The sequence below is a fragment of the Lotus japonicus genome, chromosome 5 (assembly GCF_012489685.1).
Source record: "Lotus japonicus ecotype B-129 chromosome 5, LjGifu_v1.2".
NCBI classification, from domain to species: Eukaryota; Viridiplantae; Streptophyta; class Magnoliopsida; order Fabales; family Fabaceae; genus Lotus; species Lotus japonicus.
In genome coordinates this window covers 30,911,899-31,014,262 of record NC_080045.1, presented here as the reverse complement: position 1 = coordinate 31,014,262, position 102,364 = coordinate 30,911,899, and the positions used below count along the sequence as shown (strand labels likewise).

Sequence of the window (102,364 nt, the reverse complement as noted above, 5' to 3'; positions counted from 1 at the left end):
GGCTCCTCTCTACCAGTACTCAGCGTCACCCAACAGCAGAAAGGTTTCCATTCCCACCTTGGCTCCCTCAGCAGTCTGTAACACACCAAAGATCTTCTCTATTTCCTCAATCCAGAGATCCGCTTTGTCCGGGTCAGTACCTCCCGAAAACTTAGGTGGATCCTGTCTCCTCAAATCATTCAACCCTTTGTTCTGATCCAGAGTCGCCTCCCTCTGACGCTGGTGTTGATCACGCGCTTCCTCCGCAGCACGCCTCAAAGCATTGTCATTCGCTTGGTTAGTCATCGCCTGAGCCATAGTGGCCATCATCTCCGCTAGTTGATTCGTGTTCACCATCGTCTGTTACCCCCAAGAAAACTGTTAGTCCTAATCGTATGATAGCACCAAACTACTCCATATGATTAAGTAACAATGCAATCAATTAGAACGAAAAATCGTTCTGCAGACAATCAATTTTCACTCTTTGCAGAGTCACACAACCTATCACAAAAGACCTATTCCCCAAAGACTCCCAAAAGACTCGACTAAGCTCTGATACCACAATGTAACACCCCGATTTTCAGGTGTCACTTTAGTAACTAAAAATAAACTTTACGCGGAAAACAGGTAATTTTTTTTCGTTTGATTCCTTTTAATTAAAGCGATAGAAAATAAAGACATAACCCCATAACTAAACTAACCGATATACAAATATATACACATGTACAGCCTCAGCTGCACTCCCACGTCACGCGCACTCGCAGTGACTCCAAAGTAGTGTGCCCGTAGGCAAATATATACAGATCCAGAAGTGTAAGTGAGAAAATTATAAGTACAATCCACTAGGAGAAAGTCGGCCTCAAAATGGCCTAAGCAAAGACCCCTATGGTCCGACTGACTCACTGTGATTCCTCGGTAAGAGAACCACACAAAAAGTCATGCGTCGGGAACCTACCCTGTCCCAAAAGCAAAACGAATCAGAGCTCTACACAAAATATGACGCCTGCCTAAACCTACCCTCCCAGTACCGAGTCCACAGCGAACTGAAGTTGGCAAGTTGAAGCTCAGCTCCATGCGTCGTAGAACTCCTTTCGTCAGACGTCCACGCTCGTCAGTTCGGTCCTCCATGACCCTTCCCCGGTACGTCGCCCGATGACCCACAAGATAGATCACCCAAGCGGTGGGGGCATGTCGATCAACCAGCTCAAACCTGATCCCCCCGAGGGAGAGACCGTCGAAACCCAATCCACCGTCGACATCTGGCAGCAGGCCGACCGCCCAAACACAAACATGAAACCAAAGCCAAGGCGCTAGGGTCAACTCACGGAAATATGTAATTATACACTCAACATGTGATAGGGGTATAGATATATATGTTGATATATATATATATATATATATATATATATATATAAATAATCCTAGCATGTTATTGGCTCTAACAATGCTTCAATAAATCAAATAGCACACAATTCCAGTCAGAATGAATGTATGCGTGAAATGCAATCAATATGATCCGGATAATTGTGACGCATTCCCGTTCGCCACTAGTGAAGCATTCCCGTTCTTCACTATGGATGAAGCATTCCCGTTCTTCATCCTTGACGAAGCATTCCCGTTCTTCGTCAAATGATGCATTGGTGAAGCATTCCCGTTCCTCACCATCGATGAAACATTCCCGTTCCTCATCGAATAATGCATCGGTGAAGCATTCCCGTTCTTCACCAAATGATGCATGATGCAATATGGTTAGCCAAACATCGAATCGTCCTCACATCACAAGTGTTTAGCTTAAAACCCAAACCCAAAACCCAAGAGTTAGTGTCGGTCAATACAATACAACTCTAACAACCAAAACCTAGAGTTAGTGTCGGTCAATACAACACAACTCCGACAAACAAAACCTAAGAGTTAATGTCGGTCAATACAACACAACTCCAACAACAAAACCTAGAGTTAGTGTCGGTCAATACAACACAACTCCCACAACAAGAGTACTAAAGTACTCGGTGACTTTCAATCATCACCGTAGCTCACCTCAGTGGCTTTCCCCAATTCCCAGTAACTTCAAGACTTGACGACTTTTCCCCGTCTTTCGCAATCATTTTCCCCTTTAGGTTCCCTATGGTTCATTCAATAATGAAAACGTTTTAAATTGAATTAGTCAGGTTATGAGTTTAATACTTTGAAAACTAAGTTCTCTAAGGTCTTTAGTTTTCGAAATTCTAATCATTCTAAGTTTTCCAAAAACCCACCAAAAGAAATTTCCCGGGGAAAGTCTAAGAATACGAACAAATGGCTAAGTCTCAAACCCCAAGTTTGAACTTGCCTAGGGTTGTTCATCCAACCCGAAATATCAAAGATCACCAGATCAATGATTCCCCACTCCGAAGTCGCGTCAAAACGCACAATTCAATAACATCTCAACATCAACAGTTATGGACAATATCATAACATTAATTCATCCTCACAATCAATATCAAAACAAAGCATAAGTCGAATTTATCGACGCCTATCATGCAGTCATAGCTAATAGTAAGTTGCCCTAACCTCGAGCTGCTCCAGTCTCGTGGTTAAGATATCCTTCACACGATTGCTCTGAAATATCCAAAGTTCCCTCAACTGAACCTCGGAGAAAACAAAGCAGAAATCCAAACAAAATCGATTAGATCGATCACAATTCAGCCAATTAACGATAGACAAAGCATCAAAGCTTCAGAATACAACAATCGGATACGAAAAGACAAGTTTTCGAAAACGAAAAACTCCCCCCCCCCTGAAATAGCTCTCGGCCAAAAGGAGAAAAGAGCTCCGGCTCTTTTTCTTCGATATAATCAGTTTACAAGGTAGTTTTAGGGTAAAACTAAGGTAAAGAAACTGTCGGAAAAATTTTCGGACAATCGGATCGAAATACGGCTGTTCAGGGGCGTTTTGGTCCAAAATAAAAGCTCAAAACCTCAAAGTTATCACTTCGGAAAACAAATTTGACAGCAATGATCCTAACGACATCCGTAGCAACTAATCCTAAAGGCACGAAGTCAGATTACGACTTTTCGACAGTAAAGTTTCGAAATGTGTGCCAAAAAGGGTTTTGAAACAGTTTTTCAGATCCTTGACAACTCGATCCAAATCGGCGAATACCGATGAAGGTTTTAGGCTCTTGGGCACGTAGAGAACATACCCCAACAGAGAAATCAGGAAAAACGAACAGTTTTACAAAAAGCTCGAAACTTTGAGCACAGAAACAACTAAAGAAACGCAGTAGAAACGATGATCAGAGGTAAGAATCAAGCTAGTTACCTCGATACCTTGAAGTAGGAACGAACTGCGCGAAGATCGGTCGAGTTTCGGCGAAAAATTCTTCTCCCTCTTCTCCCCTAAACTCGCGGCCCCCTTTGGAAAGAAAATGAAGATATTTTGATTTTTCAACTATTTATAGGCAGGCGAAATCGCGGGAAAATGAAAATTTTGAGATTCCGATTTTTGCAGCACATTCACCGATGAATTCTAATAGAGATTCTGGCGACAGAATTCCAGAACTCAAAACAAATCTCTGACATTTGGGAAAAACGATATCTAAAATCCCAAAAGCGGTGTAAGTTAATCTGTCCCGAAAAACTACTTTTTGCTGTGAATGTCGGTCGACAAAACTTTGTTCTGGAGAAAGATTGGAAACGTCGAAACAAATCTGGCAACGCGGACGGAAACTTCGTTAGAAGTCCCGAATAGAAAAAGTCTTCATCTAGTGATTGAATTTAGGGTTTCGAAGCAAAGAAATTAGCGTCGTCGGACTTCCGAAAAGTGAATACTATCGTGCGTACAGTCCAGGGTTCCGAAATGAAACACTGGTCGAAGGAAAAATAAAGAGAACCTTTTATTTTTCCAAGGATTTGAAATCTCACTTAATACGTTGCTCTAAAAGCGAAATTAGCCTATTCTGGACACGCTCGCCATAAGGCAGGTGTGCAGATGACTCGCACTAACTCCTAAACAACTACGCAGCATTCCTCAAGCAATTCCTGAACTTTCCTCTTCATTAATCTTTCTCAAACATCAACTCCTGTCACGCTTACACTGATTCTACGCGTGAGTCGGAAATTAACTTGCTCTGTAAATCCAGGTCTTACAGATCCATATTGGTAGAAGCATATAGTCGCATTATAGAACACTAACATTTAATTATGTTTATATCTGCTCTAATTATAGGCTTAAATATGTTGGAAGTCCCTCTAAAATAGGGGTGCTTTGGTTAAGGCCCCTACAAATTTTTTTGGGTGGAATAAGCCCCTAATGTGAAAATAATATATGGTGATAAGCCCCTACCGTGAGGTTCCGTTTAATTTATGATGATTCTGTAAACGGCGTTGGCGTGTATTATATTTTGTGAAAATTATTCAATTAAAGAGGGTGCCACGTAAGTAAATGAGGGATCAAAAAATAAAAATAAAATGAAAATCCAAAGTAAAAAACACAAGTACGTTTGGGGATTTTACTTGAGTTTTTTACTTGGGTTTTTATTTTTTCAACCCTAATTTACTTACGTGGCACCCTCTTTAATTGAATAATTTTCACAAAATATAATTTACGTCAGCGTCGTTTGCAGAATCATGAGAAATTAAACGGAACCTCACGGCAGGGGTTTATCACTATATATTATTTTCACATTAGGGGCTTATTCCACCCAAAAAAAATTGTAGGGGCCTTAACCAAAAGATCCCTATTTTAGAGGGACCTCCAACATATTTAAGCCCTAATTATATGTCGTTGATTCTATGATATCTGCTTTAATTCTATGTCGTTGATTCTATGATATCTGCTTTAATTCTATGTTGTTGATTATGTCATTATCTGACTCAATTATATGTTGCTGATTTTATTGATATCTGTCTTGAAATATATTGTTAACTTATTTATCGGAATTTTTTGGAGCTCTGGAAGTGGCGATGTGGTGGATATTGTCCCACGTGATTGTCTCGTCTTGCGAGACGTTATTTGGTCGATTGATTTTGGTGTTTTCGTGGATAACTAATTTTAAGTTCGTATTGTTGATTTCATGTTGTTGGATATATGTTGACATCCATCTTGAATTAAGTTGCTAGTTTATGTGCCATGATATGCACTTAAATTTGAATAGCGTGTTTTTCTCTTTTTACGTGGTAGTTGTATGGAGTTAACCCTTTCTATTTGCTATTTGTTGTTTGAGCGTTTAACGCTATTAGGCGATGAAGAGCCTTCAGGCGATGCTTAGCCATGCTGAGATGGAGGAGGTATAGTAACCGGCGGAGCAAGGATGGAAGAAGCTGTATAGTTTCCTCTTAGTAGTTTATGCTTTGAGTCTTCTTCGTTATCTGAAAACTCTACTACTAAATCCCTGTTTTCGCCACTGTTTAAGTGTGCGTACTTATTTTGGAAACTTGCTTATGATATTGTAAGACACTATTATTATATGTCGGGAACGAGTTGTTTAATTAAGACTATGTTATGTATTCAACTATGTTTAGTAGTTTTGAAAAGAAAAGAAAAATATATCGTGTTTTCTTAGGATTACGAAATAGTCCTTAGACTTTGTTAGGTTACTAATGTGACTCCTCAGTTAAGAAATTGGGGAGTTACACGAATCAAGACCTGGAAGCTAACTAAAGTTATTTGAAGGATCCATTGCAAATTCCGAGTGGACCAAATACAAGAGCAAAGGGCTAAAAGGATTAAACGGGCTCGTCCAAGACACTTGGCCTAAAAAAATTCTCTCCAATCCGAATCTAAGCCCAATCACGTCCTTAAAATCTTTTGGACCAAAGATAGAGCTGTTGGGCCAAAACCATTTAAATTAAGGAGTTTGGGCCATAGACCATCATACATTGAGCTGAAAACATGTTCTAGAATTAGCTATTGTATTTGGATGAAATTGAGTTATTGAGGTTTAGTGGTTGAGGTAGTGATTTTTTATCTAAGATTTACCGTTAGTGGTTGCTAGTGGGGCAAATAATGACTAGTGGAGTCATTTAGTTATTAGTGGAAATAATGACTAGTGGAGTCATTTAGTTATTAGTGGAAATAATTGTTGGGGGAATATGGAGAAGTCTCTACTAGAGACTATAAATGGAAATGGTTGGAAATCAGATTTTTGGAGTAATAAAAATAGAATTTTCTAGGATTTAGAAATTTGAGAGAGTCTTCACTTTCGTTCTTCATTGAACTTTTTTTGACTTGATCATCCTTGTGGGATGTGGCGTCCTCAACACTTATGGCCCTTATTTCTTGTACTCAAGAATTCAAGTGGATCACCAAACTTGATTCTTAGCTTTCTTGGGGTGTGTATAATTGAATTGATTGTGGGTTCAAGGGTTCTTCACTCTATTGGGTTCATATCATTTGGTATCAAAGCTTCGGGTCCTAAAATCATGTTATATTGGAAGACACTTCATTTTAAATATTTAATTACTATTTATTAATATTATTATTTGGGTTTATAACTAAAATCACTTCCTTCTTTAAGTTATTCTATTATTATGAACCTATTTTAAACAGAATCACAACATCAATAATACAACAACATCAAAATAACAGAATTAGAGGTTCAATTCAAGATTACCATCTTCTCTTTAAAGATGGTGAGGTCGAGAAGAGGAAAAGTTGAGTCTTTCCTTGTTCCAAGCTATCGTGATCCATGGAAGCTTACTGTTATTGGAAGAAGTTCTAGAAGTCAGAGATAGAATTATAATCGATGGAAGAGCCTAAGAATGCATGAAAGGTGACACACATCTTCATCAAAAGATTAAGGCACGAGTTCTGGATAGAAAAAGTGATGGCGTTCATCATTAAATGAAGGATCATAGGTTAGAAACAAGTTTAGATGGTCGAGAACTTACGATGATTTTAGAAATTTTATGGGTTGCTTATGAGTTATCCTTACGAGGGTCTCGCCGGAGAAGATGACTGGAAATGGTGGAGGTGTGGCAGCGACGACGAAGAGTCACTTGTCCTTGTTCCTCTCATCATGAAAACTACATAAATACTAGTTTTGGACTTAGCTACAGGACAAAATAGGGAAAAAGATAGGAGAATTTCCCCTTTAAGTGAGACATAAGAATTAATCAACCCTTGTTGAGGGGAGATTAAATCTTTTAGCTATGTATTAAGAGAGTGTTAGTTTAAGCTAAGCGTGTCTTCTTTCTTAAGTAAAGTGGTCAAAGGTCTCCTAAGGAGACCAAACTACCTTGCATCTTTTACCCATGGTAAATGAGTTTAACCTCACCCACTCTCTCTCGCACACCATGCGCACAACACACACTATTACTAGAGGTTTGCTTCATTTCTTCTCATTTACACATCTTTGAACCTTTCAAAAAACACATCTTTGAAGAGAGAGCAAGAGAGAGAAATATAGAGAGGTTGAGAGCTAGAAAGAAAACACTTCTCTTCTTCCTTTTCCTTGCTCAAAACCGCCACCTTAAACCCTCCCTATCATCATCAAGACTCAAGGTTTTCCTCTTGAGTGCTTCAACAAAGATGTAGCTTTCATTTTCCCCTATCTAGTGATGTGCATACTTGAACAAAAAAATGTTTTCTTGGTGTTTTGTGGTTCAAAGACAAGTTATTCATTTCTTTCTTCTTAAATGTTGTAGAGCATACCATGAGATTTGTGTTGATGTAAAAAGAACTTGAAAGATTGAGTTTTTCATGTTAGTGTTTTCTTGAGTGGAGCTTTTGGATTAAACCCTTTTGATCCATGAATCATTAAATTAATGAAAGTATTCATCAGCTACAGCTTAATTTCTATAAACTAATCAGCCAATAATAGATGAACTCAAACACCAAGAATCTTTGTGATATATTTCACCCCAAACTTGGTTGGAAAATTGTGTGGTACTATTTCCATGCAAGTAAGAAAATTTGCAACTTCTGCAAATATTTTGGTAATGCAATTTGCCAGAAGTTTATTTTACACTTTCACAGATTCAAATTCTAAAATTCCAACTTTCTGAAGTGTAAATGTTTTGCTTCCAAAAGTGAAATTGACAAGAAATTCGCTATTCTGAAAGTTTCAGTTTTGAAATCTTTGTTTTTTTTTTTACTTTTAAAGTGTAATTGTTTTTTCTTCCGGAAGTTCAAATTTCAGAAGCACTTTTTTACTTTCAGAATTTCAACAACAGAAATCAAAAATAATTTCAATCCCAAAATTAGAAATCTCAAAAGTGTAAATGTAAAGGTGTGAATATTATAAAATATGCAACCAGTATTTTCAATTTACGAGTATTTTAGAAATTCAAAAAATTATTGGATGTGTAAAAAGTAATACTTGTGCCAAGAGCAATATACTCTTTTGTATATATAATATATAGTGGAGCGGAAATATACACACCAGCAATATAAGAGTTCATTAAATACCCTTGTTAAAAAATGGTGAGCAGTAGAACTTCATAGAATAAACAAGAGCATAGAATTCAAAAATGCTGAAAAGTGCAGAATTTCCTTTGCTTTCCCAATCTTGAGGTCCAGTAGAACTTTCCATTAGTGAATAAATCAAATGGTTCTCCCGGCGGACTCGTGAGAAATCCCATGCTGAGTGCTTCAAATTTGTCAATAACAGTTACATAGCCTCTGTCCAGTCTGTTTGGTTATAGCATTGAGGTGATGTCATTTACATGGTCCTAGTCCGCATCACCAAGCCCATCACTCCCATCACCCCTCTTGGATATGGCAGTAAAATGTGAATTTGGTTTCTTTTTCTGAGAAGCAATTTCGGCGTTCTTTCGTAAAACAGCACCAGGTGATGGATATGGCCGTTGTTGAAACAGGGGACCCTGAAATACCAAGCACCAATATGAAAAGCAAGTGAGAAGATAATAAGAATACAATAATTTCTGAATAGAAGATAAGTATGCACATACTGTTGCAGTTGTGTCAGCTGCTCTAGGCTGCACACCTTTCAGACCCACAACCCTGAAATTAATAAGAAATTCATATTTACTAATCTGGTTTTCCTATCAATGTACCAAGTTTATCGCATACAAAGATTTTGAATGGAATCAGCTACATAAAGGATGAAATATATATGGCATACCAGCCACCACGAGGAGCATCTGAATAGGAACTGGGATCCATAGGGTCCAACTCATCATCCTCTGCATGAGCACGCTTCTTGCCCAATTTTTTACTTCCCTTATCAGATGGAGGTTTCCAACTCGACCTGGAGAGACAAATTGGGATCAGTACTTACTTTATGGCTATGGTAAAGAACAAATAACTTATTTCAAGGGATAATCCCTGACGTAACTCGAAATGAAGTTTCTCAAATAAACCATTCATGAAAGCCAAAGCTAACATGGACAAGATCTTAATTTTCAATCGTTTCTAGCATGCTAGTGTTTTATAGGAAATGTAATGTAATTGCAGTTCAATTTTGATGCCATAGATATATTTTGATGAAATTAGAGGGCTTTCGTATAAAAAGTATAGAAAGTAAAAAAAAAATAAAAAATATAGAGAATAAAATTGTATTTATAGATTATTATAATATACTAGGTTTTATCTTATAAAAGACTCATCACTCACTCTTCTAAATTTATAATAACGGTAAATTTCGAATTGAGTCAAATACGTAAAACTTAGTAAGACTCTTAATCTTAACTAAATAATAAAACAAATCAACATAAATAAGAAAATAAAGAAATCAATCCTTAAGAATAATTGAGAAGTCTCATATTGACTGGAGATATCGCCAAATAAGTCCTTATATAGGGTAGAGTAATCCTCACCCCTAAGCAAGCTTTTCGGGTAGAGTTAAGCCTAACCCAGATTCTAAGATAGGCCTAACCCTCACCCCAAGCTTGAGAGACGAATATTGACGTACGCGGGTATATACCTAGTTGTACCTGATCTTTTGTGTTAGTTATGGTTTGGTTAGTATAGTTGGCAAGAAAGTTACAGTTAGTTACTAGCTGATTGTATACATACTCTGTTATGTAATTAATCAGAATAACCAATGATACATTCTCTCTCTCTCTCTCTCTCTCTGTGTATATATATATATATATATATATATCGATTTCTATTACTTGAATACTCATGGCTTCCATTTGATAACTGGAAATGTCATTGCTATAGAGGTCATGCCCCAAGGATGGCAACAATAAAAGTAGTTAGAAAACAATCTACTAAACAACAACAATAGTTTCTTGGTAACAATTTAAGAGCACTGCAAATCTTTATACAAAATTATACCTCTGTTTGGTAGCCATTTTATCAGAGCTTTCAAAGGGATGTGCAGGACTTCTTTGCTGATTATTTGAATCCGAATTTGAGGATAAATACTTAGACTCTGGAAGATTTAAAAGTCTGCATATGTTCATTTTTGGATAAAATAAAAAAAACAGGAATATTAGAGATAAACATCTGCAGCTAACTTAGAAGAACACTGAATCCAGAATGAAGTATCCCAACAACTAAATAAATCAATACAATCATTGATTCCACAATATATTCTCAAGACATTCAAACAAGAATGCTGAACCCAAACTGAAGAGAGGATATTTGCTAAGCATTGTAGAAAATGTAAGTATAAGAAGAGGGAAAAGAGAGAGAGAATTTTACTGAATGATTTTCTCAGTTGTTATAGAAGAGAGTTAGACCAACTAAACAGCTGTTCCTAACAGAACTGAACAGCTGGCATAACAAATCTAACATCCTACTATATAAGGTTGAACTAATTCTATCTTCCTGCATTTAATTAAAAGTTCAGAGTTTGTGAACCCAATGAAAAACGTGCACCCCATATCATTAAAAGTGCGAGGAATTGATGCTGGGGCTGTGTAACCTGATTACAAGAAATGAACAGAGTATCTAAAGCATGACACACTTTGAATCTGGTTAACTAGATTTGGTTTTCATGATAATTTACTATTTGCTACTAATAATGTATATAAACTTGACATTTTTTCTATTCTGTACAAACCAGAGATTGATGTTGCAATTAACAACACATAGGTATATATAATCATCAAGCAAGCTTCCCCCATCATTTTCTATTGCTAACTATGTACAATACCATGGTTAAATTCTTGTTTAGGATACAACGACCAGGTGACATCAGTACAAACATTCAGCTAAAACAAAGTATGCATATAACAGGAAAAAACACTTTAAGAAGAATGCTCCAAAAATAAAGAGTCACGACTCTCTACCTTGTGCAGTGATTACAGTAACCCCATGCTTGGACAAGTCCTACACCCCAACCACCACAGCCCATACACTTCTGTAAAGTAGATAACTGGTCATTCCGACTGCCAACGGACAAGTCTGAGTGATCTGACACAACTTTCTGAGATGAACTAGGATGCTCCCATTGTGATACATGAGTTTTTGTATTGTAGTAATACTTATGACCTTAAACATAAACAAAGAGTAAAAAAGATAACATAAAAAAGTTATAAATGAAGGCAAAACAAGACGAGAATTCGACTTTGTATTGATAAAATTCAGAATGTGAGAGAAACTGATAGACGGAGAAAATGATATTCGTGTTCTTAATGCAATCAATGGCAGTATGTTAGAGAAACATATATATGTATAGAATTATGCCTTGCATATAATTCATTATATTGCAATGTTAGTACTGCTGTTATCCTGTTAGTCAGTTGTAAAGTTAGTTATGTTAGCTAGGATTCTATTAGAGTTTGTTAGAAGACTGTTAGCTTCTGTTAGAAGCCTGCGCATCCTACAAATACAGAATGTTGTATTCATTATTGATTAACCGATTTAGAATTTCTTTTTGTTGAGAGACCAAGCCAGTTGAAATGAAAGATAACAAATTGTAGTAGCTAGGAATAGTGAAGAAGCTGAATTCAGAGCTATGGTATAAGGTATTTGTGAAGGAATTTGGCTCAAACAAATGTTGAAAGAGATCAGAATTCCTACCAAATACACCATGTGCACAAGGCTTCTATAAGCATTGTGAAGATTCCAGGTCACCATGATAGGACAAAGCACGTGGAGATTGATAGTCATTTCATCAAGGAGAAAATTGATCACGAGATTATACGTGTTGATCACAATCCATCATGCAAGCAAACAGCAGACATTCCGACAAAAGCTCTACCAAGGAAAATATATGAAAATATAAGATCCAATCTAGGCATGATAGATATCAGGGTTGTTAATGGCGGATAGCGTAGTGTAGCGGCAAGCCCAAAAAACGCTATTTCGAGCGCTATTGCGGCGCTATAGCGGAAAATAGCGCAAATAGCGGTGAATAGTGGAGTAGCGGTGAACCCCCAGGCCGCTACGCTATAGGCTATTGCGCCGCTATAGCGCGCTATTAACAAGCCTGATAGATATCTACCACCCAGATTGAGGGGGGTGTTGAAGATCAGTGCAACTAATTAGCACATTAATTAGAATCATCAGATTCTTATTTGTACAGCTAATTAATTAGCATATTAATTAGAATCACCAGATTCTGATTCTGATTTGTACAGCTAATTAGGACTTTATGTTAATATTATGTTCTTACTATATTTAGAATTAGCATTTATAGAGAGAACAATTTCCTTGATTTTCATGTTAGAATAGTGCTCAGGTCTTGGTCATTTGTATTCTATAAATTCCCCTTCATTATTTACCAATTCAATAAAATATCATATACTTTTCCGCAAATGTGTACCCCAAAGAGTTTCCTAATGGGTTACCTCCTATAAGAGGCATTGAACATCAAATAGATTTTATGCCAAGTGGCTCTTTATCAAAGAGGCCCACTTGTAGAGCTAACCCTCAAGAAACCCAAGGATATTATAAGTTTTAACTTAATGTTGAGTTTGCACATAGTTGTAAATTCAACTACTAAACATTCCCTTATTTGAAATTGTTTATGGCTTTAATGAAAAGTCCTTCATAGACCAAAAAGCAACCAAAAGCAAAAGAAACTTATTGTGATATTAGAAATTAGAAATAGTTAAAAAATGAAACTCATAGAAAGACAAGCAATCACATGATATTTATATGTGCTGAACCTGTTGTTTCATCCAATGCCTCCACCCAATTCTCTGAAAGATGTAAAGGTGATGGTGATTGCTCAATTGATGATGCTTCATGAGGTTTTTCCCACTGACTCTTCCCAGTGCTTTCGTTATAATAATAACATGCACAACTTCCCGGATCTTTTGCTTCAACCTGCACACAAAATTAGTGACCAAGATAAGCTAGTAAATAGCAACTAGTTAGGTAAGAATGGGAGAGAACAATAACTATTGTAAGAAAAGTAATTATTATTAGTTAGGACTCAAAGTCACATGTTCAAACAGTAACTAGTATGTTAAGAATGGGAGAAAGCAATAACGATGGTTATAGATATGTGACCCTCTCACTATTCTCTATTGTTCACATTTGTTAGTTTAAGACTGTGGGAGCTTGTTAGGTAGTTTAGTTAGCAAGCTGTTTCCGGACTTTTCTTTTGGGAGGAAATGAAGAGAACCATCCAGAATTATGTGATGCAGTGTTATGTGCTAAGGGTCTATGAGGTAAGAAGGAATATATTGATAAACCCTAGCAGAGCACAAACAAGGAAATATGATGTATGAAAAGTACTAATTCATTAAATGAGTAAAAAGATCCCTAGTACAATGGAGGACCCCCTTTTATAAAAGAATACGCTAGGCCCTAATCCAGCTACTGAGACAGCTCATCCGGCACTTGACTTACTCGCCTAATCATGTGTGGCGGGTCCTAGGGCTTGTGAAGGACCCGCCCAGCCCACAAGCCCACAAGACATTGTGCTCGAGTGTTGAGAGCTTCAATGTGGAAAAAGATTTTGCTTGCAATCCTTAGGCGCTCGCCCAGCCCACAAGCCCATAAGACATGGTGCTCGAGTGTTGAGAGCTTCAATGTGGAAAAAGACTTCGCTTACGATCCATAGGCGCTCGCCCAGCCCACAGAGTGAGGTTTGTGAAGAGAATAATTTTCAGACTTTGAACCCCGCTGGGTTACTGTAACCATTGCCCATTCCAACCCACATTTGGACAGATATTCCAATGAACCATAATAGTGGCATACCCAAGGCTCATGGGGTGGACAATATTTGGTGGTAGCAGGTAGACTCACGAAATATGCCCATTTTATAGCTGAATATTATAGTATAATATGTATTATGTAGTCAGATATAGTTACTGTTATGGAGTTAGTTACTCTAGTAATTAGCTTAGCTGTTAAGTTAGTTATCGTTGAATATCTATTAAGATTTAGTTTATTATTAGTCTTATCTCATAGAGATATAGTTAAGATTTGTTTATGTATTTTAGATTAGTATCTATTTAAATAGAGATGATATCTATTTAAATAGAGATAGGATTAGATAGATTTAGTTTCTCTTTATCTCTTTGTTAGTCTATATATATTGTAGTCAAGTCAAGTATTATCAATGAAATACAATAATTATTTATCAAATTCAAGTTGGTATCAGAGCGCAAGTTTCGATCCTACCGCTGTGAGGGGGCTCCTCCCCCGTGAGCCCCCTCATGGTGACTTTCCAAATCTTTCTGGATTTATTTTTCGTACTTTGCTTCCGCTTGTTAGTTCTAGCCGTTTTCTTACGGCCTCGTTTCTTTCTGATTATGGTCCCCTTTGTCTTGGAACCCTAGTAATGTTCAGCCACTATCAATGTCCTTCCACGCGCCGTCTTCTTCTCAGCGAGTGAGTTACACTCGCGCCACCCTCCAAGCATCCTTTCGCCGTCGCAATTGCACAGACAAGGTCGTCTACCCCTCCTGGTGCTGTTTCAGGGGTCCTTTTGCCCAGATCCAGAGTATTGTTTGTTGTTCTTGGATGCCTACTTCAGATTTTTCTATTTATGTGCATGTGTGAACTTACTTTATCGTTATGTGGTGGTAAAGCTTCAGAAGAGGTTTTTGTTGGAGCTTTCCTTTCTATTTCATCAACAGCAGTGGTATTGAAGTTTTGATGGAAAAGAACACTACTAATGCCCTTCATCTTGTGATTCTCCTATGATTTCTTCGTCAATTTCCTTCTTTGCCAATTCATATACTGAATTTTCAGTATAGAAATCACAAAAAGATCATTACATTTGTGGCGATCAAAATCAGTTTTTCATAAATTAATGTGTTCACAGTGATGAAGTGTTCGACCAACATCATTACAATTCTGGTTCATGACAAGGTTGAGATTTCCTTGATGCAACAGTTTGAGCAATTTCAGATTTCGCAGATTCACTCTCTTTTTTCTGCTGTGTGAAAGGGCAAAGTCTTTACCTACTTGTTGGGAGTAAGCAGTGAAGGGCAATTTCAAGTCTCTACAATTTCTGATTACCGCATTGACATTGTGTTTGGCAGCAGTAGCTTTTCTCCGCAAGTTAATTATATTTGTTGCAAGCTATGCATATGACATATATGCTCTAGCTTGAGGGGAAGATCTGGAAATATCTTAATTATATTTGTTACAAGCTATGCATATGACATATATGCTCTAGCTTGAGGGGAAGTGTTGGATATTGCTAAATATCCTAATAAAGACCACAATCAACACCTTCGACAATCGTTACCCTTTGTTGCTGGTTTGGTGGAGGTTGTATTGAAGAAGTGTTTGGTTGGATCTAATTGTATTGCGCTGCTACACTATTGATAGTCTTTGAATGTTGCATGTGATTGCAAGAATTGAAATTCTTCTCCTTGGCAATTGGCAATGGTAATTCGTTTGTTTGGTGAAGGGTTGCATTGTTTAGATCTCCAGTGTAAAGGATTTTATTGTTTGGCTCTGTTTTGAGGTGTTGTGCCGCCACCGTGGTGATCGTCCGGTCCAACTCTTCTAGTTTGGTTCGTGAGTCTGCTGTGTTTACTCATCTGCGATGTTTCTCGCTGTTTGAGATCTTAGTTTGCGTCTCATGGTTCGAGATGCTCTTATTACAATGATCTTGGCTGACTTTATGCAATTTGGTTTGGTTTGGTTTTGGAGGTGACAGTGTCACCTTCGTTTGTTTTGTCTCGATTGTTTGGTTTTCTGGTTTTAGGGCTTCAGCTGCAGGTTGCGCTGACCCTGTTTGGTTTTCTGGTTTTAGGGCTTCAGCTGCGAGTTGCGTTGGCCCACTCTCTAATGTTTGAGAGTTGTCTGTGTCAAAGTTGACACCATTGTTTGTCTTATAAGCCATCAATCGATTGACTTCAAGTATGTTTTATTTCTGTTTGGTTGTTGTTGGTGAGTTGTTGCTTCAGCTTTGTTTTGTTTTCGGGCGTATTGTTGCTGGTTTTTCGCCCTTGTTTGCTGGCTCAGCTACCCTACGACACTCCAGAAGAATTGGTTTTTGTCTTGCATCAATTTCAGCCATATCAAGTATGAGAAGTTGTCTTTATCGTGCCCATGGATTTAGCAGAAGTTCGAAAGATTATTCAATTTCAAGTATGAGAAGTTGTCTCTTGCCGCCATGGATTTACTAAAAGTTTGAAAGGTTATTCAATTCAGAGATTTGCCAAGCCCGTCATTAATAAGGGATATCTATTAAGATAATTTTCTTCTTGGGTTCGATTTGTTACAAGCTTAAAGCTAAGTAAGCTTTAGCTTGAGAGGGAGTGTTGAATATCTATTAAGATTTAGTTTATTATTAGTCTTATCTCATAGAGATATAGTTAAGATTTGTTTATGTATTTTAGATTAGTATCTATTTAAATAGAGATGATATCTATTTAAATAGAGATAGGATTAGATAGATAGATTTAGTTTCTCTTTATCTCTTTGTTAGTCTATATATATTGTAGTCAAGTCAAGTATTATCAATGAAATACAATAATTATTTATCAAATTCAAGTGTTATCTTAGCTGGCAGCTAAGATAAGATAACTAACTTGACAGCTAAGCTAATTACTAGAGTAACTAACTCCATAACAGTAACTATATCTGACTACATATTATACTCTAATACCGAAGCTCTTCCCTGTATGGCCAAGGATACAGCAGAAATTGCTTACACAGTTTTCCTTCATCCATTGTCTCAGATCAGGACAGAGTATTTCTTAGCTCTTTTGGACAGAACTTTTAAATTTGGTTGGGATATGGTTCAGATCCGCCTATCATCCAAAATGTTGGCGGTAGTCAATCGTTGCTTGGAAACATACCTAAGGTGCTTGACAGTAACAAAACCAAAATGTTGGCCTAAATGGCTAAGTTGGGCAGAATTTTTGTACAACACTAACTATTGCTCATAACCCAATGTTGCATTCCAGGACAGAACACATGGAACTCGACATATTCTTCATCAAGGAAAAGGTTTTTCCCAAGTCACTCAGCATCTCACACATTCCAACACATGAACAAGCTGCAGACATCCTTACAAAAGCTTTATCGAAGCAAAGGATCTAAACTCAGGGTGTTGTTCTGCCCTTCATCTCCAACCTCAGTATACATGGGGAATGATAGAGATATGTGCCTCTCTGTTAGGGCCCAGAAAAATGGAAGAAATAGACTGGAATAAACTGGTATTATTTACTGAGATTCTGGTGAAATCACCAAGAATCAGTGTAGCAGTTACAGATAGAAGAATAAATGAAAAGATAGCAGAGGCAAATTAGAGAGTGCCTCTATTCTCTCCCAAGTCCCAAGCCTAAACCCAATTCAAGCCTACCCTCTCTCTCACACAATACATGCTTATATAATCCCCAATCTCTCTCTCTCTCTCTACCTGCACAGCTCATGCCACCTCAGCAGGCGGTTACTCCTCTCAAGGGAAAAGATTTGGTGCATTGCACCTCTTCCTCTTACTTTCATGGACTCTTAGTAGTATTGGGCCTATTCCTAATAATTGGGTTCCTATCACTCTCTCTCTCTCTCTCTCTCTCTCTCTCTCTCTCTCTCTCTCTCTCTCTCTCTCTCTCTCATCTATTGCTTATGCTTACATGTGTTTAGTTAAGTGCAATTCTGTTAAGCAAGCTGATAAGCTTCTCTTAGAAGCTACTGGTAGTTTTGTAACTATAAATAGATTGATTCACTCTGTACCACTCAGATTTACAATAATACACTTTAATCAGTTTTAGAACTCTCTCTCTTAAATGCACTTCTAACAATTATGTACCTTTAAACATAGGCATGAACTTCCTATCATTATCAGAGTGCAAACCAACATCTGACTTGTCCTCTTTCAAATCTAAGATAGTCTATATTCTTTCATAATCGATATAAACACTAAATTTTAACAGTCCATAATCTACACAGGATTGCAGTGATTACTGATTACTAAACAAGCAGCAGCTATGATACCCTAGTCTTAATTCTAATTTCTTTTGTTGTCAAACCGAGAATATCATTTACGGAAGTCCCCAAATGATAAGGTGATTTAGAATAGCTGCTTACAGGTATATGTGGAGAAATTTTACATCTAAAGGTAAACATTTATTATAACGGATACAAACCCATCCAGGAGGCAACTTTTCATTTTCCATAAGTTCAGCTGAAGTACCTTTCTGAAATTCAGAAACACGTAATATGTGAGGTAAATAAAAATATTGAAAATAATATACAGCAAAATATCTAAGAAATTAGAAGTGAAAATCAAATCCAAAATAAAAAATGCAGCCTAAAAGTTTTAAATCTTGAATGTCACTCTGAGTCCAAACCCAAATGAAACTTCCAACACTATATTTTGGGATGAAGCCTCAGCAAAAAAATTATTGTCTTAGCCTCAAGAATAAGAAATAAATCAACCCACAAACTGGTGGAGACGAAGAGAGGAAAAAGAATCATGGTAACAAAGATAAACTATCAATACTCATACAAGATCTTTAGAACGTGTATCATCTTTAAGAATACCCCTAGCTCTCAGTTTCTGCTTGAGGTACTCCGGCAATTCTTTAGCCCCGGGTTCCTGCTCTGAACTTCTATCAAGTTTAGGTTCAGGCTGACTGAATGTATGGCTACCTGCTCCACAGTTCCCGAAGCAACAAAGTTAAGGCATATTGCCATGTTAAAGGGGGGGAAGCAGCATGACTAAAATAATTTGGGAATATTACCTGTAGTGGCATTAAGCTTGGGAGCATCATAATAGGCACCTCCACCAGGTACACCATATCCATTACCTATTTCTATGTTACCTGATATAGAAATAAAGGCATATACATCATTTGGATTCATAATAAGTATAATACAATACAATTACAGAAGAAATTAACCTATTGTAGTGAACTAGTAATGATTAAGATAAAAAAATAAAAACAGAGTCCTTTGGGAGAAAAACATAACCAAAACTTCTTTTTATAAATCATATGGAAGATTTTTTCTTTTATTCCTCTCTTCACTGCAGTCAAAAGACCTAGCTACTGTGGACCATATGTTCCCATCTTCCTTGGTGGATCTAAGATTAGGAATGTTGTACACAAAGTGTGATATGTATAACATCCATAGGATAATATCTATGGCAATAGCACTCAAGACATTGGATGAGGAAATAATGCAAGATATGTATAACAGCCATTTCCTTTGTTAAGCTGATATTCCATTACAACTGTAGATCTTCTCGACGGTATTCCCTTTGTAAGCCTGATTAAAAACAGCTCGCATCTTTGGCTGTTCATGTTATCCACTGCTGCAACCTTATAACCAACATAAATTGTAATTTTGTTCTAAGACGTGTCTTTTGGGGTATTCCCCTAGAGAGAGGGATAAAGGGATACGAAAACAATCCTAATGAATTCCAAAGAAGGAGAACCTTCTTTACAAGGGTGAAACCCTTCCAACAGAAAATCCTTTTACAAACTCAATTACTCAATTCTACTCTAACCTAAGGAGAGTACTTCTATTTATTGTAACTAACCCTACTAAAGAAATAAAGATAGACTTAACCACTAAGAAATAAAGATAAAGATAAACTAATAACTAACGGATAAAAATATACTAAAACAAACAAACTAGACCACTAACATCTTCTCTTTTACCTTCTACTTTAAGTCAATATCCTTTACCTCCTTCTCTTCAATGTTTTGTCCCCTCTCCTTCTACCTTATCAGATTCACCATTTTGTCCTCCACCGCCGGTAAATCATCACCTGACTATGGGCTGCTGTTCTGTTTTGTCCAGGAGAACTGGTGGTCAATGTTGGTCACTTTAAGGCGCAGGATTAGAACCAGAAAAAATGTGAAAGCAGCATCTTTTAAGATGTTCACTATTCAATACCACTTGGGTTGGGTGGCAAGCAGGTAGTCAATAACGCACTGTAGCAAGCCTCAAGTTGCTAAACTAAAACCCTTTCATAGCATCACATTTCCGAATAGCACAAGTTGCAGCTGTGATCAAAAAGCTATCTCACTCTTTAAATTGTAAGTTCCAAGATTTCCCCCCATCATCGTTTCTTTTATTTTACTTTATCCCTATGTTCTCATCATTAATAATCCCTTAGATCGGTTAGCCCATCCCTCCATACGCTAGCTAGAGGGGGTAGAATACTAGAATGTTAGGGCTGTTTGTCTAATGTTTGTCGGTTTCAATTTTGAAAATTAAAGCATAGTAAACTTTAAATGGCAAGTGTTTGAATACTAGCGTTTCTTATTTCTAATGAGCTTCGAACTAGTATTTCTCCTAGTATAAAAGGTAGCCATTTTCTTGTATTTCCTTCTTCCATACTTAAACCGCTATTCGATGTTCCGACATTCAAAAAAATCTAAGCATATAATAGCTTTATAACACAGGGACCATGCCATGAAACAATACAAAACCAAATCACTGTGAGTCTCCAAGCTCAACCAAAAGCAGAGAAATATAGGATCAAATGAGCTGGAGAGAAAGAAAAAAAAATGGTACAGAACTAAAAATACTTGGTTAAACTACTTAAACTACAGACCTTCTTCTGGACGTGGAGCTTTCCCACGCTTAACAGCCATTTCAGCCCTATGCTCTGAAGCCATTTTCATCAGATGTTCCTGTTTTCCAAAAACAACAGATTAAAAGAATAGCAATATGGGATTGCCACTGTCTTAACTCTCGTATTCATAGAAATATAACTAAATCCAATCATATGTTTATCACGCACCTTCAAAGCATTGGGGTCACGACGTTCCGAAAAAATGTCTGAATTCTCCTCCGTAGGTGATGCCACCGCTCTTACCTCTCTAGAATGGCACAACACAAAACATAAAACTTGGTAAGTCCTAATTTCTCAAATCAGCAACACGTAACAAGTATTTCAAAATCAGTACAGTATTCTGCAGAAGGGAGGAAAAATCAAAAATCAAATCCATACCTTTGACTCCTTATGATATTTTGGGTAGCGATTTCCTATCAGTGGAGATAAATCCAAAATAATCAGAAGAATTAAATGAAAAACAACAAAATGAAAATGTAAGACACAAGAGATACGGACTTGTTCGCGCAAGACAGCATCCTGAGCAGCAACGTCAATGTCATTGTTTGTAGACATAATTTCATGAGGCTGCTGGATCAATCTCACAGTGGGAGAGGCCTCTGAGGTTATGGCTTGACCAGGAACAAAACCAGAGTGAGAGAGGGTTCCTTGTTGACCAGGTGTATGAGGAAAAGCAGTGGGAGAAAACTGGTATTGAGTATAGACATTCGGCGGAAACTGATAGCATCCAGAATAGTTTGACTCGGGTGTTTGACCTGATTTTGACAAATTGTTAGGCCAAGAATGAACGCCTGGAGGGAGTGGCTGATCTTGGGAATTCTCCATATCTTGTGAATTTAATCTGTTAAGACATCAAAACCTTTACTTTCTGGCTAAACCAACAATCATGATAATCTTAACTTATTATATCACATTTTATAATTTAAAAAAATAAAAATCACTTCAATACTATTTAAAAAAGTTCAAACAATAAAGAAACAGAAAACATTAATAAGTGTGAGAAAGTGAATGCATAATAAAGAACAGTGCAGGTTTCAGACGCAGGGAATATATGCAACAATTAACCAATCGAATAATATCAATGTTTATAGAAGAAGAAGAAGAAGAAGAAGAAGAAGAAGAAGAAGAAGAATCAAATGAATTTTGTTGCAACAGCGGCAAACAGAGGGAATTAGAAATCTGAAGTTTTCGAAAGATACAAGGCACAACCATGCGTTGAATGAAAGCGTAACTGTAAGTATGAGAGAGGGAGAGAGAGGAGCTTACTGTGTTTGAATCGTGGATATGGAATACCACCGCGTCTACGCCCTGTCTAGGCTAATCACAGTTCTGAGTATACTTGTTAATTTTTAGAGTACTTGTTGAGAAGGGATATAACTTAATCGCATTTTTAGTCCCCACTTAATACAAAAGTGCAAAGAAGGTCCCTGACTTTTAAAAATCTCAGTTTTGGTTACACACGTAACACGTTATGAGAATGCGCAGATTTTATTTTCCATTCAGATTTCATCTAAAAACTGACGGTTTAAACTTCAAAAATTAATTAAAAAAAAAACTATTTCTTCTTCAGTTCTTCCTTATTCCCTCCTTTTCCCTCTCTACCTCCTTTCTCCTTCGCCCAAAAATTGAAGAACTAAATCCACACAACTCATTCATCTCTCTTTAAAAATCTAGAAACCATGTTTCTCAATAGCCAAAATTACCGTTTTAACCTCCAACCCCACAACATTCAATACCCAAGGATATGGGTCTCCTTGACGTGAGTCACCGTTGGACCCTACTAGGATGGAATGCGTGCAACTAGAACTTGACCTCCTGCTACGAAATTCTTATATCTCGAGCAACAAACCTTCGAATTGGGCGATAGTAAAACGAGGTGACAAATGACTTCTTAACATGCGGGTATAAACATCTCAATCAGTGAGAAATGCCTCATATTTATGTTAAGTTCAAATGTCATCATCGTCTATTTTGTTTTCAATGATAACAATTTTCAATAGTCTTCCAAGAATCTGTTAATGATATCTAAAAAACCCTTGTTTACTTTTCAGGAGCTACTTAAATGTGACTTACTTGTTACGTCTTGGAACTTCATATGAATTGAACTTCAGGACAAACAATCATAGTCAAAGAACTAAGAACTTATGATCTACTTGTTTCATATGGGATTACATATGCATTGGAATTCGAGACAAACAAGGATAGTCAAAGTAATTAGTCATCCGCTCTAATCAGACGGTCCAATTGCAAAGAGGAAAAATTATATCTGCAAAGACTGTTTACACAAGGAAAAGACGAAACTCAACAAAGCACATTTTATCGTCTGACTCAATGATGACAAGGAAGATCAAGAAGAAAGTTGAAGATCATCTCAACAGAAGAAACTGCTAAAACAAAGAGATATGATTCTTCAACGGGAAGATTCTGAGTAAAGCAGAAAAGAAGACAAGACAACAGACATCAGAAACTTGATTAAAAGAAGCATTGTCAGCAGAAGATCATAAGACCTTCTAGCATAAGAGCATGATTGTCTTATGGAGAAAGAACGATCGTCTACAGAAGAAAGAAACGACAACTTGCAAAGGAAAATCTTTCGTCTAGCTCAAGTTGGCCAACCAGAAGAAGTTGTGTTCAGAGAAAGCAAACATCATGTCAATATGGAAAAGATCTCTAACAACATAGAAGAGAGAGAGGTCAAAGTGCAAAGCTTCAACAACCATCAAATATGCACAATGATCGAGGGAAACCATCATAACCTTCAGACCTGAAGTTTTCCCTTATCTCTTTCTAGGAACGGGATGAAGTTCATCGTTAATGTCAACTGTACCTCGGCCATACATCATCAGTCCATCTGTCTCCTAAGGAAGAATCTCCAAGTCATTGTTCCTACATCCATCGTCTACATCGAAAAGGCAAAAACGGAGAGAGAAAGACATTCGTTGAAAGGTGAAGAGACGTAACTCACTGGAAACAAACTACCTCATCAGTGGAATATACATCATTATATGAATGAAGTCCACAAGGAAGGGTATCAAAGAAGTCTCGACATCTGCAGCATCACATTGTAAGACCCTGAAATATATAACTAGGTTATTTATTCAATTTCGTCATATTAATTAATGAGTGTTTATATTCTATTATTTTTTTATGTTATTTTCCCGACCCGAATTTTATTGCGCATCATGGAAATTATTTAACTGATAATTAATTTCAAAATGTTTTATTTCCTAGTGCTTCTTTGAAAATAGAAATAATATTATAATCTTCTTATTCTTAATAAGTCATAGAACTCTTTGTTTTATTGGATAAGCTTCATCCAACGCTCTGTGAGCTATCTGCCGCTTATCTCTTTCCCTTCAATGATAATAAATCATCAATATCTTTTTCCCTATAATTTATTCTAGTTTAGATGCATAATATGACAATGTCATATTTACTCTAACTATCTCAAATCATCCGTTGACATAATTCTTACTCTTTTTCTCTGTCCTTGGATCATTTTAACTTGCTCAAACTGATATTAAATTATATCAGAGTCCCTCATAAATTTTTGGATGATGATTCATCTTCCTAATATTTTTCCCTTAACTCTATGAGTTAAATCCTACACTACCTAAATTAATCTAAACTTTATACACTACTAGAAAAACTAGTTTTCACATCAGGTATTTTTGAGTTTTAACATCGGTTTTTATACGATGTAAACAATGTTGATGTGGTATCTCCTAACCTTTTCACATCGGTTACGTCAGCCAACCGATGTGAAAGGTATACATTTCACATCGGTTCAGTCAGCCAACCGATGTGAAATGTATACTTTTCACATCGGTTAGACAAAAAATCGATGTGAAATGTATACTTTTCACATCGGTTAGACTAAAAACCGATGTAAATGCTCAACCATTTTTTTTCTTTTTTTTTTTTACACGAATTTGACCTGAATATACATATTTTTTTAATGAAAATTTATTAAAATAAAAAGATATCTTGAGAACACACTCTCTCAAGTGAGTTAAACATCCAAGGTCCCAGCAAAAAAAAAAACATAATAGCCTAAAAGAACTAGAACAATTCAGCAATTCTAGTTCTTTAAATGTAGTTAGAGCTAGAGCTGAACCACTTGAAGAACCTCCAGGAATGCAAGACGACAACAGAGGATTGGTTGGTATCCCATAATGCTTGTTCTCACCAGAAATCCTGTCATGCCACCCACAATAAGTGAAATTAAATCACTCCTGAATCAGAAATCTAATTGATTCTTATGTAGAAAGCATCATAATCACTTCTAAGAATCACTTTAAGAAAATGCTTGAATGAAGAGGCAAGGTTCATGCAAATGAGAAGAAAAGGTTAGCACAAGAGCCAACTAATATCTGGAAAACTAACACAGTGACACAATAACCCAACAAAGAAACAAAGATAGAACCTAGCAATTACACAACACACTCTAATTGCATAATCTATTGCCCACCGCTATCAGATAAGAAAATGACCCAACACTAGTCAGCAAGGCTTAAACAAACCTGTGTCATGTTTGTGGCAAAAACCATAGCAACATTGTGTGCTTTACATGTTATATAAAATAGCAAGTACCAATCAGTTTCTTGTACAGGGGCACAAGTACCAATCAGTTTCTTTTGTCAATTATCACTATCACATAAATATCATCTTATGCAGTTATGGCTTATCACTAACATCACTTCGCAGATGGATAGCAAAAGTTGGAACTACTTGGATTTAATGTAAATAAGATCGCCAGATTAAATAGCAGCTACCATTAGACATTTGCTTCCAACGATGCAACATAGCTACAGGGGTACCCTCACCATGGGATATATGGGCTATACAACTTACATCTTAATTGAGATTGTCATATCAGGAATGTTACAGGCTAAGACAATCTAGAGACACGCAACATCCACATCAAAACAATACATATTAGCACATACTAAATTAAAGAATTGTGATAAGCTAGATCCAAACTTATCATCATTGACCCTAGAACCAAACTCATCAACATATTCAAATGATAAGCTAAAGACAACCTAAAATAGTTTTAAAGTGAATATTAGATAGGTAAGCTTCTGCAAAGTACCTTTCAACTCAGCTGCTACTGTTTTTTCAACTCAAGCTAAGTACCTTTCCACAACAGGTGCCAAGCTTCTGCAAAGTATCAAAAGAAAGGTAAGATAAAAACAAAAGCAAAGGGAGTCACTATAAGAAGGCATCACAAAGCCAAAAGAAAAAGACTATCTAAACTAGAAAACAAATGACACAACACTGCCAGCAAAAGAAAAGTAAGATAAAAACAAAAGCAAAGAAACAAGACTATCAATACTATGATGGCTTTAACTTATTCTCAATTTAAAGCCAAAAGAAAAAGACTATCAATACTCTTGAGCTCTCACAAACAGCAACAATAATTGGAGACAACAGAATTTTCAGCAGAAAAAGACTATCAATACCCTTTGTTCTTTATGTTCCTTTAGTCTTTATAATGAGAGACTATCAACATGTTCACTGGCGGATTTACCTTGAGGCCTCGACCTCATGATCATAATGAGAGATATGGACATTCATTCTGCAAATTATGCCAAACAGGATGTCAAAAAAGCTAGAAGACTAGCTTTTCCTGTGTTTATTTATCCCCATTTAGCATCAAATGCACAAATGAAACAATACTAGCAGCAAGCACAACTATTATAGTTGATCAGCATGAAAACAAATTGCTACAAAAAAAGGAACCAACCTCAAGAACTTGGCGCCACTCTTTCCCCGATAACTGCAATTTCCATAAACAAAATGCACTAATAAGTCAAAGTTGAACAGAACCAATCAATCATTTAAACATGAGACATTAAACTTCAAATGTTAAGCACAAGACATTGAACTATTTTCAGTGTGAACAAGAAGCTATAGACTAATGTTTATACTAGAAGAAAAATGAAAAAAATTCAGGGCAGGTAAAACTATAACCTTATTACCTTATTCAACACTATATCAAAAAGACCTTGGTATGAAAGAGGCCTATTATGGTCAATAGCTACAAACAGTATCCCCTTGTTCCTGCAGCAAAATTTGTAGCAACCATTATCAGTAACCAAGTCAGACCAGTATCAGTGAAATCATCAATTTCATGGCTAACCCAGTTGCTTGAAATTTTTCCTTTTCAGCTAGAACAGTTATTTTTCTAGATTCCTAATAAAAACAAGAAAAATTGGCAAAAATATCTTGTAATTATTAACTTTCCTCATGTGCATAATTGAATTGGGTACAAGTAACCAAGGAAGTTTCTTAGTTATTCCAAGGTGCAATATAGAATTTAGACAACAAAAGTTTACTGCGCATGAGAATATACAGACTAAATTCTCACATATTTCTGTCTTTGTCGATTCATCTAGGAGCTTGACTTGTGTGTTATCAAAATCTAAAGCATTTGATAGAAACCAATGCTTTTGATTGATTCTCAAATCCATACTTTCTCTCTTAAAGTACACCACGCACCAAGATGAAATGAATGGTTTATTTGGCAATCATTAATGGTGAAAACAATTGCTAAGCTAGTTGCACAACCAAAGTGCTCCCAAACACAATCCATGAAGCAAACTTAAGTAGCAGATTTGTTATTCCATTATGTCATGAAGCAAGTTTAAAAGTTTCACCAATGATATCACATCTACTTGGGCTAAAAAGCAGGATGAATATGGATACAATACAATGAACCAGAACCATGTCCACTACACATTACACAGCCTTTCACATACTGAGAAAAACAGAAAGATGTATCTGGAAAACAGAGCAGTAACTAAAATTCATGAATTGAATGTATCTACAAAAGAAAGAAAGAAAGAATTCAAACAAACTTGTGCTTTATTTCAACTTCACACCAGTAGTAGCACACTTCTACAAATTACAATTTTAGGGTCAATGAAACATGGAAGGAGAAAAATGGACTCAATTTAGACCAAAACAACCAAAGTGCCAATCATCATGATGTGAAACGAAACGAAAACGATGGATGCCGGAAGAAAATACCAACCAAACATTGTTATTATTGTTCTTTTGCCCAATTTCGTAACGAAGCTACCTTTTCAAACGAGAAAATAACCGATTCCTAAACCCTAAAAAAGAAGCTCAATGCAAAAACACCATTGTACCTGAGGAGGGCGTAGAGGGTAACTGAGGTGACGTGAGGGAAGGCGCGACGGAGTCAGAGGGCGAGGCGGTGGGGCTGGGAGTCGGAGGAGTCGGTGGAGAAGAGCGTGTAGCTCCACAGGGAGAAGAATGAGAGATCGAGGTGAGTGACGTGGTGGAAGGAGGTCGGGAGACGGTGGAGGGCACCTGCGTTGCTGCGGTTCTGCCGAGGAATGAGAGGTCGGGAGACGGTGGAAGGAGGTCGGGAGACGGTGGGGGAAGCTCCGGCACACAAAAGAGAGGTGATGGTACAGTGCGTTGTGAGCGAGTTCTCGAAGAAAAGAGGGACTTAGGTTTTTTCAAGTATTTTTCACATCGGTGTGAAAACTAAAGAAAGAGAGACCTTTCCCAACGGTTATTTTATAACTGATATGAAAACTAAAGAAAAGAGAGACTTTTCCCAACGGTTATATTATAACCGATGTGAAAAGTACTTCATTAAAATTTCAAAAATGCCACCGCATATAGTTTTCACATCGCTTATTGTATCAACCGTTGTAAAAAATGTTTACTAATTACTTTTCACATCAGACAAATTCTCGACTGATGTGAAAACTCTCATAAAAGTTTACTATAATTTCAATATTGCCACCGCGTTACCTTTCACATCAGGTATTTCATCCACCGATGTGAAAACCCTGATGTGAAAAATATTTCTAGTAGTGATATTTCCTATTTCAATAAATATATATATATATATATATATATATATATATATATATATATCTCAAATCATCAGATATAGTGGTAGTTTAATAGAATTGAAAAAAAATAAACAAACGAAAACACACACTCACGCACACAGCCATGGAGAAAAGAAGGATATAAATGAAATTAAACAATTAGAGAAGATAAGAAGTGGCAGAGAAAATAATTATTTAGCTAGTCTCTGTCATCATTTCCATGACTAAGCTGTTTTTGTAAGTTGCAATCTCTCCACCTCCTCTTGTTGCATGATTCATCATCAAGTTAATAACCATGACAATGCAATTTTCTCTTCCTGCATTTGACACGTCCAAATTTTACTTGCCACCACCAGCTAGCTTTATGACTAAGGATAGTAAGAAGTATCTAAGCATGGCACCTCATGCTTAATTTCTTGCATGATTCATTCATATTCTTCCAACTCATGCTTTTTGCAAGTTGGACGTGGCACTCTTTGGCTCTTTTCCTTCACACTTAAGTTTTGATGGAAGCCTATATATATATCAACCTGAATTGCTTTGAAAAAGATGGACAGAAACATTTGAAAATACACACGAGAGGATACAAACACACACTTGTTTTGTGTGATTTATGTTTTGGTGAAATTTTTTAAGTGTTTACGTTGAGTGTGAGAAGATTCTTGAGTTTTGGGGCGGAAGCTAGGATCTGAAAGCTTAGCATTTTCTGAAGCGATTAATTTTCTAAAGATATAAACTGCGATAATGTGTTCTTGTCGGAGCTAAAGAATGGAAGGAAAGCTAGCCGGTACGAGGAGCGATGACGTGATTGAATCGAAGTCGCAACTTAGGAAAGAAAGTGGCTAAGGTAAGGGTAACTCAGTTTTAGAGCGTCATTTGAGTCTTGCATGATTTATTCGCACTGCATGCGCTTGAGATGAAGATGTTTAATTTGATTGGCGTTGATTGAAATATTGTATGCTTGCTTATGTTGAATGTTTTCTGAAACTTGTGCCAAATGTTTTCTGAGGCTAAGGCCATTGTTAAACAATAGAGACACGCGTCTCCGTTTTCTGGGGCTTCGGCCATTGATTATTGAAATTATGAATAATATGTGGTTATTCTAAGTTGATTATTGGTTTGGAAATTGTCGTTGACTGACTTGGCATATAGGGAAAGTGGCAATGAGGTGGGTGTGGTCCCACGTGATTGTCCCGTCTTTCGAGGCGTTATAAAGTGGCAATGAGGTGGGTGTGGTCCCGCGGGATTGTCTCATCTTTCGAGATGTTCTAAAGTGGCGATGAGGTGGGTGTGGTCCCACGCGATTGTCCCGTCCGTAGTGGCGCTAAGTGGCGAAGAGGTGGGTGTGGTCCCGCGTGATTGTCCCGTCTTGTGAGACGTTATTGATCGATCCATTTTGGTAGCAGCATATAGTTGCATTATAGAGAACTAACACCTGACCTCATGTTGTTGGATTTTAGTTATTGGTTTATTGATATCTGATTTGATGTTATATTGTTGAGGTTATTATTATCTGAGCTAATCTATGTTAAGTTGTTGATATATGAGTTTAATTATATTGCTGGTTTTGTTGATATCTGGATTAACTTAAGTTGCTAGTTTATTTACCATGCTAGGTAATTAAATTTGAATAGCATGATTTTCTCCTTTATATGTGGTAGTTGCATGGAGTTAACCCTTTCTATTTGCTACTTGTTATTTGGGCGCTTAACGCTATTAGGCGATGAAGAGCCTTCTGGCGATGCTTAGCCATGCTGAGATGGAGGAGAGATAGTAACCGGCGGAGCAAGGATGGAAGAAGCTGTATAGTTTTCCTCTTAGTAGTTTATGCTTTAGTCTTCTTTGTTATCTGAAAACTCTGTTACTAAAACCCTGTTTTCGCCACTGTTTAAGTGTGCGTACTTATTTTGGAAACTTGCTTATTCTATTGTAAGACACTATTATTATATGTCGGGAACGAGTTGTTTAATTAAGACTATGTTATGTATTAAACTGTGTTTAGTTGTTTTGAAAAGAAAAAAATTATCGTGTTTTCTTAGGATTACGAAACAGTCCTTAGACTTTGTTAGGTTACTAATGTGACTCCTCACTTGAGAAATTGGGGCGTTACACACATGATATGACACAGTGCAATAACCAAGGCTGAAGGCACAACGCTCCATCTATGAAAGAGTTGTTTGGTCATTTCAATGGATAGTAACTCCGACCTATGCTAAACAAATTGCATCTTCCAAAGAAATAGGTATGCATCAAGTTGTACCAATTCATCATGTTTTACTAACTTCAGCACAGTTCGATGCAACGATCATAATTTATGTGAAGACCATCCAACGGGTGAATTTCTACTCACAGAAGATCAGGAGCTATAAATACGAAGACTTGAAGATTTCACAAGTTGGCTTTTGCAAGTCCAAACACCAGACTTTTAGGAATCTGAATTGGGATTCAATCAGAATATCCTAACCCAGTTCAATATTTCCAGACGTGCTCTCAAGAACATATTCATATCGTCTGAAGAAATGTCGAGGCCTGAGCCTAGAAGAAGACATCATTATTAGCCTCAGCAACAAGGAGAATCACACTTAAGAGATTTATCTTTTTATTTCATCCTTGTTGTAAAAGAACATAAAGTAATTCTATAATACTTTATAGTTCTTAGTGCTTCATTTTACTGTTATCTCTCTTATTCAGAAAAAATCATTTAGGAGAAGTCCTTTATACTTGTAAGAAGGAGTCCTAATAATACTCGTAAGGAGGAGTCCTGATAATACTTGTTAGGAGAGTCTTTAGAATACTTATGTCTGGAGAGGCAGGGGCAAAATAATACTCAATACCTGAAGAGGCAATGGCAAAAGAATACTTTGCCCGGAGAGGCGTTAAAAATACTCAATGTGTGGAGAGGCAGGGACAAAGAGCACTCAATGCCTAGAGAGGCAGTTCGGAAACAATACTTAGCTTGTAGAGGCTTTAAGAGTACTCAATGCCTTGAGAGGCAGTTCTAAAATAATACTCGGCCTGGAGAGGCGATAATACTCAATGCCGGGAGAGGCAGTTGCTAAAGAATACTCTTGCCTGAGGAGGCAAATTGAAGAATACCTGTAAGGACTAAGGAGGAGTCCTTGGAAATCGCTCTTAGTGAAATAACGGCTTACACCGGGAATTGGATGTAACCTTATTGTTCTGAGGGTGAACCAGGATAAAAGCTTGTGTGTCGTCTCTTTCATTTACTCTTGCTTATCCGCTGCGCCAACATCTTTGATAAAATATTATTAAAAATAATCTTTTTGATAAAATTCCTTATAATCTGTTTTTCTTATTTTTTATTTTAATTTTTGGCTTAATTGCACTTTTGGTCCCTAAACTTAAAAAATAACATTTGGAGTCCCCCACTTATTGAAACGTCACTGATGTTGGTCCCTCCTCTCTATTCTGTAAAAAAACTAACGTTTTCCGTCAAAAATTAACATTTTTTTGCCTATGTGGCATTTTTTCATAAAAAAAATTAAAATATAAAAAGAAATTCAAATTAATTACATCTTCATCTTCCTCATCCATCTTCTTCATCATCTTCATCACCACCTTACTGTAAAAAAAAATCACCATTTTCATCATCTTCATCATACCCTAACCCTAACACCAGCCCCCACCTCAGACCCAACCCAGCAGCCACCTAAGCCCACTCCAAACCCCATCCAGCCACCACCCCAACCAGAAGAAAATACCCAAAGAGAATGGGGTTTGATCGTCCACCACTCCACTGTGGTTGACGCGGGCAGCGAGCTTGTCCCGGATGCGCTTCCAGGCGGTGAGGTAGGCGGTCTCCTCGTTTGGGATCCTTCCAGACATTGCGCCACGACTTGAGAACGGTGCGCAGGGTGGCGTACGGATCTCGACAGCGGATCATTAGGGCGTGGGAATCGGGGTAGATGAAGAGGGGTTTTGCGATGGAGGGCGGTGGTGACTCGGCAGAGGAGTGGCTCGGAGGAGGGGTTTCTTTGTTTTGATTCTCCAATCTGAACCAAAGTCTGCATCTTTTCCTAACCTTCTTCCTCTTCTGTTAGATCGGGTTTTCACTGTGCCTTTCAAACATGCTCAAAGGTTTGAAGGCACTGATGCTTTTGCTAAAAAGCTATAATTTTTGTAATTACATGTGAAAAGGGCAAAAACCCATTTGATTTCTGATTGTTCTGCATTCTTTTCTTGGGGTTGTAGGTTCTGGTTTGCTCAAATTGGCTTGGGAGTGGTAATTCAATGTATGCATGGAAGCAAGAGAATGTATCAATTCTGAGGTTACAGTAATAGGGGAAGATTGTGTTTTCTAGAATTAAAATGAAGAAGATAAAATTTCATAAATTCTAAATTTCTTTATTTTTTTAATTAATATTGTGAATAAAAATATTTAAAAATACCACGTAGGCTACTACCGTTCAATATTTGACAGAATGAAGATGAGGGATCACTTTCACTGTCGTTTTGAAATGTGGGGGACTCTAAATGCTATTTTTTTAGTTTAGGGACGTATTCCGCACAAAAGTGATATGTGGGGGACCAAAAGTGCAATTAAGTCTTAATTGTTTTATCCAGCTCCATTGGGCAGTGAAGACCATATTACCGACCTCATTTAATTGGGTAAGGCTTTGCTAGTTGTTATTGTTGATGAATAGGTAAGCAACAAAAAGCTCTATCTACATTCGTAGTCGTGAATACTAGTTAAAGATGGAACAAAGAAATGTAAAAAAAAAAAAGATGAAACTCAGGTACATATATTAAGCTAAATTTTGGACCAAGACCCATACATCCGTTAAACTAGTGTCCAGCATAAAATATTTAGTGGCCACTTCAGGTTTAATGTGAGACAAGTACATAGCTGTAATGAATTAATGAAATTTTGAATGTAGCTATCGTCACAATTTACAACATAAACTGATCACCCTCTCATTTTTCCTTTAATTATAATCTCTTCGTCAAATTTACGGGCATGTTTGTATTTTTCAACATTGGTGGATTGCATACAAATTGTGGTGTAGGTCTCAGCAAGTTTCATCCGCATTATAAACTAATTCTGGTATCTGCCATTTTTTAGTATTCTTTTTTGGGTCATCAGTTAGGCTGAGATCTGTCTCATCTTCCTTGAACGTTCTAATGAACGTTTTGGCACCCATCATTATAAGCCTCTCGATCATGAATAATTGGTAATTGTTCTCAACAATTGGATCCAACATATGGCTATAGTTTGACGAATATGCCAATCTATACCTGCAAATTTGAATCACCAAGAACATCAAATAACAGAGAAAGGGCACGGTAAAACAAAAATTGGAGGGAATAAAATTATAACATAGTGTACTGTAAAGCATTGAGTCTCAGGGAAAAAAGGGACCAGAACACATATGACAAGAATATGCATGAAGTTTTGATCATAAACAAAATCCTCTTCACTTAAAGAAAATGAAACAAAAATGACAATAAGAAAGGGTTGGTTACCTGACAGAAAGCGGTGAAAAAAACCCAGGAGTCCTTTCATTTGAAGCAATAAACAAAGTTCTTCCAGGAGGGACCCATTTTGCTATTCTGCAAAGAATAAACTCAGGTCGTGTATCCCTATCAAGGTGTGGATGCAGAGTCCTTGCTACACCAAGTGAATCCTTCCTGGTCTTTATTTTATCCCCACGACGAACATGGATGGCATCATAATCACCAAGTAGTGCTTTGATCTGCAAACAAGAGTCTGATCAGAAATTGAAAATGCCTAACTGAGAGACAATGTTCTATTGCAATGCCAGAGTTTACAGGTTAAGCATACATACTACAATTAGAATTACAATGTTTTGCAATTTGCAGAATAATTTGAGCACAGAGTAATCTATTGGTTGCCAGATAAATTTCATCAGTCTTGTCCCTAACTCTATCTCAACAACCAAAGCGAGCTTAAAAGATCACCACAGAACACAAAGATGATGTTTTGCGCAATTGAGGATTTTTAAGAACAAAATATCTTGTATATCCAAGGAGAAAACATAACTTATGTTTTGGGAATGAGTGAGGAGGGGCATAAGACAGCAATTCCCTATATCCTGTAAAGCTCAGGTTCACAAAGAGTAAACAGTAAACAAAACACTAAATTGCTTAACCCTTGTTAGCATATGAGAATAATATATATATATACATTGACTTTTAAACAGTCAACCAATCATGTTTTTGAAAATTTGACAAAAACAAGCTAGTGGTTTCAAGCCTGACCTTCTGAACAAGCTTTTCAGTGAATGACCACACCATTAGACTTTGTTTCATCCACATTGGTCCACCCCCTGTGGTTTCAAGGCAAATCAACCTCCTACACTTTCACATAGATATTCTCTTTTACCCCGCATCACTACTAATGTAGATTATCCATTGTTTGGGTGTCAACTACACTGGTTGACCACATCAGTGTTTCCCAATGGCTTTTGGCCGTCCAACATGTGAGGGTGGACCAACACCCCAGAGTTCCCATGCGCAGCCACATCCTGTCTAGGAGTCATTTCACTTTTTGCTAAGTGAGTATTTGTATGAATGGACACCTTTCCTTTCAAGTTGCTGTTGCATCTTTTGACTCACATCATTATCCTTCTTCCAAAATCACCCTCCTCACCCTAGACTAGAACTGTTCGAGTGGTCACTAATACCCACCTTTTAGCAAGCAATAATCATCCACCTCCTTCCTAGCTGCCCTTAGTCGCGCCTCTGGAGCCAATCTCATCTTTGACACCATTTTTCATTTTGGCAGTTCGTAGTATTTCTAACAGTCTAGCTATCTTATTCCATCAGTTTGGTTACTATATAGCTCTCTCCCAAGCCTAGCATGGTATTGAGGCGAAGTTGGAAAACAAGGGCTACTTTGTCCAAGATAGCTCTATAATGGAAAAGTTAATTGTTGGTGTTTCTAATAGTCTACCTATTTTATGTCATCAGTTTGGCAACTATAGAGCTCTCTTCCAATGCTAGAATGGCGTTGGAGGGAAGGCGGTTCAAAAATCATTGCGAAGTGTTTCTACTTGTCCAGCTATTTTATTTCATCAGTTTAGCTACTATATAGCTCTCTTAGAATGCTAGCATGGCATTGAGGGGAAGAAAGTTGGAAAACTAGGGCGACTTTGTCCAAGATACAGTCTGCAATATTTGTCCCAAAATGCCATATGATCTTTAGGGACCTTTGTGTTAAATGCAGTCTCAGCCTGACCCATGTCTAGTTGTGGTCCAGTCCGACCTATCTCCCATCTTAGATACTGCATTGCGATCTTCATCTCCAAACCATCTGGTGTTTGTCATGTTCTCTTTCACCAATAATTATTTCAGTGGCTTTTTTCTTACCAATGATAGCTTGCCAGGAAATTTCCCTGATTAACATTGCAACAAAGTTCCTTCTTCATTAGTCATGAAACATTTCAACCAACTTAACAAGATGATGATCATGCTAGCTATCTTGCTTTGTCGTCTCTCCAACAATAATCAACTTCCCATTGTCTCCAACATTAAGTTGCCTTTCTCGGCAGGTTCTATGAAGCCAATATTATATTGTTTGGTTATTTTTCTTATTAAAATATTTCATTCGAAACAAGCTTAAGGCTTAGTGAGTTCCAGCTTAATGATAAGTGAGAATATATAAAAGTAGATTTAATAAAATAAAATAATCTCGGTAAATTTCATATTATCTTGTGATCCCTTAGGATTGGTTTCCATATTTCCTTATATTTCAGGATTTGGTTGCTTATAGAATTAGATTAGAGTTTTGTACAAGTATAAAGAGGGATTACTGCTTAAGGAACCGCATTGACTAGAGATATGGTCAAAGAAGTTCTTATAAAGGGTAGATTGCAAAAGGCATAGTAGAAGGAGAGGCAACTAAACAGTATACACTATTATGGTCATACAGTGCTGAGTTAATGAGAGCACGTGCTGGGAATACAAGTAAAATTCAATTGGACAGGTCCGCACAGAACTTGACACCAAGATTTGACAGGTTTTACATGTGCTTAGATGGATGTTCTTGACAGGTTGTAGGCCATTTGTCGGAGTCGATGGTTCCAATTATCATAGATGTCATCTTTAAAGCCACAATACCACGACCTGCACTCACACCCTAGTCGAGTCAACTATTGCAGCAAATGATACACTGGGAGACCATTCTGCAAGTGTAAACCCCAACCTTTATTTGATTTCATTACGGATACTAACCTAAACCTGGACATTTCTAGTTGTACAGGTGATAGGAACTCAAGGTTAGTTAGTTAGTTAGTTAGTTATACTTAGTGAGTTAGTTAAAATGTTATTGAGGCATGTAGCCTATAAATAACAGACATTAGAGAGTTAGGGGTATCTTGTTATTCAGTTTAGGAATTGGATTCAGAGAGAGAAGTGGTTCTCTTTCTAGGGTTAGAGGGGGTGTTTGGCATCTCTCTCATGTATCTTTCCCCTAATCCCCAATTGGGAATTAGGGTTTTCTATCAATAAAATCAGGGTTCTATCAACAGGACGCAAGAAATTTGAGGAAAAAGAGAAAATCACCAGCACAACATTCATCCACCAACAAAAAGGTTTGTGAAATTTAAATAAAAAGGTTGCTTACTCAAAGTGTTAACTTTGAAATGCAATCTCAGGCTGCTGGTCAAAGCAAGGGAAAAAGAGGAATAACATCTCAGGTACCTAAGGCTGTAGTAGAAGGGACCAGAATGAAGATCACCCTATAGGGGAGTTGGACTCAATCACGTTGGGGGCACTCAAGGAAGTGGAAAGACCAAAGTGAAGTACTCTAATCTCAAGGAAGTGTGATTGTGGATGAATTGCAAGCATCTAAGACAGCTGCAGAACCTAGGTGAAGATTTAGGCTTAGTGCGATTAAAGTCATTTTGGCTTTAATTATGTTACTTTTTGTCTGTGTGCTCAATTTTTGGCTTTAGTGGGGGACATTGAGCTTAGGGGAATATTATGTTACTATTAAAACTTTATTTAGTTGGGTATAGACACATCGGAATTATTTCTACCATGTCATACAACTATATTTATAAGTGCAACTTTGTTTCAAACAAATTGATGTTGTAAATGACGATTTCTTTATCTTCCTTACATCAATTTGAGTTGTCTACCATATATAATTAACACATTGAAATTCAATCACAGCAAAAACAAATTTCATTCAAAAAAGGAACTCATTTCATTCAATAAGTAACTGATTCACAACAACACACAAAGCCTAACCCAAAAATTACATTGACATATCTTTTTCTCACACATTGCAAACCTTTCAATCAAAAGTAAACCCTAACAATATGTGTTGAGAAGGGTAGAGCAGCCCTAAGCTAGCTTTTCTAGGTAGAGTTAGGTCTAATCCAAATTCTAAGATGGTATCAAAGCATATCTTAAATCTGTTTATTGGAGACTATTGGAGATCACTCATATATGGCCCACCCACCGTTTTAGGAATAGAGACAGATGACTGGGAACAGAGACATGTATAAGGGGAAGGAGACAAATAGTGATAACTCAGAGAAACATAATGGGGAAAAGGATTACGAGTTGAGCATATACCTTTTCAAAGTGGGGCCAAAGGGGACAGAGGAGCTGGCTCCTGATGAGATTCAGTGAGTTCGTTGCTAGCAGGTAGTTGTGGAGAGGAGGGAAGTTTGCCAACATTGATGTCGGTACACCCATAAAAGAGGCGGTGGTGGTGTTAAATTATCTATAACACAGGACATCTCTAGTGGGTTATGGGTGTCAGGGACAAGATGAGGAAGTCGTAAGGTGTTGGAGACAAACTCTAGCTCAAAGGTGGACCCAAAGAATGGGACAAGTTCTAAGAAGGTAACATTGGCCGAGATCAAGTAATAGCGAAGAGTTTAAGAGTAACATTAACCCTTATGAGATCGAGTGTAACATAAAAGGTTCATTCATGCAATTCCACGATCCAGATGTCCATCCCTGGGCATGGGGGGTGTGTTGAGAAGTCTCACGTTGACTAGAGATATGGTCAGGTAAGCATTTATAAAGGGTAGAACAATCCTCACCTATAAGCTAGCTTTTGGGGTAGAATTAAGGCCTAACCCAAATTCTAAAAAGATAAATGAATTCGTTACAAGCAGTGTTATCAAATTGCGGCTATGGCGGCGCAATGGCGTTTTTCCATGTCGGGCTTTCGAAAATCTGCAACAGAATCCCATGGCGTTGAGGGCCATGGGTGTACAACTTTCGCGGTGGTCGCAAGCGAGAACGCAGCCTGGACCTGTTGAATCGCGGCGAGAAGAGAGATGAAAACCCTAGGCAACCGAGGTGAAAACCACAAATTGCCCCCATTTTGAACATTAGGTCAAACCTTTAAGTGCATTTTGGGGTTTTCTCGTGACTTAATAAAACGATGAGCTTCATATATTTCACATGTTTCATTAAAATGAAAGGTTGCATTTCATTTTCATGCGTTTCATACCAACATCTTCCTTTCTTCAACCTGAAGTGCGACCTCCATGAGACCTAGCCGCCAGCCACCGTGAGACCTCTGACGAGCTCTAGCAAGCTTCCGACGACTTCGCCGGTGTCATCCTTCTTCCTCCTCCTTCCTCCTTCTTCTCCTTCTTCTCCTTCTTCCTCCCTCCACCTCCTTCTTCGTCCTCCTTCTCCTTCTTCCTCCCTCCACCTCCTTCTTCCTCCTCCTTCAGCCACCATGACCCCGCCATGGCATATGGCAATTTTCTATTGCGGGTTTTTTGAAAAATGCCATAAACCACCATTTATCATTGTTAACTTTGGTTACAAGCACTGAGCCAGCACTAGTCACAACCAAGACACTACAACACTTAATTTTTCCATTCACTCTCTCTCCATCAAGCTTCTTCTGCAGCTTAGCTACTTTTTTTACTCTCAAGTACTTGCCACTCAGTTATGCATTTCACATTAACTCTCTTAAGGTGCAATAAGTTTTTCATCAACCTACTTAAAATAATTGAATGAGTTTGACTCTGTAATTCATGGACAAATTTCAGAACCATTTTGTTAGTCACTAATAGCAAGCTACAACAATTAGGGTTAGGGCTAATGTCTTTCATTCCCAGTTTAAAACCTCCAGAACCTCCTCTCGGGGTTCTTTCCAGTATTCGATGTTAGTAGGACCAATCTTCGCATCCACATTCTAAAAAATGTGAAAACAAGGACAAGCTACAACACTTCAACTCACCTATCTCTTTCACACCAGATGAGCTTGACTGCTTCATTCTTCTTCAATGAAGCTCAATCACCCTCAATTGTGGCTTCTTCCACGAGAGAAATCCTCTAACCTTCAATGGCAGGGATTAGGGTTAGGGTTCAGTAAATTGTGATAAGTTCTTTTGGATTGACTCCACATAGGTTTACTCATAAAATAAGACATTATCCATGTAATTCCACATCACATTACTCAAACACATGAGTAGGCTCAAGTCCACTACATTAACACGTAAATAACTTAGGGACTGAAATATGGCTATTTCGAAAAAAGAGGGGAGTAAGTCAAACAAAAAAAGAGTAATTATAACAAAGAATTTCCCATAATATAGGGAGCAATAATATATTTTTTAGTTTTAAGCTATTTCGGAGAATTTCGTCTCTATTACTCCTTTTTCCTCCTATACCTATAAGACTAAAACCCTATAATTTCAACAAACTTAACTTTTTCTTGTATGATGTAGGAAGTCACATATTAGACTTTTCCAATATATTCACCCTTTCTGCTTGATTTGTGTTTATGGCTTCTATGTGGTGCCTCTACTTATGGGCATTCCAAGGGAGTTACCTGTACTGGTATACAAAGACAAAAGAATTTGCTTCACTACATTTGTCTAAATAATTTATTTTACTATCCAAGTAAAATGTAAATAAGTTACTATATCTCTGAGCAGCTGAGAAATGAAAAGGCACATACATGGACATATAAAAACCAAACACTAGTGTGCTAACCATAAACTGCTTCCAAACAAAAACCTTATATAATAAATTTGGAATTTTGTTTTTCTAAGAAACAACCAAGCTATTAATAGTTGTGTCAAGGGTGCTTGTAGCTATATCATTTGATAATTCCAAAAATAACCCACAATTCTTGATAATCACTTTATCACCACCGGTGAGCAAAAACAACACATATGAGAATAGGAAAAGCAAAGTACCTTACTAAAAGGAACAGAAACAAGCATCCATTTAATCCTAATGGTTTTCATTTGTTTATCAAATTAGCTAACTAACATTCTATTACCTGCATACAGATGTACACTTGAGATATACAAAGGGCCATGCACTGACAACTTGATTTGTGAAAGATGATGGTATATAGTGACAATTGAATCTAAATTCAATTCCAAGAATGTTTCTGTTAGAGCTCAATTATTCCCCCTCTACAACATGTCTCGCCTCCCCTTAAGCTTTACTTATTTCTTCCATGCCCAGGTTCTTTCCTTTACTTATTGGGAGAAAAAATAGGGGGTGGGGCATATGGGGTGAGGATAGAGGCCTAATGACTTTCATGTTCACAGCCCGATTATTCTACAAAATTTGTTCGTTTGTCTACGCATTGAGAGATTCACAACACATAGCAAGATGGACTTAAATGAGATGTATCAATAATATTGTTACATTTTGAGAGTAAAAAAATATGTGAGAATAGTTAAGTACCTCTTCGAATTTGGGCTCGAACTCGCTCAACTCCAAAAACTAGATTACCAGATGAGGGTTGCACAAGGTCACAAGCCTTTATAAGCTCTAGTGCTCTACTTTGGTCATAACTGTCGATGTAGGATCTCAAATCTAAAATAGGCTATGATACTATCATAAAATTTGGGTCAGCCTTACTAGTTACTAATCCTAAAAGCTAGCTTATGAGGTGAGGATTGAGCAAGCCTGAATAAGATCTACTTAGGCCATATCCCTAGTCGATGTGGGATCTCAACAACCTCATATAGTCCGTTCATGACCAGTTCCTGACCTGCAACAAGCTGCTAGCTCATAAAAAGATAAAATTCAAGGTTAACCTACCAAGCGTAGAGAAAGGAGAACGTTCCTTGCCAAACATTTCCCCTGAGATAACTCAGGTTCTTTTAGAGATAAAATATACCAATCCAATCAAGAAGAGCAAAAATGACAAACAAAGAAAGAAAAAAGTTTAAGTTTAAATTAATGTGAATGTGATTGTTAAGGAGATTATGTATATACGAAGTGGACCTTTTGTGCTGCATCTCTGAGCTTGTGGGCAGCCATAGAGGGCAGAAATGAATATGGCAACATGATAGCACTACGGTTGTTTCTATCCTTGCATTCCATAAACCAGGAAAGAGGGCTAGCAGTTCTGTTAATGAGCAAGAGATGAGAGTAGCGAGCATCTTGTTTAAGATGGATCCGGGTAAGTCTTTGTACATGAGCAATTTGTGTATCCTCCAATGTTGATAGAAGCATATGCCATTCTCTTGAGTTTTCCAAAATTACAGGGACAGTCTGAGAAATGAGCTTTAAATCGTATAAAGAGTCCATGGCGCAGAAACTGGTTGCCCATTGCTCCTCCTCAGTAGCATTGTTATTTGCAAGGCGATGAAGGATCCCTTTCTTATTGTGAATGGGATTAATGCACATCCTTGAAGGCATCACAAAAGTTCTAGACAGAGCCAGAGGTAGTTAGTTAGTTAGTTAGTTAGGGTTACTAATTAGTTAGAAAGAGAATTGATAAATGATGATGATACCTGCGAAGATAGATGGCTTCTTCGAGTGCGCACCGGAGGCTTGATTCCTGGTGACCCAAACCTTCGCAGGAACCACAGTGCTTACCGGGACAGTCGATTCGATTGCCCCAGTAGAGGTACTTTTCAGACTCACCATTGCTATTGTTAACTTCGGAGTGGGACCCACTTGTCGACACCACCGACCACACCAGAAACAACACCGCTATTGCTGTCACTCCTGCGCCCACAACCACCATTGGAGATCTCGGTGCCGCCTTTCGTTTCCCCTTTGACCCTGACCCCCTCTCTCTCTCTCTCTCGAATGCCATTCCATTCACACCACCCAACTAGCTCTCTACTCACACTTATATTTCACCGGGGAGAGACATTTGGGTTTAACGCCCCACCCTTTAGGCTCACCGTCCCACCTTTTTTTTTTATCCTAAAAATACCCCACGGTTAATCATTAACCGTATTCAATATATGGAACACGGTTAATCATTTTTTCCCACAGTGTGAACACTTTTGTCACCGTTACATCTCCTTCCACCAAAGAACAAATACGGTTAATGATTAACCGTAATGAATATATATAATACAGTTAATCATTAACCGTATTATTTCCTGACAGTGTGATCACATTTTCCACCATTACTCCTCCATCCACCAACTCCTCCCATGCCCCCTGTACTTTATCTGACAAGCAGCAGGTCACGGACCTTTCCCACATTACTCATTTCCATCACCATTACTCCTCAACTCCCTCACATTTCTTCTTCCCACCACCACCAACATCTCCACTTTCCTTCTTTCCATCACCACCACCACCACCAAGGGAAGCTTTAAACTCCTGGTAACTGTTGTTAGTTTTTAGTACTTTATTTATAGTTAGTTTAAGTAGTTAGTTGTTAGTTTAAGTAGTTAGTTTAGGTAGTTAAGTCGTTAGTTCAAGGCCTTTGTATCGCGAACAAATACGACAAATGAAAGTTCATATTCAATACGAACTTTGATTTATCGTATTGAATATGAACTTTGATTTGTCGTACTGAATATGAACATTGATTTACCGTATTGAATATGAACATTGATTTACCGTATTCACTTTCAGGGATGACAGATTCTTATATTTTTGGTGAATCACAATTGATAAAGGCTGAATTAGAAAATGATCATCTTAAAGAGGAGCAACCATCACCATTTGAACCCTCGAGTATAACTATAGATGTCTCCCATTTGTATGCGACTAATCAGGTACTCATTGAACAAATTTTTGCATGTTTTGTTTATGCTTTGTCTATGCCTTGTTTATCATTAAACAACGTTTCCCTACATTTCTATTAGAAATAAATATGTTCTGGTGATCACAAAGTCTGATAGTGGTGTGAATGGAAGAAAAGAATATGTTTATCTGGGGTGTGAGAAGCATGGTCTGTATGCTCCCTACAAAGAACCTGATCTTGTTGAAGGAACAACAACACCAAAGATAGTTTGTCATTTTAGACTAAAAGGACGACCTACGAAAAATGGTAGAGATTGGTGTTTGAAGGTGATGGAGGGTAGACACATCCATCAACCAGCTAGGTCACTACTTGGCCACAATTACGCTGGTCGACTAACTAGTGTTGAGAAGGAGCCAGTGATAATACAGGCTAAGATTTGGGTTCCACCGAGAAAGATGCTGTTGGATTTGAAAGAAAAAAATCCTGCAAACTTGTCTACCATCCGACAAATTTATGGTGTTTGCAAGAAGTTTAGGCAATCCGTTCGTGGGTCATTGACAGAGATGCAACACTTGCAGAAGAAGTTGGACGGTGACAAGTATGTTTATTTTAAAAGACATGAACCGGATCGGAAGTCATTAGAGATGTATTTTGGGCTCATCCGAATGCTGTCAAACTGTTCAACACATTCCCTTATGTAGTGATCATGGATTGCACTTACAAGACAAGCAAATATAAACTCCCCTTGCTCGAGATTGTTGGCCTGACTTCCATAGATAAGACATACTCTATAGCATTATGCTACATTGGCAGTGAGGGCACATATGACTATATTTGGGCATTGGAGTGTATGAAGTCTCTTATTGCCGACTGTTGACCCGGGGATATAAGGGTATTTTTGTGAGTCTTTTATTTTATTTTTAATTTATTTTCTGAGTTTTAATTAGTTTTTATGATATTTTTAAGTAATTTTCGGATTTTTAATTATTTTAGGATTTTAGGAGTTTTTATTTTGATTTGTTAGATTTTAGTAGTTTTATCTTATCATTAATTAGTACTTTTTAAATGATAGATTTGGTTAGGATTTAGGTTGTTTATTTTTTATTATTATCTTTCTAGGATTTTATTTTAATTAGTTTATTTTAATTTTATTTAGGATTCTCGGAATAAAAAGAAAAGAGAAAATCAAGTAAAGAGAGCTGATCCGGTGCTACTGGTCCATGGAGCTGCCATGCACATACAAGAGATCGAACGGCTGTTGCTTGTGTCCTAGCCACATGGCTGAATCTTGCCAGGGGAATACCATAAGACCGTGACCCGCGAAGCACTAGATTCCACCCCACTTTCACCTTGGTCCAATCGTCATCTGACACGTGGCAGAAGTAAAAGGCAGTTTTGGCTTATTTGATAATATCATCACGTGAATCTGCAGAGGAGAACAGAACTTGATTTGCGAAGATTTTAATATTATTATAATATAATATATATATATATATATTAGGTTTTAGTGAAGAGGGGGAGACTTTTGGTGATTGGAATTGAGCACAGACTTCTTAGGGTTTTGAGAGCTTTTGAAAGGTAGTCCTAGAGATTTTAGGTGCTATTTTCTTTCTCTTTAATTCTTGATTATGGTCATGCTTGGCTAAATCCCTTTTAGTACTTGGGATGCGGATCCTTTTTAGGATTATGTTTTGATTCGAATCTTTGCTTCATATGAATTTTATTTATTAATCTACGTAGTTGTTTCAATTTATCTTGATTATACTTGAATGCATGCGAGTAATTTACTGATTCTTATGAGAACGGAAGTTGATTAGGAATTAGAGAAACAAGGAAACAATTAGATTAGACGTTCCCTACTGCTTGATTCAAGAGTAGAACCTAATTGCGTTGGCTAATTTAAATAGAACTTAATCTTCAATTCCCTGGTCTAGGTGCTCGTAAAACAGACTTAGTAATTGAATTGAAAGTCTAGGGCGTGTGAGTTATCAACATCTTTGAACATAGGCTAAATCGCCGTAGAGGAGTTTATTAAATTCATATGAACATTGTTAGAATAAAGGCATAAGCCGAATAGGTGAAACAGGACCCAAGTACTATCTTTCTCATCTGATTTCATAAACTTTTTGATTTTCGCTTTTACTTTTTATTAGTGATTGTTACAATCTTTAAAATCCCTAAAATTGGTTTTTATTTTCATAATCTAAATACTAGAAGTTAATATAATTAGTATTGAATCACAATCCTCGAGGGATCGATAATTTATTACTACGGGCAACTTTGTACACTTGCAAAGGAGCTATCAAGTTTTTGGCGCCGTTGCCGGGGATTGTCTTTCCAATACTAGTTTTAATTAATCTCTTTTGTTTAGATTTTTGTCTTTCAATTTTTTTTATTTCATCTTTATTGAACGGGTGCTTCTAATTAGTGTGTTCAGTGTATGCGAGGTACAGTTGATCCAGAGACATTGCTTTTTGATCCAGAAATCGATCGCACCTTTCATTACCGGTTAGCACAACAAAGAAGAGCCCTTGCATCTGCAATGGCAGCTGAAACAAATGCTGAATTGGAAGCGCGACTTCGAGCGAAGTTCGCAAGGACTCAAGAGGAACGGGTGCAGGAAGCAGTGCGCCGAATCCAGCAAGAAAGAGAATTAGAGGAGGCTAACCGCCCCCTCAAGGATCTGAATGAGCCTGTCATGAGCTATGATTACCCAGGAAGTATAGCCCCTCAGAATGCCGAGGCTCAGAACTTTGAACTCAGACCTGCACTCATCAACCTGATCAGTCTACTGGAAATAGTTTACTCCATATTGATGTTGACTGATCAGGTTGATGAGTGCAGGTCTGAGTTCAAAGTTCTGAGCCTCGGCATTCTGAGGGGCTATACTTCCTGGGTAATCATAGCTCATGACAGGCTCATTCAGATCCCTGAGGGGGCGGTTAGCCTCCTCTAATTCTCTTTCTTGCTGGATTCGGCGCACTGCTTCCTGCACCCGTTCCTCTTGAGTCCTTGCGAACTTCGCTCGAAGTCGCGCTTCCAATTCAGCATTTGTTTCAGCTGCCATTGCAGATGCAAGGGCTCTTCTTTGTTGTGCTAACCGGTAATGAAAGGTGCGATCGATTTCTGGATCAAAAAGCAATGTCTCTGGATCAACTGTACCTCGCATACACTGAACACACTAATTAGAAGCACCCGTTCAATAAAGATGAAATAAAAAAAATTGAAAGACAAAAATCTAAACAAAAGAGATTAATTAAAACTAGTATTGGAAAGACAATCCCCGGCAACGGCGCCAAAAACTTGATAGCTCCTTTGCAAGTGTACAAAGTTGCCCGTAGTAATAAATTATCGATCCCTCGAGGATTGTGATTCAATACTAATTATATTAACTTCTAGTATTTAGATTATGAAAATAAAAACCAATTTTAGGGATTTTAAAGATTGTAACAATCACTAATAAAAAGTAAAAGCGAAAATCAAAAAGTTTATGAAATCAGATGAGAAAGATAGTACTTGGGTCCTGTTTCACGTATTCGGCTTATGCCTTTATTCTAACAATGTTCATATGAATTTAATAAACTCCTCTACGGCGATTTAGCCTATGTTCTAAGATGTTGATAACTCACACGCCCTAGACTTTCAATTCAATTACTAAGTCTGTTTTTCGAGCACCTAGACCAGGGAATTGAAGATTAAGTTCTATTTAAACTAGCCAACGCAATTAGGTTCTACTCTTGAATCAAGCAGTAGGGAACGCCTAATCTAATTGTTTCCTTGTTTCTCTAATTCCTAATCAACTTTCGTTCTCATAAGAATCAGTAAATTACTCGCATGCATTCAAGTATAATCAAGATAAATTGAAACAACTACGTAGATTAATAAATAAAATTCATATGAAGCAAAGATTCGAATCAAAACATAATCCTAAAAAGGATCCGCATCCCAAGTACTAAAAGGGATTTAGCCAAGCATGACCATAATCAAGAATTAAAGAGAAAGAAAATAGCACCTAAAATCTCCAAGAGAAACCTTTCAAAAGCTCTCAAAACCCTAAGAAGTCTGTGCTCAATTCCAATCACCAAAAGTCTCCCCCCTCTTCACCAAAACAGAAGGGGTGTACTGGAAATAGAAGCATATGATAGGATGGTTGCTTCAAACAAGCAATTATCTCAACAAATGACAGCTATGCAACAACAGTTCCAGGCAGCCAAGATATCTAATGTGAATAGTATCCATTGTGGAACATGCGGTGGTCCTCATGCCAGTGAAGATTGCGGAGCAAATTTTGATGTGGAAGTCAAGGCTTTGGGCAATCCCCAAAGTAATCCTTATTCCAACACCTACAATCCGGGGTGGAGGAATCATCCTAACTTTTCCTGGAGGGAACAGAACAACTCCAATCAAGGAGGAAATAATCAGAGGCAATATTCAAATCAAAGGTTTCAGTCTCAGAATTCAGCACCTCAACAAACTCAGGATCACGGTAGTGGCAGTGGGAAGAAAAGCTTAGAAGAGCTGATGGAGAATTTCATCAACTGATCAGAGACCAGTTTCAAGAATCATGAAGCTGCTATAAAAAATTTGGAGACTCAGATGGGACAGATAGCTAAGCAAATGTCAGAAAGACCCCCAGGTATGTTTCCTTCAGATACTGTCATTAATCCTAAAGAAAATTGCTCTGCCATAACTCTTAGGAGTGGTGCTACCTTGAGTGAGCCTAAACAGAAAATTGTAGAAAACAATAATGTCAATGATGAGTTTGTAGGAGATATTGAACCTTTAGGAGAAAATAAGAAAGAACATAAAGAAAAAGAAGAGGAAAAGAGAAAAGTAGAATTAGAAAATAAGTTTACAAAAGTCCCTTTTCCCCCTTTCCCCACTAACATAGCAAAGAGGAGGTTGGAGAAGCAATTCTCCAAGTTTATATCTATGTTCAAAAAGTTGCGTGTAGAGCTCCCATTCTCTGAAGTTCTTGAAAAGATGCCTCAATATGCTAAATTCATGAAGGAGATACTCTCAAAGAAAAGGAGGTTGAGTGAAGAGAATGAGATCATTGAGCTTACTGAGGAGTGTAGCGCTATTCTACAAAGGAAGCTTCCACCCAAACGAAAGGATCCAGGTAGTTTCACCCTACCTGTTAATTTTGGGGCTTCAAAGCAAGTGAGAGCCTTATGTGATTTAGGGTCAAGCGTCAACTTAATGCCCCTATCAATGTTTGAGCGACTTAATGTTGGAGAATTAAAGCCGACAATGATGATGCTTCAGTTAGCGGATCGCTCCATAGTGGCTCCATGGGGAGTTGTTGAAGATGTGCTAGTAAGAGTAGGAGAGTTCGAGTTCCCGGTGGACTTTGTGATAATTGATATGGATGAGGACTCTAAAATACCATTGATTCTGGGAAGACCATTCCTAGCCACTTCACAAGCGAAAATAAATGTGGGGAAAGGAACAATATCTTTAAGGGTAGCTGATGAGAAGATCACTTTCAATATATTTGACCTGAAGCCAAAACCAGGAGAGAAGAATGATGTATTCTTGGTGAAGATGATGGAAGAGTGGAGTGATGAAAAGCTGAAGCAGTTTTTCCTAAAAGAAAAAGCTGTTGCAACAAATAAAAAGAAAGAGGAAGACGTGCAGAGCGACCAAACTAAGCAAGTATACTCAATGAGCATGGTTGTCAACTCCGAGCAGAAGAAGGAGATCAATACCAAGCAGAAGGAGGAAATGAAGTCAGAGCAAAAGGAGAAGATCTACTTAGAGGAAAAGGTAAAAGGTGGGTGCTTCCAATGGAAGCCAAAGCGTAAGAAAGAAGAGAAATCTTCAATCCCTCTTAACTCTAAATTTAATGATTGTGTTTTAGCTCTTGAGGTTGCATCCAAAAATCTAACTATGGTGTGTGCTCAGCTGAAAGATTCCAAAAGTGCAATGCACTATGAGATAAACTCTAGATGACATTCTGAGTCCAGGAAAGTCTAGCAAAGACTATAAAATTGCGCTTCTTAGGAGACAACCCAAGTGATAGTTTTAGTCTTATTTTGTTAATTCTAATTTCATTTTCATTTTCATTTTGCTTTCTTAGTTTTAATATTTTTTTTTCTGTTCTCCGTTTCGTAGTGTTGGTATTATTTATTAAAATATAAAAAAAAAACTACTGCCAGTCATGGCCACTGGATTTTGCAGCATGAAAACAATGCCTTTTCAATGCAATTTTATGGCCATAGCATGAGTTGAGGAAGGTGAACACACTACTGGAATTTGCAGCGCGGAAATTGGCGCTATTCCTTCAGAATTTGGCGCATTCGTGCGAGACCAGAGGAATAAACATGCTACTGGAAAACATAGCATGGGTTTGGTGCTATTTTTGTTGAAAATTGGTGCGACAGCACCAAATTTGAATTTTAAAGAATTGAAAGATAATTTCAAGGGAAAATATAATTGAAAGATTTAGTTTTCTTTTAAATTCAATATTTGATCTTAGACTTATCTTTTCACCTTATTTTAAAAAGTAACTCTTTCTTCAATTAGTTTTTGTTATCAACGTGTTCTTCCATTCTTCTGGTTTTCATCCACGCCGGTCTTCCATCTTCTTTTTCTTTGTTCTAAAATTTTCGAATTTTGGTTTCTTTTCTCCACGCGTGTTTCTCTCCACCAAGGTATGCTTTCTCATCCCTTCTTCTTCTCCACTCACTTCTCCATATTTGGAGCAAAAATAGAACTTCAAAGTTACATGTTTGAATTTGGGGTCTGAATAATATTGTGGGGTTATTTGGTTAAATTGCATGTTGTGATGTTATGCTCACCAACTGTTTCATGAAATGTCACAAAGAAGTATGAACTTGGTTCTACATATTTTTAGTTGATATCACTCATTGATTGTGTTTTAAGGTGTTTTTTATAGGATTATCTTGGAGGGAGAAGGCGCGAGCATTGGAGCTGGAAGGCAGAATGATGATGGGCCGCAGAACTTAGATTGAGGGAGTTCTTTCCCTTATCTTTTTACTGTTTTATTTTAGTTTTCTTTGTTTCTTATTTAGTTGCGTTTTACATGTTAGTTAGTTTGTGTTTTTGGAGTCAGTTTACCGTTATATGCTTGTATTGTGCACCATGTTACTTGCATATCTCAAGCGGTTTCACCCTAAATTTAGATGCTTGTTTTATTTGTGAAAATTACTGAAAATGTGTTGTTTTGGGTGATTCACATGTGGGGAACTGTTTGTGTTAAGAGAAGGAGAGTTGAGTAGCTTTGGGAACCTGAGTTGAGTTGCTTGGTAACACTGTTTGAGTTCTGATTATGGGTACACTTACCCTTTTGTTTCTGAGTGTAGAGTGAATAATTCTGACATACTCGTACCTGCTTGAACCTGTCTTGATTTGCATCTTGGTTGAATATGTGCAGTTTTGTGATTCAGAGAGAGACTTCTGGGAATTTTTTGTTGGCCTTCAGATTTTGCTTTCATGTTTCCCTTAGCAGCCCCTTTGAGCCTTAATCATTATTTCTTTGGTGCCTTGCTTTGGTTATTTGGTTGGTTGTTAAGTGATCTTAGTTACTTAAAAATTGGAAAGAGCTTAAAAATTGTAGGCTTCTCTTCTCTCAAAAATAAAGGAAAAGAAAAAAATAGGAACTAAGTGAGTAAGATTATGGGGGTGCTCATCCCACTTCCTATATCCCCAATCACTTCATTACTTTGTTCCAAATGAAGAAGAAAAAATTAAGAGAGAGAGTCTGAATGTGATGAATCTATTGCTCTTGTGTGCTTCATGTAAAAAAAAAAAAGATCACTTAGCAAACATTGAGTAGCCCTTTGAGTTGTCAATTCTTTCAATTTCATACCTACATTGCACCCTTGGCCACGTTACAACCTGATGAGGTCTCTCCTGATTGCTTTGCTGTCTTATTTGATTTTGAGTTGAAAGATAGCCAGGTTTGATGCACTGTACTTGTTTGTTCATGAGCTGAGAGATGTGTGAGCTTAATTGTGTATGGACTCTTGACTTTGTTTCCCTGCTGCTTGTAATTCTCACTTACTGAAGTTTATTCACTTTCTTATCTTAGCACTTGCATGAACTGCTGTGATGAATCCTATGTTTTTGGACTGAAAATTTGGCATCTGATTTAGGGGTGATTAGTTCTGTGCTTGAGGACAAACTACTTGAGTTTACGCTTGAGGACAAGCTGTCGTTGAGTATAGTGGTGTGTTAACCCGGGGATATAAGGGTATTTTTGTGGGTCTTTTATTTTATTTTTAATTTATTTTCTGAGTTTTAATTAGTTTTTATGATATTTTTAAGTAATTTTCGGATTTTTAATTATTTTAGGATTTTAGGAGTTTTTATTTTGATTTGTTAGATTTTAGTAGTTTTATCTTATCATTAATTAGTACTTTTTAAATGATAGATTTGGTTAGGATTTAGGTTGTTTATTTTTTATTATTATCTTTCTAGGATTTTATTTTAATTAGTTTATTTTAATTTTATTTAGGATTCTCGGAATAAAAAGAAAAGAGAAAATCAAGTAAAGAGAGCTGATCCGGTGCTACTGGTCCATGGAGCTGCCATGCACATACAAGAGATCGAACGGCTGATGCTTGTGTCCTAGCCACATGGCTGAATCTTGCCAGGGGAATACCATAAGACCGTGACCCGCGAAGCACTAGATTCCACCCCACTTTCACCTTGGTCCAATCGTCATCTGACACGTGGCAGAAGTATAAGGCAGTTTTGGCTTATTTGATAATATCATCACGTGAATCTGCAGAGGAGAACAGAACTTGATTTGCGAAGATTTTAATATTATTATAATATATAATATATATATATATATTAGGTTTTAGTGAAGAGGGGGGGAGACTTTTGGTGATTGGAATTGAGCACAGACTTCTTAGGGTTTTGAGAGCTTTTGAAAGGTTTCTCTTGGAGATTTTAGGTGTTATTTTCTTTCTCTTTAATTCTTGATTATGGCCATGCTTGGCTAAATCCCTTTTAGTACTTGGGATGCGGATCCTTTTTAGGATTATGTTTTGATTCGAATTTTGCTTCATATGAATTTTATTTATTATTCTACGTAGTTGTTTCAATTTATCTTGATTATACTTGAATGCATGCGAGTAATTTACTGATTCTTATGAGAACGGAAGTTGATTAGGAATTAGAGAAACAAGGAAACAATTAGATTAGGCGTTCCCTACTGCTTGATTCAAGAGTAGAACCTAATTGCGTTGGCTAGTTTAAATAGAACTTAATCTTCAATTCCCTGGTCTAGGTGCTCGTAAAACAGACTTAGTAATTGAATTGAAAGTCTAGGGCGTGTGAGCTATCAACATCTTAGAACATAGGCTAAATCGCCGTAGAGGAGTTTATTAAATTCATATGAACATTGTTAGAATAAAGGCATAAGCCGAATAGGTGAAACAGGACCCAAGTACTATCTTTCTCATCTGATTTCATAAACTTTTTGATTTTCGCTTTTACTTTTTATTAGTGATTGTTACAATCTTTAAAATCCCTAAAATTGGTTTTTATTTTCATAATCTAAATACTAGAAGTTAATATAATTAGTATTGAATCACAATCCTCGAGGGATCGATAATTTATTACTACGGGCAACTTTGTACACTTGCAAAGGAGCTATCACCGACCAATCCAAGTTGCCTACAATGATTGTGACTGACCAAGATCTGGCCTTATTGAGTGCTGCTAAACAAAGCCTTCCCACCACTACCCATTTATTATGCTTGTGGCACATCAACAAGTGTGTTTTGGCAAAGTGCAAATTGTATGTTGACACGGATAATTTTGCTGCAGAGGTTATGGAGAAGTGGGCCGACTTGGTAGATGCTTCAACAGTTGAAGAATTTGAAGGTCACTGGTTGGAATTGTTTAAAATGTGCAAGGATAAATACAGCAACTTTACCACTTATGTTCTACTACATGGTTGGTCCACAAGGAGAAATTTGTCAAGGCATGGACAAATCATGTGATGCATTTTGGAACAACAACAAGTAACAGGTACAAAAAATATGTTATTACTTGTTATATGTTTTTCATTTGATAGATTATTCCAGTATTAATTCTTATATGTACTGGAATAATAAGAAAATAAGAATTTGATTAGAAAGTAATAACATATGTCCCCAAAAAGTACTTATTTAGGCCCCAATTTTTTTTTATTTAGGCCTAAATAAATAGTTACTAATGAATAACAAACTTTAGCCAATTAAAATATAAAAAACATGGAGTACACTTTTTGTGCTAGCTGCAATTAACTGAATGCATAAAATGGCCTACCTTCAAATTAGAATTCATGTATTTAGCTTCTTTGTCCAACTTGACAATCTTTTCAGGAGTATCCTCTTTTATTGCTTGCTTCTCTAGAAACCAAGGTGCAAGTTCACCCCTCACCTCTTCTGGCAGTTTGGAGAGGCGTCTTGTTTTCCGGTTCATCATCACCCATGTGCTGTTTGATGGCTAATCTCAATCAGTACATGTACAGACTATGTTTGTATATCCGTCGGCAGTAGTCCAAACGGATAGTATCAAGTACTTTAAGACAAAGTGAACGAAACTATTTTTATGGGTTGAGATCAAAGTCCGTTCATATTGGACATTGCAAAATCGTTAGAAAAATTGTCCTAGACATACATGTATACCTTGTTGCACGTGCAAAAAACTTGGCCTGTTGCTTGGCTTCTTATCAGCCAGTCCCGCCGCATTCCATTCTTGCCTGATGCTCCAACCCATGATGATTTTGTGTTTCTATTTTGTCAGTGGAATAGTGAATGATTTGATAATTATATTGAAGTGTTATTTTGTGCAATTTTGGTGTGATTTCCGTTATGGAATTGTTGAGAAAATATGTTATATATTTGGGGCTGGAGTGGTCTTAAATTGCATGTTTTAATTTATGAGTTGTTGCACGAAATACACTTCATTTAGTCAAGAGGCAACGTGTCGGTTTTCATCGAAAAACTGAGGTTTGTCCCAGAACTGGAGTGGTTCTGGAAGTCTGGTGTGGACTTCATTGGTGGTTAACTGTCTGGAGTGGACGCGGTGATACCGCTAAGGTTAACAATTGGTACCACATGCATACATTAGAGTCTCACACACTAAGTTTTACGTTTTAAGTGGTTTTATGTGTTTGGTGATTTGTTGGTGAATTGTTTTGCTGTTGTGGTAAAGTCGAATTATTATTCTTCTTTAAGCTTATAATTTTCCGAAACATTAATAAGAATTGTGAAAGTGTCTTGAGAGAAAATATTATAATCACTCAGATTTTAAAGACAATGTGAAGAGTTTATAAAGCAGGATCTGAATTGTTTACTTGGTCTTTGTTATGCTATATTTTATACAATGTAAGTTCTTACCCTTCTGTTGGAATGATGTTCTATGCGACATCGCTCAAAGGGAATTAAAAATAAAAAAAACTCCAATTATTTTTAATATTTTCGAATATGTGATATTTTTATGTATCATATTTTTCTATTTTGTGATTTCTGAATATGTGTTTTATTTTTAATATTTGAAATAATTTATTTTTGATTTTGTCATTTTTGAATAAGTGTTTCAATTTTAATCTTCAAAATTATTTATTTTCAATTTTGTGATTTTTAAAAAGGTTTATTATTTAATCAAAATAGTTGCATACATAAATTTCATGTTATCTACATCCAAGATCTCAAGTAGATATGCTAAAATTTAAAAAATAATAATATTGATGACGATTCGAAAATCCTTTTTATTATATTGATGATAAGTTCTTTATTAAAAAATTTTGAAATATATTGATGATGATTCAAAACTTCTTTTTATTATATTGATGTTCACGCACATCAATGGTGAATTATTTCGTGGTTACTATTTTTGTATCAAATATTGTTAATTTTTTTATTGTTATTATACATTAGAAAATAAGTTAAATAGTAAATATAGATTTCATTTACTGTAGCTTAACCTGTATTCCATGAAACTTTTATTTAGTCCATCAAATATAAATGATATTCTAAAGGTTTATTATATTTGAGTCATTTTTATAATTTTCAAATATAAATTTCTCATATTTTATCATTTTTTCTTTATTAATTACTAATGATTTAATAATTCAAAAAGAATTATTTAATATAGAATCTACGTATCAATATGCGTGTTTTCAAAAAGTGCATAATTTTATAAAAAAAGTTGATTATTTTTATTAAAATTAATCATAAAAAAGTTATGATTTATGTGTTTTTTTTGGTACATATGAATTATGTGTTAAAACAATGGATATAATTTTTTTTTAAAAAAAATATGTATGTCAAAGTTAAGAAAAAACAAAATATTCACTGATAGATATATTTTTTTTATAGAGGGAATTGAAATGATATGAGAGTGATACGTGACAAAATCTTCTAGAAAAAAATCTTCATTTAAGGTACTAAATAAATATAGATAAAAACTATCAAAATCTAGCAAATTACAATAAAAACTCATAAAATCCTGAATTAATTAAAAATCCGAAAATTCAATAAAAATACCATAAAAATTAATTAATGCTCTAAAAAAAATCAGAAATAAATTAAGATTAAATCAAGAAATAAACAACCTAAATTCTAATCAAATAAAGAAAAATCATGAGTGAAACTTATCTACCTTACATGTCCATAAAACACTTAGGCTTGTAATGAGCTACAAAAGAATAGAGATATTAGGCTCAAAGGGACATATGTTCTAAGTAGGTAATAATTGTAATTATTATTAGTAATAACATATTTTTTGCGAGTAGGGACATATCTCGAATATATTGAGTATCGATTTTCTTTCTAACCGAATACTCTAGACCCCCAGCGGCTAAGACAACTAGCTCATGTTCAGGGACATGAGTGAAACATCGAGATTTAAGCATCCTAAACCTGTTTAGATAATCATCAATGGACTCTGCTGTCTTCCTTTTGACACTAGCCAAATCCTTCAAACTCACCTTGCACTCTCCCCTAAAGAATTGTTCATGGAAAATTCTTTCCAATTGAGTCCATGTATGGACTGACCTTGGGGCGAGGGTGGTAAACCAGGTAAACGCATTCTTAGTTAAAGAACTTGGAAAGTACTTCATTTTCAAATTTTCATTGATGGCTAAGTCCTCTGCTTCAATCTGGTACCTGGCTATGTGCTCTACAGTAGACTCTCCTGAGTCCCCAGAGAGATTCCCTTCATTCCCAAGGAGAATCTCTGAATCATGTCATGGGCATTTGACTCGAAGTCAAGGCATGCGTTTGGGACCAAGCGAAGTCAAGGCACATCTTTTCCAGCTGCAAGGCGACAGGGGGACAACGAGGAAGGGAGACAGGCATACGTTTGGAAGCAAGCGAAGTCAAGCATGCGTTTGGGACCAAGCGAAGTCAAGGCACATCTATCACGATTGCCAGGCGACAGGGGGACAGGAGACAAGGAACATGCATCCGCGTGGACCTAGTCGTATGCATGATACGCTTTGAATGAAACGCATGATTTCCCTATGCCAAGGTGCCCCCGTGACCTCCCATGTCAAAATTTGAGAATTTTTTCCCTAGGGATGGATTTCCCAAGGCTAACGCCTATGCTAATTTGGGTGGAAAATGAGTTTTTAAGGGAAAATTTCAAGTTGGAAGGGAAACTTGGTTTGCCATGGCATGCCTCGTTCCCCAAATGGCTTCCCTATGACAAGGTGCCTCCGTGAGTTCCTATGTCAAAATTTGAGAATTCTTGCCCCGAGTATGGATTTCCCGAAGGCTATATAACCTAAGCAAATTTTGGTGGAAAATGAGCTTTCAAGGGAAAATCTCAAGTTCGAAGGGAAACTTGGTTTGCCATTGAATGCCTTGTTTCCCAAATGGGTTCCCTATTCCAAGGTGCCCCCGTGACCACCCATGTCAAAATTTGAGAATTCTTGTGCTTTGACTAGGTACTTTGCCAACTGTGCATCCTTCGCCTGATACGCACCTTGAATCTGTCTTGAAACTATCTACGAATCTGTCTTGATTGTAATACTCTTGACTCCCATTTCTATCGCCAGCTTCAAACCTGCAATGATAGCTTCATACTCTGCCTGATTATTACTTGCCTTAAAATCAAACTTGAGTGACTGCTCAATAGTTACGCCCCCTGGTCCCTCTAAGATTATGCCAGCACCACTGCTTCATACACCTGTCGATCTCCTCCCTCTCTTTGTAAACCAGGAAATGATCTAAGCATACCTTGATTTTGAAAAAAACCAAAGGTGTTCCTTGGATTCTCATGCTGCTCACTTTGCGGCGCATGAAATCTTTGAACCACCCAAGAGGAATAGCACGTAAACTGTTGTCGATATTCATACACGGAAGGGAAACACCAAAAGAGTTCCATGCCTTTGAGAGGCTTCTAAATGGCAGTTTCTGGACGATTGCTGCTGGATTTAACTGCACGGCATTGGTATCTGGATAATGGACCGTGGAAAATGGAAAATTAATCAATAATCCAACGTGCATTTTATTTTATTTTATATGAAAGAAATTAAACTTGTGATTCTGATACAAGGATCTATTCTCTGCTAAGTCAAACAAACAGTTAGTACTCATCATAAGATAGCATCTAATATAACTATACAATATGATTAAGCAATAACTTCAATCAATTCTAAGCGAAAAATCGCTTGGCAGACAATCAATTTTCACTCTTTGCAGAGTCACACAACCTAGCACAGAAGACCTATTCCCCAAAATTTAATTGCCAGGATGCGAGTTCCCTTGGTTGGGCCCTGTGCCTTGTTTGTATTTGGACTTGGTCCGTTCCTCTTTTTTGAATCCAAGTTCCATTGACAAAAAAAAAAATCAGAAGTCTACCTTGACCAAAAAAAAAAAGCATCAGAAGTCTACCAACTTTCATTATAAACCTTATTTAATGGTTTATGGGACCATCAATTCTTCTAACTTTGTCAATTGTAGTTGTAGCATTTCTCATGCTAATTTGGGAGGAAAATGAGGGAACTTGAGATTCTGATATGTGCCCCGGGTTTGGTTTTTGGCCTTTCTCTAACAACTCGTTTTTTTCCTGAGAAGAAACTATAGCAGCTCGATCAAGAAACCTGTGTGTTACCAAGACAAAATGAACAGAGAAATTATGAGTAAGAATAAGGTACTTTCCTTATATCTTCTTTATATCTAGTTTTTCAATTTACAAATAGCAAAATGTTGCTACATGAATTTGATTTATACAGGAAACCCATTGCTTCAAGTACTAATTAATCTTTGAACCTAACTAATATTGCACCAATAATGCACAATAAGTGCTTGTTTGAATATACGGTGGAAAAATCACGGTGAACAGAAGCATCGCACGGGTTAATATCACTAGTTATATGCAAAACAACTAGTTTAACTTGGGGATAGAATAATGGTGCACAAGCTTGCAATTCCAGTAGCTCGTTAAGTTAGCTCCGTGTCGCCTAAATCAGACTGAAATTTCGCGACTTGTAGCCAGGGCAGTGATCCTTTCATTCCGGACGGTGACGAGAATTAGATGTTTTTGAGCGGCAGCATGTCACAGCTTCCGGCAATTGCGGGACACTCCTAAAAGTCGAATCTCCATTTATTTCTTTGTCAAAGTTGTAGCTCGTTAAGTTAGCTCCGTCTGGCCTCCGCGAGACTGGAACAACTCGAGGTAAGGGCAACTCTCCTAGTTATTAGCTATATGATTTAGGCGTCGATAACTTCGACCTGTTTATTGCTTTTGATTATGACTGTTGGACTGGACTGGGAAAATGTTTTCTGAGGCTTCGGCCATTGTGAACTGATAGAGGCGTGCGTCTCCGTTTTCTGGATTTGTGTGTCAATGACCTAAGCTTGCAATCAGCAATGACACCCTTCCATCATCACCTCTGATGACTTCTGAAGCTTTCCAAACCCCTCCCACGCAACCAGAAGCCCTAGGATAATTGTGAGACCCAAGTTTTTAAGCTTAGAATAAACCGAATAAAATTCCTAATCACAACTAATTTGATGTGACGTGAAGGAAAACCTGAACAAGTGTTTATGGAATGGAATAAATTTGTGAAGGAGAAAGTTCAGGAAAAGACTAAGGATAATATTAGAATCGACGAAACTTATAGCGTGAGTCTTATTCGCTTACGCCTAGGACAAGAACCTTAGGAATCGATTAATTTCACCTTTGGAACACTATAGGAATAAATTCCAAAAACCTTCAAGAGGAATATAAGAATTTCTCTTAATCCTTTTCATGACAAGCGTTTCGATACGAAACCCTGGAATGTACGAACGTCAAATTCCAATAATCGGAAGTTTGCCGAAACCGAAACCCTGATAGTTCAGAAACCCTAAAATCTACGGACGATGAAGACTTTTTCTATTCGGAGCTTCAAACGAAGATTCCATCTGCTTACACCCACTCTAATCGACGCTCCAAATCTTTCTTCAGAAGGAAGTTTCTGCATCCGAGGTCAAAACCATAAAGTGCATTTTAAGCCGGTAAACATTGAAAACAAGCCTCGAAAACCAAAATCATACTGATATTTATTTGAAGAATTAGAAGATTCAGCGGGAAGATTATCGTGTCTAAAATACGTTGGAATCAGTAGGAAAAGTCGGAATCGCGAAATTCTCATTTTTCCGCATTTTCCATTTCCTATATATAGTTTGAAAAATGAAAAAAAAAACAAAAAAAAAACATCACAAACCCACACACACGGCCGTGAGCTTCTTGGAGGAAAGGAGGAGATTTGATTTTTTTCAATTCTTGACCGATCGTCGTTCTGTTCGTTGCTACGCGTAGGCCTCGAGGTACTGATGCTTTTCCCTACCTCTGATCGTAAATTCTGTCGCTTTTCTCTATGTCTTTCTGTGCTCAAAGTTTTGAGCTTTTTGTAAAACTGTCCAAATAACTTGATTTCAGTCTCTAAACTTATTGCCTACGTGCTCTAGAGCATGAATATCTGGTTGTTTTCGCCGGAGCACCGAGGTGCCCCGTAACACCGCCAGGCAGCAAACCCTCCTCTCAAACTTGTCATTCTCAAACTCTCCACCATGGTCACTTCTGATACGCACAATCCTACAAGCCTTCTCGTTTTTCACTTGGGCTATGAAGGTAGAGAACACAGAATAAGACTCATCCTTGCGGGATAGAAATTTTGCCCATGTCCAGCGGCTATAGTCGTCAACAATGATCATCCCATATCTTTTGCCACCTATAGACTCAGTTTTCATTGGTCCAAATAGGTCGATATGCAGAAGTTCCAACGACCTTGAGGTAGAGACAACATTCTTTTCCTTGAAAGGGACTTTTGTGAATTTGCCTTTCTGACATGCTTCACAAAGAGCATCTGAAGAGAACTTCAGGAGGAGGAGATGGTGGTGGCGACGGTGGGACTATTGGTGTATGCAAGTTGAGGTGGTGGCGGTGGTGACGGTGGTGGGTGGTAACAGTGGGTGGTGACGCTAGTGGAGGTGGTAGTGGTTGTGGTACTAATGCAGTGGTGGTAGTTGAGGCTAGTTGTCGAGCTAAAAATATTGACCAAAATACCCCTGCGACAGTTTTCGATTCGATAATTTTTCTGAGAGTTTCCCTGGCCTAGATATCGCCTAAGAATGCCTAGGAATCGATTTAGATCGAAGAAAAAGTTCGGAAACCCTATTTTACATAGTGGCCGAAACCTATTGCTTAGGGTACCGTGTCCAAAAATAATTTTTGGATCTCTATGACTTGAGCCTTTGCGTAGCTCTTTCAATTGTCGAAATTTTGGCACTGGTTTCGTGTCATTCCGAGTTCTGTAGCTCGAGTTATGCTCGTTTTAGCGAACGAAGTTCTGTTGTCAATTCGTGCCTTAAGAGGAACTCTGAAGCTTTAAAAGCTTTCTTTCCGGTTTCGAATAGCGTTATTAGATAGTGTTACTTCTAGTAGGGCTTGTGTTGATGATTGTGTTTCCTTGTTCTAGGTTCACAACTTCCATGCCCAACTTCTACTCACGAAGGTAAGGGTAACTCAGTTTTAGAGCGTCTTTGAGTCTTGCATGCTTTTATCGCACTGCCTGCGTTTGAGATGAAGATGTTTATATTGATTGGCATTGGATTATGATTATTATGCTTGCTTATGTTGATTGTTTATGAGGCTTGTGCCAAATGTTTTCTGAAGGCTTCGGCTGAGTAAACTTATTGAGACGTGTGTCTCCGTTTTCTGAGAGGCTTCGGTCGTTTACTGGTTTCTGTCATTACTGCTTTCTAGTGGATATGACATGATTATTGCTGATACTTGACGTGGTTATTGGATTTGGGAGTTGTTGATTGATTTTGGCATATAGGTCTGAAACTTAAGTGGCAGTGTAGTGGTTTTCTTTCCACATGACTGTCCCGTCTTTCATGGGCGTTATTAAGTGGCAGTGGAGTGGATATTTTCACAGGACTGTCCCGTCTTTCATGGGCGTTATTAAGTGGAATTCAGGGGAGTTTGTTCTCCGTCTGTCCCGTCTTTCATGGGCGCTATTTGGTGATAGTTCAGGGGAGTCTGTTTCCCGCTCTGTCCCGTCTTGTGAGACACTATTGATCGATCCATTTTGGTAGTAGCATATAGTTGCATTATAGGGAACTAACACTTGACCCTATGTTGTTGGATTTTAGTTATTGGTTTATTGGTATTATATTGTTGAGGTTGTCGTTATCTGAATTGATGTTATATCGTTGAGAGTTTTTGATATCTGATTTGATGTTATATGTTAAGTTGTTGATATATGAGTTTAGTTATGTTACTAGTTTATTTACCATGCTAGGTAATTAAATTCGAATAACATGATTTTCTCTTTTGTACATGGTAGTTGCATGAAGTTAACCCTTTCTGTTTGTTATTTGTTGTTTGGGCGCTTAACGCTATTAGGCGATGGTGAGCCTTCCGCTGAAGCTTAGCCGTTCGAGTTGGAGACCGTGACCGTGGGCGGTCGTGTAAAGGTGGATGAAGCAGTTGCTCCTTCTTTTTGGTGGACTATGTCTGAGTTTCTTTCCCCATCTGAAAACTCTGTTGTTTAAACTTTATCTTCGCCACTGTTCCAGTGAGCGTACTTATTTTGGAAACCTTCTTACGATATTGTAAGACACTATTATATATGTCGGGAACGGGTTGTTGAATAAAGTCTATGTTATGTATTCAATTATGTTCAGTTGTTTCGAAAAGGAAAAAAATATATATTGTGTTTTCTTAGGATTACGAAATAGTCGTTAGATTTTGTGAAGTAACTAATGTGACTCCTCAGTTGAGAAACCGGGGTGTTACAAACAACACGAGTCTTTTCAACACACTTTGTCCTCACTCGCACGCTTCCCGAGAAAACTTCCCAGGAGGTCACCCATCATAATATTGCTCCAAGGCTAGCACACTTAACCATGAAGTTCTTATGAGTTGGGATCCCGAAAAGAAGTTGCAACTTGTTGTTATGGGTAGTACAATCAAATCATATATGCCCTCCTCAACTGTATAGTCCATCCCTACACAGTCTCGGAATACCTCTTGTTCGGGTGTGGTGCGTCCCTCCACATAGAAGGCGATCAATCCTCGCCCCCGTCAGCTCAAGGCGTCACAACTATAGGAATGGACTCTTAGATGTTAGTTTTAGGTTCAATTTATAGATATCATAGTTTGCAAGTAGACTTTGAATTAAGTGCTTAAAATAAGTGATTCTGAATCTGATTATAAGCTGAGAATGGAAACTTGTGACTAACAGAACCTGAGAGCATTGGAAAAATAGGTAGGACTTAGAAGTTATAGCCTAGTTATTAATTTAATTTGCATAATATGGCTTAGATAATTGAAATAATTAAATAGTAATATTTTAAACTTAAGTGAGATTAGTAAGCTAATGACTTAGGAGTAACAAGGTCAGGAGATTGATGATAGTGTAGGACCTGAGGTCAGAAATAATGATGTGGAAAGAGTTATGGAATTTAGCTATTAAAAATGAAATTAGTTTGCATAATATGACTAAAATAATTAAGTTGTGGTATTTTGGATTAGTAATTAAGCTAAGTGGATGGTCTAATGACTCAAAAATGATTAGGTCAGATTAGTGGACATGAAGATATAAGGTCACACCCTAGTTAGTTGAGACCAAGGTTAAGTTAGAATGGTACTAGTTTAATAGTTTAATGATTTAGATAATTATAGTAATAATAATAATAATAGTGATAATGATAATAGTAATAATAATAAATAATTTGATAATTTGATTAGCCCAATCATAACCCTAGCATAATCAATGATGCAGAGGGAACAATCTCAGACCTACAAGATCCTCAGTTGGTAAAGGTTAAAGGTAAGGGGGGTTATACAAGACCATGTCTTGGTACACAACTCATAAGTTAATCATTATTACGATAGAAAGCATATTATTACTTGCTTATGTGTTATTGGATGCATGATTGGATGTTGTATTTGAAGATTGAACGTTGGATGAATTGTTGTGCTGAATTGCTATGATTGTGATTCATGCTTGAAGTGATGCACGTTAGAAAGGGATGACAGTACGCTATGGGATATAGTGGTACTTAGGATTAATGAGCCTAAATGGCATGGTATCAGGATTGTCTCTGATACATTGAAGCATCTAGGTAATGGGAAGAGGGAAACGATAATCCCTGATTTAATGAGTTATTGGTACTCACATTTGAAAAATTGACCCACCTATAATGCCTTAGGGTTACCCATAGGATAGATAGAGTAAATGAATAAATAATAATAATGGGATAGACAAGTGGGCCCTTTTCTCTAAGCAATTAAAAGTACATAACCATTAAATGGCGGATTAGAGTTCCCGCTTGTATTCCTAAAACTACTTGATCTTATTAAAGATCACACCTCTATAATCATTATGGTGTACTTACTCAACGTAAGGCAACAAATGCTCGTTTCTAAATTATTAGAAACTTTATGGAAGTATAAGGGGGAGACGATTGATACTTGAAAGCACACTTAAGGAGCAATAAGGAGTAGGAAAGTACTGTCACTACCACTGAGAGAGTGGGAATAAAGAGACGCCAAAGGTGGTCATGTTCAGAGATGAATTGACTCGGGATTTAAGCAATGGCCCCACCTCTCCATCAGCTACCGGCAGGGTCCCGGAAAGGCCGGCCTGATGTGATGTAACAGGGACCGCATAGTCGTGTACTTCTGTCTGTGAGCTAATGAGCGATCATTGTCGGGTAAAGAGTGGACTGTAAGGAGTGTCCATTTCCCGAGACGACTTTCCGAAGATAACGAAGCGATAGCTTTGGGCCCTTAAATCACATGATAAAGAAAATAAATAAAAAGGTTGGCGTTGAACTCACCATTTCCTACGAAGTAGTGAGAGAAGTCTATTCGAAGGACGAAGATATAAGGTGGACTTAACCATAGTGCATTATTACTTGTGTTTGCTAACATGTGTGTAATTAATGGTATGTTGGCTTGAGTTTTAATGCTTATCTTATCTGATGTGTATTATTGTGCAAAGTTGCGTGTGACTCACCCTTGCACTTATTTTTATAAAAAGCATATAACAGGTGTGACAATGAGCATCCTTCCAGTCCTCGCGATCCACGCTGATTTCCCGTCCCGTGCTGGCTGGCATGTTGACCCAGTCACAGGATACTGCTTTTATCAGGGACTCACAATTTTGTGGTGCAGGGATCCAGGCGCAGGGCATATCGGTTTTCCCGTGACGCTCCCTATGGTGTTCTCATTCTTTCTGCCGACCCATGCTCAGCATGTTGGTCCATAGAGTCCCGGCAGCCCACAGGTGCCATACCCACAGGCAGGCGAGCCTATGGAGACCGGAGAGCCTGTCCCATCCGTACCAGTCACAGTGGTGAGTCCACAGGGATCTCCTAATCAGAGAGTTCTGCAGACCCACGAGTCTATGGGATCTCCTCCGCCCCGGAGGAACTTGTCTTGCTTTCGGGTCACGGCCCGCAAGCGGGTGAGATCCCCTAGATTCTCCCGAGATGCCAGAGTTTACCGTCGCAGGTTCTAGAGAGGCTAGGCGTCCGGAGACAGAGAGTCAGAGCAAGGTCCTATGTTAGAGCCAGTGGCAGTGCCAACAACCGGTGGGGGAGTCAGTGAGGAGGATCCGGAGGAGGAAGATCCGAGGGGATGAAGCCGTATGGTCCGAGTTTCTGATGATGATGATGATGATTTGTGTTTCTACTCCTGTATTTTGATTATCCGTACCAGACTATGTGCTTGAGGGCTCTGTATCCTCCTTATGTGTTGTTTGTTTGACTGTAGACTTATGCGGTGGATTCGTCCACCAACTATGCATGTTATTTATGTTTCGTGTGACTTGCATCATTATTCCACGCACTCTTAGGATAGAGGGTCTATTACCTAGGGATGAAAAGGGAATGCTCGAGTACACCTTACTCTTGCGGGCCCGACCTAATGAGATAACAGTAAGTAGAAAAAAAAAACGTACACTAGTTTACGTCGCGTGCTCACTCCTAAGTGATGGAGTAGGATGAAGTCGTCACTTATGGAAGGGGGACGTGACAAGCATCGTTTAAGCGCAGTATTAACATAATTGATCACATTTTCAAGACCCCATTTTACATAAATATTAGAGGATTTGTGTCAAACAAATGCTTGCAACTCATTGATGCTGAACTGACAAGAATGAAGTCCTACGACAGATGCGATTGCTTATTGAGAGAGACTCATGGACTACCTTGCGGTTGTCAACTTGCAGGTTACTAGTCAACCACTTTCCTGTCAATTATTTCTATTTGTTATTGAATGTGACACGTTTGTGAACTTGCAGGTTACGAAAGAATTCCATATGAGGCAATTCATTCATTATGGAAGAGCCTAAGTTGGGAGCATGTACATGTTGCAGATACTAGCAGCTCAAATATTTGCGGCCTAAACCATGGAGAAATGCACGCAGAAGTTGATGCACTGACACTTTATTTCCATTCTTTGGATACTGGAGGGCAGAGTATGGTAAGGAGGAAGCTTCAAGCGATATATTGTCCTGAAAGCAGTACACTATGTACTCCTGAGGTTCGGATAAAGTCCAACCGCACTCTTAAGTTGAAGGAGAGCAAACCACCCAAGGGTCGAGCAATAGGATCCTTGACTCATGATCCTTCAGGGTTTGAACATGTTGACATGGAGATGAAAGCGGCAAAGAAGGCTTCACAACCAGCAAAGAGGAAGAAGTGTGGGAAGAAGTCTGATACAAGCTATTTCATGAGTCATTTTCAATCCTTTCTCCATCCATATATTCACACAATTACAAATGTTGAGGATGATGGTAACTGGGGCTATAGATCCATTGCTGCATTAATGGGGCATTCCGTCGGTGAGGACGGTTGGCCTTGGGTTAGGGCACAGTTGATAGGAGAACTTGAAGACAATAGGTTGATGTATAATGACATGTGGTCCAGACAGATTGTTGATGCCTTACATGATCGACTCACTCTTCCTCCTGGTGCCCCGGCCACCCCTGATCAATGGATGCAACTGCCAGAGATGGGATACCTTGTGGCAACAAAGTTCCAAGTGGTTCTCGTAACCTTCTCCTCTAAGGGTTGTAACACATACCTTCCACTGAGAGGAGCCGGTCCACCAGATGTGCATCATGTTATAGCTATTGGTCATGTGATAAATCACCTTATACAGGTATATTTTGATTAAGTGCACTAATATTATGGTTAACTACTAGCTTATCAAAGCAATCAATTTTTGTATTTGGAAGTTATCTAATTTTGTGGTTATTCTCTATGATGTAACTCCATTTAACTCCTGGACATCCTATGCCGCCTTTTGCTCCCCAGTGGCAATGGCATGCTGATACTGCCTCCGGATACTGGGGCACCCCATATGGTCCACGTTTAGACATGTTCGCTGCAGAATTTCAAGCTTGGCTTGCGAATTTTTGTGGTCCTCTTGGTCCTAGTTAGGCTATCTATGTGGACATCACCACAGATTGAGTGTTCCATATTGTGTAATATTCATTTGTAAACGCTCTGTAATATTAATTTGATGACCCTTATCCTTAGGTTGTTAAGCAGTTCACTATGTAGACATCACCATAGATTGACAGGTCACTGCGTGTAATGTTCATTTACTGAATAGTAAAGCTCATTTGTGATTTCATTTCATTATCAAAGTCTTGTCATTTCCATCCACTACACGACAAACTAGAAACCTGACATTACTCTCAACCACCAACCCCAACCACACTTCTATCAGCCACCAATACACCATAAATCTTCTGACCATTCTGCTATAAATCTCTATTGTGTCTTGCCCCTTCTTCTTACTCTTCATCCTCTTGTAACCTAGACAAAAAAAAATACACAATGGAACAAGACCCAAATGCATTCGTCCGCCATTGCAAACATCAAAGCAACACTTATGGCAGCTCTCGTCCTCTCATTCCCGGCCCGGCTGGCGCCATCCAGGCTGCCATGTATGCCCGTAGATCCACCCCTAACACACCACTAATTCCGACCCAGGAAATCGTGAGGCGTGTGCTCGAACACGGATCAACCAAAACCGATCCTGATTTCAATTCAAATGCTTGGCTATCAGCCCTGCAAGAGTGGGGATTTGCCACTCCACTGGGCTCAATGACAGCGAATGTTGCTGTTATCAAATCTTGCACTCCCAATGGTTTCGGAGATGCGAAAGTTACCCTCAAGGTATGTCCTTGCTTTTGCCCCCCTTCTCTAACCGTACATCGTTCCTATTTATTTCTCTCACGATTGCAATAATTTAGGACCCTACGGGTATCGTTGATGCTAGCATCCATCGCAAGGCCTTCACTCACAGTGAATTTGCGAATGACATAACTGTTGGATCTGTTCTCGTTCTCCAAAAGGTCTATCCTCTAGAACCCAAATATTAAGCTTGCTTCATTTGGACAACTATGCATGGTTGGATTAAAGTCTGCAATTTACTTGCAGGTTTCTCTGTTTGCACCTAGAAGATCTGTTTGTTATCTTAATATATCATTGCCCAACGTAGTCAAGGTATTTCCAAAGGATTGCGGACCCCATGACTTCATCGATATCACAGAGGAATAATTTTGTTTTTCGTGTTGCTTCTGGTTAATTTGGTTGTGTAACCTTTGAACTGTTTGTCATGGATTATTTTTGTTATTTTACCTGCATTGGATTATTTATGTTGTAGTTGTTACTCTTTTTTTCATTATAAGAGTCTTAATATTAAGACTAAAAATAGAAAGCATGTAAATAAAAAGAGTCATAATATAAAGAGTCTGATATGGTCCACATAAAAATATACATAACATACAAGAGTCATAAAATCACTCTCTCCGACCCCGACCCCTACGACCTCCTCTAGGTCCACGAGCTCTACCTCCACGAGCACCCTCTCCAAGAGCACCCTCTCCACGAGCTCTGCCTCCACGGGCCTTGCCTCCACGGGCTCTGCCTCCACGAGCTCTGCCTCCCGCAGCTGCGGCTCCTTGAACAGCAGCAAAGGCAACTCCCTGGGTACCAACGAAGGAACTCGATCTAAAAAGTTCGAGCGCCCTCTCAGTGAGGAGTCGGGCCTGTGTGCCTACTGCAGGAGCACCTTGCACCTCCAGTGACTGCTCCAACATCTCCACACCCCTACGCATAGCAGACTGCAAAAAATAATATACATGTTTAGTTACAAAGAAAATGTCATTAACAAAATCACAGTTGAATGGATAAAATAATATACAAGTTTATAATCCAAACTTACCACGGCACTGAGCTCCTCCCTCCTATCATCAGGGATGATTAACCGATGAGACACTCTGCTATACCACATCATGTAATCTAACACTTCGTCTCCCGGACGTATAGTAGGGATCTCATGAGGGACCAGGTGCGACACGTAGTCAGCATAGGTATCATCTACGGTCTCAGCAAGGGACCCCGTCGTCTAGATCTCAGAGGGGTGTCAAGGGATATCCTGTATGTAGCCAAACTGGCGCATAACCCTCTCTGGTAGATGTCGGCTCACAGCCCGACCGAAAGGTGTCCTGATTTAGCCAGAATAGAGGGCCCTTGGATCCCGCGGTCGATGAGCCCGATGATCCTCAAATGGGGTCCATATGATGTCATCCACCGTAAGCTCATCGAGCATGACTCATCTCTCATCGAGTCCGGCATGCCCGATCCGGGACGTAAACCACCGCTGCGCCCTAGGCTGGTCCTGTGAGTAGTCCGGAACCGCCATCCTGATAATGACGCGGTCAGAAAGGTACTCATATGCCCATGACAGCAAGAGCGAGGTGAACCCTCCCATCTGGGCTGTCTTCCTGCGGGATGTACGACTAAGCTGGTCGTACAACGTAGCCAGCGCAATCGCGCCCCACGCGTACTCTGACACTCGCCCAAGGTCCTCCAGCATCCCAATCCAGTAGACAGTCGTGTGATATCCCCCGCTCTTGCTAGCAAAGAGCGTCGCGCCAAGCTGGTTCACCAGCCAAATCCGGGCAGCGTTCTTATACCGGTGCTCTACAATGAAATGAATTAAGTTAACAGTTTATAATAATACACTAAAAATAGATACAATTTAATCAAGTAATAATTAAGACATGCCCTCCAAAGCAGTTTCATACAGGGTCTTCAACATAAAGAACCGAATAGTCTGGCCATGCGTCGCATCAAACTCCTCAAGATAATCAGCGGTGGATCCTCCCATGAGCTGGACGCAGAGCGCTGCACACTCATCTCGCTCCCCCTACCAGGCGTGTAGAACCTCGACCCTATGGGGAGATGGAGAAGAGCCGACACGTCGTCTAGGGTGATAGTCATCTCCCCGAACGGCATGGGGAAGCTACTGGTCTCCTCATGCCACCTCTCAACAAGGGCCAATATGAGGCCTGGGTCTGTCACCGGGTACCCGCACCAAGGTAGGTGATACAAACCCGTCTGCTGGAGCAGTTGTCGAACCTGTGTATGGCTGTCTGAATCGCCATCACAAGGGAGGTTCCATACCTTCCCCCCAACCGTGGCCAGCCTCAATGCCCGACGGTCCATGTACCGCGGGTCTGTGCGTAGGAGTGAATGCCACGTCCAAGGAGCCTTGTGATCGGCATAATGCGTGAGAAGCGACAGGTCATCAGGGCCCCCGGAAACGGCGCCACCCTCTGGATCAGGTCATCATCACCACCCTGTGCCCCCTCCTCTGGCACGACGTCAGCATCAACCTCCTCCTCAAGAATAAGCTCCTCCTCAATACTCCCCTCACGCTCATGGTCAGAAGAAGACTCATCGCCAGATGTCTCCTCGCTGGAAGGCTGCTGAGGAATGGCATGGGGAGATAACTCAACCATCGGAGACGGCGGAGTAGGATCCAACACAGCAGCGGAAGACTCTCCCCTGGTAGACGCCACAGAAGCAGCCGCAGCCGGAGCTGAAGAATCTACCATGGGAGACGGCATAGTAGCAGCCGGAGCTGAAGACTCTACCATAGGTGACGACATAGTAGCAGCCGGAACTGAAGACTCGATCGCCTGAGTGGCTGCACAATGATCGCCACGCCGGCTAGAAGCATGCAAGCGCCGGTGTCGATCCTTTGTACCCCCTACATTCTCATTAGTAGATCGAGACCTCTTTCCGCCCTTCATTCTCGCTATCTATTCAAAGCAAACAAATTTAATAGCATTAACATCAAATTTTATCAATTATTTCAATATGAACTATTCAATATTCAACTATCTAATTTATCTCAATTATCTAAGTAATTTCAACTATCTATTGAAGGTGCGAAAAACACTAGAAAGGGGGGGGGGTTTGAATAGAGTTTTTAAACAAAAGTTTTCCCTTTTTAAGTTTTGACAAACTTAAAGATAAGAACTGGGTGCTAAAGAATATGAAGTAGAGCACACAAGTATTTTATCCTGGTTCACTTGAGATAAAAGCTCAAGTTAATCCAGTCCACCCGTGAAGGTGATTTCTTCCTTCTTCTGATGAAGGCAATCCACTAAAATCAATGAATGTTACAACTGCACTTGCAACCTGCAAAGTGACTAACAGTACACTGATTTTCTCACTAGTATACTCTCAAGAAGCTGATTAACTGATCCTCTCAAGACTAGCTAAACACTGAACCAAACTTGATTCAGTCCTCTCAAGATCCGACCAAACTTGGTCTCTTAAGGAACTTTACAAAGTGTTTGTCAAAGGTTTTGGGTTTACAAGAAATGCTTCTGAAAAGCTAATGGTAAACTCAGATGTTCAAGAACAATGAAGAAATATTGTTAAGAGATTGGTTAGAATGAATTCAAGAATATCAGCAAAGTTTCTCCTCTTCTTTCTTCTATGTTCAGCCCTTATATACTCCAAGGCATATGGTGTAGCCGTTGCTAGGGTTTTGTCCGTTGGAGTGGCAACCTTGTAATATCAGACTGCTAGGCTGAACGAGGTAGGTGGCAGACATGCTATGACAGTACGATGTGTACTATGACAACGACTTGTCCTTTCACCAGCTGACTTATGATCTGGAGTGCTTCAGATGGACGTTGGTGAAGCTTCTGATCAGAGTCAGATGGAAGATTGGATCCTATGACCTTGCAACTTCTACTTCTGGGCATGTTCCTCAGAACTTTTGAATGCTAGAGCTAGAATAGCTTGGGTCTTCAGAGCCAACTTCTTGCAGGTCTTCAGAACTTGAGTCTTCTACTTCAGGACCGTTCCTTCTGGAACATCTGGTCTTCAGAACTTCTGACTTCGGTTCTTCAGTACCTCTTGAGAGCTTCTATCTTCAGAACTTCAGAAGGATTTGGCACTGTTCTGAACGAACATGGTGAGCTTTAGAACTCTCTTTTGGTTACCCTTGTGTCTTCATCTTCTGATGGAATCGGCTTGGGTCAGAATCAGAACCTGTTTGTCACAACTCAAAAGGACAAACGTTAGAGTACCATAATTGTTCATCCTCAAAAACCTTAATTGTAATCATCAAAATATAGAGATGCAACCACTGATCAAATCTTGATCTTACAATCTCCCCCTTTTTGATGATGACAAAACAAGTATTTTGATGAACAATTCTTAGTCAATAAACTGAATACACAAGAGAGAAGAGATCAGAGTTAAAACTTATCCTTGTGTTACGGTTTATGTTGCTCCTTCTGAATCTAGGATTGCACTTGATTCTGAGCTGGGGTCTCCCCCTGACTCCCCCTGAATCTATGACTTGATGAGATGATGAAGAGTCTAGATTCGGAGTCTTGTGAGGTGATCAGAGGATACGCATAGAAGAGTGTATACTCATCAGAACTTGATGGTTAAGAACTTGCGTAGATCACTTGGAAACATAGAGTATGGTCCAGATTGATTGTGATAAGGCGTCAGAGGCATGTTTGTTCAGAGGATTGAACAAAATGTATTCCTTGTTTAGGACGCTTGGCAATATCTATGTGCTATAAGTATTTGATACTTATTCTCCTCAACTGGTTTATTAAAAGTTTATCAAAACCATTTTATGTACTCCCCCTTTTTGTTATAAGCAAAAAGAGTGAAAAACAAAAACACTAACAACAAAGAATTAACTCAGATAAAACGCATTAAATAAGTCGTAGCAAAAACACATAAGGAAATAAAACATAGTCAAACATAGAATAAATTCACAGACAGATAAGATGAAAAAGTATGCATGAAAGATAGATGAGAGAGGTTCACGACTTTGATGAAGATGGTAGATTCTCGATCAGATACTTCATCATATCCTCCATTCTGCTTGTAGATTCTCGAATCTACCGACCTTGTTCATTCTGAATGATGCCTTGATGCTCGACCATCTGAAACAGCCTCTGCTGATCATCTTGTATCCTATCAATTCTGGCAGCCAGGATAGCAACTTCCGGATGTGGAGCTGGTTCTGGAGCTTGAACAAGAATAGGAACTTCTTCATTTGATAGAACTTCAGCAGCAACTTGAGTAGGTACTTCCATCTGAACTTCATCAACCTCTGCAGCCTCATGAATGATGATCTCTTCAGCACTGCCCTTTGCAACCTCTGCTGGAATCATCTCAGCATCTTCTGAGGTACATTCAGAGACAACATATGATCTTGCTGCCATTGCTCTTCTCATGGGTTCACAAACCCTGTGTAACACCCTCTGCCTCTGCTCATACGCTCTCTCAGAGGCATCATGAACTCTCAGACGCTTCTCTCTGCTAAGCTGCTTCTTAATCTCATAAGCCCTACTTTCTGACCATCGTCCGAAGGAAGACCACATACCATCAACCAAAGATGCATCAAATTGATTATCAATTACCTGATATAGCCATTGCAGTCTTCTGGTTGCTTCATCAGAGAACTCCTGAATGAGGAGGGTGCCAAATCCATGATTGGCTGAGGAGTGTTGGTTGCGTTAGAGCTTGATGCATTAGAACTCTCAGTTCTATTTTGCCCTGAAGGTGCTGATTCATCTACATGAACCTTCCCTTGTCCCGAATGATCTGATTCATCCATACGTTCAATCTCAGGAATGGTCTCTTGTCTTTGCCTGGATGTAGCTGTCTTCTCAGGCGAGGTGAAGCTCAGATCTCTTGAGTTCACCGTGGAGTAGTGAGACAAGGACACATAAGAGGTCTCAGCAGCAGCATCTGTGAACAGATCTTCAAAATATGAGGCTACCTGCTGGATAGGTTGCACATTGAAGGGAGGTTCTAGAATCTGAACATCCTCATCTCCATCGTCTTTCTCAGCAGGAATCTTACCAGATTCAGTTATCAGAAAGGTTCTTGAGGTGGATGAAGGCTTGGGTGTGAATTGTTGAACCAAGTCCCTCAAGGTGGCTTCACTCTGAGCGATACCCTTAATGAATGAATTGATGTGAGGTACAGACTCAGTTGTGGTGGATGTGGAAGAGGTTTGGATTGGGATGGATGGAATGGAAGTGGTAGCAGGTTGGATGTTTGAGTGGGGAGCTTGTGTTTCGGCTTGAGATATGGTTTGTGTGTGTGGTTCTGTTTGAGGTGGAACTGTTTGGATTGAGGTTGGCAGGGAGGTAGATATAGGTACAAGTTGTTTAGAAATAACTACTAAAGCAGAATCTAAATTAATGCTTTCAGTAAATGCCTTACTTGAACCTCTGAGGGTGGTAGATCTGGTGAGTCTGGCAGTCCTTGCAGGATCAGAAGCTATCTTTGATCTCCTTTCCCTTTGTACCTCTAAAGCACTCTCAGATGCTTGCTTTGGTTCTGGCTCCTTCTTCTGAAGTGGACCCTTCAGAGGCAGTTTCTTCCTCTTGTCTATGGGCACTTCATCAGAATCGGTGGATTCTTTTGATTCAGCTTCTGGAGATTCCCTTATGTCTTGGAGCATATGCCCAATAATCTCACTATCATCCTGCTCAACTTCCTCCTCAACTTGAATTACTTGAACTCTTTGCCTCTTGGTCAAGGGAATATCATCATCTTCAGTTTCCTCACTAGAAGATTCTTCCATGACAGCTTTCCTCTTGACATTCCTTCTAGGTGAATCTTCTTCAGAGTTAGAGTGAACAACTCCTCCTCTGTTGGTGTCATCTTCTTCTTCTTGAGTTCCAGTGATGGAATCCATAGAGCTCTCAGAGCTATCAGACTTAGATTTCTGAGGTGACTGCACTGGAGTTGGTTGTGGAATAGGTTCCCTGATGACCACAGATTTTGATGCAACTTTCATCTTCTTGGTTTCCTCTATCGGAATCCCTTTGCCCTTGGGATCCGAAGGCTTGCTGCTTGTTTCTTTCTTAGACTTCCTTGTTGGTGCCTCAGGAGGACTATCAGGAAGTCCTTTGATAAATTCCTCGAGAGTAATTGGATCTCATTCACTTCTGAGCATTCTCACATATTCCAGTATACTGGCTGGATTATCCTTCTTAGACCAGAGAGGAGAGTCATCAACAAGATGGTTCATCTGACGAACGTCTTCAGATGATTCTTCTTCAGGTTCAACTTGAACTTTGTCAATGATCTGCATTCTCTTCAACTTAGTCCCATTGAGAGCATCTCTAATGGACATAGCCAGATCATCATGAAGGCCTAGGTCAGATAGAGTCTTGACCAGTTTGTTCTGAGTGAATATATCTGAGAGCAACCTGCCATAAGGAATGTAGGAGATAGACCTCTTGGTCTCAATTACAGTAGTCCTTGACTTCTCAACACATTCCTTCAGATAGTTGATGAGCAGAAATGGAAGACACACAGGCTCACCCTTAGAGATATAGTACATGATTACCTTTTGAGTTGCATTGAGGTAATCAGTTCCTCCTGTTTTGGGGTGAATGCAGTAGATGAAAATCTTCTGCCAGATCTTCATTGTTGGCTTCAATTCCTTTATGGTATACTTTGTCTTCTCCAAAGACCAGTTATCATAAATAGCCTTATTAACTAATTTCCTCATGCCAGGAACATTAGCATCCACATTCTTGATTCTCTTGCCCTGTTGGAACTCCATTCCCAGCAATTTTGCAATGGATTCCTCGGAGATAACAATCTTTCTATCAAACACATGAGAAACGACGTAGTAGTCGTTGCATACAGCATTCTTCCAGAATTCCACAACTAGTTTGTAATAGATAGGGCCACAAAGCCGATTGAAATAGCCAGACCAACCTTGCAGATCGACTTGATCCCTGATGTCAAACCCGTGTCTAGCCAGGTTATCAAAGTCTACTCTTGCCTCATTGCACACAACCAGTTCTTCAATCTTCTTGACGCAGTTGACCGCATTGGCTGCGTTCAGGATTTGCTGAGGTTCTTCGAATCTTTGCCTCTCTTGCTCTTCGACAATCAGCTTGGAAGAAGCAGTAACATTCGCCTTTGATCTCCTTGATTTGTCCATGATTCTCAGGAGTGGGAGGTTTAGGGTTCAGAGATAAAGGAAATATTGGAGGGAGACAAGTGAATGAATGCAATGCACACAATAGGTTTGAAAACAATTAAGTATGTGTGTGTGAATTAGATCGTGTGTGAGATCGTGCGTTGTGGGTTTAATGGTAACGGTTGAAATATTAAAAAGCATAACGCACAAAGCAAGATCAACGGTTAAAAATACTTAGTCAGAAAATAGCACAATGGAGGAGTGTAGGTATCATCATTATAGCAGGTGCACCACGCGACACAAGGAACTATGTCACAAAAGAAGTGACATGTGTATTGTTGTCTACCACAGAAGTTTAACCGGTGGGTTAAGTGATTTCTGATTGAGTACCTTCTAAATAGGTAACATCTGATGACTTCAGAAGCACCATGGTCAGAGGTTCTGAAAATTCCTTACTCTGGACAAAAGTCCATGTTCAGATTTTCAAGAATAAATAAAAAACGGTCTTCTGCCAAGGGCTTAGTGAAGATATCTGCCCATTGATGGTCAGTATCAACATACTCTAATGATAGAGTGTCATTCTGAACATGATCTCGAATATAATGATACTTTACCTCTATGTGCTTTGCTCTTGAGTGTAGAATGAGATTTTTGCTGAGGGAGATAGCAGCTGTGTTGTCACAGAAGATTGGAATCTTCTCCAGAAACAAACCATAGTCCTCCAGATGATTCTTCATCCATATGGTTTGTGTGCAGCAAGTGGCAGCTGAGACATATTCTGCTTCTGCAATTGATAAAGCAATTGTGTTATGTCTCTTGCTTGACCAAGTGACAAGATTTGCTCCAAGGAAATGACAACTTCCTGAGGTGCTTTTCCTTTCCACTCTGTCTCCAGCAAAGTCAGCATCACAAAAACCTGAAAGTGTATACTTTGATGTTTTTCTATACATCAAGCCAAGGTTAGTGGTTCCCTTCAGATATTTGAGGATCCTCTTAACAGCTGTTAAGTGAGTCTCTCTAGGATCTGATTGAAATCTAGCACAGAGATGCACACTAAACAACAATATATCAGGTCTAAAAGCTGTTAAATAAAGAAGAGAGCCTATCATTCCACGATAGAACTTCTGACAAACCTTAGAGGAAACTTCCTCTTTCTCAAGAATGCATGTTGGATGCATTCGAGTCTTTGAGATGTTGCAGTCACTCATGTTGAACTTCTTCAGAAGTTCCAAGGTGTACTTCTTCTGATGGATATAAGTGACTCCTGGTCGTTGATCAATTTGAATTCCCAGGAAGTACTTGAGCCCTCCCATCATGCTCATCTCAAATTCAGTCTGCATCATCTTAGAGAATTCCTTGCAAAGAGAGGGATTAGCAGAACCAAATATAATGTCATCAACATAAATCTGAACTATAAGAATATCATCCTTATAGGTTATGCAGAAAAGAGTGTTGTCACCTTTACCCCTTACAAACTCATTCTTCAGAAGAAAGGAGCTAAGCCTTTCATACCAAGCTCTGGGAGCTTGTTTCAGTCCATAGAGCGACTTCTTGAGCTTGTAGACATGCTCTGGATGCTTGTCATCTTCAAAGCCAGGACGTTGCTTGACATACACTTCCTATGAAATGTAGTCATTGAGGAAGGCACTCTTGACATCCATCTGATGAAGAATTATGTTGTGATTAACTGAGAATGAGATCAGTAGCCTTATAGCTTCAAGCCTTGCCACAGGAGCAAAGGTCTCAGTGTAATCAATCCCCTCTTGTTGACTGTAGCCTTGAGCTACAAGTCTTGTCTTGTTTCTCGTGACTTCTCCTTTTTCATTCAGCTTGTTTATGAATACCCACTTGGTTCCTATGACATGGAAACCTTTGGGTTTAGGCATTAAAGACCAGACATCATTCTTGGTAAACTGATCTAGCTCTTCTTGCATTGCCAGAATCCAACCTTTATCTTCAAGAGCTTCATCAACTGATTTGGGCTCAATGAGAGATACAAGTCCCTTCAGACTCAGAAGAGTCTCTTCTGAAGGTTTGAGCATGGACCTAGTTCTGACAGGAGAATCTTTGTTGCCAAGAATCAGTTCTTCTGGATGAGAGGCAGCTATTCTCTTCTTCTTCTGAAGTTGATCAGAAGTTGTTGGAGCATCTTCTGATGCTTCTGCCTCTGGAGCAGCATCCTCTGGGCTGTCCTTTGGTTGATTTGCTTCTAATGGATCAATGCTGAGATCTGCAAATCTTTCAAACAACTTTGACTTTTCTGAGCCAAGCTTGTCATCAAATCTAATTTGGATAGATTTCTCAACAGTTTGAGGGACAATATTATAAATTCTAAAACCTTTAGATCTTTCAGAATAACCAAGAAAATAACATTTTAAAGCTTTAGAATCGAATTTACCCAATTGCTCCTTTGTGTTGAGCATGTAGCAAGTACTCCCAAAGGGATGGAAGTAAGAGATATCAGGTTGTCTTCCTTTGCACAGCTCATAAGGAATCTTCTCCAGAATTGGTATGATGGAGATTATGTTCTGGATATAGCATGCAGTGTTGACTGCTTCTGCCTGAAGGTGCGAAAAACACTAGAAGGAGGGGTTTGAATAGAGTTTTTCAACAAAAGCTTCCCCTTTTTAAGTTTAGAAAAACATAAAGATAAGAACTAAGTGCTAAGGAGAACGCAGTAGAGCACACAAGTATTTTATCCTGGTTCACTTGAGATAAAAGCTCAAGTTAATCCAGTCCACCTGTGAAGGTGATTTCTTCCTTCTTCTGATGAAGGCAATTCACTAAAATCAATGAATGTTACAACTGCACTTGCAACCTGCAAAGTGACTAACAGTACACTAATTTTCTCACTAGTATACTCTCAAGAAGCTGATCTACCGATCATCTCAAGACTAGCTAAACACTGAACCAAACTTGATTTACTCCTCTCAAGATCCGACCAAACTTGGTCTCTTAAGGAACTTTACAAAGTGTTTCTAAAAAGTTTTGGGTTTACAAGAAATGCTTCTGAAAAGCTAATGGTAAACTCAGATGTTCAAGAACAGTGAAGAAATATTGCTAAGAGATCGGTTAGAATGAATTCAAGAATATCAGCAAAGTTTCTTAGCTTCTTTCTTCTATCTTCAGCCCTTATAAACTCCAAGGCATTTGGTGTAGCCGTTGCTAGGGTTTTGCTCGTTGTAGTGGCAATCTTGTAATATCAGACTGCTAGGCTGAACGAGGTAGGTGGCGGACAGGCTATGACAGTACGATGTGTACTATGACAGCGACCTGTCCTTTCACCAGCTGACTTATGATCTGGAGTGCTTCAGATGGACGTTGGTGAAGCTTCTGATCAAAGTCATACGGAAGCTTGGATCCTCTAACCTTGCAACTTCTGCTTCTGGACATGTTCCTCAGAACTTCTGAACTCCAGAGCTAGAATAGCTTGGGTCTTCAGAGCCAACTTCTTGCAGGTCTTCAGAACTTGAGTCTTCTACTTCAGGACCGTTCCTTCTGGAACATCTGGTGTTCAGAACTTCTGACTCCGGTTCTTCAGTACCTCTTGAGAGCTTCTATCTTCAGAACTTCTGAAGGATTTGCCACTGTTCTGAATGAACATGGTAAGCTTTAGAACTCTCTTTTGGTTACCCTTGGGTCTTCTTCTTCTGATGGAATCGACTTGGGTCAGAATCAGAACCTGTTTGTCACAACTCAAAAGGACAGACGTTAGAGTACCATAATTGTTCATCCAGAAAAACCTTAATTGTAATCATCAAAATATAGAGATGCAACCACTGATCAAATCTTGATCTAACACTGCCCAGAAGTGCTTGGCCATACTTGATTCTTGCATCATGGTGCGAGCCATCTCCTGAAGAGTTATGTTCTTTCTTTCAACAAGTCCATTTTGTTGAGGAGTGCGAGGACATGAGAAGTTGTGAGAGATCCCTTGAGAGTTGAACAATTCTTCAAAAGCTTTGTTCTCAAATTCTCCACCATGATCACTTCTGACAGTAATCACTGAAGTTTGGAACTCCTTCTGAACTTGGGTAATGAAGTTTGTGAACATAGTGTGTGTTTCATCCTTGTGCCTTAAGAACTTTACCCATGTCCACCTGCTGTAGTCATCCACAATGACTAACCCATACTTCTTTCCTCCAATGGATTCAGTTTTCACTGGTCCAAAGAGATCAATGTGAAGTAGCTCAAGGGGTCTTGTTGTAGATGTAACACCCCGATTTTTGGTGGCGTCACTTTTGTAACCAAAAAGAAAACAAAGCGGAAAAACGTGAATATTTTTTTTTTCGATATTTGTTCTAAGTAAATAAAGACTTGACGAAATAAAACTTATCGACGAAAGATAAAAACAACTAATGTACAGATATATTTACAGCCCCCGCTGTAGTAACAAGCCACGTCACGAGTAACCTCCAGTGACGGAAAGTAGTCGAAAGTAGTGCCCGTAGACAATATGTACAATACTAAGTGAAAGCTCAAGTGTTCGCAATACAGTCCTCCAAAATGAAAGTAGGTCAGCCCAAAACAGCCCGAAAACCTCCTAGTCCGACCAACTCTCTGTGATTCCCGTAAAGAGAACCACACAAAAAGCTAAAGGTCGGGAACCTACCCTGCACCAAAATACGAACATGAAGACCAGAGCTATAACTCTACTCCTACCCTAATCCTGTCCAGAGGAGTACACCCCAACACTCACAACTACATGCTAGCGTGATCATCGTTCGAATCAAAATCCAGGACGACTAGGTCATTGTCTGTGACCATCCCTCCTCTCGCTGCTACTACAAGCTCCTGTGCTGGTCTCTCGGGTCTAGAACCCGAACCAAGGTCAGCAGCGACTGCAATAGTAGGTGAGCTAGAGCCCAAAGAAGTCCCTCCCACAAGCTCCTCCTCCGAGGGGTCCTCGTCGTCGGAAGACGACAGTGGTGGTGATGCTCCTACTCCGGGTCTGCAGTGTACGCCGGGTGGCAGGTTGAAGCTGACGGTGTAATGCCTCAGAACCCCCTCCGTCAAGTGTCCCAGACTGTCGACACGATCTTCCATTATTCTCCCCGAGTAGGTCGCTCTGTGGCCAGCGGGGTCGACCACCCAAGAGTCGGGGATCTCCTGATCTAACGTCTCAAACCTAGTCCCCCCCGAAGGGTGGACCATCGTGAACCAATCCGGCATAAACATCTGACAAAAGGCGTAGTCCGCCCAAACACACACAGAAGGCGCGAGGGTCAACTCCAAAGATTTACATAAGTAATACACCCAGTAGGTAAAGATTAAGGAATAGCTACTTAGGCTTAGATGTTTGTGATAACATTATAAATTGTATAATTTCCAATGAATATAAATGACAAATAATGACAATTAGCATGTATCAAATAAGATTAACAAGTAACAATCACACTTGGCAACTAAGTCAGTATGCATGGTGCATGAATGAGATGCCGGTTGACAAGATGCATTCCGGAGGGATGGGCACCATCGAGTCAGCCCTAACAACGGCTAAGGTGGGACCATTTCTGCTCGGGCGTCTCTTATACCAAACAAAAGGTAGTCAGATCAGCAGTGAACCCGTAGGTCTGCCATTTCCGTCTGCTACTAAGAATCTCCGTAGTGCTCTTATATGGAAATCCGGGTCTTAGGACCATTTTGGAATCCATCGAGGTCCGACTTCCTGCCGTGTATAAACCTCAAAATGTGTGCATGAATGCAACGTGATTAGCCAAACAACGTCTCCGACCTCACTCGTCACGTCGTCACGTGTTCTAGCTAACTTATTGTCTCTAAAAAGAATACCTTAAGGTAAAAGTCGATTCTGCGACAAAAGACAATTAAATATAAAATGAGTGCAATCACTCGTGATAACTTCTCGAGTCATCTGACTCATCTAATTCCGATGGTCAAAAACTGCTCAGCGAGCGAAGAGTAACAATGTACTTGGAAACTTATAGTTCCCTGACTTATCATTTAGATAGTCCAATAAATAAACTGCTCATCGAGCAAAGAGTATGAAGTACTCAGAAACTTATAATTTTCCCTAAATCTTGGATTCGGCGACACTTCTCATTTTCCAAAGCTAATATCCAAACCCTAAGCTTTCATCTGAGATCGTTATTATTCTTTAAAGGGTTCAGAGGTTGTTTAATGTATTATGAATTTTCCTTGTAAAATAGTTTCCATTTAGGTTTGTCTCTAATCTTATGAGTTTAAAAGATCCCATAATCCCAAGTAACTCCCAGAGAAGGTCTCGATCCACTAAAATGATAAAAAGGGTCCGAACCTCGGTTCGTCCCGTCAAACTTCCCAAAATCTCATAATGAGTGTGGCACAATCGCCTGTGTTCCTCACTCTGACGTACAACAGATATATGTGTTATTGCATAATCAAAGTAACACAATCCAACAGTCATGGCACATATATCAACACTTCCTAGATTAACCATTTAGCACATAGCATGTGAATCAATATCAACACATCCTAGATTAACCATTTAGCACATAGCATGTGAATCAATATCAAAAACAATTCAAGCGATAAATGATTATCAATTGTCAGCCGTAGCCTCAGAAAACATTTTTCCCAGTCAAACACAATCAAGTGCATAAACAATAAATCAAGTCGAATTCGTCGACACCTAAAGCATTAGCTAGTATTCAGTGAGTAACCCTCACCTGTAGTTCTTCCAGCGTGTTCCTCAAGCTTTCCTTCACAACCTTCCTCTTCGGCTCCACAGAATTCCTCAAACGAACCTTAGAGTAAAATCACAGAATTCAATCACAATGAGTCAGAAACTCAGCAAACAATAAGTACTAGGGTTACACGAAGCATTATAAACTCCGAAGTACGATAATCCAACGCGTTAGGACAAGTTTTCGAAAAACAAAATTTTCCTCCCCCTATGGAGGTGCTCTCGGCCACACACACTAATTGTGTGCGCCGATTTTTCTTCGATCAAACTTGGTTCCTAGGCTATCATTAGTCGTAACTAAGGCGAATTGAAGCTCGGAAAAATTATCGGATCGAAAACTGTCGCAGGGGTATTTTGGTCAATATTTTTAGCTCAGAATTTCAAAATTGGAATTTCGAAAAACAAATTGGATGGGGACGTTACCAACGACGTTTATGACAACTAATCCTACTAGCGCTAAGCTAATTCGAGAGTTTTAAACCGAAAGAACGAAACTTTGGCTCAAAATGGGTTTTTCAAGCAGAATTGGAATTCTGCGGCATTTCGGCGACATTCGGCAAAATGTAATCCGCTAAACACGCTCTTGGGCATGCAGGGAATAAATTTAGACAGAGAAATCGAGTTATTTGGACAGTTTTACAAAAAGCTCAAAACTTTGAGCACAGAAAGACATAGAGAAAAACGACGGAATTGACGATCAGAAGTGAGAGATAGCATCTATACCTCGATGTCTTCGAGTAGCAACGAACGGTGCAGCGATCGGGCAAGAAACGGCGAAAAACTTTTTCTTCCTCCTCCTCCTATGGTGCTCGCGGGTTTCGGTAAGAAATGGTGAAGGTTTTGTGAAAAAATTTCATTTTCTTGCTATTTATAGGTTTTGGAAAATGCGGAAAAATGAAAATTTCGCGATTCCGATTTTTCCTGCGCATTCCTCCGTGAATTCTAAGATAGGTTCTGGCGACAGAATTCCAGAACTCAAAGCAGGTTTCTTGGAATTAAAGCAAACGATCCAAAGTCGGTGTAAATCGATTTTACCCGAAAAACTACTTTTTGCAGTTGTTGTCGGATGAGAAAACTTCGTTCTGAAGAAAGATTAGAAACATCGAGAGAAATAGGTGGACGCGTGTGGAATTTCCGTTTGAAGCTCTGAATAGAAAAAGTCTTCATCGTCCGTTGATTTTAGGGTTCTTGAACTATCAGTGATTTAGTTTCGGCAAAATTCCGAGTATTGGAATTTGACCTTCGTACATTCCAGAGTTTCGTTTCGAAACGCTTGTTATGGAAGAATTTAAGAGAAGTTCTAACATTTCTTTGAAGATTTTTGGAATTAGTTTCCATCGTGTCTTTAAGTGCAAATTAGCTATTTACTAGCGTCCTTGCCCTAGGTATAAGCGAATACTAATCGTGCTATAACGTTTATTGAATTTGATACAATCCTTAGCTTTTTTCCTGAACTTTCTCCTTGATAAATTAATTCCATTCGATAAACTTGTTCAGGTTTTCCTTCACGTTACATCGAAACTAATCGTGAATAGGAATTTTATCCGATTTATTCTAAGCTTAAAAACTTGGGTCTCACAGTAGATACCACATTCTTTGCTTTGAAAGGCTTCTTGGTGAATTTTCCCTTCTGACAAGCTTCACACAGAGCCTCTGATGAGAACTTCAGACGAGGCAATCCTCTGACGAGGTTTAGCTTGCTTAGTTGAGAGATCTTCCTGAGGCTTGCATGCCCTAGGCGTCTGTGCCAAACCCATTGCTCATCATTAACTGACATGAGACACTTGACCTTCTGAGATAGCAGTTTAGAAGATTTGATTTTGTATATGTCATTTCTTCTCTTCCCAGAAAACAGAACATATCCATCTGTTTGACTGACAACTTTACAACAGGTTTGATTGAAAATCACATCATAACCTTTGTCAGCTATTTGGCTTATGGAAAGCAAGTTATGCAATAATCCTTCCACCAGAAGTACATCATTAATAACTGGAGTTTTTCCATCTCCTATGGAACCTTTTCCAATGATCTTTCCCTTCTGGTTTCCTCCAAAGCCAACGTCTCCTCCTGACTTAAGCGGCATCAGTTTTTGGAATATAGATCTTATGCCCGTCATGTGTCGCGAGCATCCACTGTCCAGGTACCATGACAGTTGTCTTAACTGAGCTGCATAAGATATCTGCAACAGGAATAATTTTTGTCTTCGGTACCCATATCTTGGGTCCTTTCTTGTTAGTTTTCCCAGAAGTTCTCGGAACTTTGGGTGCAACAGGAGGATAATACAAGGGAACTTGATTATAATATTTAGACATGTCAAGTTTAAATTTTCCCTTTGGTTTTACCACCTTGGGTGTAACCTTTTCTGGAATGACAGTACCAGCGGGAACAAAATGCTTATGCAAAGGTTCGCGTTTGGGCTCAGATGGCTCACATCTCATAGGTTGGGAGTAGCCAAGACCATTGTTCCCATTTCGGCTTATGTCATAGATCATTGAAGCCATAATGCTTCTGTCTATGCCTTTTGCTAGGAACCTTTGAAACGCTTTCTCATATACAGTTTCATGCTTCACATCAGATGATGCAAGTTGATCTTTTAACATGGAATTTTTAGCGCGAAGAACAGAGTTGTCATTTTTAAGAGAATAGTTCTCTTCAATGAGTCCAGAGACTGACTTCTCATGAACTTCTGATGCACTAGTTTTAACAGCATATTTTCTTTTAAGCTCTTTATGTTTAATTAAAAGCACATAATGTTTCTCCATTATTTCAGATAATGCAGTTCTTAGCTCAGATGAAGAAAATTTAGAGAATACCTCATCGTCATTCTCAGAGTCTGAGTCATCTTCTGAAGCTTTCATATCATCCTGTGCTTCAGCATCTCTACTAGTGGTAGCCATCAGAGCTTCCACAGCTTCATCTTCTTCTGACTCAGCTTCATCAGAGTCAGTCGCATCAAAGGTCACAAGAGCTTTCTTCTTGAAGAATTTTCTTGGTCTCTTGTCCTTCTTCAGCTTGGGACAGTCACTCTTGTAGTGCCCAGGTTCCTTGCACTCGAAGCAGGTGACTTCCTTCCCAGAGGACTTCTTCTGACCAGATGAAGATTCAAATCTTCCTTTACTTTTCCTCGGTCCTTTGCTCTTCCTTTGTCTGTTCTTCCAGAGCTTGCTCAATCTCTTTGTGAAAAGAGATAGTTCTTCATCACCAGAAGCATCTGATGATTCTTCCGAGGAATCTTCCTCTTCTGCCTGATAGGCTTTCGCCTTGTCAGGTTTTGACTTGAGAGCAATAGATTTGTCTTTCCTTTGAGGCTTGTGCTCTTTGAGTTCAATCTCATGGCTTCTGAGATGACTCACAAGCTCTTCTAGCTTCAAGGAGTCCAGATTCCTGGAAAGCTTCAGTGTAGTGACAAAAGCCATCCACTCCTTAGGCAAGCTTCTGATGATCTTTTTGACATGATCACCAGTAGAGTAGCTCTTGTTTAGCACTTTGATTCCAGCAATCAGAGTTTGAAACCTTGAGTACATCTCCTCAATAGTTTCACCAGATTTCATCTTAAACTGCTCATATTGTTTTATGAGAGCAAGAGCCTTAGTCTCCTTGACTTCTTCATTTCCTTCGTGCGTCATGACCAAGGAGTCAAAGATGGATTTTGTTGTTTCTTTGTCAGAGATCTTCTCATATTCAATATATGATATTGAGCTGAACAGCATGGACTTCGCCTTGTGATGATCCTTGAAACGCTTCTTCTGAGCGTCAATCATTTCAGTACGAGGGATCTTCACTCCTGCAGCATCTACTGGATCAGTATAGCCTTCCATGACCATATCCCAGAGATCTTGGTCAGTGCCAAGGAAATAACTTTCGATTCTATCTTTCCAGTACTCAAACTTTTCACCATCAAAGACTGGTGCTCTGAGATGGTTGTTGTTGTTGTTGTCAGCGGAAGTATTGGCTTGGGCCATCGTTGTTTTTCACACAAGGTTCTGGATCACTGATCACTGTTAAGTGTATAAATCAGAACCGGAGCTCTGATGCCAATTGAAGGTGCGAAAAACACTAGAAATGGGGGGTTTGAATAGAGTTTTTAAACAAAAGTTTTCCCTTTTTAAGTTTTGACAAACTTAAAGATAAGAACTGGGTGCTAAAGAATATGAAGTAGAGCACACAAATATTTTATCCTGGTTCACTTGAGATAAAAGCTCAAGTTAATCCAGTCCACCCGTGAAGGTGATTTCTTCCTTCTTCTGATGAAGGCAATCCACTAAAATCAATGAATGTTACAACTGCACTTGCAACCTGCAAAGTGATGAGGACAAGGACAAGGACAAGGGTCATGGAGCACTAAAAGGACTTGGAGGACCAATGACAAGGGCTAGAGCTAAAAAGGCCAAAGAGACTCTTCAGCAAGTAGTGGCAACCATTCTTGAAGACAAAGTGGTAGAAGAGATGGAACCAAAAATCATGATGATCATTCAGGCCCAAGAAGAAGAGCCAGCCCACGCATAGGGGCTGCCATGTGATGTTTTGTTTTATTTTATTTCAATAAAAATGCAAAGGACCAATTGAATAAGTTGGATCCAAATGCATTATGTTGCTGAATTTTATTTTAGTGTGTTTAATCCACTTCAAGTGGTGTGTGTTTGCATGTGGCGCATGAAGGGCTTAAAGGGAGGGATCCATTCCTTTCTTAAAACTCTTTGAATGTGTTTGAATTTCAATAAGTTCTGAATGGAGGAGTTACATCAGCAAAGTAAAAGGATTGAAGAGCTTTCAAAGGCAAGAATGGAGTTACAAAGACAAGGAAATTAAGTGCATAAAGAGCATTGAATGCTATGTTCCCTGGTCAGAATAACAATCAAGAAAGGGAGTTACATGAAGCAATCAGCCACTAAAAACACGTTCAGGGCTGAAGCATATCACTATCTTCCTCTTTTAATTTGTAACTCCTAGCCTAGGATTCTTCTAGAGAAATTACACCTCATCATTTTTTTGTAACTAGGCTGAATTTCCTTCTTCTTTATAAGGACCACTCCTTCAATGTAATAGACAGATTATGAATGAATTAGTATTTTTTTTATGAGTGATTCAGATTTGTGAGAGTGATTCTCATAGTTCTTGAGTGATTCAAGAATTAGGCTTATCAAGGGTTTGCCACCACCTTTGTGTGAAGTCTTCATCTTCCATTTCACTAAAACTTCCCCTCTTTTCTGTCCATTTCCCTTCTATCACGAAATTCTTCTTCTTCTTTCTCACATTTCAGAGTTCTCATCATCCAAGATCAATCCTAGACGATCCATTTCAGCCCTTGCATCAACTTGGGGCGTATCATTTGGTAATCAGAGCTCCGGTTCTAGGATTTTGGTTTCTTTTCTTATCTGGAATTCTGGTTAGCAACTCTTTGTCATTTCTTATTACCTTGATTTTAGTTTTTGTTTCTTTTGGCTGAACCATTGCAAAAGTTAAGCCTTGTTAATTGTTCAGAATCAAAAACAAATTACAAAACGAAAATTCAAGAAAAAAAAATGGCTGAATGGTTCTTGTTTAATTAGCCAAATTCAATTGTTCAAGGTAATTTTGTTGCTAGCATTCCAATTTATTTTCTTCTTTCTGTTTGTTCTTGAATTCTTCTTTAGTCTCTAAATATTTGGAGTCCTTTCCATTTCTGTGGTGATTTGTCTTGTCTTCTTTTGTTTCATATTCTAAAGTCTATTCTAATCTGTGTGACTCTACACAAATTTGGTGGCATAATTCTTTGTGTGTCTTAACTTTGATTTACTCAAGAGATTGTGAGAATTTTTGAGTGGAAAAAGGCAAGAGTGCACATCATAGAAAAGCCAATTTGAGGGAAACACGAGAGAAGTGAGGTAAACACTAACATTTGTTTGTTCTACTTGAATCTTTTCATTTGTCAAAGATGTCAGGAGAAGAGGAGGAGCAACCAGCAGTGCGACTCTCGACCATCGAAATGCGGGCTCTCACACAACATCTGGAAAACTTAATGAGGAGGCAAACTGAAGAGATCCACGAAAGGCTGGATCAAATGGAGAACCGGAACAATAGTGACAGTGAAGGCGGGAGGCCACGACGAATTCATGAAAATCCTAGACCTGCTCGGATTGAAGGAGTCAAATTCCAAATTCCTCCTTTTAAGGGAAAGAGTGATCCAGAGGCATACTTGGAGTGGGAACTCAAAATAGAGCATGTCTTTGCTTGCAACAACTATGAGGAGGACCAAAAGGTGAAACTTGCAGCTGCTCACTTTTCAGACTATGCTCTTGTTTGGTGGAATAAGTTTGCAAAAGAGAGATTGAGAAATGAGGAGCCAGCGGTGGAAACATGGGCTGAAATGAAACGAATCATGAGGAAAAGATATGTCCCTTCAAGCCATGCTAGGGATGTAAAATTTAAACTTCAAAAACTTACCCAAGGCAGCAAGAGTGTTGAGGAGTATTACAAAGAACTTGAGGTGCTTATGTTGCAAGCCAATCTTGAGGAGGATGAAGAGGTAACCATGATTCGATTTATTAATGGTTTATCTAATGATGTTAGAGATATTGTAGAACTTCAGGAATATGTAGACATGGAAGAATTGCTGCACAAGGCCACTAAAGTTGAGCAACAACTCAAAAGGAAAGGGCTTGCAAGGAAGAGTTCTACCAATTCCAATTCATCTTGGAGAGACAGAATGAAGAATGAAGGGCCGAGCACCCTTAGCAAACCAGCCACCAAACCACAAGCTTCAGCTTCTTCAAAACCTCTTGAACAACCATCCAAAAAGAGCAAAGAGGTCAAGTGCTTCAAATGCCAAGGTATGGGACATTATGCTTATGAATGTGCCTCCAAAAAGACCATGATTCTTAAGGATGATGGAGACTACACCAGTGAGTCCGAAGGAGAACAAAGTGAAGAAGAAGAGGAGGCAGCCATGAATGGCGAACTGTTGATGATCCGAAGAATGCTTGGTAGCCAACAAAAGCCAAAGAAAGAAAGCCAAAGAGAGAATATCTTTCACACAAGATGTTCTGTCAATGGGCAGATTTGCTTGATGATTGTTGATGGCGGAAGCTGTACTAATGTGGCTAGTGAAAGAATGGTGGAGAAGCTGAACCTGGTCACAAAACCACATCCTTGGCCATACAAACTTCAATGGCTCAGCCACTATGGAGAAATACAAGTAAGTAAGCAAGTTGAAGTTGACTTTTCCATTGGCAAATACAGGGATAAGGTTCTTTGTGATGTTGTTCCCATGGAGGCTAGTCACATACTGCTGGGAAGACCATGGCAATATGACACCAACTCTGATCATAATGGAAGCACCAACAAGATCTCATTCCAACATCATGGCCAGAAAATTACGCTCAAACCTTTGAGCCCTAGGGAGGTGCGTGAGGATCAAAAGAAAATGAGAGAAAAGATTGAACAAGAGAGAAAAGAAAAGAGTGAGACACTTGAGAGAAAGCAAAAAGAAAAGAGTGAAACACTTGAGAGAGAGCAAAAAGAAAAGAGTGAAATACTTGAGAGAAAAGAAATTTGTTTGATCAAAAAGAGAGAGGTGAAAAGGATGATAGCTTCAAAACAGATCCTATACTTGATGTTTTGCAAAAATCAGATTTTGAACACTAACACTTTTGAAAATTTTGAACTGCCGTCTAGTGTTAAATCTCTTTTGCAGGATTATGAGGATGTGTTTCCAACAAGTGTTCCAAGTGGTCTACCACCACTGAGAGGAATTGAGCATCAAATTGATCTCATTCCGGGAGCTTCTTTGCCTAATAGGCCAGCAAATAGAAGCAACCCACAAGAAACCACTGAAATTCAAAGACAAGTGGAAGAACTCTTGAACAAAGGGTGGGTAAGAAATAGCATGAGTCCTTGTGCTGTACCGGTGATTTTGGTACCAAAGAAAGATGGGACTTGGAGAATGTGCTCTGATTGTAGAGCCTTGAATAACATCACCATTAAGTATAGGCACCCTATTCCTAGACTTGATGATTTGCTTGATGAATTGCATGGAGCATGTTATTTTTCTAAAATTGATTTGAAAAGTGGTTACAATCAGATAAGGATTAAAGAAGGGGATGAATGGAAAACTTCTTTCAAAACTAAATATGGTTTGTATGAATGGTTGGTTATGCCTTTTGGTTTAACTAATGCACCTAGTACTTTTATGAGACTAATGAACCATGTTTTGAGGGAATTCATTGGGAAATTTGTGGTTGTGTACTTTGATGATATTTTGGTCTATAGCACTACTCTTGAGCTGCATGTTGAGCACTTAAGATCCGTCTTGAGTATGCTTAGAAAGGAACAATTGTTTGCCAATCTTGAGAAATGCACTTTTTGCACTGACCATGTTGTGTTTCTTGGTTTTGTTGTGAGTTCGAAATGAGTGCAGGTTGATGAGGAAAAGATCAAAGCCATTCAAGAGTGGCCCACTCCTAAATCCGTGGGTGATGTAAGAAGTTTTCATGGCTTGGCCAGTTTCTACAGGAGGTTTGTAAAGGACTTTAGTACCTTGGCAGCACCCCTAAATGAAGTGGTGAAAAAGAATGTGGGTTTTCATTGGGGAAAGAATCAAGAAGAGGCCTTTGCTGCCCTAAAGCATAAGCTTACCCATGCACCTATACTTGCTTTACCTAACTTTGCTAAATCTTTTGAACTTGAATGTGATGCTTCAAATGTAGGTATTGGTGCTGTGTTGCTTCAAGAAGGCCACCCAATTGCTTATTTTAGTGAAAAGTTAAGCGGAGCTGCCCTTAACTATTCTACTTATGATAAGGAATTGTATGCTTTGGTGAGAGCTTTGAAGACTTGGCAGCATTATCTTTTGCCCAAGGAATTCGTGATTCATAGTGATCATGAGTCGCTGAAATACTTGAAGGGGCAAGGTAAGTTGAACAAAAGGCATGCCAAATGGGTTGAATTTTTGGAACAATTTCCCTATGTCATAAAACACAAAAAAGGGAAAAGTAACATTGTGGCTGATGCTTTATCCAGGAGACACGTGTTGCTTTCCATGTTAGAGACTAAATTGCTAGGACTTGAACATGTGAAAGAAATGTATGAAAAAGATGATAACTTTGCTGAAATTTTTGTGGCTTGTGAGAAAGTTTCTCAAAATGGATTTTATAGGCACAATGGATTTTTATTTAAGGAAAACAGGTTGTGTGTGCCTAAAAGTTCCATTAGAGAACTGCTTGTTAAAGAATCCCATGCTGGGGGATTAATGGGTCATTTTGGAGTCCAAAAGACTCTAGAAACTTTACAGGAACATTTCTATTGGCCCAAAATGAAACATGATGTGATCAAGTTTTGTGAACATTGCATTGTTTGCAAGAAGGCTAAGTCTAAGGTGATGCCACATGGTTTGTATACTTCTTTGCCAATCCCTGAATACCCTTGGGTTGACTTGTCTATGGACTTTGTTTTAGGCCTCCCTAGAACAAAGAATGGTAAGGATTCCATTTTTGTGGTTGTTGATAGGTTTTCAAAAATGGCTCACTTTATTCCTTGCAGGAAAGCTGATGATGCTTGTCACGTTGCTGATTTGTTCTTTAAAGAAGTTGTAAGACTTCATGGGATTCCTAGAAGCATAGTTAGTGATAGGGACACCAAGTTCCTAAGTCACTTCTGGAGGACTTTATGGGGGAAGTTAGGCACCAAACTTTTGTTCTCTACCACTTGCCACCCACAAACTGATGGGCAAACTGAGGTGGTTAATAGGACCCTAGGCACCTTGCTTAGGACTGTCCTTAAGGCCAATTTAAAGGCTTGGGAGGCGTGTTTGCCTCATGTTGAATTTGCTTACAATAGGGCTGTCCATAGCACTACCAATTGCTCTCCATTTGAAGTAGTGTATGGATTTAACCCTTTGACTCCTCTTGATTTGTTGCCTATGCCTAACATTTCTGTTTTCAAGCACAAGGAAGGACAGGGCAAAGCTGAATATGTCAAGAAGATGCATGAGCGTGTGAAGGCTCAAATTGAGAGAAAGAATGAGAGTTATGCTAGGCAAGCTAACAAGGGAAGAAAGGAGGTGGTGTTCCAACCCGGAGATTGGGTTTGGGTGCACATGAGGAAGGAAAGGTTTCCAGAACAAAGGAAATCCAAACTCCAACCTAGAGGGGATGGACCTTTTCAAGTGCTTGAGAGAATCAATAACAATGCCTACAAAATAGAGCTTCCAGGTGAGTATAACATCAGCTCAACCTTTAATGTCTCTGATTTATCTCTCTTTGATGCAGATGGCGGAGAATTTGATTTGAGGTCAAATCCTTTTCAAGAGGGAGGGAATGATGAGGACAAGGACAAGGACAAGGGTCATGGAGCACTAAAAGGACTTGGAGGACCAATGACAAGGGCTAGAGCTAAAAAGGCCAAAGAGACTCTTCAGCAAGTAGTGGCAACCATTCTTGAAGACAAAGTGGTAGAAGAGATGGAACCAAAAATCATGATGATCATTCAGGCCCAAGAAGAAGAGCCAGCCCACGCATAGGGGCTGCCATGTGATGTTTTGTTTTATTTTATTTCAATAAAAATGCAAAGGACCAATTGAATAAGTTGGATCCAAATGCATTATGTTGCTGAATTTTATTTTAGTGTGTTTAATCCACTTCAAGTGGTGTGTGTTTGCATGTGGCGCATGAAGGGCTTAAAGGGAGGGATCCATTCCTTTCTTAAAACTCTTTGAATGTGTTTGAATTTCAATAAGTTCTGAATGGAGGAGTTACATCAGCAAAGTAAAAGGATTGAAGAGCTTTCAAAGGCAAGAATGGAGTTACAAAGACAAGGAAATTAAGTGCATAAAGAGCATTGAATGCTATGTTCCCTGGTCAGAATAACAATCAAGAAAGGGAGTTACATGAAGCAATCAGCCACTAAAAACACGTTCAGGGCTGAAGCATATCACTATCTTCCTCTTTTAATTTGTAACTCCTAGCCTAGGATTCTTCTAGAGAAATTACACCTCATCATTTTTTTGTAACTAGGCTGAATTTCCTTCTTCTTTATAAGGACCACTCCTTCAATGTAATAGACAGATTATGAATGAATTAGTATTTTTTTTCTGAGTGATTCAGATTTGTGAGAGTGATTCTCATAGTTCTTGAGTGATTCAAGAATTAGGCTTATCAAGGGTTTGCCACCACCTTTGTGTGAAGTCTTCATCTTCCATTTCACTAAAACTTCCCCTCTTTTCTGTCCATTTCCCTTCTATCACGAAATTCTTCTTCTTCTTTCTCACATTTCAGAGTTCTCATCATCCAAGATCAATCCTAGACGATCCATTTCAGCCCTTGCATCAACTTGGGGCGTATCATTTGGTAATCAGAGCTCCGGTTCTAGGATTTTGGTTTCTTTTCTTATCTGGAATTCTGGTTAGCAACTCTTTGTCATTTCTTATTACCTTGATTTTAGTTTTTGTTTCTTTTGGCTGAACCATTGCAAAAGTTAAGCCTTGTTAATTGTTCAGAATCAAAAACAAATTACAAAACGAAAATTCAAGAAAAAAAAATGGCTGAATGGTTCTTGTTTAATTAGCCAAATTCAATTGTTCAAGGTAATTTTGTTGCTAGCATTCCAATTTATTTTCTTCTTTCTGTTTGTTCTTGAATTCTTCTTTAGTCTCTAAATATTTGGAGTCCTTTCCATTTCTGTGGTGATTTGTCTTGTCTTCTTTTGTTTCATATTCTAAAGTCTATTCTAATCTGTGTGACTCTACACAAATTTGGTGGCATAATTCTTTGTGTGTCTTAACTTTGATTTACTCAAGAGATTGTGAGAATTTTTGAGTGGAAAAAGGCAAGAGTGCACATCATAGAAAAGCCAATTTGAGGGAAACACGAGAGAAGTGAGGTAAACACTAACATTTGTTTGTTCTACTTGAATCTTTTCATTTGTCAAAGATGTCAGGAGAAGAGGAGGAGCAACCAGCAGTGCGACTCTCGACCATCGAAATGCGGGCTCTCACACAACATCTGGAAAACTTAATGAGGAGGCAAACTGAAGAGATCCACGAAAGGCTGGATCAAATGGAGAACCGGAACAATAGTGACAGTGAAGGCGGGAGGCCACGACGAATTCATGAAAATCCTAGACCTGCTCGGATTGAAGGAGTCAAATTCCAAATTCCTCCTTTTAAGGGAAAGAGTGATCCAGAGGCATACTTGGAGTGGGAACTCAAAATAGAGCATGTCTTTGCTTGCAACAACTATGAGGAGGACCAAAAGGTGAAACTTGCAGCTGCTCACTTTTCAGACTATGCTCTTGTTTGGTGGAATAAGTTTGCAAAAGAGAGATTGAGAAATGAGGAGCCAGCGGTGGAAACATGGGCTGAAATGAAACGAATCATGAGGAAAAGATATGTCCCTTCAAGCCATGCTAGGGATGTAAAATTTAAACTTCAAAAACTTACCCAAGGCAGCAAGAGTGTTGAGGAGTATTACAAAGAACTTGAGGTGCTTATGTTGCAAGCCAATCTTGAGGAGGATGAAGAGGTAACCATGATTCGATTTATTAATGGTTTATCTAATGATGTTAGAGATATTGTAGAACTTCAGGAATATGTAGACATGGAAGAATTGCTGCACAAGGCCACTAAAGTTGAGCAACAACTCAAAAGGAAAGGGCTTGCAAGGAAGAGTTCTACCAATTCCAATTCATCTTGGAGAGACAGAATGAAGAATGAAGGGCCGAGCACCCTTAGCAAACCAGCCACCAAACCACAAGCTTCAGCTTCTTCAAAACCTCTTGAACAACCATCCAAAAAGAGCAAAGAGGTCAAGTGCTTCAAATGCCAAGGTATGGGACATTATGCTTATGAATGTGCCTCCAAAAAGACCATGATTCTTAAGGATGATGGAGACTACACCAGTGAGTCCGAAGGAGAACAAAGTGAAGAAGAAGAGGAGGCAGCCATGAATGGCGAACTGTTGATGATCCGAAGAATGCTTGGTAGCCAACAAAAGCCAAAGAAAGAAAGCCAAAGAGAGAATATCTTTCACACAAGATGTTCTGTCAATGGGCAGATTTGCTTGATGATTGTTGATGGCGGAAGCTGTACTAATGTGGCTAGTGAAAGAATGGTGGAGAAGCTGAACCTGGTCACAAAACCACATCCTTGGCCATACAAACTTCAATGGCTCAGCCACTATGGAGAAATACAAGTAAGTAAGCAAGTTGAAGTTGACTTTTCCATTGGCAAATACAGGGATAAGGTTCTTTGTGATGTTGTTCCCATGGAGGCTAGTCACATACTGCTGGGAAGACCATGGCAATATGACACCAACTCTGATCATAATGGAAGCACCAACAAGATCTCATTCCAACATCATGGCCAGAAAATTACGCTCAAACCTTTGAGCCCTAGGGAGGTGCGTGAGGATCAAAAGAAAATGAGAGAAAAGATTGAACAAGAGAGAAAAGAAAAGAGTGAGACACTTGAGAGAAAGCAAAAAGAAAAGAGTGAAACACTTGAGAGAGAGCAAAAAGAAAAGAGTGAAATACTTGAGAGAAAAGAAATTTGTTTGATCAAAAAGAGAGAGGTGAAAAGGATGATAGCTTCAAAACAGATCCTATACTTGATGTTTTGCAAAAATCAGATTTTGAACACTAACACTTTTGAAAATTTTGAACTGCCGTCTAGTGTTAAATCTCTTTTGCAGGATTATGAGGATGTGTTTCCAACAAGTGTTCCAAGTGGTCTACCACCACTGAGAGGAATTGAGCATCAAATTGATCTCATTCCGGGAGCTTCTTTGCCTAATAGGCCAGCAAATAGAAGCAACCCACAAGAAACCACTGAAATTCAAAGACAAGTGGAAGAACTCTTGAACAAAGGGTGGGTAAGAAATAGCATGAGTCCTTGTGCTGTACCGGTGATTTTGGTACCAAAGAAAGATGGGACTTGGAGAATGTGCTCTGATTGTAGAGCCTTGAATAACATCACCATTAAGTATAGGCACCCTATTCCTAGACTTGATGATTTGCTTGATGAATTGCATGGAGCATGTTATTTTTCTAAAATTGATTTGAAAAGTGGTTACAATCAGATAAGGATTAAAGAAGGGGATGAATGGAAAACTGCTTTCAAAACTAAATATGGTTTGTATGAATGGTTGGTTATGCCTTTTGGTTTAACTAATGCACCTAGTACTTTTATGAGACTAATGAACCATGTTTTGAGGGAATTCATTGGGAAATTTGTGGTTGTGTACTTTGATGATATTTTGGTCTATAGCACTACTCTTGAGCTGCATGTTGAGCACTTAAGATCCGTCTTGAGTATGCTTAGAAAGGAACAATTGTTTGCCAATCTTGAGAAATGCACTTTTTGCACTGACCATGTTGTGTTTCTTGGTTTTGTTGTGAGTTCGAAAGGAGTGCAGGTTGATGAGGAAAAGATCAAAGCCATTCAAGAGTGGCCCACTCCTAAATCCGTGGGTGATGTAAGAAGTTTTCATGGCTTGGCCAGTTTCTACAGGAGGTTTGTAAAGGACTTTAGTACCTTGGCAGCACCCCTAAATGAAGTGGTGAAAAAGAATGTGGGTTTTCATTGGGGAAAGAATCAAGAAGAGGCCTTTGCTGCCCTAAAGCATAAGCTTACCCATGCACCTATACTTGCTTTACCTAACTTTGCTAAATCTTTTGAACTTGAATGTGATGCTTCAAATGTAGGTATTGGTGCTGTGTTGCTTCAAGAAGGCCACCCAATTGCTTATTTTAGTGAAAAGTTAAGCGGAGCTGCCCTTAACTATTCTACTTATGATAAGGAATTGTATGCTTTGGTGAGAGCTTTGAAGACTTGGCAGCATTATCTTTTGCCCAAGGAATTCGTGATTCATAGTGATCATGAGTCGCTGAAATACTTGAAGGGGCAAGGTAAGTTGAACAAAAGGCATGCCAAATGGGTTGAATTTTTGGAACAATTTCCCTATGTCATAAAACACAAAAAAGGGAAAAGTAACATTGTGGCTGATGCTTTATCCAGGAGACACGTGTTGCTTTCCATGTTAGAGACTAAATTGCTAGGACTTGAACATGTGAAAGAAATGTATGAAAAAGATGATAACTTTGCTGAAATTTTTGTGGCTTGTGAGAAAGTTTCTCAAAATGGATTTTATAGGCACAATGGATTTTTATTTAAGGAAAACAGGTTGTGTGTGCCTAAAAGTTCCATTAGAGAACTGCTTGTTAAAGAATCCCATGCTGGGGGATTAATGGGTCATTTTGGAGTCCAAAAGACTCTAGAAACTTTACAGGAACATTTCTATTGGCCCAAAATGAAACATGATGTGATCAAGTTTTGTGAACATTGCATTGTTTGCAAGAAGGCTAAGTCTAAGGTGATGCCACATGGTTTGTATACTTCTTTGCCAATCCCTGAATACCCTTGGGTTGACTTGTCTATGGACTTTGTTTTAGGCCTCCCTAGAACAAAGAATGGTAAGGATTCCATTTTTGTGGTTGTTGATAGGTTTTCAAAAATGGCTCACTTTATTCCTTGCAGGAAAGCTGATGATGCTTGTCACGTTGCTGATTTGTTCTTTAAAGAAGTTGTAAGACTTCATGGGATTCCTAGAAGCATAGTTAGTGATAGGGACACCAAGTTCCTAAGTCACTTCTGGAGGACTTTATGGGGGAAGTTAGGCACCAAACTTTTGTTCTCTACCACTTGCCACCCACAAACTGATGGGCAAACTGAGGTGGTTAATAGGACCCTAGGCACCTTGCTTAGGACTGTCCTTAAGGCCAATTTAAAGGCTTGGGAGGCGTGTTTGCCTCATGTTGAATTTGCTTACAATAGGGCTGTCCATAGCACTACCAATTGCTCTCCATTTGAAGTAGTGTATGGATTTAACCCTTTGACTCCTCTTGATTTGTTGCCTATGCCTAACATTTCTGTTTTCAAGCACAAGGAAGGACAGGGCAAAGCTGAATATGTCAAGAAGATGCATGAGCGTGTGAAGGCTCAAATTGAGAGAAAGAATGAGAGTTATGCTAGGCAAGCTAACAAGGGAAGAAAGGAGGTGGTGTTCCAACCCGGAGATTGGGTTTGGGTGCACATGAGGAAGGAAAGGTTTCCAGAACAAAGGAAATCCAAACTCCAACCTAGAGGGGATGGACCTTTTCAAGTGCTTGAGAGAATCAATAACAATGCCTACAAAATAGAGCTTCCAGGTGAGTATAACATCAGCTCAACCTTTAATGTCTCTGATTTATCTCTCTTTGATGCAGATGGCGGAGAATTTGATTTGAGGTCAAATCCTTTTCAAGAGGGAGGGAATGATGAGGACAAGGACAAGGACAAGGGTCATGGAGCACTAAAAGGACTTGGAGGACCAATGACAAGGGCTAGAGCTAAAAAGGCCAAAGAGACTCTTCAGCAAGTAGTGGCAACCATTCTTGAAGACAAAGTGGTAGAAGAGATGGAACCAAAAATCATGATGATCATTCAGGCCCAAGAAGAAGAGCCAGCCCACGCATAGGGGCTGCCATGTGATGTTTTGTTTTATTTTATTTCAATAAAAATGCAAAGGACCAATTGAATAAGTTGGATCCAAATGCATTATGTTGCTGAATTTTATTTTAGTGTGTTTAATCCACTTCAAGTGGTGTGTGTTTGCATGTGGCGCATGAAGGGCTTAAAGGGAGGGATCCATTCCTTTCTTAAAACTCTTTGAATGTGTTTGAATTTCAATAAGTTATGAATGGAGGAGTTACATCAGCAAAGTAAAAGGATTGAAGAGCTTTCAAAGGCAAGAATGGAGTTACAAAGACAAGGAAATTAAGTGCATAAAGAGCATTGAATGCTATGTTCCCTGGTCAGAATAACAATCAAGAAAGGGAGTTACATGAAGCAATCAGCCACTAAAAACACGTTCAGGGCTGAAGCATATCACTATCTTCCTCTTTTAATTTGTAACTCCTAGCCTAGGATTCTTCTAGAGAAATTACGCCTCATCATTTTTTTGTAACTAGGCTGAATTTCCTTCTTCTTTATAAGGACCACTCCTTCAATGTAATAGACAGATTATGAATGAATTAGTATTTTTTTTCTGAGTGATTCAGATTTGTGAGAGTGATTCTCATAGTTCTTGAGTGATTCAAGAATTAGGCTTATCAAGGGTTTGCCACCACCTTTGTGTGAAGTCTTCATCTTCCATTTCACTAAAACTTCCCCTCTTTTCTGTCCATTTCCCTTCTATCACGAAATTCTTCTTCTTCTTTCTCACATTTCAGAGTTCTCATCATCCAAGATCAATCCTAGACGATCCATTTCAGCCCTTGCATCAACTTGGGGCGTATCACAAAGTGACTAACAGTACACTGATTTTCTCACTAGTATACTCTCGAGAAGCTGATCAACCGATCCTCTCAAGACTAGCTAAACACTGAACCAAACTTGATTCAGTCCTCTCAAGATCCGACCAAACTTGGTCTCTTAAGGAACTTTACAAAGTGTTTGTAAAAGGTTTTGAGTTTACAAGAAATGCTTCTGAAAAGCTAATGGTAAACTCAGATGTTCAAGAACAATGAAGAAATATTGCTAAGAGATTGGTTAGAATGAATTCAAGAATATCAGCAAAGTTTCTCCTCTTCTTTCTTCTATGTTCAACCCTTATATACTCCAAGGCATATGGTGTAGCTGTTGCTAGGGTTTTGTCCGTTGGAGTAGCAATCTTGTAATATCATACTGCTAGGTTGAACGAGGTAGGTGGCGGACAGGCTATGACAGTACGATGTGTACTATGACAGCGACTTGTCCTTTCACCAGCTGACTTATGATCTGGAGTGCTTCAGATGGACGTTGGTGAAGCTTCTGATCAGAGTCAGACGAAAGATTGGATCCTCTGACCTTGCAACTTCTGTTTCTGGGCATGTTCCTCAGAACTTCTGAATGTCAGAGCTAGAATAACTTGGGTCTTCAGAGCCAACTTCTTGCAGGTCTTCAGAACTTGAGTCTTTACTTCAGGACCGTTCCTTCTGGAACATCTGGTCTTCAGAACTTCTGACTCCGGTTCTTCGGTACCTCTTGAGAGCTTCTATCTTCAAAACTTCTGAAGGATTTGACATTGTTCTGGACGAACATGGTGAGCTTTAGAACTTTCTTTTGGTTACCCTTGTGTCTTCATCTTCTGATGATCGGCTTGGGTCAGAATCAGAACCTGTTTATCACAACTCAAATGGACAAACGTTAGAGTACCATAATTGTTCATCCTCAAAAACCTTAATTGTAATCATCAAAATATAGAGATGCAACCACTGATCAAATCTTGATCTTACATCTATGTTATCTCAATATTAAAGAATTCACTAAATAAATTATCTATTTTCACTAATTAAATATGCATTTTAAATATTTTCACTAAATAAGAAAAATAAAATCTGGCTTAAAAAACGGTTAATCCTTTTCCATACTGAACACGGTAAATCATTTACCATATTGAAAACGGAAAATGAATAACCGAATTTACAGTGAAACTCATTCACGACCTAGCAGTGAAACCCACTCGTACCCATACTCATTTCATACAATTTCAGACAACACAACCTACCTCTAATCATCAATCGACTACCCAAGTGTTGAATCATTCACCTAATTTAAACTTAAATGAAATGAAAAGGGTTCAAATCAAAACTTACTTGTTTGATTGAATGAGGGTCTGATTCAGCTTTGATGGAGGTTGGATGATGATGAGATAAGACCTTTGAAGGAGTTCTGGTGCAGGAACGAAGGATTGGAAGCGATTTGGGGGGGGGGTACGATTTGGGGAGGGAAAGGTGAGGGTTTGAAAATGGTGAAATGGGTCGCGGTCCCCCCTGTTATATGCTTAAATAAATTACGGTAAATGATTGGCCGTATTGCAAACGGTTTATCATTTACCGTATTCTAGTCAGGAGGGACTTTACGGTAATTTCACCACTTTAAGTGGGATGGGGAGCCTAAGGGGTGGTGGGGCGCCAAACCCAATTCCCCATTATTAGCCATACTCACTATCTAATATTTGCTGCTACATGGTTGCACCACCTGCTTTTTACTTGCTACTGCAGGTTTAGCAGGTAACTTTGTAATTTTCAAATAAAATAATTAATATATTATAGTATATTAGTTATATAATTAGTGAATGTTAATGTATGATTTATTTTCCTTCTTGTAACAAAAAAAAAATGTATGATTTAAGCTAATTGGCCACCCTATTCATTCATCATCAACAACTTTCACCTCTTTCCTTTTGTTCCTCATCTTCAACTCCAGACCACCATCACCGAGAACCCACCCACCACCATCA

The 102,364-nt window shown here is 38.8% G+C and overlaps 3 protein-coding genes and 1 long non-coding RNA gene across 4 annotated transcripts; 1 reads left to right on the top strand and 3 right to left on the bottom strand.

Annotated features, from left to right (window-relative positions):
- Nucleotides 1-8,278: 8,278 nt before the first annotated feature.
- Nucleotides 8,279-22,241, bottom strand: LOC130720213 (uncharacterized). The gene is made up of 14 exons (XM_057570839.1): nucleotides 22,088-22,241; nucleotides 21,320-21,662; nucleotides 21,200-21,234; nucleotides 20,990-21,068; nucleotides 20,801-20,879; nucleotides 18,978-19,058; nucleotides 18,743-18,885; nucleotides 18,381-18,431; nucleotides 12,987-13,146; nucleotides 11,163-11,364; nucleotides 10,204-10,317; nucleotides 9,044-9,169; nucleotides 8,871-8,922; nucleotides 8,279-8,783 (listed from the first exon to the last, which is right to left on the bottom strand). The coding sequence occupies exons 2-14, from the start codon at nucleotides 21,644-21,646 to the stop codon at nucleotides 8,631-8,633; spliced, it is 1,602 nt and encodes a 533-aa protein (XP_057426822.1). The 5' UTR covers nucleotides 21,647-21,662; nucleotides 22,088-22,241; the 3' UTR covers nucleotides 8,279-8,630.
- Nucleotides 22,242-24,765: 2,524 nt separating this feature from the next.
- LOC130720214 (uncharacterized) lies at nucleotides 24,766-28,343 on the bottom strand. The gene is made up of 5 exons (XR_009012987.1): nucleotides 27,979-28,343; nucleotides 26,806-26,887; nucleotides 26,571-26,603; nucleotides 25,917-25,984; nucleotides 24,766-25,018 (listed from the first exon to the last, which is right to left on the bottom strand). It is a non-coding gene; the product is annotated as an uncharacterized LOC130720214 (long non-coding RNA).
- A 5,102-nt stretch (nucleotides 28,344-33,445) lies between these two features.
- LOC130717678 (uncharacterized) lies at nucleotides 33,446-42,756 on the bottom strand. Its single transcript, XM_057568015.1, has 4 exons — nucleotides 42,423-42,756; nucleotides 41,911-42,337; nucleotides 34,183-34,412; nucleotides 33,446-33,954 (listed from the first exon to the last, which is right to left on the bottom strand). The coding sequence occupies exons 1-4, from the start codon at nucleotides 42,728-42,730 to the stop codon at nucleotides 33,729-33,731; spliced, it is 1,191 nt and encodes a 396-aa protein (XP_057423998.1). The 5' UTR covers nucleotides 42,731-42,756; the 3' UTR covers nucleotides 33,446-33,728.
- A 5,797-nt stretch (nucleotides 42,757-48,553) lies between these two features.
- LOC130719436 (uncharacterized) lies at nucleotides 48,554-49,576 on the top strand. The gene has a single exon (XM_057570064.1). It carries the CDS (start codon nucleotides 48,554-48,556, stop codon nucleotides 49,574-49,576), a length of 1,023 nt encoding a protein of 340 aa, XP_057426047.1.
- Nucleotides 49,577-102,364: the final 52,788 nt, after the last annotated feature.

Bases quoted from the DNA above. Each gene is read 5' to 3' on its own strand.
- LOC130720213 (XM_057570839.1), bottom strand. From the start codon at position 21,646: ATGGAGAATTCCCAAGATCAGCCACTCCCTCCAGGCGTTCATTCTTGG. The intron at 18,432-18,742 runs GTATGAGTATTG...TCTGAATTTCAG, and splicing joins ATACACGTTCTAAAGATCTT to AAAGGTACTTCAGCTGAACT. The intron at 10,318-11,162 runs GTAGAGAGTCGT...GAACATATGCAG, and splicing joins TACTGTAATCACTGCACAAG to ACTTTTAAATCTTCCAGAGT.
- LOC130717678 (XM_057568015.1), bottom strand. From the start codon at position 42,730: ATGGCATTCGAGAGAGAGAGAGAGAGGGGGTCAGGGTCAAAGGGGAAA. The intron at 34,413-41,910 runs GTCCACTTCGTA...TCTTGTTTGCAG, and splicing joins TCAGAGATGCAGCACAAAAG to ATCAAAGCACTACTTGGTGA. The intron at 33,955-34,182 runs GTAACCAACCCT...TCAAATTTGCAG, and splicing joins TTTTCACCGCTTTCTGTCAG to GTATAGATTGGCATATTCGT.
- LOC130719436 (XM_057570064.1), top strand. From the start codon at position 48,554: ATGTTCAAAAAGTTGCGTGTAGAGCTCCCATTCTCTGAAGTTCTTGAA.